The following is a 121,990-nucleotide window of genomic DNA, read 5'->3' on the forward strand; positions in this document are numbered from 1 at the left end:
GCCCACGGACGCGTCCATCACCCCACGTACCAGGTATTAGAATGTGCAGCATAAATTCCGATAGGGGTATTGAGCTCGTGTGGTGCCGGCTCACTCTGGAAACCCCCTCTGGAAAGCCTACAACATAGCACGAGCACTTATTAGGCGGACAATTGGCGACCACAGCCGGAATTTCTCGGGGGAGCGGGTACACACGTTCTCAGAATTCACACAATAGGGCCGCCGTGCCCACTGACTCTGGCCCACTGAAGGTGCTGATCGGCTGCCTGCTGAAATAAAGTTGTAATTAAGCGCAGTTTGTGTCCTTGTTCTCGTCCTTTGTCTGCAAGCGCTGTTGTTTTTTCTCAAGATGCGCCTCAACCAACTCGCCCAGAAACACACCTTAATCAAAATTCAGTTGTGTTATTGTTTATAATACGAAGTAAAAGGTTCTCCGCAAAGTGATGTAGGGAATGACTGATAATGATAATTACTGAAACGGGTGCCAGTTTATTTTAACCATTTCACTCTAGTTAGCCTGGACATCCTGTAGACGCCACAGCAGTGAATTATAAGAAAGTTTGAATTAAGTAGCGCGTAGAATTGGGCTGAAGGCTTCCTCCACTGCTTTCAACCTCACAAAAGCGCCGTGGTCTAAAATAGTATACCCGAAAGTCTGAATACCGCTTCTTCCTTTATTCTTGCGGCTAAGGTGTCGAGTTCGAGAACGGGTAATGTGCTGTCCCACCACTGCAAGGTCCTGTGGACTCAGTTTATGGCAGAAATCACCCGCTGAATGCCAGCTGAATAGGTGCACTCTCACAGGCTTCCCGAAGTAACAATCAAAACAGATCAATGCCTTCCGTCGAGCAAGCTTTCAGATCTATCGAAAAATTGGCATCCGACACTAAAGGAAGAAGGAGGAACCGGTTTTCGATGGCTCGTAGCAGTTTCGTACGTCACTTGCGCAAACATTGTGACGGGCAGCCCAGTAGATGCCCTTGGGCACTGGTTCTGAAAAGGCTGCGAAAGTGAAAGATATGAAGGACGCTTGTGATGGGTTCATCCACCGCCGAACACCTGCCATGAACACAGCAGCACGGATGCAGTCGCCACTACGCTGTCTTTGAAACGTGTCTGCGCTGTCGAAGTAAGCACCCACCGGCAAGTATGTCCTAGCCTATTCTCTGCTGATGCCTAGAGAATATCACCGTTCTAACATGTGCCACACCTGGTTTAACTCACCCCAATCATATAACGCTATCGTAGTCCCGCTTTCTAGTAGTCGGAGGCGGACTTGGTTCTCGTTGCTCTTATTACTTGCATGTACGCGAGTGTGTATCCCGCTTTTTGTGATACTAAGCCGCGCATGTTTTTCTCGTACAGGCGCCCACAAAAGTTTTCGGAACACGAAAATTGCCACAAACAATAATTACTGCGCAACGTAAGCATGCAGCCATGAACTGAAGGGTGTGCTTTGTATCTCCCAGCGTGACCTGCACAATACACCCCACAGTGCCCGCATGCGCTTCTAGACAGCGTAAAAATTGACGTTATTTGTGAATTCGACGTTCCGAAAATTTTAAAGGGCACCCGTTCTTATTACTGTGTCGTAGAATAGTTCGGCCTGCCAGTCTGATTTCTTGGTTCATAACATAAACAAACTCTTTTGCCAAGTCGCTTTCTTCTTGCCTTCCGTGAGAATTGTATTCATTCGCACTTGCTTGTGAGGTTGCTACATGTTTCTAATGCAGGAATGCGTTTATCGGCTCCATTTTTGTCTTTCCTTGTCCGAAGAGTTTTCGCCCTCCGTACGACCGTCCGCACTTCGAGAAAATGAGTATCTCTAACTGCGCCGCCATCACTTCGCCGTTCAGACATGAGAAAGGTGAAACAAATAGATGAGAAATAAAAGACCGAAAGAAAAGGCGATTGCTGAAGCAAGAAATAGCCACAGTAACCCGCTCCCCCCTTCCTCCTCGTGAACACAAGGAAACGCTCAATGTATAGGCACGTCGCTGCATCCACGTCCTCTCGGGCGATTGCTGCACCTTCAGATAACCCCAATACACCCTCTCGCCTGGAATGCAGGTTATTAAAGCTCATATAAGGGCGCTTGCTAATGCAATCGATGGCTTGCAATAAATGCAACAATAAAAAAACAGGGCTGCTAAACGCTAGTTCCTAGTTCTTTATGCTTTGCATCACAGTGAGGAAAATACAGGTTTATATAAACGGCGGTGTACGAGAAATAAATTTCCTTCGGTTATGAATGTGCAGTACAGTCCATTGTTAAAGGGAACATGCGATTTCGTGTCCTCCGCCCTTCACGAAGCCCTGCTGCCTAGATGCGGCGAGAATATGCGGCATGAGGCCCATGCGCGGAAAGACCAGTCGCTGCATGTGCTTACTGCACATGCGTCTTGTGCCGACAATTCCCACAAGTTATCAGCGGCAGCGCGCCGCGAAGCGCGGAGGCCACGAGATCGCATGTTCCCTTTAACAGTGGACAGTACTGTACAATATGCTCACCAGATGAGCAAAGAGACTCCTTCGAAACGTTGCAGCTTCTTATGGTTTTGGAACGCATCGAGCGTCTTTCTATGCCATGCATTCTCAGTTAGGTGCTGGCCCGTATTCGTAGTCGTCCTCGCACTGGCTGTTCGCGTTCGGACGTACTTGTAGTGTACGCGTTTCTCAGTTTAAAGGATAGTTTCTCTGCCTCTTATTGGCTCGTCGTGCGCATAAAGTGTGTAAAAATATGCTAGCGCGCTCGCTTTTTGCTTCCACCAGAACGAACTTAGCTTGAACGCGTTACACAATTGACAAGTATATGAAGTAAAAACCAATGCTTGCGCCAAGAAAACCTTAAGAGGCTATGATTCTACGCCGACGTGCCGTACATGCTGCGTCACAGGTGGGCGCTCACAAGTGACGTAACTGTAACTCTGTATAACGTTTTGTTTGGTGAGAGCCTTACTTTTAACCAAATAGGGCTTAACATCTCGTGTTGCAGAAAAGCCAGCGTCGGTGCCATCGACAGGAGAAATTCGTGATTTGTCGATAGTGTCGTGACGTCACAGGCACATCACCTCACGCGGGTATTTCAAGCAAATCAGAACGCTCACGTGAAACGTGACGTCTCACGTGAAGTGAGAGTGGTCGAAATGTAGCATGCAATGTGAATTGAAGATCACCACATGTCTCTGCTAGATTAACTTTAATATTCACTTCGCTTGAAGATAAATTTAAGAACATTAGGCGGAGGGAAGCTTGCACGGCTTGGAACAAGCTTGAGTTTATACGTTATGTGGTCTTTCGTGTAAAGTGCTATTTTACTGCTGTAAGCTGATGAGTATGTATGTAATAGAGGCCCACAGGCCGCTATCACGTCATATACTTAAGGTGGAGATTGAGTGTACCCCAGTTTTGTTTTTGTTGCTCCTTGGGTATGCATGAGACGTAAACATGGGATAGCAGGCATGAATTCTTGCAGTGGGGTATTACAGACATGTCATAGATTGATGACTAATTTTTTATAGGTTACCCGTTTTCAGTTCCTTTGCGATACATCTGTCATTACTTCAGAATCGGTACTGTGCTACAGATGGACATGTAATATTTCAGGAACATTTGAGCCACGGAAAAAATGATTAAAGAAAACAGTTCTTCTCGAAAATGTTGAAAAATAAGAAATATAGTTGCTAGAGCTGATTCCAACGAATTTTGGCAGGTACACTCGCAGTTTTTCAAAGAGAAGATATTTTCCAGCATTCTGATTACCATATATTATAGGTTGTCTGGTGCAATGGTTACCGAAAAATTTCTGTTTGAAGGTGTGCACTCTTGGAGGGTGCTACATCTGCCGACATTCAAAGCCATAAGGAAGGAGCACGCGGACAAACAAGTGAAAAGTGCTAGAAGTGCCCACCGGACCTTTAATCCTCAGTATGCACACGACAGCGTTTCAAAGAACTTGCGTTTTCACGACCGCTCAACATGCTTGTTCAATGAAGTTGCGAGGCCCAGGAGTTTGCTTTCGAAAGCTGACAGCGCCAAAGATAAGAAAGTACATTGTGGGCTTGCTTGTGATCACAAATAAGCCGACCTGTATTTCTGCAGAAACGCCTGCTGAGTGATCTGCACCAGCCTTCAAGAGACTATCTGATGAGGCGCTTCCGCGAACGACACACACAAGCGAGGCACTTATTTATAACCGATAGCAGCTTGAAGCCTTCAAGCTTTGAAGGCTGGTATTCTTGCTGCCATCAAGGCAACCTAGACGGGCGACTCTAGGAGATTGACCATGACAGAGCGACGAGGCAAGCAGAAATTATCCTTGCGGTTTGGACATCGCTGTTCATAGACCACTTGCGCTAGGCTGACGTACGTGGAGAGAATGCGAAGCTTCTTGTGGCTACATCGTGATTAGAGATCTACATTAATTTGAAAATTGATCACCCAGGCAGACAGGATTGTACATACCTGTAGAGATTTCAAAGGTTATAAGAGAGCGTGGCTGTGTGAAAGAGTTTATCATATCGTTAAAGACTATGCAAGCAACTTGAAATCTGCATATTGCTCTATTATCCATTATCCATTGATACATATGGATCGCAACCTACTACCCGGCAGATGGTGTTATTGTAGGAACGTTGAATTTGTACTCCGGCACACTAAACTTCCTTTGTCTGAAGTAAATAAGCTAATGGTGCTGCAAGAAGTTATTAAGTCGAAATGTGCGATCATGTACACAAAAAACACCCGCGCATGTTCACTTTATTTTCGCTTTATTTTTTTCGTGTCATCACCGCACTTGGCTACTAGCGACTATGAATTTTTTTCAGAAATTAAAAACAGGACTGCCACAACTTTTTCAGTTGCAAAAAAGGACAGGCATATTTTATTTAAAGAGTGTGAGTGAGTGAGTGAAAAACATTTATTGTCCAACAAAATGAGACTACCTCACCCAGACCTCCCCTGTCCCATACCCTCAGTTGAGGGAGGAGGATCAGGAGAGATCCGGCCGCATGGGGTAGTCGCGTCAGATGCTGGCCGGGATCTCTTGTATCCCGGCGGCCTCTTCAGCCAGTCGGACGGCGGTGAGCTGGAGCTCAGGGTCCGAGCTCCGGAGCAAGGTCTCCCAGGCGTCTCTACTATTAATGTTCTTCGCCCTGCCTGGGGATTGGCTACACTCCCATATTATGTGGTCGAGGGACCCTCTCGCTCCGCACTTCTTGCACTTATCGTCTTCTATTTCAGGAATTATATGTTTGCATAGAATTGGGTGTGGGTAGACATCTGTTTGTAGACGCCTCCACGCCACCGCCTGTTGATTGTTGAGTGTTATGCTAGGCGGGGGAAAGTACCTGCGATGTTGTCTATAATATTCTGTAACTTCCTGACAGGAAATTAGTCGCCCTTCTCTCCCGTGATCTACGAGCGGTGGACCGTCGTGTGCAGCTCGGTGGTAGAGATCTCGAGCCACCTCGTGGGCCGCCTCGTTGCCGCGGACAGAATCGTGCGCGGCGGTCCAGATTATAATGATTGTTCTATTCAATGTCGCTTGTCTTAAAATTTTCGTAGCGAGGGGAGAGACTCTCCCTCTACTAAAATTTTGGACTGCAGCTTTGCTGTCGCTTATGAAGTATTTAGCTTTGGAACCGACGCAAGCTAGTGCTATTGCGACCTCCTCCGCCGTCTCAGTGTTTGTCCCTAAGACGGTTGCGGCTGTAATGAGGCTACCCGCTCCGTTCACTACTGCGACGGTCGTGTACTGACTATGTATATCACCCGCTGCGTCTACGTAGGCGACCTCCTCATCAGACTTGTCACCGTAGATGCGGTCTGTCACCTGTGTCCGTTTTTGTCTTCTTTCCTTGTTTATTTCTGGGTGCATGTTCTTGGGTAAGGGGGGAATCCTGAGATTGCTCCTAATCTCCATGTCGATATTAGACGCGTATTTCTTTTGGTATATATAAGTAACAGCCGGGATGTACCAGCTGATTAAAAAAATTCAGCTTTATATTTTCACCGCCTGCAGCCGCGTTTGCACGCAGAGTAGAACTGCGCAATGTTTCTGACAGCGTCCTGGCTCCACCTCGCTTAGAACACAAAACACAAAGCAGCATACATGAATACAGCACGCAAATATTTTGAGGCGAATTCATTTATGCGTCTCTTATCAACTAGGTAGTAAATTTTCTATAATGGCTGCTAAATCCCTAGTTATTTCGCAACTGAACAGTAAGATAAAATAATATGTGCTCTAACGCGTTTTCTTTTAATTGCTAATTATTTTGGCTAAGCCCACTAGGCTGCTGCTCGCTCGGTATCAAACCTTCCACGCCTACTCAAAGAAAGGAAAAAACATTCTTTTTCAAAGTTCTTGTCTTTTTTCCAAGCCCTCTCATGTCCACCTATAGAATTAATACCAAAACCTAACTACAAGTTATTCCCATAGAAAATAGTCCATAGATCCAGAACTTTTTCGTATCGCGATTTTACTACGTTCAGGAATGCGCAGATTTGATCAGCACGGTCAAGCAGTCAGTCAGTGTGTAAATAATCAGAATCAGTTCATGCCACCATGAAAAGCGTCACCTTTTTATACTCACGGTGACTCTTAAGCCTCTATCGATTCGCGCCATTTTCGTCGATATGACATCGGAGCTGTTAATTCTCGAAGTCTGTCTAATCCATTCAACGTGAGCTCAAAGTATGCCTGTCGACCTTGAGTTGAAAAGGCAGTGCAGTGTAAGACCAGTTCCACCTATATGCGCGTCTTTTACGGACCACAACGCAAGCATTAGCAAGATTCTAGCAACAGAAACGGCACGCAGCGAATGGACGCTGCGTTCAGAGGCAATAATACCTGCTCTCGTCATTGAGTTGTATACCTTGAGCTCCCCACCACGATCACAGCAATCATTACGAAACGCAATGTGCATAGCCTCATCATTTCTTCAGCCATTTGTTCATTCATTTCGCGAAACAGTTAGGGCTTGTCACTCACCGCCACTTTTGGCGTAAGCAGCCGTTAATTTTCTGTTATTTTTTTTCTGGTGACAGCCACGCGTTTGAGAAAGCTGCGATCACCTGCCAAACGGTGCGGTAGCCTGAGCATTGTACTATTGTTCTTATGGTGGAGCAACTGATAAGATCTTAGTGCTCTTCGAAATTTCTTTCCGTCCTGGTGAAATCACCTCCCAAGCTGCTACAACCGGGAAGGAATTAATTTTACTCAAGTGCGAGAATTATACATTGCCCGAGAGGCTTACCTTGGCATAAATCTTGACGATGTCTGATGTAAATCTTCTTGTGTTTCGACTTTCGCACATTTTGTGGGCGGTGTTCTACCCTGACTGCTATGTACTTCATTATTTCATGGCGTTTACTCTCGCTGCATTCGCTCCACATCATAACTGTTCGCTTAAAACTAAGACCCAATTTTCTAAACGCCCCACTTTTCAATAGCGCGGATATATTAAGACAGGAAATAATGACCAAAGAAATCAGTAGTTTAATTGTGCTGAAAGGAAAGAGATTGAAAGTGAATTCTTATGACGGACGGAACTGAGGCCCACCATTGCGCATCTATTCACAAGTTTCCTATATTCGTTAAAGAATACAAGGGTGGAACCAAATACTCGCGTTTCAAGCTTAAAATCTGTAACTTCTCTTCCGGCCGCCGCGGTGGCTCAGCGGTTATGGTGCTCGGCTGCTAACCCAAAAGACGCGGGTTCGATCCCGGCCGCGGCGGCTAGAATTTCTTTGGAGGAGAAATTCTAGAGGCCCGTGTAATGTGCGATGTCAGTGCACGTTAAACAACCCCAGGTGGTCGAAATTTCCGGAGCCCTCCACTGCGGCGTCTCTCATAGCCTCAGTCGCTTTGGGACGTTAAACCCCATAAACCAAACCAAACCATTTTTGTTCGTGACGCCAGAAGAGACCGGACTAATCTCGATTGATCGCAGCCATGAAGAGCTGCATCGACGTTTTTCCAGATTACTGTAGATGATCTTGACCTGTTATCTCGAAGTTTCCTCGCCGGCTTTAAATTGAGCGACGGGCATTCGCAGTTCGACGACTGACGAGCACGTCTGTTGCTTACGCCGCCGCTGAGTGATTGAGTTCTTTATTTGGGCTGACTTGCGCCCGCCAAAAGAACTGAATCACTCGCCGGCGGTGTAAGCAACAGACGTGCTCGACAGTCGTCGAACTACGAATGGCCGTCGCTCGTGGCATCGCTCAATTTAAAGCCGGCGAGGAAACTTCGAGATAACAGGTCAAGATCATCTACAGTAATCTGGAAAAACGTAGCTGCAGCTCTTCATGGCTGCGATCAATCGAGATTAGTCCGGTCGCTTATGGCGTCAGGAACAAAAATGATAACACCCCTTTCCTGCGTGCTTCAGCGCGAACGAACGGACACTACAATGATACGCAGCAATATGCTGGACTCTACGCAACGAACTTAAGACCAGAAATGCCTCATCCAATGTGAATCAATGCTTTCATTAGCTTTTGCGATTGCCTCTTGCTTAGTGTAGCTAGTATGCTTTGAAAGGAAAGAAGAGGCGCCATGCTCAGTGCACATTTCTTTGCGAACTTTGCAACCACTTTCGCCATTGCGGCTCCTACAGTTGGGACATCAACACTACCGGAGAGGAGGAGCTATCTGCATTCATTTCAAGAATCTTGAAAGGTGGGGAACATTCTCGTAAGTTGAAATTGTCGTCGGGAAGGATCATGTTATGAACTATTGCTTAATATTTTGATCAATATTCTTCAGCATGCGACGATGCGAATGCGTTCTTATGTATCTGATGAAGCAGAATTAGCTTTGTCATTTAGATGGAGATGTCGACATCACATATATCCCACCATATCAATCATATCAATCATCATATCAATCACATCATATGTCTGGGACTATGAGAAGAATAATCGAGTACCTCTGAAGGAACATGATGGGAAGACCAAACAACCACCTCTGGAAAAAAACTCTACCGATCTAAGCCCACCAATGACTCGACGGGGAGCACGGTCAAAGAATTGACGGTTATCAACATCAATGTGAGAAGCGTTATAAATAAAGTCGAATCCCTAGAGACTGTTCTGCTTGAGCACGAACCAGATATAGTTGCGATTACTGAAACCTGGCTCTCCCAAGATGTCAGCGACGATGAAATTGTTCCACCGAACTACGAACTTGTCAGAAAGGATCGCGCCTCCCGCGGTGGTGGCGTGACACTTATGATACAAAAGCGCATCCCATTTGTCATGCTTCCTGAAGTAACCGGCGCTGAAGCTGTTTTCTGCAAAGTTATTTGCAACAACACCAACATTATAATTGGCAGCTTCTACAGAAGCCCTTCTTCTGGACCCGAATGCATATCGGTAATTCAAGATTTCCTCCAGCAATACTGTTGTAACTCGCGAATCATTCTAATGGACGATTTTAACCTACCAGATGTCGACAGGACTACCATGCATCACACTTCAATTATCTCCGACGCTGTAATTAATTTGATGATAAACTTTAACCTCCATCAAATAGTTCTCGATCCTACACGCGTACAAGGCTCAACAAAAAACATTCTTGATTTGATTTTAATCAGTGAACATTTCCCCGTCCATCGTGTTGCAACCCACGTCATCGAAGGCATCTCAGACCATAAAATCCCAGTTTGTGAATTACCGCTACAATGCACCATGACAGGCCACTGTCCAACCACCACCATAAAAAACTTTGCAAAAGCAGACGACGCAGCTATCCTAATTTATCTCGCCCATGAATTCGACAGCTTTGCCGAGAGCGCATCAGATAGATCTACAAACATAGACGCTACATGGCTTATCTTTAAACGCGCTGTACAGTACTGTATGACTAACTTTGTCCCGCTCAAGATCAAACGCATCGCTAAAAATAACCCTTGGATCACTAGAGACGTCATTCACGCGCAGCGTCATGTAAAGAGGTTACGAAAAGCTATCAAGACCAAAGGTGGTAGTCATTTGAGGAAATCTAAATTAAGCAGTGCCGTTGAAAAGCTCAAATAGGTCACGAAACAAGCGAAAGACTACTACTTCAATGTAACTTTCCCAAGTTTTTTGAGAAATAATCCACACAGGTTTTGCAGCCATTTTCGTGGCCGTAAAACGGTGCAGTCCGGTCTCTCTGTACAAGATAAGGCCAATACTTCTAATATGTACAACGATTTCTTCTTTTCAGTCTTTACTAAAGATAACGGCATCATCTCCGACTCCTGCAATTTTCCCCTGCTAAATATTGAACCTCTCAGAATTACCGATTACGGGATTTTCAATATTCTGCTGAACCTAGATCCAAAAAAATCAACAGGTCCGGATGATATTCCAAATGAGTTTTAAAAAGATATGCCGAATGGTGTAGCAAGTACCTTGGTATTATCTTTCGCAAGTCTATTTCATCATCAAGGCTGCCCAGAGACTGGAAAATGGCAAAGATCATACCTATTCATAAATCAGGGGACACTACCTCACCCTCAAACTATAGGTCAATCTCTCTTAGAAGTACATCATGTAAAATTTTGGAACACATAATTTCGAAGCACATAACCTCATTCCTGGAGCGCAATAGTATATTGACACCCCATCAGCATGGATTCCGACGCGGGTTATCAACCGTTACTCAACTAACAGAGTTTGTACACGATCTAGCACTTAATATTAATAACTGTAGCCAGACAGACATAATATTGCTCGATTTTTCAAAGCCATTCGACTCTGTATCACACAATAAGTTGCTAGGAAAACTAAAAACTGTTATCGGGAAAGGCGACTTACTATCTTGGTTAGAAGATTTTTTGTCAAATCGGTCTCAGTTTGTGGTTTTTGAGTATGTTTCATCCAAAACAGATCCAGTAACGTCGGGCGTTCCTCAGGGATCAGTCCTTGGTCCATTGTTATTTCTGCTCTTCATCAATGACATAACTAATGACATTGATTGCAACATTAAGCTCTTCCCAGATGACTGCATTCTTTACAAAACTATTAACAACCGCGAAGACCATCTGTCGTTAAACAGTTCTCTAAAAAAAATAACAGAATGGTGTCACACGTGGCAAATGACAATAAACACTAAAAAATCCGTTTGTATGACAGTAACACGAAAAAAATTCCCGTTTTGCTTTTCTTACTCTGTAAACGGCGTTCCATTAGCGAAAACTAAACACCATAAATATCTAGGTATTACGCTGTCTTCTGACCTGAGGTGGGACTCTCACAATGCTAACATCACGTCTACTGCTTTACGGAAACTTCTCTTTATCAGGAGACGCTTGCGGTCCGCACCAGTATCTTCTAAACTCCTGGCCTACAAAACCCTTGTAAGGCCAGTCTTAGAATACGCGAACACAGTCTGGTTCCCCCAATCAATAACTAACATCACAAAACTTGAGGCTATACAACGCAAAGCCCTACGAATAATTCACAATAAATACAAGCGCACAGATTCCCCAACATTGCTTGCAGCTTCATCCGGTCTCCAAACATTATCCGCAAGAGGAAAACAAGCGCGCTTAAAATTTTTGTTTCAATTATTACACGAGCAGTACAGGATAGGTGTGAAAAAATACATGACGTACTCACAATCGCCACCTTCACGGCACAAACATACGAACACACTAACCGAGTATGTGTGCCATAATGACACGTTTAAGCATTCCTTTTTCCCTCTCTCCATTAGTGAATGGAATCGCTTGGATCGTAACATCACCTGCACTCAATCCTTATCATCATTCGTGTCACAGATAGAGCATTTGTCGTAATGCACAGTGGCGATGCAGCAACCGTGACTGCAAATCTAGGCAAGAAGAGAACCCCTTCTAACTATGCGATTTTGAGTGCATTTTGAAATTGTGCCTACCATTGTCGAAGATCTGTTCTGTATATCCTTTTGCTATGGCCAATTCACTTTTCCCTACCTTTGCTTTTATGCCATGTTTGCTGCCTTTGAATAATATGTTTATATTTGTTTTTTGCACTGTACTAATTGCCCCTACTACGGTCTTGCAATAACACCAGCACTATTGTAAATAAATAAATAAATAAATGAATGAATAAATAAATAAATAAATAAATAAATCCGAGGGATGCACTCTTCTTCTTTAACAGCCGAAGTTATTGGTGATTGATTATACACTCATCAAAATTATAAACACCATATTGGCGCTTGATTCGGCCTTAGCATGGCATGGCTTCATAAACATTAAATCCGCATCTGCATTTTTTGCTATGGCAGCTAAGCATTGCAATATTCATAAAGAATATCGGTAAGCCACGGATTTTCTGCTAATAAATTGGCATGTCCACGTGTCATAGCCGGCAGCCGCATCACACTTTCGTGGAGCTGTTTGATCGACGCTGGAATTTGTTACTTATACGATAGAGTACTTCGACAGTAGGTTTTATTTTTACAAATTAAATTAAATTCACCTAATGATCGCACTTCACAAGTGCAGCTGTTCACATTCATTGTTAGCCATGAGTGGTAGATATTCGCATCTTTATTAAAACGATATGGCTGACATTGCCAGCCTTTTATTCTTTTATTATTAGAAAACATTCAAGACGTAGTCGCTGGTAGAATGTTCGATTCCTACTAAAAATCTCTGCCATGTCAAACCGCTGCAATTTCCAGTGAGAGCTAAAGCGGCAATGGTGTAGTGCCGGAGGACATTGCTAGAATGAAGTCGCCTGAGCCAAAGCGAAAAGTAATATTTGCCTCCAAAATTGCAATCTTGATTTCTTAAACCTGGATCAATATTGCAACAAAGGAAGGCAGTGTAGCTGATATTTTTTGTAAATCTGCATTATTCTCAGCAAATGAGAACGCAGGGCGCCTCTGTCGTCCCTGTTATTTAGTTTTTAGCGTTGCATGGCCACGCTCCTCAAGAGCATGAAATGTACCGTCTTTGTCAAAAGTAACCAGGCTGCATGGTTTGCTTCTAGCTTGTATAGTGGAGCCGTTACAGCTTCCCTGAAGCTGGAACGGTCGTTAAACGGAAGGTCGGGGGGTCTTCTTACATTCAAATGCATTCTGATCTTTGGTAAAGATAAAAGGGCTCCACTATACAAGCTAGAATGGAACCTGAAGCCTCGTTACTTTCGACAAAGACACAGCTCCCCAGTTCCCGTTTTCATTATACGTGGGCCATTTCATGCTAATTTATTTGCTATCTCAAAGGCCATAAAACCGCTTTTATAATGAGCCGGGACATTTTGCAGTTGCTCCAATATACCTTTTTAAAATTATTTAAGCCCGAAATATTCATCTGCTGCACAACGGCCTTCCCCACTGGACTGTTTTCATGGCCAGGAATCTTAGACAAAAGCATTTTTGGGCGGGAAACCGATTAGAAGCTCAAATCTTTCATATAATGCAAAATTTCACACTAACAATTAACATATCCGCCAATGACCAGGCGGCAGTCTTGCATTTTTTTTTCTGTTAACGTTTTTGCTGCCGTCAAAATCGTTCCCCATTTGTGTTCAATGGCAGTAATAGCTATTCGAGGCGATCGATGGAAACAATTTAAAACAAGCATTTTGCCACATATCAGAAGAATGAATCATTGTCTTCAATATCTTCATAGCAGTGTCTCACAATTTTCCAATTTTCAAAATTTCTGTCCGAGAATGTTGGATATGTCTTATAGCGGTCGGCGTAAGAGATTTATCTGCAATTTTTTCTTCCATTTACACATAGTAAGCGTGATCTGGAGACTTTATAAGAAACATGCTTTATTAGTGGCTATGCGCCGCGACAGGTTCGTGATTTCGCTGATGGAGGCAGGTATCAAATGAGCTGCCTACGCGACCATTCAGGCGAGTACCGATTATTGACTCCGCGTCTAACACCATGTACTGCACGTGTAAGCAGGATAGTAGCAAGATGGAGTAGGTGGCTTTCAAACGTGGAAGAGAAAACGACAACGTCACCTAGGTAGCACAAGCCCGTTGTTCATTTCAAGCCACGCAGGAGCGAGTCCATCATTCGCTCGAAGCTGGCAGGAGCATTGGAGAGGCTGAAAGGCATAACTTTGAATCGGTACAAGCCATCGGGGGTGACAAAGGCAGTCTTCTTATCATCCCGTTCGTCCACAGTGATTTGCCAGTAGCCTGAACGGAGATCAATACAAGAAAAATAGCTGGCACCATGTGGACAGTCGAGGGCGTCATCAATTCTCGGAAGAGCATAGACGTCTTTCTTTGTTACTTCATTAAGATGACGATAGTCGACACACAAGTGCCAGCTGCCATCTTTGTTTTTGACCAACACCACAGGGGATGCCCAAGGGCTGCTAGAAGGCTCGATAATGTTGTTCACCAGCATCTTGTCCACCTCTGTCTGGATGGCATGATGTTCAGGAATAGCGACCCGATAGGGCCCCCTGTGTATAGGGCTGGCATCACCCGTATTGATGCGATGGGACACGGCAGAAGTTTGGCCAAGAGGACGATCACCGAAATCAGTGACGTCACTGTAGGTAGATAAAAGGGCACAGAGGACATTGGCGTGGTCAGGTGGAAAATCCACCGCGATCGTGTCAGAAGTAGGGCCCGGGCGTGAAGCGGCCGAGCGGAAAAGGGCACGCAGACCAGAGTTAGGCTCAGCTGTGAGAGCAGAAACTGTACATTCGGCCAAAGGAACCAGTTAAGCGAGTGCGATGCCACAGGGTAAAACTTGGGGAGAGAGACTAAAGTTCAGAATCGTAATGTAGGCGCGGTTGCCGGTGATGGTCAGGACTGTGTGTGGAAGGATAACATTATGCTGGAAGACAACGTCCTTGATTGGGTACGTGATGTAGGCACCATCTGGAGCGGAGGGAAACGGGGATATTAGGATATAGACTGCAGCGTCGCGCGGCAGGCGAGTAAATTTAGCGGTGAACCTGAGGGGAAGGCGAGCGGCTAGACATTCGCGGGGTCGGAGTGTCGAAGGCATGTGGAAACTCAGCACGGGAAGACATCTGGCGTGGTTTGTAGTCGCCACGGCGGTCATAATTAGAACTAGGTCCGTAGTCGGCTAACGATCGTAAGTGGAACGAAGGTGAGGCGGTGAAAACCAACGGCAGCGGCAGTGGCGGGAAATGTGGCCGACATGCGAACAGGTGAAGCAGATTGGGCCTTCGTCCGAGGTGCGCCAATGCGCAGGATTCCGGTAGCGGTAACGTGGTAGTATTGTCGGTGTTGGTGAAGCAGCAGCAACCAGTGGAGCGGTGTTTGGCAAACAGGGCGACACAGACGGCAGGCCAGAATTGAGGCCCACGTTCGGAAACTCCTGGCGAACGACGACCTAGATCAGCGCAGTAGTAGCGTCAGCTGGCTGAGGGGCGAAGGTGACGGGAGTCATAGCTTCCAGTTCTCTGCGTGCAATTCTGGCCAAATTAGCTGGATGGGACTGCTGGTGCAGTGTTGACAGGTCTTCGCAGGAGGATGTCGCCGCCGTGTTCGGGAGGCGGTCGGAAGAAGAGGCAATACGGCGGTGTTTTGCCTGCTCGAAGTGCTCGCATACCTGAAGGACGAAGTCGACCGTTGCACAATCTTTGCAGAGGAGAAGGTTGAAAGCGTAATCAGGGAACCCCTTCAGGATGTGGCCCACCTTGTCGGTCTCTGACATGGCGCTGTCTACTTTTCGGCACAGAGGCAGGACGTCCTGGATGTACGAGAGGTATGACTCTCTAGACGCTGAGCTCGAGAAGCAAGAACTTTTTTAGCGCCCAGCTTGCGTCCAATTGGCTTTCCAAATAAGTCCCGGAGCTTTTGTTTGCACTTGTCCCAAGAGGTGAGGTCCTCCTCATGCGTCTCAAACCAGGCACACGCCGTGCTCGCCAAGTAGAAAATAAGGTTAGCAAGCATGAGCGTCGCGTCCCAGTGGTTGTGCCTACTGAAACGCTCATACATGGCGAGCCAGTCCTCGAAATCGACGTCATCGGTGCCACAAAAGGTGCCCGAGTCGCGAGGCTGCGCCACAACAACGGTCGGCGCTGGTGGTGATGTTGTGGCCGGAGGTGTGTTGGACGGCATAGTGGTGGCTCGAAGCTGACGACCGCTGTGGAGGTCCAGGGCAAGGTCCTGGTGTGATACCCCGCACCTCCACCAAATATTCCGGGGGGGGGGGGGTTAGCTCAGCAGCACACGCGACAGACCGCAGTCAGCAGACACACTAAACCAAGTCACTCCAGAACTAACTGCCACGTCCTAGTCGTTGTCAACTGCTGAGCGTCCAAACAACGTCGTCCTCGCATCGCGACTATGCACCGTAGCAATATTGGGTCTCTAAAGCAGACTGTTGGACGCTAAGGTCTCGGCCCGAGAACATAACGCGCTCTAGAGCTTTGAAAGCAGCGCGATAGGGTCTGCTTCTAAGAAATAGGCCCATATGTAACATACATTTTTAAGAAATAAACGCCACTTTTCTCAGAGAACGTTTCTCCTTGCAAAATGAGCCGTTCATTTATTACTAACTTCGGATACCGTGAACGTAATCCGCGTAACCCTCAGGTTCATTATAGACGGGCTCGACTGTATAATAATGTGCTATGCTTGCGGAAGGTAAAGGACAGCGGCCGGTAGCAGCCGTTCATCCTCGTGCACAGAAGCACGTTACGCCTAAGTATGCGGCGCCATCCAGCAGCTCAGCTGCCGCCTTTCAAGGAATTCGTTTTTTGACGGAAATATGGGGTAAAACTACGCCGTTTTGTCGGTAGTGTCTTGGTTTCCTGTTGAAGTTCAGGTTTTCATATTCTTTCCGAGGGCGGGCGTCACATGGGCTCGGAGGCGTTCTTCAAATTTCACAATAACTGAATGCGCAAGTTTTTCGACTGCGATGCCAGATTTACGGCACCGTTTCGTTTGTTTCATTCGTTCCAACAGATATATATTAATATCATTGCCCGACAGTATGTAGTATCATTGTCTGAATGCATATTTTGATGGTAGCACCGCCATGGTTCTTAATAAGCGAGCGTTCGTTATAACTGGAGCCGTTAAATGTGGCCTCAACAGTACTTTGGGTGGTACGCTTTCTTAAGCTACAGGCCGAGCACAATGGACTACATAATGCGTCATCTTTGCAGTTTTTCAAGCAGCGTGCAACCACGAGTGAGTTTCTTGAGGCGATGCAGGATTTCCTTGGCGAGCGCCTTGTTGAGTTCTACCATATCATAGCGAAAAAAATTAGCAGCTTCTGCTCGTTCTTGAGCTCCTCCTCGTTCTTGAGGCTTCAATATTGGGCCGGGAATTAATTAGCAAGGTAATCGACATTGTGACACTGGGCAAGCAAATCTGTTTTGAAGCGAATTTTTGTATCGCACTAAGGTGAGGCCTGCGTGTTCCAGCGATGAACAAGAGAACTGCACGTATATTTACAAACTTCCTAAACTCCTTATGTATTTCAAAGGAAGAGCTAAATAAACCCACAGAAAGCTTAAAGTATTAAGATTGTTTTTTGCCATATTTTGCCATTTACGCTCCGAAAGTTTGGGAATTTCACGTTATTGAAGAACTCATATGTATATAGGCTGCAGGTGCTCTATGCCAACATTTTCGCGCTAGCACGTAAAATATTTACCTAATCGTCGATTAAATCTCAAGCTCCTGCACACAGCATCGGAGCACTGCGCAGACGCTCGGTGATCATGCACGGACATAGCGATTTCAAATTTGCCCTGCCTTCGCCCACAATTAGAAAGCGCTTCTTACCTTTAACTGAAACGGCTCCGCGAAATACGTCCTCCAGCAACCCCCTCCCCCCTCCCCCACCCGGCACTGTTCGCAGCAGAGAAGCCTGAATGCCGCCGCGGTTTTAGTAGAGAATTACGTCACCATAGCCCAAAAACAGTTTGAATGCTTTACCAGCGAATCCTACACATTTGATCCCTTAAGGCTTATTGCGTTCTAAAAGCCTGTTCGGTTTCCTTTTAAGGCCAGAAAATGCCATCCCCGATGGGAGCCTCAGCAGGTTTCACCTTTTACAACTTTTTCTTCTTGTTTTGTGCAGGTCGTGGCTTTGAAAGAAAAGAACAGAGACCATTCTCAGTGCTCGCTTCTTTGCCAACTTCGCTGGTACCTTTGCCATTGCAGCCCTTGCAGTCGGTACGTCAACACTGCCAGAGAGGAAGAGTTACCTTTCTCCATTTCAAGATGCTTGGAAGGCAGGGAACGCGCTTGTAAAAAGAAGTGGTCCATCGGAGGGATGGTTTGCGATTTTATGGGTTTTAACGACCCAAAGTCGGGATTGATGAATTTCTGAGCTACTACTCAGTACATTTATCTATATTCGTCAGCACACAACGATGCGAGTGCTTTCTTGTGTGACTTTAAGAGACAAGAAAAGGGAAGAGTGGCCCAAGGGACAAACGCGGGTTAATGATATCATAGTCACAATCGGGAGGAAATTGGCTTCTGCAGGGCCCTTTAATTAGCTATCCAATCTACTTCTAACCCACAGCAAAGGCTAAGTTAACCGGCTAAGTTATTGTCGACTGATTATTCAGTCATCGAAATGAACACGATATCTCTGTAGAATCGGGCTACGCACAACATGACCCCTTAAATATTACACCCGCATCTCTATTATATGAAATGCTAGATAAGCAAGCGATATTCTTATACAGATTGCTGACAACCTATAGCTGTCCACTGAAAAAGCCGGCATGCGCTCAAAATATATTTGGCAGCTGCATTTTGCTTTCGTGGGTGTGGTAACTGGAGGAGAAATTTGTTGGTTTTATTATCGAGAGCTTCGATAATAGGTTTACTTCTTACTACACAAAATGATATTTTCTAATCATTGCACCTCTTGGGCAAGTGAAGACATCCTTATTAAATGATAGCGAGGAGTAGCGATCTTTCTAATCCTTGTCAAGTCTATGTGGTGAAAATTGCCACCTTTTTATGGTTTTATACGTAATCACCAATGCGATTTTCTCCACCTATTACATGTTTCAGCTGAGAGGAAGCGCTGAACCATTGAAATCTAGAGCGGAAATGGGTTTTGTTAGAATGGGTTTTGCCGGAGGATTTTGTTAGAGTTAAGACGTTCCATCCAAAGTAAACGTACAAGAAGATGCACCTTTAGAGGTTGCCACAATGATTTTTTAGAACCTGGAGAAGCGCTTCAGCACAAGACGACAATTTCGCGGCAATTATTTCCCAAAATCTACATTACCGTTTTGAACGCAAAAGCAGAGGTCGTCTTTTTCGTCCTTGTTATTTGGTCTTCAGCAGTGAAGGGGTACTCCTCGTAAACGTACGAAATAAACATACGATTGCAGCTCACCAGCCTGCATTTTCGTCACACGTAGGCCATTTAACTCTAATTTTCCCAGTATGTCAGAGGTCTCTTGCTGATATAAATAGAATCTTTCTTCAATGCCTCCTACACACCTTTCTAAGAGTACCGCAGCGGCCTAAACTTCTTGTGCTACTTAGCGGTCTTCTGCACATTCCTGCTTTGCTTATGGCGGATGTCATAAGCAATTTATCTGCGGCGTTTTGTTGTAAGTACATTTAATAAACTTGGACAAGAGCCTTTATAACCAACATGCTTTATTAGAGGCTATGGGCTGATATAGCGTTGGGATTTCACTGATCGCGGCATGTACCATAATGAGTAGCAGGTTAGGACATCCACGTAAAGCACTGAGTATTGACGCTGCGCCTAACACCATTTACTGCGTAAGCAAGCATTAGATTGGTCGCAAAGTCTGAATGTTCTGAACGCCGGCTTCGATGGAGCTAACAAGTTTTTATTTCCGGCATGGATGGCGTTCAGCATTGCAGTAGAAATTTCATTCGATCGCTTGGAACGGAATATAACCTTTAGGGTAGCTTTGCAGGGAGATATAATGTACTTAGCTTAATCCTGAGCTCTTCTGGAAACATAGGGCGCAGTCACCCCTCCACAAAGAAAATCTTGCAACATTGACTCTTACACTGATGGACCATGGTTCCTCTCAAGCTCTGCGATGGTCGTTTCGTGCAAAAGGCAGGAAAGCACTTAAGCGAATTGATTTCCAGAGTACAGCCTATGTCAAAAGTATAGGGCCTGAAGCAGTCTCCTGATAACACGTATAAGGGACCCTTTGGTGCATCGGAGGCAGTGTTAAATATCATCGGGTGAGAACAAGACTAGCTCCCATTTGAAGAAAATGGAAACGCTTGCAATATATGAACACCGCACAGCATGGGGCAAAAGTAAGCCCCTTGGGCTCCATTCTATTTTTAAAAATGCTTTGGGCATGCGCGTGTTATCAAGCAAAGTATTGCATGGACCGCGCAGAATATTGGCATTGGCAGGCTTTGCTGCGCAGTTTGCATCAGAAATCGCCGAAATACGATGCAATTTTCTATTTATAAATAGTTGCTCACCTAAAACATCGTTAATAATGCATTAACAACGTATTCCAATATTAGGTTTAGGCGGCATATTTCAACTTTAGACCACCGAACGTGGAATTTGGAAATTAGAATACAACAGTGCCACATATCAACTTATTATCATAAATTTTAATTTCAGTACATTTTTAAATCTTTTCTCCTGGAACTGGTACTCATACAAAAATAAAACAGCGGATCTTTGTAGCCCGAGGTGATGACAGATTGCGACCATCCACACAATGGGGCATATGGCAAACGGTGGCACACATCCGACTGAAATCATTTTACATACGTGCGTTGCACATGGGTCCTACCCGCTTGCATAAACTCTTTTTAATGAACTCATTTGTCGGCTTCTCAGGAATCCCGAATACACTGCGAATAAGTTTCATACACTGACCGCACTTCGTGCCACATCAAGTAACCAGCGTAAGAGCACACGCCAGGACCTAAGCCACTATCTATCTGCTCACCGACAAAGGTAGAGAGCAAATGTGACGGCCACATCTAACTGTTGTGATGGTAAGGAAGTCTGTGCGCTGCTTCAGAATTTACTGGACAAAGTACAGGAGCGCACAAGGTGCACACAACTACTTTTCTTAAAATGTCTCAGCAGTGCCCAAACCACTTTGCCAGCGCAGTGTAACACCAAATAGCCCCCGTACAACGTCTGTTGAAGTCTTTCTGCAGCCGCTGTAGGGCCATCTTGAAGTACGTGATCTTGCAATGTCGCTCTGTGAGATCGAGTGCTGCGCGGCCGGACACCTCGACGATCATTTGCTAACTTCATCTGTTTGAGTATCGAGAGAAGTAAGTTTAACTTTGCATTCGGGCGAATTCTTCCCTTCTTTAAAGCGAAAAATGTACGCTTTTCCGCAGTTAAATCTCTTAAGGTCGCACAGTGCACGGTAACATTTCCATTTGTCCATGAAATATTCATACAAATGAACCCAAATACTGCGGGCCTCGGAAAAGGCGGTCTCATGGTGGCGATGAGGAACCCATGGAATCTGTTTCGCTAGCAAGTTGCTAGCAAATAGTTAACGGCTTTATTACCAATACACTAGAGGACAAAACTAATTCTTCGGCGCGCGCAAAGCAGGGCAGTACAGCCGGAAACAAAAGTCTCCGGACGACGTGTTCCTCAAACGGAGCTTGTAGCTCTACTATCAGAGAGCGGCTGGAGACCGCACTTGTGGAGATGAAAGAACAAAAATTTAACTTTTACCTCCACAAGTGTGGTCTCCAGCCGCCGATTAATAGGAGAGCTACCGGCTTCGTTAGAGGAAGACGTGGTCCGGAGACTTTTGTCCCCGACTGTACATTTTTAGCTTTAGTCATAATTTTCTACCCCTGAAAGGTGCAAGAACTACCGATGGTAATGTGCTTGTCGTGCAGACGTTTTTTCAAGACTCCGTGTTCGTGCTTTACCAGAGGTCGTACGAACATGACCCCTTAGTCGGCTGGAATGGCCGATGCTTCCATGGCAGGAACTACGAATGGAACACGGAAGAAAAATATGCGGTCGCTGAAACGTATTACTGGAACGACGGAGCGAAGAAAATGTAAGTGCACCACTCAAAGTTCCTTCCGTGCCTTCGCGATAGCTTTATTGATCAACTTTTGAGCGGCAGTCCTACTTTTGCATACTGCCGCGTCATTTTAGAACGGCCACGTCTTTTGAACACTCAAAAACAAGTCAGTCCTAAGAGCACTGAAGGGGAGAGAGAGATAATAAAATTCATTTATTACCAAAGGTAAAGCCCTTCACTTGAGAGCTTCTCACTCCAAAAGCTTCTCCAAGAGCTTCTCACTCACATTGTTCGACAAAAGTTTTGAATATTGAAAACTGCTAGGCATTGACATATATAGATACTGAAGGTAATGATCCCTTCTTTTCCTTTCCTTTAATTTTCCTTTAAATTTTCCTTTAATAGCATTTGCATCGCTCACATCAAGCAGTTAAGACTGCCACCGAAAGACAATGAGCATGGCTTTTGCGGATAGCCAAAACGTTTATAGCGAAAACATTCAAGCGTGCTGAAGGGAGATCTGCAGACATATTTGTTATATTGAAATATTACAATTATTTTCTACAGAGTTGTTCGGTACGAAAGTACACAAAATCTTGAGTAAGCAGCGCAACGTACAATGTTATTTGTTGGGAGAAACAGCTTTGTGATTTTTGTGAGGTGGTGTAAATAAACGAAAAGAAAATGGCAGGTGGTTTAGCATTGCTAAGCGCGAAATATTGTCCGAAAGCGCAATTTTTTGCTCATGGACACCACCGACACGATCCTGAAAGCGCGATTGAGAGGCCCACTGACACAGGGATGCAGTTATGCTCCTCTGCAACTTTGTCATCATTAATGCCAATTTACGCAATGTCCGCTGGCAGCCTATTCTCTTGTGCTGCGTTTCTGCAGCAAAGTTGTCAACACCAACCCGGATTGCTCTAGTTCCGTGTTTCTGCCCGAACGTCGTCCACGCCACCGCATGTAGCGCTCATCTTTAATTCACTACTGTCGCATAGCTCTAAGCGTAAATTTTAGTTTCATAGTAGTTCGATATTCATATCCTTTCTGTATATAACGATGTAGAACAAATACCACAAAAAAAGTGGTGAGAGCGCAGTGGCCAGCGCAGCTGCGGTGTTGGCACCACCGCAGGTTTGAATTCCAGTGTAGGGTGTATTGCATTTCTTTATTTTTATGGTGTTCCTAAGGTCACCTTCAATGTAGAGGTAGACAATGACCGGTTAGCCAGTTTTACTTTGCGAAGTAGGGCTCTCGCACCTAAAGAACCAAAGGGAGCAAGATGAAAAGAAGCAAGAAAGAAGGACTTGGCACAAAAAGTAACAGGAAGAAATGAAACGAGTCTCAGTTTCTGATAAAGACACAACCAGCTCCATAAATAAACCGAACCTATTCGTGACACCATACTTCTTGCTTTTTAGTGCAGAAGTTTGAACCCAGAACGTCGCAGCTCTCGCCGTTTGTATTCAAAAGTCGCTAAATCAATCTTGTCCGCTTTGGTGAAAGCTGTGCCCCGTTCTTGATGAGCGGTCATCTCATGGGGACAGCTTGGTGACCGAAAAAAAATTTTTTTCCAGAGTGAACAACACCCTGTACCTAACACCTGAAGCAACTGAAGGCTACACGGTTCCAAATGCCATGGCTGTCTCCCCGTACAAAGGTAACGTGTTGTTAGGAATCAGTGCATTGCATTCACGTGATGGAAGGTCTGACTCTGGCTGCCGTTTGCTATTAGGTCTGGCGCAATTATGCCCACTTCTGTTCAGCGATGAAGCAGAGCTGTTCGATTAGGAAGTTATCAATGACACATTCAGGTAGCGCTGACCACGGGACAGAAGTATCCACCTGCAAAAAAAAGAGAGTTTCGGGCAGTCTAGTGTTGTCAAGAACGTAGTATTGTGCGAAAACATTTTTTTTGCAGGTGGGCACTACAGCCACGTACCTGAAAGCACGATTGAGGTGTACACAGATGCAGGGAGCCAATTATGCGCATTTACATTCCTGAAAATCAACAGTCTAGAGCGTTGTCAACGCCAACGCCAATGAACCTATAGAATACAGGCTGCCTATTGCTCTGCCAACGCAAACGCGAGCAGCGCATATCTGTCTATTACTTCTGTCTTCGCACGAACTGTCGCTCTCCTACGTTGCTCACTTGGACGAACAGTTGAGCCGAAAGAGATGATTCGTAGCAGAATAACGTTGAAACCCAAAAAGGACTAAAGGTTGTGACAGAGACAGTTCGTCCCTGATAGGACGAAAAAGCGCTTAGAGAGTCTACACTGCTACGTTTCCGAGGGTACATAACCATATGAAAGTGAGCACAAAGTTCACGTAAGTAGAAAGAAGGCGTCCAATATATTGCAATATAATTCGTGAAGACTGCTGAAGAAAACTAACTAGCGAGGACATCGCCACCATCACCTTGAAGAAAAAAAAAACACAAACGACTCATAAGATCTATGCTTGAGGTTCTAAACCGACAGTTCTTGTTCACGTTTACTTCCATCTGACGGTACATTTTTGTTTTTTAACCGCTATATTGTGATGCTTTGCAGCGCAATAACTGAGAACCATGTAACAAGAACAGCCCCCTTGAATGAAGGCATGTTGGCAACATTCTCAAGGCTAGTACGCGTGCACTGAATAAACTTACTGGTCTCTCACTCCTGACGACGTTTTAAATAAGCAGGTGATTGTGACACACTCGACGCAAGAAAAACTAAATATTACAATATAAATGGCAAGCATTTTTAAAAATATTTTCTATTCCTTTTCATTGGTAGGAACGTTTTCGATAAAATAAGAACCTTGGTAATGCAAACTGTTTTCTAGTAGCAATGATTGTATATTTTTATTCTTTTTTGCAGACAAGCTAGTCTCCGTCTACTACCCGTTCATGGTTTCAGAGTATCGCAACTGCGACATACTGCGGTCGCCACAACGCAGCAACGGTGAGTAGTTGTTTCAAGTTCTCTCCAAGAAGGTGAAGTAATACTACGATCTTTCAAATCTGCTTCTGGTGCATTTTTATGCTCAGAGAGAAGAAATTTGATCCATTCAAGTGAATTGGTCTATGTAAAGACGTGTTCTTTTTACCGGCCGCAAAATTTGGTTTTGTCCCCCAAAACCTAATAAAGAGCACGTATGGTACTTTGAGCGCATTTTTGTTTTACTAGTAGTAACTCACGTCACTGACCCGCCAAATGGGACACGTTTACTTCATTTTTTTTCCCTCAAACGTTTGGATTCATCACTTGTGTGACGACCCCACATAATGCGCAGGTCCACACGGGACGGAGAGGCAAGAAGACACCGTATGGCTCAGTTTAAACAAAATGATGTAATCAATAATTATACATTGTACATCAGAGGCTGGGGTGTCCGAGCTTTCGTGGCGACGCCGTCATGGGGGCGATGGATGGTCTCCGGAGTTGCGATCCGTCGGTTGCTGGCAGAAGCTGCGCGCCGTCCGGCTTCGGCGCTGAAGGACCCTTTTTTGTGAACGATCTCGTCCTGAGCGTGCCTTTCGTCCGCACTCGCCAGCTATATCTGCTCCGCCGGCCACACCCGATCTCCTGTCTCCCAGGCTGGATGGTTTCTTGCTTCCTCCTTTCCACGGCGGCGCCGCGGCACGCCCGACCTCCCTCGTTGGAATGTCGTTTGTCTCCCGCCGCCAGCTTTTTTCTCTTGTCGGGTTGTCAGCCTCTCCTGTGTCCTTGTACGGCCAGGCAGCCTAATTGGGCTGGCTTTCCCTCCCGCCGGCGCCTTTGTACCATTGTACCCCTTCAGTGGCTTGCCGCCGCTGGGGGCTCCGTCAACGCGGCGCCGCCGAACGCGGACCGTACCCCTTCAGTGGCTTTGCCGCCGCTGGGGGCTCCGTCTACGCGGCGTCGCCGAACGCGGACCGTTTAAGGGGAGACAAGGGAGTAGGACGGTTGAGCACAGAGAAGATTCCGCCGAAGATATGGGCCCTGGTAGCTCACGCACGGAACGTCACACTCGCTCACCCTCCAGAAGAATGTTCTCCGAACATTTGAGTCCAGGCAGCTCCCCTTCTTTTTCTGAATCGCCTCGCACATTCCGTCCGACAAAACACTTTTCGCTGCACACAACACCACTGCACTGCACCATATGCCGCAGCTGTCATAACTGGCGTCTCCAGGGGCAGCACTGATCTTCTTTCACAGACAAACATGAAACTCAGCACCCAAGCCTCTCCTTGCTAGTCCAAACTGGACGAAATAAATTTACCACAGTTACAAAGGAGCTCCCACTTCCAGCACAATCACGGCACAGACAAAAAAATATATAGATAACGAAAGGAAGTCGGGCATGTTCTGCATCCTGTGTAAAAGTGTTACTTAATGACAGAAAGGCTTAACTAGCAACTCCGATATTTTAACACATAAGCACATAGCAATGTTATGAGCTGCAGCATTACACAGTCTTAACCAGTCCCCAACTCCGCTCTGTTTACGCCATTAGTCCGACTTAGCTTTCCGATTTCGAAGCGGATATCGGCGTTCATGAGTCGTACCAAGTAATTCTGTGACCCCTTGTCTGCTTTGAGACTCGCGAGGGCTCGTGGCAGGAGCCTCTCTTGGCGTTATCTGCGCGGCAACCTCGCGCGCTTCTTCCTCCAGCAATGCATTAAGTAAATCCGGTGGCATTCCTGCCGTAACCTCTGGCGCTTGCCGAACAAATGCAGGAGAGGGCGTTTCTTGCGAACAATCTGCGCGCACCGCTTCACTTCGGTCCCCATCAAAATCTGCGCTTTCCCCCTCCTCATTTCGTGAATACTGAACCGGTGCCGACTTGAGGCGATTTGCGTGTATCCTTATCAAGCGGCGGTTCACGTCTCGGACCCTAAAGTTTACCGGAGAAAGCTTCTCGACAACCTCGTACGGTCCTCTCCACCTCGTCTGGAACTTACGAGCCAACCCAATCTGTCTTTGGCAGTTTTCGATGTACACGCTGTCCCCCACATCAAATTGCGCGTCTCTAGCACCGCGATCGTGCACCTCCTTCCTGCGTTTCGCCGCCTTCTTTAAGGCCTCCTTTGCGATGTCCCTCGCCACTTGCAAGCGCGATTCTAGCTCAACCTTACAGTCGTCCAGTGAAGCGTATGGGACACGACGGGGGCCCTCTGGCACTTCACTAGGCTGGTCCGGGTCTCGGCCGTAGAGAAGAAAGAATGGCGATTCGCCCGTGCTCTCGTGTGCTGCGGAATTGTAGGCAAACATTGCATACGGGAGCCACAAGTCCCAGTCCCGCTGGTCGCGCGAAACAAAATGCGACAGGAACCCGGCCACGGTTTGGTTCAGTCGCTCCACCGAGCCGTTGCAAGCCGGATGGTACGGTGTTGTCTGCTTCTTAGTGATCTTAACCAGCTCGCAAACTCTCCGCATTAGCTGCGACACGAAGTTCGTTCCCCGATCTGTCAAGAGTTGCCTCGGAGATCCATGTCGGAGCACGATCTGTTCGACAAATGCTCTTGCAACCGTGTCTGCTTTCTGATCTGGGAGTGCTACCGCTTCCGCGTATTTTGAAAGGTGATCGACAAATACTAAAATGTACCTGTTTCCAGAAGTGGTCGTGGGCAATGGGCCCATTATATCCATACCTGTCCGCTCGAAAGGAGCCGAAACCTCAGGGACCGGCTGAATTGGTGCTGGCCTGCGCCCCTTGGGTGTTTTTCTTTCGAGACAGGAATGACACTTCGCACAGTAGTCTCTAACATCCTGTCGCATGCCACTCCAAAAGTACAAACACTCGACGCGCCTGCGTGTCTTCGCTACGCCAAAATGACCGGCGCACGGTGCATCGTGGAACGCGCGAAGAACCCTTTCTGTCCACGACCGAGGTATGACGACTCTCTCCCAAGCGGTTCTGGTCTCCCTTTCCTGGTTGGCCTCGTGCGCCGACACAGGGTGCCGTCTTTGCCAATGAAATAACCTAGCTGTTCGGGGTGAGATGGTGCGCCCTCTAAGCTTTCGATTATTCGCTTCAGGTCAGGATCTTTGCACTGCTCTGTGCGTAATTCGGCGGGGTCGACTACGGGGACAAACTCATCTATAGCCGACACGGCAGCTGTACGGCTGAGCGCATCAGCATTCAGATGTGTCTTTCCTGACTTGTGCTCCACCTCAAAGCAGTATTCCTGCAGCTGTAGATTCCATCTAGCGAGTCGCGAGCTAGGGTCCCTGACACTCATCACCCTTTTCAGAGGATGGCAGTCTGTGACTAGCTTGAATTGGCGGCCGTAAAGGTAGCATCTGAAGTGCTTTACTGCCCAGACAACGGCGAGGCACTCCCTTTCTGTAGCTCCGTACTTCTGCTCTGTGGGGCTCAGCTGTCGGGTAGCAAAAGCCACGGGATGTTCTTTGCCCTCGATAACCTGAGATAACACAGCACCAACTGCGAACTTTGACGCATCTGTGGCCAAAACGAAGGGCAAATTAAAATCCGGGTGGCGCAACAGCGGTGCACTCATTAGCTTCCTCTTCAGGGCCCCAAAAGCATCCTCCTCGTTTTTGCACCAGCGAAAGGCGACATTTTTGGCTGTTAAGGCAGTGAGCGGCTTAGCGAGCTTGGCGAACTCCTCTATGTGCCTTCGGTAGTAACCGATCAGGCCGAGAAACTGCCGGACCTGGCGGACACTAGTCGGAGATGGAAAATCCGAGACACACCTTAGTTTCTCAGGGTCCGGTCGCACGCCGTCAGCTGAAACAACGTGCCCGAGGTATTTCACCTCGTTTTTGAGGAATTGGCACTTAGAAGGCTTCAGCTTGAGACCAGCTCCTCTTAGTCGTACCAAAACCTGCTCAATATCGCGCAAGTGGTTCTCAAAACTGTCACTGTATATGATTATGTCATCCATATACACGAAGCACAGCTTCCCCAGAAGACCCGCCAGCATAACATCAGCGGTTCTCTGCCAGACAGCAGGGCTGTTGACCAGACCCATCGGCATTCTTTTCCATTCATAGTGCCCTGAGGGCGTGTTGAATGCCGTTTTCTCAGCATCTGCCGGATCCATTGCTATCTGCCAGAATCCCGCCGCCATGTCCACTACCGTAACTGGCAGAGCCCAGCTGAGAAAGCGTCTCCTGTATATTGGGAATGGGGTATGGATCGATGCGAGTTACGGCATTTAGTTTGCGGTAGTCCACCACCAATCGATACGAGCCATCTGGCTTTTCCACCAATAGTGCCGGTGCTCCCCATGGTGACTTTGAGTGTTCGACAATGCCGCGATCAATAAGGTCCTGCACCTGCCGCTCCATCTCCTCACGTTGGGAGTAAGGAATCCTGTACGCACGTTGGTAAACGGGCGATGAAGTGCCGGTTTCTATCCTGTGCTTTATAACGCCACAGCAGCACAAATGCAGGTTGGACGCGGCGAACACCTCTGAGTAGTCGTTCAGCAAACCAGCCAGAGCCTCCCTCTCCCTGGATTTTACGTGGGAAAGATCGAACAACGCATTTAGAGGAGCCGAAGGACTAGCATGCTCCACAGTTGCGAGTACCGTATCGGTGGGCTCACGTTTCTCTATCGCAGAGGTGAAGAAAGCCAATGTTTTGTTCTTGGGAAGGCTCAGTGGCTGCTGGCTACAGTTAACCACCCGTAGGGGCACTCTGTGGGCGTCATTAACAGTCACGAGGCACGCGGCCGCCTTCAGGCCATTACTAAGAGAGTCGACCGGTTCAAGCACTCCCACGGCGCCGCTCTCTACATGTGCAGGCACATAAGCGTACAAAATGTGCTCCGACCACGGAAGGACGACCGCCTCATCGACCAGCTTTACGGCAACCCGCGAATATACCTTCTTTAATGATCCCAATGTTTGACGGGTGTCAATATCGGTACTGCGAATCTCAGCCCTGCTCCTGTTCAAAAACGGAACTTTTGAGCCCCCCGCATTAACTTCTTCTTCAGAGAATGAGACTACTACCTTCCCTTTTCTCAAAAAATCCTGCCCTAATATACCTGACACTCCGTTTGGCAGAGACACCGTGTCCGGGCATACGTAGCAGGGGTGCTCCAATGCAATTCCGCCGAGAGTGAAGTGTAACCGGTAGAGCCCACTTATGCCAAGAGGATCCCCCGTTATGCCTACAAATTTGGTTGCCATACCACCAGACGCTTCCAACACCTCGCGATCCCCTATCCTTCGAAGCGTGTTAAAGCTGCTTTCCTTAAGCAAGGTCACCTTTGACCCCGTGTCTATCAACAATTCCATGCAACAACCGTTTAACTTGCAACGCACAACAGGGCATGCCTCGTCGGCCACACAAACCACCACCACCTCATTACCCACTGCTCCCTCCCCACACTCATCAGGATGGGGAGGACAACCTAGTTTTTTGTCCCTGTATCTGGAGCCTCGCTGTAGGCTTGCTTAGGGCGTGTCTCGCCTGCTTCTCTTTGTGGCTCCCCACGGCGCACGTTTGGGCAGAACCTTGCGATGTGTCCGCGACCCTGGCACGCGAAGCACACGATTTCTTCAAAATCTCGCATACCGCGCCTGTAGCTTTGTGGCGGTCTCCGGTTTCCAGCGAATGTGCGCCGTTGAGCGCCCGCTTCAACCTGGCGTTCCACCTGCTGAGATAGCAGCTGCTCTAAGCGATCTAACAGCTCTGTCAAGAGAGCAACCTCAGGGTTGGGCACCGCTCTCTCCATGACGCGAACTCTCGCTGCGGCCGCCGTTAGCGCCTCATTTCGTTCCTCATCCAAAGCGGCCGCCACGGCTTGGTCGAAATTGCTCGGCTTGCGCGAGAGCACGAACCGGCGCACGGTGTCTTGCAGACCAGCCACAAACAAAGCGGTCATTTCCTCTTTAAGTAGATCCTCCGCGTATTTCTTCTTTAGCTGGTCTCCTTCCTCCTCCCTACTCAGCGTATCGCGCGCTAGGCGCTGAAGCCGCGACGCAAACGTTCGCACGTCCTCCCCTACCATCTGTCCGGCGTCACGGAACCTCTGTACCCGCACATGACGTGGTTCAGTGTCGAAATGCTCGAACGCGAGCTTCTTAAATTCCGCAAATGATTTTGTGGATTTTACTTTTTCGTCTCGCCAAGCAAAATCATGAGCAGCTCCTGCCATCTTACACCTCGCCATTCCCAGCATTTGAGCATCGGACCATCCCCCCATTTTCCCAATCTCTTCTAGCATGGAAAAGAAATCGCAGATTGGAACCCCTGTCTTATCCGCCGTAAACGTCGGAATGACGCTTCCTAATGCCAGCATGCTTGCTCCGAGCGACGGCTGTGGAGTGGGAGCTCCGTCAGTTACAGACATTTTTTTTTTCTCCAGCCCTCCGGTGCCTCAAGCCTCTCAAATGGGGGTCAAAGTCCCACAATCAGTCCCGTGATTCCCCTTTCATTACAATTTTGAAGTCATGAATGTCGCAGCATTCAGAGGACATTTGCTTTTGAGACCCCACTTCTGACACCAGTGTGACGACCCCACATAATGCGCAGGTCCACACGGGACGGAGAGGCAAGAAGACACCGTATGGCTCAGTTTAAACAAAATGATGTAATCAATAATTATACATTGTACATCAGAGGCTGGGGTGTCCGAGCTTACGTGGCGACGCCGTCATGGGGGCGATGGATGGTCTCCGGAGTTGCGATCCGTCGGTTGCTGGCAGAAGCTGCGCGCCGTCCGGCTTCGGCGCTGAAGGACCCTTTTTTGTGAACGATCTCGTCCTGAGCGTGCCTTTCGTCCGCACTCGCCAGCTATATCTGCTCCGCCGGCCACACCCGATCTCCTGTCTCCCAGGCTGGATGGTTTCTTGCTTCCTCCTTTCCACAGCGGCGCCGCGGCACCCCCGACCTCCCTCGTTGGAATGTCGTTTGTCTCCCGCCGGCAGCTTTCTTCTCTTGTCGGGTTGTCAGCCTCTCCTGTGTCCTTGTACGGCCAGGCAGCCTAATTGGGCTGGCTTTCCCTCCCGCCGGCGCCTTTGTACCATTGTACCCCTTCAGTGGCTTGCCGCCGCTGGGGGCTCCGTCAACGCGGCGCCGCCGAACGCGGACCGTACCCCTTCAGTGGCTTTGCCGCCGCTGGGGCCTCCGTCTACGCGGCGTCGCCGAACGCGGACCGTTTAAGGGGAGACAAGGGAGTAGGACGGTTCAGCACAGAGAAGATTCCGCCGAAGATATGGGCCCTGGTAGCTCACGCACGGAACGTCACACTTGATTGCAGAGAGAATTCGCTATTTTGTTGCGGTGGCAACCCCTCAGACAATTACAGGGATCATGTACAGCGCATCTCACCGGCGCCAACGATGAATTCTAAGCGGCCCTTGCACTTATTGTGTCATTCTCTAACATACTGTTCTAAACTTTAAAATTTGCGTTTTTGGAAGGTGGTCTGCCCATTGTACATTAATTGGATGAAAAGCTTAGCACTGCAAAAGTTTTAGCAACAACCGGCCAGGACCCCTAAAGTAGTATGTTCACTTTACTCCCACAGCTTCGCTTTTCGCTGTAGCACATTTTTGTCCGTTCATCTCTATCTCAAAAAACGCCCCACACAGCCATTTATTTTTTCATTGGCACTTATAATAAGCTGATAGCTTTAAGGACCCCGTTATGCTAAAAATCCGGCGTCATCGGCGTTCACCCTGCGCTGGCTGTGAGAGAAAAAGCTGCCGTGTAAAAATTTTGGATTGGTAGGTTGGCCGTTTGGTGTAACCGACCGGTGCAGTGGCGCCGGCATGCGACGGCCACCAGAAAAAAAAGGCGCCGCGGAACGCCGCTGCGCCAGAGCTACAGTAGGGTTGACGCCGGTGCCAACGCCTTGCACGACGAAAGGGAGGCGCTGCTCGGTGCTGTCTGTGTTTGCGCCGAGCCCGCGCAGTGACCGTGATTCAATTAATCACTTTTCTCCCCTGGCAGTATCGCAGTCCGTCGCGGCCTGTGTTCGCCCGGCAGTCTTCCGAGTAATATAATTTACCGTGGTATGTTTAAATTTTACTCATTTCTAAATTATACTTACTTCAAGTTGTAGTGATGCCCTCTACACTTACAAATCTATCGCATGGTACCCTGTAGGCAGAACTTAAGTGTCCCTCAGGTTCTGCAGTAGGATGTAAGCATAAACACTAGCCGAAATTCCGAGTATGTATGTTAAATTGACATTCGTTTATCTCTGTACTGAACGGCTGCGACCATTTGGAGTGTTTTAGTATGAGGAGATATGTTTTGCATATTTGGAAACAGTTGCACCCTGAGAGATTACAAAAGCTACAGGCTGTGAAACTCGCTTCAGGACTGAGCAGGCACTTAGACGTGAATGAAACCTGAATATCCCAGGTAAAAAGAAAGCTTTGTGGAAGAAACTAGATATATGCAACAAAAGACAAACATGAGGGTCACCAAAAATCCACGTAAAAAGTTCAAATGATAGCCTCATTATATGCCGTATCACAACTCTGAAAGTAATCGGGCACTTCGTCTGCGCATACCTTAGAGTGGCGGCCGCTGTTGAAAAATTAACGCAAGCGCGGTACTGAATTGGCGACCTGTTTTTCAGATCTGATGAGCGTAGCATCCAAGTGTTCTCTCCTCTGAAGACAGCATGAAACGTGATGGTGCATGCTTCGGGTTGAAGGGCTGAGGAAGGAAAAAAGCCGCCTCCATTAACTGTACATCCCGAGCAGAGAAAGAGCAATGCTGTCCGAAGAACATAAATGTTGGCTGGGTGGACCTAATCGGCTTTGCAGGTGACGACATAGTCGTATTGACCGAAGAGGTCATACATGTCAATCTTTAAAAAAGAATAACGCGGCATATTATATCCAATCATTCTTTGTACCTATATCCTCAAAGAATATGTCACTACACTTTCCCTCCGTTCCCACGCAGGGTGCGACAAGTGGGTCACCTTGGATGGTCTGCACAACATCAGCAGCGCATGCTTCTTCATTTACGATCTATTATGCGGCCCCAAAAAGTTCTTAAAGTACGACGAGGAGTTCTGCAGGGATAAAATTCAAATAAAGTGAAGCCTAAATACGACTGGTTGCTGCGACAGCGATTATCAGTGCATTTTTGTGAGAACTATTATTTAATGGCTCCTCGCTTCTCAGCAAGTCATCGAGAGCCGAGTATCGCCGCCACCCTGGATCACCGCAAAAACCTGAGGCCCACTGTGAAGTGCGTACTTTTTAAGTGAAAGCTTCAGTACGGGACCTCGTGCTTCGATCACCGAATGCCTAGTTTTGACCTTCAGCTGAATTAGGGGTCAAACCATAGAAAAGAAATTGAATCAATATCCATGACTGGGAGCCCAACCTGCGGCTGCGAGTACAGATCTCTTTTTAGAGGCGCTAAGTGAGACCACTAGGCTGTCGCCTAGGCAGTAAATACTAGGCTTTCGCCGCAGTCCGCACGCTTCGTGTTAAACTGCCCCACGCTCTGGCACTGTGCATTGGAGAGCGTCGTCATCATCAACCTCCATCTGCTCCGTCCCGCGGCACTGCCAACTTACCGTCATCGTCTACGTAGCACAAATCCGTGCTTTCACTCCGATTTCAAAGTAGCGAGATTCTCTTCAGGTTTTTTTTACTTCTAAGCTGAACTCATGCAGTTGTTGCATAGTTGTGGGAGCTGGAAAATGTGGCACAGAGAAATATTGAGTTTAACGATAAGGATAAGATCGAAAAGGAATAAAAAGCCACCAACGAGCATCTTGTCTAGCATTTGGATTCATATTTGCTAGCGCTTAGTGAACACACGGGACAAGAACACAAATACACAGGACAGACGCTAGTCCTGTGACTAGCGTCTGACCTGTGTATTTGTGTTCTTGTCCCGTGTGTTCACTAAGCGCTAGCAAATATGAATCCAAATGCTTTCCAACTAGCCAAAGTTTCCGCCTTAATAAGTGTCAACTCTTGTCTAGCCTATTTCTTGGAGCGTTGCTATTTTGGCGAAGAACACTAGTCCATTTTAGCAGAAGCGCTTACTGTGGCACCATTTACGACGCCTGGAAGTGAAACCTCTAATGCATAAAAGATTCCGCACTAATTCACACATCTGGACAGCAGCGCAGGGGTCGTATTCCGGAACGATCACAACCTGAGAACACCGTATTTGTTCAGCTAAATAAAAACAGCAAAAAAAGAACCAATACGGTCAGAAAGCTAGGCTCGTATTGGTCGATAACATAATGAGCCATGAAAGCGGGGCCTTTGGACCATTCTGTGCCTGTATTGCGATTGTGATGGTTGCGTACCAAGGCCCCGGAATGCCTCAAGTTCTGCGCTCGCCAGAGTTTTCTCAAACTTCGCGTGACGGTAGCCTGTCAACGAAGATAGCGCGAGCGCAAGAAAACAGCGCACAATACAATGTCACACAGACCTACGTATATCGACAAAAGCGCATCTTATGCGCGCCGTGTGCACGCTTCAAACGCACCAGAATACGCAATGTAAAGCGGCAGCACTGATTAATGCTATCAGCGCAGCATTACAAATCGTAGTATCGTGACTTATTCGCTATCAATCCACTCTCCGGCCGGAAGCCGTGCCACACCTTTTTCTGGCTTGTCAAAGGCATAACATGCTCACTGGCTTAGTTTTCGCTATCAATCCACTCTCCGGCCGGAAGCCGTGCCACACCTTTTTCTGGCTTGTCAAAGGCATAACATGCTCACTGGCTTAGTTTTCATCCCTCTTATCGAGGCGTTTTTTTTTTCTCTAATATCCTATGTGAAACAGTCAGAGCTTATATGAGTTCTGGCGACGCTCTCATAAGAATAGTTTTGGTTTGGTTTATGGGGCTCGGCCTCCTAAATCTACTCAGGTAATTAGGGACGCCGTACTTGATGGTTTCGCATAATTTCGACCACCTGGGTTACTATAACCAGCACTAGCATCGCACAGTACGCAGACCTCTAGCATTCTGCCTCCTTTAAAATGCGATCGCGTCGGCCAGGGTTCACATCTCAGATGAATAAGTTAATGGCAATAAAAATCATCCTTTCCAGTTTCCACACCTTATCTATAGTCACCCTGGGTTTATTAACACTTGGGCGTCACCTCATGTGCTTCGCAGGCGGTCGACAAATCACGACTCACGTGATCACACTGCCCGTGCCTTCTTTCATTTGTTTATTGTTCCAACAAGTGCATTAATTGTGCATGTAAGTTATCGAAACAATATTTCTGGCGCATTTTCATTTCTCGCTTTACGGTACTTTATAAACATTTTACGTTGTACAAGGTATGCTGAATTCCATTCAGGCTGATTTGTAATCCGTCCCATTTTCCTTTCACTGCGACGTAAGCCTACACTCTAAACAGAAAAGAGTAAACAGGAAGTGAGCTGTCATCTAGCGCAGACCCGTTTATGAAATGCGTGAGCGCTGGCTCAGTCGTGTTTAGAGTGTCCAGCCGCATGCATCATCAGCTGTGGTGACTTCATTCCAAAATTTCATGGGCTGTAGCTTTCTCTTGTCACGTGACCTGATGGGCAGCGCACCGGATTTGAATGGAGTGGTGGGTTCGCGCGTTAGCTATGCACAGCCCTTCGTGAACATCGGTGAAGCAGTGCTTACGGGGGCGGCGGAGGGGCGAAAAGTTACCAGCTTGCAGATTGTCGCAGCCGCTTTTGCTTCAGAATTGGCGCACTCAAGTTCGGTAGTATATTAACAATGCTCACATTTGTACCTTGTATTGGTGCAAAATAAATCTATCTATGTAAAGTCCACGTTGCATCACCGAGAAAAAATTAGCCCAGCTTCACTCATTTGACGCCGCGAACGCTGATATAACAGCGAAGCTGCCTGGCGTCCCTTAGCCCAAGGCTGAGCTTCATAAAAATTATCAAAGCCAGCAGGTCAATTGGCTGAGCGATTATCTATCAATGACACATTTTATAGGTTTTGCCACCACTAAAGCATATTTTGTTTTTGCTGACTGATATTGCAAGGCTAATTTTTTAATTATTTCTTACACTCTTTACAAGATTTTTGTAATGCAATTGGCTTCGGTATCCTTCACGGGGGCTTCTGAATTCGCCCGACGACCCCGTGCCCGTTCGCGTGCCAGCTCTTTCTGGCGCTCTATTTATTAGGGCGCGAGAAATGTTGTGATTTACAAAAATCAAAAATCAAAAATTACAAAAATCTTGTGAAGAGTGTAAGAGATAATCAAAAAATTAGCCTAGCAATATCAGGCATTGGGGGTGCTAAACTCCTACCAGGAGCTGCGGGAGGCCCACCTCGTGAACCAATACACGCGGCTCACGCGGACGGCCCCTGGGCGCCGCCTGCTAAACCGCTTACACATCCAACACGACTGCACTCCAGAGGAGGCGGAGCGTATCCCAGTACTGTGGCGCCATATGCTCTGGGTCTCCCCGCTCCCCCGTAACATGGACACCGACATGCACGAAAACAGACGACAAGCGCGGGCTCGGGCTCTTGAGAGACAACACGGCTCCCGACCCGGTGTATATTATGTAGACGTAGCAGGCCCATCGCCTACGGGATTTTACACGGCCGCTGTCGTTCACCAGGAAATGCACGTTGATGGACTCTTTCGAGCCCCGAATTCAATGCGAGCCGAGGAAGTAGCGATAGCGCTTGCTGCCGCCCACGCCAATTCGAGAATCATCATCATGGACTCGGGAAAAGCATGTGATCATTACTTGGCAGGGGAGATCTCCCCCTTAGCTGCGAGTATTCTAAGACGGACTGCCACTGATCCATCACCGAAAAGAATCATTTGGGCTCCTGGCCGCCAGGGCTTACGAGGTAATGAGGCCGCTGACGCGGCTGCCCGAGCGCTTACTCACCGGGCTCCACATCCCAGCTCTTCTGGCTCGGGGACTAAACAGTCGCTGCTGCGGTTCAGGGAAATAATAGCGCATTATAGCGACAACCACCGCCTTTTCCCGGCCCCTGCAAAGGGGCTGAGTAAGACGCAGGAGCGAACTTTAAGGCGCCTGCAGACAGGTACTCTACTCTGTCCTGCAATCATAAAACATTAAGATCCTAACACGGATGAGCGATGCCCTCACTATGGGGAGACCTGTGATATCTTCCACATGGTGTGGGCCTGTACTCAACATACTCACCTCCCCCCTTCCCCTACCCCTTCCAGAGAGGCATGGAGACTGCCCTCCTCAACTGCTCCTCGCTTGAGTCCCAAAGGGCTCTGGTGAAAAGGGTGAGAGACGGGGCCTTGTCATGCGGTGTCCCGGACTATCGACGCCGACCATGTAGGGGGGCCACTCTGTGGATCCCAAACTCTATTTCAGCAATTAAAAGTTTCAACCACCACCACCCCCACCCTGGCGCTCTGAGAGCGTGCCACGCTACCCCTCTTCCGAACATTCGAGAAACGACTGCCAAGCGCACTCGCCCATAATGCACGCTCCTCCTAACTATCTGTTGGGTGCGCACTCTCCAATTGGCGGACTCTTCTACTCTCCTTGACTCCACCCATCTGCGCATGGTGCGTGCTCCCCCTCTTCCCACTACTCCGCACCTCTGCTTGGCGGCGCTGGCTTGGCACTTACTCTCCCCCTTGCAAGGCTCTGCCCTCTCCACATCGCTGCGCCCGCGTTACCACGCCTTGTTCAATGAACGCTCGACGAAGAGCAACATCGCTGTTAAGAGGCCAGCATGTATTAATTTCTTCATTGCATTCCAAATGTTACATTACACGCGTTAGACTTATCACCCCGCTTGCTATTTTTCGCCGCTTCCTTGCTCTTCTTCAGCGCGGGCGAGAACTTAGGTCTCGTGCGTTTAAATAGATTTAGAAAACAATAAAAGAAATACGATTTCTGAACAAATAAGGAAGTCTTTCTAGTGCCCATTTTTTTTTAGCTGCCGCGGTGGCTCAGTGGTTATGGCACTCGGCTGCTGACGTGAAAAACGCGGGTTTGATCCCGGCTAGAATTTCGACGGAGGCGAAATTCTAGAGACGCGTGTACTGTGCGATATAAGTGCACGGTAAAGAGCCCTATGTGGTCAAAATTTCCGGAGCCCTTCACTACGGGCGCCCCATAGCCTGAGTCACTTTGGGACTTTAAACCCCCATGAATCGAACCATAAACCGGAAGCCATTTTAAATGTGGGATTCGCTGTATTTAAGGCTAAGGGCTAGCTTGCGTCTGACATTTTGAACACATTTCAGCTATAAATGTGACCTATTGTTCAACAAACACCCTTGAAGGCCGGAAACACAGAATTTTGAAAAAAAAGATACTTTTCTATATAAAATGTTAGCTTCACTTAAAAATTGAGAATTATCCTTTATTTTGCGGAAATATTTTTCTCAACGCTGACATTTGAGGTGTCCTTCTACAATGTAGGATGTTTGGCGAATTTGCTACCTGTAACATGCTTCAAAGCTTTATACACTTGCTTCAACTTTAAAATAGCATTTCTCGTCACGCGCAGTGAATTCCCGATGACAAGAAGCAAGAATTATTTGTTTTTCTTGCATAATTATAATTGACTCGATGAGGTGGAATTTCCAGAATGGCGTCGAGAAATGACTGGCGGATCTTTCTGAACGCACGCAATGTCCATAACTGAACGCACACAACACTACCTTTGCACATGAACAGATGGGATGCTACTGAACCTATGCTAGCGGTCGCAAGGTTTTCCATTGCAAACATTCAGATTTACTGAGCAAGAAAGCGGTGCACAGTGTGCTACTTGCATCGCTGCAAGGCGGTGAATATTGTCGTCCTGCACCTTTCTGCGGCAGTTGAAAAAGCACGTGCGCCTGCCATGGCGCCTCCCTCCCTTCCCCCAAATTTAGTAACGGCGGTGCGCCGCGGCCATAAATCGAGAGCTCTTAAGAACGCAAAGTTTTTCCTCATGGGTCTCTGACTTGCGTTGCGCGTAGCTATGAGCCTGGTAGCATCGAGGCGATAAGGTAGCGCTATTTCTCGGTTGGTGTAAGGAGTTACTGCCTTATTCTTAATCGCCTTTTTTTGTAACGCTTCTTTAACATGTCGTAATACCATTTTCCTCACCTTAATTCAACAACCACTAGCGAATTGACGATGCTCCACTGGTCCGTCAGAGGGCTGTTTCAAAGAAAGCCAGTTGTGGAGCTTGTGAGATCCAGCTGTCTCTTGATGATGATGATGATGCCCTCAGGCTAAATGGCCCATACCCACGGCGGGGGATTCCCCCCGGAAAACCTCTTTCTCTTTAACTGTTCCTTTCCGTTACAAAAAGCCGGAGCGAAAGCTATAGGCTGCAGTGTCTGACAAAGGCTTTCGCTTCGGATGGCGTTCAGCGAGCAGGTAAGGGAAAAGAGCATTCAGAAATACAATCTTTGGTCACATAAAGGTTTGCGTCATGCATGAACACATGAATACTTACATAACAGGCTAACATAGTATTGCTGACTGCTTCGCAATAACAAAACATCTGACTATAAATATGTTCAAAGTCTAACGTGCTGCTATAGGAAACATTACTAATCTCTCGCAACCAATCATTAACTGCCCCTTGCCAAAGTGGACAGTTTGATCGTCATGCGATGTTCAGATTATGGTGACGTGAAAGTTTCGCACGGAGTCAGGCTTTTGGCGGCGATAGTCATTTCCACTTGAACAGACTCTTCATTTTGAAACGCATTGTTTCGTAATTAGTCCATCTTTGGCCATTATTCTCTGCAGACATGACTTTCACCGTTCGTACCCTGAATTTTTATCACTTCGACATCGGTCCGCCGTACGCTTAACCCGTGGAGCTCCTGCTCCGAATAGACGATGGTAACGAATTCGATCCTCGTATCAGGTGAAGCTTTCTTCAATTACGAAAGTTCCAAAATGTATCTACAGCCTTACCTTTTAGCCATTTCGCTAGGTTAGATTAGATACTACTGCCTTATTCAACTAGTACCTTAATTCACTTATTAAATTTAGGCGATATACTTGCCACATTTAGCTTTCATTTAACGCATTTATACTAGAAAAATGCAGCCTTGGCCCCGGGTCGCATTTTCTGTATATCCCTCGGAACACTTCTCGCCTCCCTTACTATGTTGTATTTCATTAAGAGCAGACAAAAGCCAACGAGACCCTCTATAAGGATACTTAAATATTTCCACGAAAAGGCGCTTTAGCTCATTAAGCAATCGTGCTGACTGAAACAAAAGCAATTGCACAGTACCTTGTAAAGATTCTGGACAAAATAGAACGTTATTTTTCCACGCTGAAAAAAATACTGAGTCTCGAGCAATCGCTCTAGACTCTTACTTCTCGAAATAAAAAGAAGATTCCTAGAATGCGCCCCAGGTTAGAGCAATATGCGGCGCGTGTATTGGGCTATCGCTAGATTGTATATTGAGATGATTTATTAATAACAGTACGTAGTAAAACTGTACCGAAAATTGGTGTAGTGAATGGCTGACGATGATATGAGCGTTTAATTATCGTAACAGGTGTCAGTTTGTGTTAAACGTTTCGGTATCGTTATGCTGGACATCCTGTACATGCTATAGAAATCAGTTATAGGTAAATTAGCGCGTATTATCGTATTGCAGTCTTCAGGCACTTCTTACAATGTTAGAATAAGGCTATAAAGCAAGAATCACCGGAGACGCGGTTTGAGATCTGTTTTGTTTATATGCAGGTCGACTTGCTCTTAATGACGTTTCTCTCTGTACCACTGTGAGTAATTTGTCGAGTTTGAACACTATGTGCTATTAGACTCATTCAAGCTTTTAACGCGAAGGCGTTAATGTTACCTTTAAACTTAAATCCTACCGTAGTCGTCGTCAGCGGTTTGAGCGAAAAACCGCCATAGAAATACCCACACGAGACGTACTTCCGCCATCACAACTTGTTGACTGGCAGATATTAACTTTCTGACCGTATTTTGAGCAAACTACACTCCATGGCAGGCTAATAAATGACTGGTTGCTCAATGAAAGCAACCTTGTTCTCACAAGCCTCACCGGCGACTGCGTTTTAAACGTGCTCCTGCCGGGGAAGTTGCTGATTGCTTAACTACTGCACCAAGGCGTCGGGATAGGTATGAGGACTCCAGGCGATTTTCGAATTTAGGGAATGACCAATACCGCAGATATTGCCATAAACCAATAACGCTATCGTGTCGGGTCCTTACTACGGAGCTTATGTGTTCCCTCTAGTTCTTGAACTATGGGTTCAATGTTCAAAGCAGCTCGCTTATAGCTCAGATACAGAGATGAGCGCAAAATAAGGAGAGTGCACGGAAGCACTTACATGGATTAATTACACACTAGAAATCACTGCAGCCTTCTAGCGAAATAATTTTTACAGCACGTCTTTCTTAGGACTTTGTCTTCGTTCTAAAAATTCGGCAACGTTGTAAGGCTGATAAAAAGAGGTAGATAGATGAAAGGAGAGAGCAGGTAATTAAGAAATGCCTCTCCGTAACTATTTGTTTTTTGAATATCACTGGAAGTTTAATGCTGGGAAAATACGCCCTCAAATGCAAACTTAACAGTGCATTCTCACTGGTTGTTTCAAATAACACTCAGTACAGATCAGTGCCTTCCGTCGAGCAAGCTGTGAGATCTTTCGAAGTCTTGGCATCCGGTGATATGTATAACGACGAATGGGAGGAGAAAAAAAAAAGGCTTTGAGCAATCCAAAAGCGAAGTAACTGTCTCATTTTTTATGGACCCCTAAGCCGCGCCGTGAGGCTAGACAGAAAGGCGGTAGTGGACAAGAAAGCAAGAAAGATATATCACAGTGGAGATTTGCTGAATAATTTAGACCGCCTGGAGATCTTTATCGCCCATCGACATCGCACCGCAAACGGGCTTTGAACTCAAAGGCCGGGTTTGAACTCGGGGTCTTAGGACGAGTAGTTGAGCGAAATTCGACCTGCAGCTTTAGAGCACAAGGCCGCATGGATACGAGCGAGCGGAGGAGGAACTAGTTTCTAATGGCTGTCAGCAGGTTTGTAGGGTGTTTGTTTTCACAATGCACTTTGGCGGCCAGCACATCTGTGACCTTGGGAACTTGCCCAAAGAGGGCGGGGAAAGTAAGAGGAAAAAATTTGCGTCGCAGTAGTCTAATGCTTACCACCTGTGAGGAGGATACTAATACAAAAGCGGTCGCCACTACGCAGCATCTCAAAGCTGTCTGCATCATCGAAGTTAGCACCCACCGGCAAGTATGCACTTATCCTATTCTGAGCTCTTACGTAGAAAAAATTAGCGGTCTAATCTGTTCTACGCATATATTGCCCCACTGCCCGGTTGAATGCGTGTTGTTCGTTGTTTTCGTCTCATGCACACAAAAGGAACAACAAAAGAAAGGTTGTAGTGGAGAAAACTTAGTTCGCCGGTTTCGTTATTTCACTTCTAAGCATCCAGGGTGACGTAGTTCAAATGACAAGTCTGCTTAGAACCATTTCCTGTTATGGCTGTCCTTGCACAAGGATGATTTATTTCTTTTCGTGCCCAATTATGTCACGTGTTCCATGTGATATTTGTCTGGTGGTTACATGGAAAGAGGACGTTAGCTTGGCACAAGAATATTTGTCGACATTTTCTGCACGCGAGAAGCTAACCACACACACAAAAACTACTACACTCTGTGTGAGAAATGCAGAAACTACAAGCGCATCTGAGCGCGGACAAGAGAAGGTGCGAGGACGGATCGAAACACGTCCCCGAATTCAACAGGGAATGCGTTGAAGGCCACACTATGCATTCGAAAAGCAAAATGACCTCTGATGTTTTCAGCCTGTTTCCATTTGCTCAATTGGTTAAAACAATGCGCATTTATAAGCTGAATAAATTTAACTGTCCTACGATGTCTTTTATATAATTTCAGAAATGAGAAACAGAAGTGTCAGCATTTTTCCAAGCTATAAAAGGACTTCCGCGTTTTATTTAATGAAAAAAATTTCGATGCTTGTAATATTAGTAAATAGAGATTACCACGTGGTTGCTATTTATTGCTGTATTTTGTGTTACAACTTGTATTTAAGATTTCTCAATTTTGCTAAACCTGTTCTTTTTTGCATATATTATGTATTCGCCCCTCCTGCTTGGGCCTGCTGTAGGCCTGCAGTATGTTCTAAATAAATAAATAAATAAAAAATTCAATCTTTAAGTTGTGGCGGCGTGCATCCGCGATTGCGCGCAGAGCAGATTTGTGCAACGTTTCTCAAGACCTTAGCTACCGCCCAGATAGCCCTCCAAATTCTATCTGTAGGTTTATTATAAAGAGATAAATGCAAGTGATAGACGTCGAAAATTCTTTATAAACGCAGATGACGTCATATTGATGTTTTGCTACCTTTTAAAATGTGCTGTTTTGATCAGGAAGTTTAATGAGTGCGTCAGTGTTTTGGTAAAGGTAATGAATGTATGGGGCCATGCAGAACACTGCGGTGCTATCGTTACTCTGACTTTTACCACTCTGGCGATTTGCGATATTTTTTATCGATGGCGCTTCACAGGACGTTGAACTCGACGCCAGCTGGAAACACGTGCATCCTTCTTGAATTGCGCATGCATCGCAGTGTAAAACCGGTTACGCCTCTATGCACATCTTTTCCTGACCACAAAGCAGGCATTAGCACACTGGCAAGTTGCAAGAAACTGAAACCGCACAGAGCCAAGGACCGCAATGGTCAAACGGTTAATACGTGCTCTAGGTATTCAATACTAAACTAAGTCCTCACCATCAGAGTAACCAGTGCCAAACTCGCGACAAATTTCATCCATAACTTCGCAAACCAGCTAGTGCTCATTCCGTTCCGTTGCTCTCTGGGTAACCACAGTTCATTTTTCTATTATTATTTTTTTTTTAGCTGGCAGCCCCTCATTTCAATAGCGACGATGCCCTGACAAATGGCACGGTAGTTCAGTAAGGCATGTTGACGGGCTAGTTGGTTTTTCATCGTGAAATTTGGAAAAAACCACCTAGGCGCAAATTATTTCACGAGGACAAAAAGCGACGAGGAGACAACAGACAGGCGCCTGTCCGTTGTCTCCTCGTCTCTTTTTGTCTTAGTGAAATTATTTGCGCCTAGGTGGTTTCTTCCAAGTTTCAAGATGACACGGTAGTCTCACCAGCATAGTGTTGCTCTTACGGTGGAGGAGTTTGTAATCTCGAAGTCCTCTTCCAAATCACTTTCCTTCACGGTTGCTTCACTTGCTACAGTTGCTGCTTTAAGGTTCTGATGCAGCTTCGAGCCCAGGGCAATAATTATTTTTTTGTGTGTGAACACGATGATTGCAAATAGCCCTACAGACTTACCGTGCCGCTGAATGGCAGCAATCTTGGTGATGTCAGGTTTAAATCCTTTCGTGTTTGGGTGTCCATATAATTTGTTCGCAACCTTCTGCCCGCACTACTAGGCACTGGAGCAGCCCGTGGCGTTTATCGTCATTGCAAGCGCTCTGATTCATACTGTCGAGCCCTCTTCTAACGACCACACATATAACGAACGCTCGGTTAATGAAAAGAAGGCGCCGCTACTATTAAAATATGTATTCGAGAAATGAGAAAGGATCTCATTTACAACGAACAACTTTAGCAGAAGAGCGTGTTGTGGGGCTAGTTGGTTCTGCATAGTATATAAGTGAAATGCGCAACCACTTAGACAGGACACAGAAAGAAACACATACAACAGTTCACGAGCGCAACTACCAACTGTTAAATGGGGCGAAACAACAGCATATATACAGAAAAGCAGCGCATGCGTAAAGGTAGAGCAGGCACACACATCACAAAGACCGAAATTTTATAAAAACGAATCAAGATATGAAACTTCCGCATCATAGATCTGCAACGAAGCATCACTTACGCAGCGATCAGATAGTTTTTTAACATGGAAGGCCTCTAAGACAAGCCGGACTTTTACATTGTTGTTTCGCCCCATTTAACAGTTGGTAGTTGCGCTCGTGAACTGTTGTATGTGTTTCTTTCTGTGTCCTGTCTAAGTTGTTGCGCATTAAACTTTAGCAGCACCACTCGGTTGTAGCGAATCCCCCGAAAAAAAAAACCGCGCTCTCAGCATGCGCGGAGGCCAAACGGTGCCTTTGATCTCCCGTGACACCATCTAAAAAAATGACATGTTGAACAAAGTAAAGCAATAAAAAAGGCGGCATTGAACTGTAGGTAGCCGTCGACCAAGCGAACCGATAGTCTACAAAGTCAATCCTTCCGTGCATGAGTCTCGAAAGGGCTAGGCGTCGAACGTAGGAGAAGCGCCATGGGCTCTGTCCGGGAGTAAAACTTGGTGCTGGGCTAGTTGGTTGCACATTTTTTGAAATAGGTTAGAATCAGAAAAGGTGAACACAAGACGAGAAAGCGACGACACGACACAGAGGAGCTCTTCAAACAACTGGTTTTATTTTTCGCTTCAAGGTACATATTTAAAGGCTTGTCAAATCACATGCGCACAGGCAGTTGGCGTCAACATTTTTTTTTCATATCAAAAGTTTTGAAGTATAACTCTCTAATCTTGAGTTTATGGCACGACAAGAAAGAAGGAATGAAAAACAGCAGTAATGAACACGTTTAATCCCTGAAGTGAATGAGGAAGAAAGGATAAACAGGACGAATGAAGACGTACTCAGAGCTTTCTTAGACGTATCTCTAGAAATTCGTACTCCGCAGACTATAACGCTGTCGATGCATAGCTTACACGTTGTTCTCGTTTTTTATTTATGTCAAAGGCCTCCTACAAAACTGGATTTTTTGCGGAAGTTGCTATATCGGGCAGACGGGGTGTTGCCTTAACGATTGTTTAAGGGATCAAGCAAAAAACTTGAGTTTGCAAGACAAGCTTGCGAATTTAATTTCGCGTATATTAGAGTGCAAATGCGTGCCGCGGTTTAAAAAAACGAGCGTTCTAGGCAGAACTTCAAGTAAAAACTCCAGTCACGGAGATTTCAAATTTGCTCTGCCTAAGCCCAAAACTAGAAAGCGTTTCTGACCTTTAAGTGAAATGGCCCCGTGGAAGACGTCATCTAGTGCCTCCCCCCCCCCCCCATACGGCGCTGTGCGTAGCAGAGAAGCCTGAACGCCACCGCGGTTTTAGCAGGGAATTACTTCATCATAGTCCCAAAATAGTTGGAATGCTTTGCAAGCGAATTCTGCACATTTGATCCTTTAAGGTGCATCGCAATCCAAAGCGTGTTCTATTTCATTTTAAGGCCGGAAAATCCCATCCTCGATGGGGACCTAAGCAGGTTTTACCTTTTTTACGACTGCCGCTTCTTGCTTTGTGCAGTTCGTGGTGTTGAAAAGACTAAGAGAGACCATGCTCAGTGATCCTTTCTTCGGCAACTTCGCTGGCATATTTGGCGTTGCAGCTCTTGCAGTCCTTGTAGCACGGACATCAACACTGCCAGAGAGGAAGAGTTACCTTTCTCCATATCAAGATGCTTGGAAGGTAGGGAACGCGCTTGTAAAATGAAGTGTTCGATCGGGAGATTTATTGGGGTTTAACGTCCCAAAGCGACTCAGACTATGAGGGACGCCGTAGTGAAGGGCTCCGGATATTTCGACCACCTGAGGTTCTCTAACGTGCACTGACATCACACAGTCCACGAGCCTCTAGAATTTCGCTTTCATCGAAATTCGGCCTCAGCGGCCGGGATAGAACCCGCGTCTTTCAGGTCAGCAGTCGAGCACCATAACCACTGAGCCACCGCGGCGGCTCCGCAGGGAGATATAATGTACAGTCTTTGTCAAAAGTTTAGAGCCCAGGGGGTTGCTTCTAAGCCTTGTAGTGGGACTCCTGAAGCACTTGTGGCAGCCCTAGAAGCAGCCGCCGCGGTGGCTGAGTAGTTATGGTGCTCGGGTGCTGGCCTGAAAGACGCGGGTTCGATCCCGGCCGCGGCGGCTAGAATGTCTTTGGAGGAGAAATTCTAGAGGCCCGTGTACTGTGCGATGTCAGTGCACGTTAAAGAACCCCAGGTGGTCGAAATTTCCGGAGCCCTTCACTACGGCGTCTCTCATAGCCTTAGTCGCTTTGGGACGTTAAACCCCATAAACCAAACCAAACCAAACCAAACCATTGGAGGAAGCAGAACTAGAAATCATCTTACCTTCACGAAATTTGTAGCGCTGGAGATGTATTACGAACCAGACAGTGTGCTTCAGAAGCAAACCCCCTGGGCTCCAAACTTTTGACAAAGGCTGTACTTACATAATCCTAGGCCCTCCTGCAAACATAGGGCGTGGTCACCCCTCCACAAAAGAAATCTTCCAACATTGATTCTTACAGTGATGGACCATGGTTTCTCTCAAACTCTGCGATGGTCGGTCCGTGCAAAAGGCAGGAAAGCTCTTAATCGAATTGATTTCCAGCGTACAGCCTATGTCAAAAGTATACGGCCTCAAGCAGTCTCCTGATAACACGCATAATTGACCCTTTGGTGCATCGGAGGCAGTCTTGAATATCATCGGGTGGGAACAAGACTAGCTCTCATTTGAAGAAAATGGGAGCACTCGCGGTATATGAACACCGCTCTGCATGGGGCAACCTTGGGCTCTATACTATTTTTAAAAACGCTCTGCTCATGCGCGCGTTATCAAGCAAAGGATTGCATGGACCGCGCGGAATATTGACATTGGCAGGTTTTGCTGCGCAGATTGCATAAGAAATCGCGCGAAATACGATGCATTATTCTATTTATAGAGAGTTTCTGGAATAAAACATCGTTAATAATGCATTAACATTAACAACGTGTTCCAATATTTGATCTAGGCGGCATATTTCAAGCTTAGACCGCTGAAAGTGGAATTTGGAAATGAAAATACACCAGTACCACATATCGACTAAATATAAAAAAATTTTCATTTCAGTACTTTTAAAATCTCTCCTCCTTTAACCAGCGGTCATAGAAAAATAAAATAGCGGACCTTTGTTGCCCAAGGCGATCACAGATGGTTAACGATCCTCATACCGGGGCATTCGGCAAAGGGTGGAACACATCCGAATAAAATCATGTTACAAACGTGCGTTGCAAATGGGTCCTACCCGGTTGCATGAACTCTTCTTCATGAACTGGTTTGTCCGCTTCTCAGCAAGCCCGAACACACTACGCATAAGGTTCATACACTGAACGCACTTCGTGCCGCATCATGTAACCAGCGTTACAGCACACGCCTGGACGCAAGCCTTTTCTTAAATGCTCACCGACAAAGCCAGAGAGCAAATGTTACGGCAAGATCTGTTTATTAGGATGTTAAGGAAATTTGTGCGCTGCCTCGGAATTTACTGGGCAAAGTACAGGAGAGGACGAGGTGCACACAACTCCTTTTTTTTTTTAAATTGTCTCAGCAGTGCCCAAACCGCTTTGCCAGCGCAGTGTAACACCAAATAGCCCCCGTACAACGTCTGTTGAGATCTTTCTGCAGCCGCTGTGGGACGATTTTGCAGTGCGCGTTCTTGCCAAATCGTTCAATGCGATCGTGTGCTGGGTGGCCGGAGACGTCTAGCGTCATTTTCTGAGTTCATTCATTTAAGTATCAAGCGAAGTATCTGTAACTTTGCATTCGGGTGACTTCTTCCTTTCTCTACAGCGACAAATGTATGCTTTTCCGCCTTTAAACCTCTTAAGCCCACACAGTGCACGCTAAGAATTCCATTTGTCCTTGAAAATATCATACAAGTGAGCACAAGTACAATGGGCCTCGGAAGGTGGTCTCATGGTGGCGGTGTGGAACCCATGAAGAAGCTGTAATGCTGGCTGGTTGTTTAGAAACAGAACAATTATCTGTTTCGCTAGCAAGTTGCGCGCAAATAATTTGACGAAGAGTTTGTTGCAAATACACCAGAGGACAAAACTAATCCCTAGCTCTCTTCAGCGCTCGCAAAGCAGGACAGTACATTTTAGCTTTACTCATAATTTTCTTCTACTGAAAGGTGCAAAAACTACTGATGGGAATGTGCTTGTCGTGCAGACGTTTTTCCAAGACTCCGTGTTCGTGCTTTACCAGAGGTCGTACGAACATGACCCCTTAGTCGGCTGGGATGGCCGATGCTTCCATGGTAGGAATGCTGAAGTGAACACGGAAGAAAAATATGCCGTCGCTGAAACGTATTACTGGGACGACCGAGCGAAGAAAATGTAAGTGCACCATGCAATGCTCCTTCCGTGCCTTCGCGATAGCTTTATTGATCGCCTTTTGAGATGCAGTCGTACCTTTGCATATTGCAGACCACGCATTCGCACCACTAAAAACAAGTCAGTCCTCAAACCACTGAGGGAGGGAAAGAGAGAATGAACTGCATTTAATACCGAAGATAAATCCCTTCCCAAGAAAGCTTCTCACTCCAAGAGCCATGTGTCCAAGTGCACTAAAATCTGGGCTGGTTCGAGAGCTAATTCAACTTTGAAAATCAGCATGAGAGAGCAGGGGGCTATTAGTAAAAGTGACTGGAAAGACACCGCAATTTTCCCACCTGACTTTGTGTAGCAGGCATATACTGGGGGTCCCAGCTAAATATAACCAAACTGTTACAAAAGGCGAAGTGTCCTATTCCAGTGAAACCAACTCAGGGTTGTTCATAGTCGCGTGGCCTAGTCTTGATTGTTTTTTTTTTGCTCTTCAAAGTTTACTAATTATTCAAGTTTAATTAGCTAACTTTTTAATTATAGACTTCGGGACGAACGTGTCAGTGAAAACGTTTTAGATCACCTCAAAAAACCGCTAGTAGTGCTGTTTCCGACAAGTCACTATTTACGTAGCTTCATTTATTGGCCTTAAAAGAAAGTTGTCACGTGACCAGCTGCTCGCTCACTTCTCTGCCCCAATGTGCACCCAAAGTCTCATCGAGGCGAGGACCTCAGAAAAAAACGGATTTTATTCTTTAGGGCGCGTCTTGGGACGTTGAAGTGGCACAGTTGTCATGTGGAAGCTTTTTCTTATTGTGCGGGTTATGGTTAAAGGCCGGTAAAAAAACTACTTTACGTAAATATTACTTTGCTGCAAATGTCTCAGTAAGCTGTTTCTCAGAGCGATCTACAACTTTTCCATTGACACTTCATTCCTCAAGTTAACAATTAAAAAGTTAGTTAATTAATCTTAACTAATTAGTCAACCTTGAAGAAAGAAAAAAATACTGCACACTAGGCCACGCGACTTTAAACAACCCTCATTTGCTTTCAGACGGCTAGGACACCCCGTGCTTTTTAAAAGCTTGGTTATATTTAGCTGGTACACCTGGTATAAAGCCCTCTTGCTGGAATTTTGGCTGTGTAATGGCAGAAACATTTTTTTTTTGCATAACGGGTTTAAAATTACTAATGGTATCGTTTTTGCTGGCTGCTGTAAGCGCTACTGCTGTCTCTTTCATTGCTTTGCTGTGTTTTTTCTGGTATGAAGTCTGTTGTGAGCTTTATGCTCGAATTGGCCTGTTTTCCATTTTTTCGTTTCTCTATTCTTTTTGTCTGAGCATTGCTTCCCGCGCAGCGTTTTTCTTGGACTCTGCAGGGATTCTTTCCCTTTTCGGTCGCACTTCTCAGCAGTGCTCTACATCGTGTCTTATTCGGTATGGGCACGAAAACCAAAATAGAAATAAACCAATTACATCTGCTAGTAACGGGTAAGCCCCACTCTATGCGAAATCTCCATATCAGGTATTTTGTTTCGTACACTAAAGTGCCACGATTGCCACTTTATTCGCATCCTACCAGCATGATCACTCAGACTTACAATAAAAATTGATTGGCTTTATCAAAAGGAATGGTAAACGTTTTTCTTGTTTTTTAGAAGGGCGCTAGGTTCTATAACAGAATGCTGCCCGCCTTGCAATAGGCGAAGAGGTCCATAGGTTCTTCCCCTGGCAGACTTCATGCTGAAAGCGGCTAAGTCTAGCATGTTACGTATATCGGCTGTGTCCTCAGTGTTTTGCGGTATTGTGCACAGATTTGTTAGACCGTACTACTACAGCGACAGGTTACTTACTTCAGGATGCCTTTTTCTGGTCTGGTTTTTTATTTAATTAATTTGGAGTAGCGGTTGCTATAACTCCTTCATCGCAACCAGATTACAGCTGCAAACGTCCTTTTTTCTTGCGAATCACTTCCACTTTTCAGAGAATTTGAAAGTGTCGCCACAGCGTTATTTTCACTATTATCTTTCTCTTCTGCTTCTTCTTTTTGAAAGCCGCCGCGGTGGCTCAGTGGTTATGGCGCTCGGCTGCTGAGCCGGAAGACGCAGGTTCGATCCCGGCCGCCGCCGGTGAGTTTCGAAGGAGGCGAATTTATAGAGGCCTGTGTGCTGTGCGATGTCAGTGCGCGTTAAGGAACTCCGGGTGGTCGAAATTTCCGGAGCCCTTCACTACGGCGTCCCTCATAGCCTTAGTTGCTTTAGGACGTTAAACGCCAATAAACCGAACCAAACCAATCTTCTTCTTGAATCTATTTCCCTAGTATAAAAGAAATAAGTTCAAAATGTAGCGACTATTTTCGGCAGTGGGCACTCGGAGGCAAGTAGATCGCGTGCTACCTTTCTGGACGCGCAGCTAATCAGAAATATAGCATCCAATCTATATGCCACCTGATATCAGCACCGGAAGATAGTTGCTGGGTTTGAGCTCCATCGCCTTAAAGCGATAATTTCCGGAAGATCATCCTGTATTCGATATTAAATTTCGGCGATCTTCTTAGGTGTTAAGACATCACCACATCGCTTCATAGGAATAGAAACAGTAATAACCGCGCCATTCATTTTCGTCTGAGGGCACCTTTAAGCGAACTCGATAAGTAACGTAAATTTTGATGTACTACTCGTGGCTTATACTTGCATACAATGTAAAAGTTTAGGACTTTGCGGCCTCATTAGATGTGGACTGAACACCGCATTCTTTTTTATTGTCACCCAACAAAGCATAAAACGTCCAATGCAATTCTATGTACAAGGTCGGTACAATCTAGTGAGAAAAGAATTCCCTTTCAGCCAACACTGCGCCCTGCTGAGTGTATGCCGGCTGAAGACTGTGTGCCAAAAAACACCGCACCCTTATAACTTCTCTAGGTCAGCTGTTTTATAGCGGTGTCGACGCCAAGACTTGGGCTCAATAAGTTCTTAAAGCGCTGATCGGTTTCAATTGCTCTTTTGGGGACCACTAAGGAGTCTTTTCATGTGCCTTCTATTTTTACATGCAGGTGAATTTCAGTTTTGGCACTTGATATAGCATGTCCAACATTCTTGGGCAAAAATTTTGAATGTTGAAAAACTGCAAGCCATTGGCATAGCAGTATTGAAGACAATTATCTCTTCTTCTGATTTGTAGCGAAATATTTCTTTTATATTGTTTGCACCACGCACATCGAGCCGTTGAGGTTCTCAAAGAAAACCATCCATTGAGCAAGGTTTTTGACAGCAGCAAAAACGTTTACAGCGAAAACATTCAAGCCTGCCGAAGGGAGATCTGCAGATATACAAGGTCTGTTCTGAAAGTAGTAGGACTCAATTTTTTAAATAAGATTTATTGATGAGAGTAGTAAAAACGATCAGAATTTTTCAAAGTAGCACCCTTCCGCACCTACACGCTGCTGCTAACGAGTTTTCCAATTTTCGTACGCCTCCAGGAACGCCTGGACCGGAATGCTTTTCAGCTCCCTCGTCACGGCCTGTTGAACCGCCTCTACCAATCCGTAATGTTTCCTCTTGAGCGTCGATTTTATTTTCGAGAATAGAAAAAAGTCTGGCGGGGCTATGTCGGGGCTGTAGGGGGGCTGAGGCAGCGTTGCCGCCTTGTGCTGGGCAAAAAATCGGGGTCCTCATTCACATGATGAAGAATATCCTGGCAGATCGCTTTCCGGTTGGCCTTTTGCTCCTCTGACAACACTCCTGGCACCAACTTCGCGCACACTTTCCTCATGGCTAAGTTTTCTGTGTCGATCTCAAAAACTTGGGTTTGGGGAATGCTCAAGTCATCAGCAATCATTATGATACTCATTCTACGATCACTGTTAAGTAAATGTTTCACTCGCTACACAGTTTCGTTGGTCTTGCTGGTCGAAGGGCGTCCTGAGCGTCCGTCGTTTTCCACTCTTACCTTACCTTCGCGGAGCAGCTTGCGCCACTCAAAAAATGCCTGGTCTACCCATGGCAACGTCACCGTAGACCTCCTTAATCATGTCGTGAGTCTCTTTGCCCGTTTTATCAAGATTTACACAAAATTTGATCGCGTATCGCTGATCCGGTAAACGCTCCATGATTTTGCGTGACGAGATGTTCCGACAAGGGTTCAGAGTACAAGCGACCTGCTCTCTTCAACGGCCGAGAGCCGACTGGCGATTTTCCACAGCATTCCCAATATCCCCCTTGTACGATCCTGCACGCGCAGACCGCCTCTGGTCCGCCCGTTCGCCCAGAAAAAAACCAGTGCTACTACTTTCAGAACAGACCTTGTATGTATTTTTATAGTGAAATATTACAATATTTGAACAAATTGCGCTCATCAACTCTATGGCTTTCAAAAATGCTTCTCTCCAGAATTGTTGGGTACGAAAGCCCACAAATGCTTCAGTAAGCAGCGTGGCAAAGAATGTTATTTCTTCGGAGAAACACCTTTGCGATTTTCATGAGGTGGTTTAAAAAAATGAAAGAGAATTGGCAGGTGGTTTAGCGTTGCTGAGCACGAAATATTGCGCTAAATAACATTTTTTTGCACGTGGATAGCACCGACAGGGTCCTCAAAGCGCGTTTGGAAGGGTCGCTGACCCAGGGATGCAAGTATGCGCATCTGCAACTAGGTCATCATGAATGCCAATACGCAATGTGCGACGGCGGCCTATTCACCAGTGTCGGGTTTCTGCTCTAGTACCGTGTTTCTGCCCGAACGTTGTCCATGCCACCGCTTGTAGCTGACATCTCTATGTCACTACCACCGCATAGCTCAAAGCGCGGATTTTAGTTTGATAGTAGTGTGGGTAGATGAAAAAGACGACGTGCAATGCACAGCGCAGAGTTTGTTGCAGTTTAACACGAGACGTCATCGGCTGTGGCAATAGCATAGTGGTCTCGTGCAGTGGCCAGCGACGCTGAGCTGTTGGCACTAGCAAAGGCACGAATTCCAGCGTAGGGTGTATTTTTTATCGTGTTCCTAAGGTTACATTCAAGGTAAAGGTTGACAATGACTGGTTAGCCGGTTTTGTTTCGCGAAGTAGTGAATTCGCACCTAAAGAACGAAAGGAAGGAAGATAAAAAGAATAAAGAAAGAGGCACATTGGAACAAGAACAGGCAGGAAGAAATTAAACGAGTCTCACTATCTGATGAAGACAACAACCAGATCCATAAATAAACCCAACCTATTGGAGGCATCACACATCTTACTTTTTAGTGTCGAAGTTCAAAGCCAGAACGTCGCAGCTCTCGCCGTTGGTATTCAAAAGTCGATCAATCAATCTTGTCCGCTATGGTGAAAGCTGTGCCACGATCTTGATGAGCGGTCATCTCGTGGGGACAGCTTGGTGAGCGAAAATAATTTTCTTTCTAGAGTGAACAACACCCTGTACCTAACACCTCAAACAACTGAAGGCTACACGGTTCCCAATGTCATGGCTGTTTCCCCGTTCAAAGGTAAGGTCTTGTCAGTAGTCAATGCATGGCGTTCACTTGATGTAAGGCCTGGCTCTGGCTGCCATCTCTTTTAGGTCTGGAGCAATTATATCAACTCCTGCTCAGCGATGAAGCGCAGCTGTACGATTAGGAATATATGCAGTGAGATATTCTGATATCATCCATGGTGGCTCAGTGGTTATGGCACTCGGCTGCTGACCCGAAAGACGCGGGTTCGATTGGGGCCGCGGAGGTCGAATTTCGATGGAGGCGAAATTCCAAAGGCCTGTGTACTGTGCGATGTCAGTGCACGTTAAAGAACCCCAGGTGGTCGAAATTTCCGGAGCCCTTCACTACGGCGTGTCTCATAGCCTGAGTCGCTTTGGGACGTTAAACCCCATAAACCAAACCAAACCATATTCTGATAGCGATGACCACGGGGCGGTAGTATCCAGCTGCAAAAAATAAGAGTTTCTGGCAATTTAGCATTGCCAAGCGCGAATTATTGTGCGAAAGCAGGCGTTTGCAGGTGGGCACCACAGCCAAGTAAATGAAAGCGCGATTGAGGTGTTCACAGATGCAGGGAGCCAATTATGCGCCTTTCCTTTCCTGAAAATTAACAGTCTACAGCGTTGTCAACGCCAACGCCAATCAACCCATAGAATGCAGGCTGCCTATGGCTCTACTGCCACCTTTCTGCCAAAACACTGCCAACGCAAGCCCAAGCAGCGCACATCTCTCTGTCACTACCATGACGTAGCTCAAAGTGCAACTTGTGCCGCCGTGGTGGCTGAGTGGTTATGGCGCTCGGATGCTGTCTCAAAAGACGCGGGTTCGATCCCAGCCGTGGTGGTTGAATGTCGATGGAGTTAATATTCCAGAGGCCCATGTACTTTGCGATGGTAGTGCACATTGAAGAAGCACAGGTGGTCGATATTTCCGGCATCGTTCGTAGCCTTAGTCGTTTTGGGACATTAAACATCGATAAACTAACCAAAGCAGAGCATAATTGAGTTCTCCTGTAACCCGGAAAGCCAGCTATGTGTGTGTCCTTTCTTTTCGGGGCTTTTGCGCACAGATGGAAGTAGATTAAAGCGACGATTTGCAATGAACAGCGCTAGAGTGATACAGTTTAACACGAGGCGTGATCGGCTGCGGTGATAGCGTAGTTGTTCTTTCCTTTATTCAATTTCCTAACGAAAAACACATACAGGATGAATCTGAAAAATGATGCGGTTTACAGACAACTGGCCTCATTGTGCTCACGTGCAGCGGCCAGTGAAGCTGATATGTTCGTGCCGCCGCGGGTCCGATACCCACTCACAGCATAATTTTATTTTTTTTTCTGCAGGCCTCTGAGAGGCTTCAGCCAGACATCGCGTTTTTCAGGAATGCTAGTGAGGTGGTGCTTTCGCACAATAGTCTGTGTGTAGAAATGATAAACTGCCGGCAATTTTTGAAAATTATTTGTTGTAACAGAAGGAGCGAATATTAGGAATGAAATATGAACATGAATTCAAGATGTTCTAATAGGCATGACTTATATCCGATGGTAGTCTATGACACAACCTTCTTCTTTAAGCCCAGAAACTCATGAGAGTTGCCATTTAAGGCATGTAACGCTGCGTCAACAGAAATAAACATTAAGAGACCTTGAAATTACTAGTATTGCAACAAGTGCAAAAGTGAAGCATTGAATGATGTCAAGTGTTCTACAGAACTTTTTTTGCAACGTGGTTTCCCGTTAAATTATGTTGTTCAATTCGCATTCGCATGTATTCTTCCAAATTATTTACTCACTGCTTTCAAAAGTTACATAATGTGATTCTGATGAACCTGCATGTGAGCGTGCAGTCACACATTTCTTTGGGCTCTATTGTGCTTAATATGCTCAAGTAATCCATTTGGCCAGATGTTCAACTGCGCAGATGTTATGTGCAGACAAAGACTGTCAGCACCTGCCGTGATTTCATGGTGGAAAAAACAGCGCAAACTTAGACAGAAAACACAGAAAAGAGGGGAGACACTACAAGCGCTGGCTCAGCGCTTGTAGTCTCTCCCCTCTTTTCTGTGTTTTCTGTCTAAGGTTGCGCTGTTTTTTCCACCATGAATTCACACCAACTAGCCCAAATGTCTGCTTTCCTGCCGTGATGCCTGAAGATTTCGTCCCGTGTTATTCGATCTTTATTATGAACGAGTCAACATAGACTTATCAGCTCGAGAAGAAGCATTGCAATATCAAAGATTGTCAACGGTGACGAGCATCCTGATCATCTTGAGTCGTCCGGAGCAAAAGGGGCGCGTACTACTCCAGCTGCGATTATATTTCACTGCCGCGGGATTTTCCAGCAACTCCACCTGTTGAGAGAGACAAGGAGCTTGGCGAAAATATCGTGACGTAGAGCAAGAGCACTGAGACTCGGAACACTGCGTGGTTCTCTGTAAAGGATTTTTCATCCTTTCGGGAGTGATGAAGGTCGCCCCGGAGGCGAACAGACGGAGCAAAGAGGCGAACGTACGAACAACATCACTTTTAGTCCTGCTCTCTTGCAGCACTCCACTGTAAGTCAGAGATATTGATGATACGTTTGCTGCTTATCAAATTGTATCTTTTTGTAATTTAAGTCCGTGAGAGTACGTGACAAATGAAACAGTTTATGAGATAAGGGTCATCACGAAGAAGTGCACTTTCTCTATCCGTGCGGAAGCTTAAGCTACTGCTTCAACAAAGGCTTAGCGGCATCGGAGCGACTGGATTCAAGCGACTTTAAAGGGGCCAAAAACATAATCTTAGTTGACTGTTTTGCCTGTTGATCACATACAGGAAGTTACAATGGTGCTAATAGCGTCGGTAATACCGTGTATATTACGTTTTTTAATATTTTATTGTCCTCCCAAAAACAAATTCATGGCTCTGATGGTGTCCCCACACAGTGGCGGGTTTCAGCAGCGGATATGACATCACCTGGCGCGAGCTTGATGATTGTACAAACAGTAAATATACTGCTAATTGTGTGAATAAATAGAGAAACATTTTGTCAGCTGTCTGCGTTTTATATTAGATCAACAAAAACAACTTGCTGGTCTTAGATAAAAGGCCTGCAAAACAAGTAAAGTAAAAATACACGACCAGGGGCTCTGGCATGGAAATGACGCTGCCAGTCTCAGCAAGAATGAGTTACAGAGAGCAGGCAACCGTGGAGTGCAAACTTCCGCGACGTGCTCTGGCAGGCTGTTTTGATTGGTTGCGCCAGGTGCCGTCATCGGGAGAGCGAAATAGGAGTGGGAAGCCCCGCCAAAATCGAGTTTAGGGCAGCGTTTTGTTTGCTTGTATTTTGAAATTTCTTCATTGAATAACTCTCGTTCCTGTGCATCGATTCCTGTAATTCTTTTTAAGCCAGCATCTGTGTGACATAAAGAATCCACCTGAAGTATAGCCGGTATCTCTCCAAGCAGTGTTTCGCAGCCCCTTTAAGACACGCCAAACTCATCGCTTTGAGTCGTAGTGACAGAAAAGCGCGTCCATTCCGGCAACATTCCAGTCGCATCCTTTGCTTATCTCCACTAATTCATCTCTTTTGATTCCTTTGGAGCTCCCATTTTCATCGTTCGACCTGGACGTTTCTTTCCCGTCCTGAAGATATTTTTTTTCTCCCCTAAACCATGTAGTATCGCGGGATATCCCTGATTTTAATAGTAGACCGTTTTGTTAAACTTACCATATTATATCTCCTTAGAATCTTGACGGCCAACCTTGCGCCGCTGTGATACACAGCCTTAGTTCAATTCTACCGTAATGCCTTTTCATTTCCACAGCCTCTTTTGCCACATCCACCTACCTTGACCGTTGTTATCTCCTTATATTTACACATCTCATCTCTGCTTGTCTCCAGATTACTTTTTCAGTTCTGCCTATGTACAAATACGTATTTTAAATTTTTTAGACCCGATTCTTCGAATTATTACCGCTGCTTTTTACGCACATGGTGACCGCTTATAATGTTTTCAGGTTTATATTTTAAAACGTGCCAGGGTTATGTCGCTGTGTTAGATGCAGGTGGACTCTTCAGCAAGGGGAACACCATGTCCATGACAGAGTTCAGTAATTACACTTTTAATAACCCAAAATTAAACAATAAACCTTTTATCTTGGGTTTTAAGGGGAAAGATAACATTGGGATTTTGAAGGCCGTCAACATCAGAGGCGAGCCCGGTATTAAAATTTCCTTAATCGGCAGCGTAGTTCAAAATATCTAAAGTAAAAATACACATGTCGAAGCTCGTTTAGCTTTCTTTCCCACTTGCTATTTCATTAAAGGTCGTGTCTGCTCGTAATACCGTCACTGAAGTAAACTTGACTGCTGCATCATCAAACACACGAAAGTCTTTACTTGACGCGCAAGAAATCTCAGCGACACCAGTTTATAAACAAGCAATGCAGAAAAGCCAACGTGATGAGCTATGAAATGGGTATTTTTCTACTCGGTGATTAGGAAAAATTTTAAACTGGGCTCACCTCGGGACCCGCAGTGGTGGCTCAGTGGTGAGGGCGCTAGGCTACTGAGCGAGAGTTCCCGGGTGTGGACCCGGCCACGGCGACCACATTTCGATGGAAGCGAAACGCAAAAGGTGCCGGTGTGCTATGTGATGTCAGGGCAGGTTTAACCGCCCGGGTGGTCGAAATTAGTCCGGGTCTCTCCACTACGGTACCCCTTTCTTCCTGTCTCCTATCACCCCCTCCTTTATCCCTTCCCTTAGGGCACAGTTGAGGTCTCCACCCAGATTTGAGACAGATACTGCGGCATTCCCTTCATTCAAAAACTAACTTCCATTTCTTTTTCACCTCCGAAGTTTTTGGCATTCAATTTCGCAGTACAGTGCTGCTTCCTATAAGCACAATTACAAAAGGTATTATTTCATTTTGTTTAATTATCCGTCTAGTTATTAAGCTCTATTATCCGCATAATCACCGCCTTGCTGCACAACTAACCTGCACAGAATGCGAAGTTTAAAAAATCACCCTGTGTTATCGCTAATACGCATGTTATGACATAGAAAGACGCTGTAGCTGTGATTTACTGCATAGAGCGCCCAGCGCCTATTTGACGAGAGCGGTTCGATTCGCAGCACGGGTAATTTTTTTTCTTTTAGCTGTTTCTGTCTTCGGACGAACGGTCGCACTCCAATGTTACTCGATTTGCACGAACAGTTGAGCCCAAAGAGATTTTTGGAAGCAGAATAAGGATGAAACGCAGAAAGAACTGATGGTTGTTGCAGCGCAGTTCTTCCCTGAAGGTCGAAAAACCGCTTAAAGTGTGTACACTACTTCGTTTCCGAGAGTGTATAAGCATGTAATCTTGTGTATAACGTTCACATGAGTAGAAAGAAGGCGGCCTATATATTGCAATATAATTCGGAAAGACCGCTGAAATAGCTCACTAACGAGCACATCGGTATCATCATACTAAATAAAAACAACATACGCAGATAAGACCTAAGCTTGAGGTCCTAAACCGGCAGTCCTTGTTCACGTCTAATTCCGTCTGATGGTACACATTTTTAACCGCTACAGTGTGATGCTTTGCAGCGCTATAACTGAGAACCATGCAACAAAACAGCCCTCTTAAATGAAGGTATGTTGGCAAAATATTCAAGGCTAGTAGAAGTGCACTAAATATACTTACTGGTCTATCACTCGAGGAGACGTTTTAAATAAGCGCGTCGTTATGACAGACTGGACACAAGAAAAACTAACTATTACGCAATAATTGGGAAGCATTTTTCAAAACATTTTCTATTCCTTTTCAGTGGGGAGGTACATTTTCAATGCAACCAAGGACCTAGGTGATGCAAGCTGTTTCCTAGTAGCAATGCTTGTATGTTTTTATTCTTTTTTACAGACAAGCTAATCTCGGTTTACTACCCCTTCGTGGTTTCCGAGTATCGCAACTGCGACATACTGCGGTCACCACAACGCAACGGCGGTGAGTAATTGTTCTAAGTTCTCTCCAATAGGGTGAAGTAGCACTATCACCTTTCAAATCTGTTTCCAGTGCATTTTTATGCTCAGAGAAATTTGATCCATCGAAGTGAATTGGTGTGTGTAAAGACGTGTTCGTTATTTCCGGCCGCTAAATTCGGTTTTGTTTCTCAAAACCTAATAAAGGTACTTTGAGCGCATTTTTGTTTTACTAGTAGGCACCCGCGTTACTGACCCATTAAATTGGATACGTTTCCACACTTTTTTTTTCCCACAAGCGTTGTGGCTTCATCACTTGATTGCAGAAAGAATTCGCTATTTTGTTGCGGTAGCAACCCCTCGAACGATTACAGGGCACATGTACAGCACTTCTCACCGGCGCCGAGGATGAATTCTAAGCGGCCCTGCATTTATGCTGCCTTTCTCTAACCTATTCATTTAAACATTAAAATGTGCGTTTTCGGATGGTAGTCTGCACATTATGCATTAATTGGGTGGCATGCTATTTAATACTGCTGAAGTTTTAACAACAACTGGCAAGGACTCCTAAAGTAGGATGTTGATTTTACTCCCACAGCTTCGCTTTTCGCTGTCGGCCCTTTTTTGTCCGTTCATCCATTTCTCTCTGTCTCAAACAACACTCCACACCCCCATTTTGTTTTTCATTGGCACTTATAATAAACTGAGAGATTTAAGGAACCCGTTATGCAGAAAATCAGTCGTCATCGGCATTAACCCTGCGCTGGTCGTGAGAGCAGAAGCTGCCGTGTTAAAATTTTGGATTGGTAGGCGTGGCAGTTTGGTGTAACTGACTGGTGTAGTGGCGCCGCCATACGACAGGCCACCAGAAGGAAGAGGCGCCGCGGAACGCCGCTGAGCGAAAGATATAGGAGGGTCGGTGCCGGTGCCAACGCCTTGCACGACGAAAGGGAGGCGCTGCTCGGTGCAATCTGTGTTTGCCCCCGAGCCCGCGCAGTGAGCTTCATTCAATTAATCACTTTTCTCCCCTGACAGTATCGCAGTCCGTCGCGGCCTGTGTTCGCCCCGCTTTGATTGTGTTCGCCTGGCACTCTTCCGAGTGATCTAATTTACCGTGGTCTATTCATTTCTACTCATTTCTAAATTATACTTTCTTGAAGTGATAGTGATTCCCTCTACCTCTGCAAATCTATCGCGTCGTACCCTGTAGGCAGAACTTAAGTGTCCCTCAGTCTCTTTAGTAGGATGTAAGAATAAACATTAGCGCCAAATACGAGTATGTATGTTAAATTGACATTGGCTGACAGGGACTCCGGAACTGGAGGGGCAGGGGTGGGGGGGGGGGGGGGGGGGGTGGAGGGGGGGGGAGCGGCCGCCTATTTAACTTTTTTCGCTGCTCCCCCCCCCCCTCCCCCCCAGATCTTTACCAATAGCTGATGCAGTTTGCCTGATCGGTGGTGCTCGCCTCTTCGGTCTAAGCACATAGACGTACGAAACGTAGACTTGTACCGGTTGTTACATGGGGCCCGCCTGCGACATCCCACCGCTGTCGAACGCTACCCCCAAGGGTAGCCGTTGACATGGCGGTCCGCTGTCAAGCGGAGAGCATCGGCAGGTTCCGGCAAAGGACGATGGCATCATCTAACAAGAACAAGGTTTAATACTGCATCTCGTACGAACGGCAAGAGGAGCTGGCCCAAGAGAGAAATGTGACACGTCCACACAGCAGGTGTCTCGACGGCGACCTAGCGGCGGGAGCATCCTTCAGAGGGAAAGAAGGAAGGTTCTGAAGACGCGCACGTGTCGAACCAGCGGTCTTGTTCATGGCAAGCGTCGCTGACTCAGACCCGGCGGCGCCGTGATCCGGATCCATCCGGCACGGGATGGATTTCCTTCAGTGCGAGCGCGAATTCAGAAATATTAGAAATGTTTTTTTCGCAGCTTTCGAATCCGTTTACTGACTTGGGCAGTCTGCGCACGTTTCAGTAATTATGAAATTTGCAACTATTTTTAAAATGTATATTCCAATGTAGAATAAGCGAGGATGCAATTATGTAAAATTGAAACGGCTACAATGAATTAAAAGATTAATAATTTAATAAGCGTAAGAAGTTTGCAGGAGTTAAGTGGATGCAACTAGCACAGGACCGGGTTAATTGGAGGAATATGGGAGAAGCCTTTGCCCTACAGTGGGTCTAGTGCGGCTGATGATGATGACGAAGCAAGGACAATACTTGCCCTCCCCCACTCCGAAAGACGTTCTGGAGTTCCTGTTGGTTGATCAGAGTGCAGAACGGCTGCGACCATTTAGAGTGTTTTAGTATGAGGAGGCATGTTTTGCATATTTAGCAATAACTGCGCCCCGACAGATTACAAAAGCTACAGGCTGTGAAACTCGATCGCTTCAGGAGCGAGAACGCATTCAAACGTGAATGGAACCTGAATATCACAGGAAAAGGAAGCTTTGTGGCTGACACTAGATATACGCAATAAAAGACGAGCACGAGGGTCGCCAACAATATGCGTAAAAACGTAAGGTGGCATTCTTATTCTTTGAGGTATGACAACTCTGAAACTAATCAGGTACTTCGTCTGCGCATACCGTAGAGTGACAGCCGCTGTTTAAAAGTTAACACAAGCGCTGTACTGAATTGGCGACCTGTTTTCAAATGTGAAGAACGTAGCATCCAAGTGTTCTCTGATCTGAATAAACAGCATGAAACGTGATTGTGCATGCTTCGGGTTGGAGGGCGGAGGAAGGAAAAAAGCTACCTCCATTAACGTTATATAGCGTTAAAGAAAGAGCTCCCTTGAACGAAGAGCGTAAATGTTGGTTGGGTGGATCTAATTGGTTTTTGCAGGTGACGACATATCCGTACTGACCGAACAGGTGACAGATGCTTATCCTCAAAATGGAATAACGCGGCATATTCTATCCAATCATTCTTTGTACCCATATCTTGAAGGAACTCTCATTACACTCTCCCTCGGTTCTCACGCAGGGTGCGACATGTGGGTCACTTTGGATGGCCTGCACAACATCAGCAGCGCATGCTTCTTCATTTACGATCTCTTATGTGGCCCCGACAAGTTCCAGAAGTACGACGAGGATTTCTGCAGGGATAAAATTCAAATAAAGTGAAACTTAAATACGACTGGTTGTTGCCACGCCGGTTTTGAGAGCATATTTGTTAAAACCAAAACCTATTGGCTCCTCGCTTCTCAGCAAGTCATCTGAGAGCCGAGTATCGCCGCCACCCTGGAGCACCGCAAAAATCTGACGCCCACTGTGAAGTGCGTACTTTTGAAGTGAAAGCTTCAGTACGGGACCTCGTGCTTCAATCCCCGACTGCCTAGTTTTGACCTTCAGCTGAGTGAGGGGTCAAACCATACAAAAGAGGGGAAGAAATTGAATCAATATCCATGACTGGGAGTCCAACCCACGGCTCCGAGAACAGATCTCCTTTTAGAGCCGCTAAGCGAGGCCACTTCGCTACCGCCTAGACAGTAAAGACTAGGCTATCGCCGCAGCGAGCAAACCTCGTGTTAAACTGCCCCACACTCTCGCGCTGTGCATTTTAGAGCGCCGTTGGCGTCGTCTTCATCAACTTCCATCTGCCAACTTCTTGCCCGCCGTCGTCTTCTACGTAGCACAAATCCGGGCTCTCTCTCCGATTCGAATGTAGTGAGTATTCTGTGCAGTTTTTTTTTTAAATTTCAGGCAGAATACGTGCCGCTGTTGCATGGTTGTGGGTCCTGGGAAATGTAGCGCAGATGAATATTGAGTTTAAGAATGAGGATAAGAAAGAAAATGAATAAAAAGCAACCAACGAGCTTCTTTTCTAGGCTATTTTCGCAGCGTTGCTATTTGGGCGAAGAACACTACTCCATTTTAGCAGAATCACTTACTGTGGCACTATTTACGACGCCTGCAAGTGAAACCTTGTAGTGATCCATGTTGCCCCTCGCCCGCCGGATGCACCCTTCTCTCTCTCTTGGCCTACTGCGGCTCTTCCCCTGGCGGCCCCCACAAGGCGCAGCAGCGGAGGGAGCGGAGTTGAGGCGCCCGCGACTATGTGTCGTCACGTGGGCAGCCCTCCTTACCCGCCCCTCTCGGTTTCGGCGGCCGCACGGGCCGCGCTCACCGGCACAGTCTGACGGAGAGTTGGCACCGAGACGTGGGAGTGAGCGGACGCGACACCGGCGGCGGCCCAGGTGACCCGAACTGTTCTGTGCCTGTGTCCTGTGCCTGTGTCCTGTGCCTGTGTCCTGTGCCTGTTGCCTGCCGTTGCTGCCTGCGCGCGAACGAGGGAAGCCATTGGGAGATCCCAATTAAAGGTTTTGCCTACGGGCTTATTCCTTGGCGGTGTTGTTCTTCGCGACCGCAGGTGTGATCGAGCTAGCGGAGTGGCGTTGGCCCTGAGTGCAGGGCCCAAACCGTGCCAGTAACCCCACAACCACTACTGCATAAAAGATTCCGCGCTTATTCACACACCTGGACAGCTATGCAGGGGTCGTACTACGAAACTACCACAATCTCAGAACACGGTACTGGCTCAATTAAATAAAGAAAAAAGAAAAGAGCGAACAAATACGGTCAGAAAGAAGCTCGTATTGGTCGATAACATAATGACCAATGAGAGCGGGGCTTCGTGACCATTCTGACTGAGATTCTGAATGTTGCGTAACAAGGCCCCAGGATTCCTCAAGTTCTGCGCTCGCCAGAGTTTTCTCAAAGTTTGCGCGACGGTAGCCTGTGAACGAAGATAGCGCAGAATGCGCGAAAACAGCGGACAATAAAATGTCGAGATAGAGCTACATATGTCGACACAAGCGCATCCTATGCGCGCCGTGTGCACGTTTCTAATCCACCAGAATGCACAATGCAAAAACGGCAGCACTGATCAATGTTATCAGCGAAGTATTACAAATCGTAATATCGTGACTTATCCGCTATCCATCCACACTCTGGCCGGAAGCCGCGCCATACATTTTTCGGGCTTATCAAAGGCATAACATGCTCACTGGCTTGGTTCTTAGCCCTCTTATCGAAGCGTTTTTTTTCTCTAATGTCCTATATACTAGCCAGAGCCTATATTAGCTCTAGCGGCGAGCTGATAAGAATAGTTTTGGTATCGTTTATGGGCTTCAGCTTCCCAAATCTACTCAGGCTATGAGGTACGCTGTACTTAATGGTTCCGCATAATTTCAACCTACCGCGACTATGGCATAGGTTTTAGGAATAGCAGGGGAGAGTTATTGGAAGAGTTCACGGAGAGAAATAATTTACGGATCAGAAGTACCTTCTTCCGCAAAAGAGCAAACAGGAAGTGGACGTGGAAGAGCCCCAGTAGTAGGACTAAAAATGAAATAGACTTCATACTGTAGGCACAGCCTGGCATCGTAGAGGATGTGCACGTCCTCGGAAAGGTGCACTGTAGCTTAGATTTTAAGAGGAAACGGAGGAAATTTCTTGTGAACCAGAAGGCTATTAACGAGTTAGCGTTAAGAGGGGTAGTGGAGGAATTCAGGATTTCGCTGCGGAACAGATTTTCCGCTTTAACTGAAGAATACGACCGGAATGTTGAAACAATGAACGATAATCTCAAAGCTATCGCTACGGAGTGTGCCGGAGATGTAGGTGGTAGGATGGTTCGACAGGATACCAACAAGCTATCTCAGGAGACTAAATGTCTGATTAAGAAACACCAAAGCATGAGGACAGACAGAATAGACCTAGTAAAGCTATTGAAGTTCATAAGTAAGCGCAAGGTAGCCGACAAAAGAAAGTTTAACATGGAGAAAATCGAGCATGCTCTAAAGAACGAAGGTAGCCCAAAAGCAGTGAACAGAAATCTAGGTAAATTTAAAAACTACATGTATGCGCTAAGAGACAAAGAGGGCAATGTCATTAGGAGTATGAATAGGATAGTGAAAGTAGCAGAAGAGTTTTACACAAATCTATACTGTTGTGAATGTAATCAGAACGTTACTGAGGGAGGCAGTCGAACACAGCAATGGGACATCCCGCCAGTAACGAAGGAGGAAGTAAAGAAAACCTTAGGAGCAATGCAAATGGGTAAAGAAGCTGGTGAGGATCAGATAACCGAGGATTGTTGCGAGGTACGGGCCGTGGAGTCGGTGTAGGTTAGGAAATGGATATTTATTGAGAGAATTTGACCCAAAAGAAAACAGGGCCCCAGGCCATTGAAAGATAGAGACTGGCTCCCAGAGCAGCTGCTCTCTTCCGCTGCTGGAGGAAGACTCCCTTCCTTGATTATCTCCGCGCCCTGGAACGCCGTGCCCCTGTGACCAAGCTGCGCGTTCTCGAAAGAAAGCGTCTTTGGACATCGACGGTCGCGTTATGCCGAACGTGAGCCCCGCGTACGCGACGAGGCCGGCACCCTGCGGCGCCGAGTACAGGTCGATGCGCTCGCGGCACAAACGGTTTCAGGAGCTCGCGGGCCGACAGGCCAGCAGTGTCTTGCAACGCAACAGAACTTGTTAAAGGACGCAGGAGATTTTGCTAGAAAAACTTGCCACATTGTATACGAAAATACCTTGTGTACTCGAGCGTACCAGCAGCTTGGAAGAACGCTAAAATTATCTTAATTCTTAAGAAAGGAGACGTCAAGGACTTGAAGAATTAGAGACCGCTACCTACAAGGTATTTAATAAGGTAATCACTAATAGAATCAGGACAACCCTAGACATCAATCAACCAAATCATCAGGCAGGCTTTCCTAAGGATACTCGACCATACACAATATTCTCGCTATAAATCAGGTCATAGAGAAATGCGGAAAATATAACCATCCCCTCTATATAGCCTTCAGTGATCACGAGAAAGCATTTGACTCAGTGGAAACCTCGGCTGTTATGCTGGTATTGAGGAATCAGGGTGCAGAAGAGTGTGCTGCGAAAATATTAGAAGATATTTATAACACTGCACAGCTACCATAATTTTCCATAATGTCAGCAATAAAATTCCAATAAGGAAAGGTGTCAGGCAGAGAGACACGATAGCGCCAATGCTATTCACCGCCTGTTTGCAGCAAGTATTCTGTGGCCTGAAATGTGAACAGTTGGGGATAAGAGTTAATGGAGAATACGTAAGTAATCTGCGATTCGCTAATGACATTGCTTTGCTAAGTCACTCAGGACATTAACTGCAAAGCATGATCAATGAGTTAGACAGGGAGAGCAGAACGGTGGGGCTAAAAATTAACATGCAGAAAACCAAAGTAATGTTCAACCGTCCAGCAAGGTAACAGCAGTTCGCAATTGGTAGCGAGGGGCTGGAAGTAGTACGAGAATATGTCTACTTAGGAGAGATAGTGACCGCTGATCCGTATCACGAGAGGGAAATAACTAGAGGAATAAGAGGGGGGGGAGGGGCGCATATGGCAGGCTCTCTGGTATCATGAATGGCAGTTTGTCAATATCCCCCAAGAGAAAAGCCTACAACCGCTGTGTCTTACCGGTACTCAGCTATGGGGCAGAAACGTGGAGGCTAACACAGGTGGTTAACGACATCCTAGTCGAAATCAAGAGGAAGAAATGGGCTTGGGCAGGGCATGTAATGCGACGGCAAGATAACCGGTGGTCCTTAAGGCTAACGGGGTGGATTCCAAGAGAAGGCAAACGTAGCAGGGGGTGGCAGAAAGCTAGGTGGCGGGATGAGATTAAGAAGTCTGCGCTGATATGGTGGCCGCCACTGGCAAAGGACAGCTTTAATTGGAGAGACATGGGAGAGACCTTTGCCCTGCAGTGAGCGTGGTCAGGCTGATGATCATGATGATAAATTTCGGCCACCTGGAGTTATATAACGAGCACTGGCATCGCATAGTACACGGACCTCTAGCATTTTGCCTCTATCGAAATGTGACCGCGTCGGCCAGCGTTCACCTCTCAGATGAATAAATTAAGGGTAATAGAAGTCGTCCTTCGGCAGGCCCCCAGTTTCCACAGCTTATCTATAGTCACCCTGTGTTTATCGACACTTGGGCGTCACCTCATTTGCTTTGCAGGTGGTCGAAAAATCACGACTCACGTGATCACACTGCCGGTGTCTTCTTTCATTTGTTTATTGTTCCATCAAGTGCATTAGCTGTGGATGTAAGTTATGGAAACAATATTTCCCGCGAAGTTTTATTTAGCACTTTACGGTATATATAAACATTATAAACATGTCCTTGCCACATTTAGCTTTCTTTTGACGTATTTATCGCGAAAGTTGCAGCCTTGGCTCCGCATCGCATTTTCAGTATATGTTTCAGCACACATCTCACCTCCATTATCATGTCGTATTCCATTCAGAGCAGACAAAAGCCAACGAGAGCCTCCATAAAGACATAAATGTTTTCACACAAAGCCGCTGTAGCTCCTTAAGCAGCCGTGATGACTAAAACAAAATCGAATGCTCAGTACCTTGTAAAGATTGGGGACAAAACAGCATGGTGTTTTTCGACGCTGGAAGAAATACTCAGTTTTGGGCACTCTCACCAGACTCGTACTGCCCGAAACTTTGGTGCGAGGTTCCATGTGGGAATAAAAAAATTTCTAGAATGCTCTAGAGGTGAAAGCATTATGGTTCTAATTTTTTATATAGAAATTTTGAATTAGAAATTTTCGCGCGCATCGGGTGACCACGATATATTCAATATTGAGCTGATTTGCTAATCATAGCACGAAGTAGAAGGGTAGCGCAAATTGGTGTATGGAATGGTTGATGTTGATAAGAGCGTTTCATTAGGTGCCAGTTTTTTTTCAACGTTTCACTATAGTTAGGCTGGACAACGTGTAGATTGTATAGCACTCAGTTGTAAGTAAATTAGCACGTATTATTGCATTGGAGTTTTCGTGCACTTCTTGCATTGTTAGAAAAAGGCTCTAAAGCAAGAATCACTGGAGACGCCATTTGAGATCTGTTTTGTTGATATGCCATTCTACTTGCTCTGAATGCCATTTCTCTCTGTACCATTGTGAGTAATTTGTCGCGTTTGAACGCTTCGTGCTATTACAGGGATTCAAGCTTTTAACGCGGCGGCGTTAAGGTTGCTTTTCAGCTTAAATCCTGTCGTAGTCGTCGTGAGTGGTTTGAGCGAGCAACCGCCTCAGAAATCCCCAGACGAGACGTATTCACGTCATCACAATCTGTTTACTGGCAGGTAGCAACCTTCTCACCGTATTTTGAGCTAACTACACTCCATGGCAGGTAAATGTATGACTGGTTGGCCGAAGTTGTTCGAGCAAAGCAACTTTGTTTTCACAAGCCCCACCGGTGACTGCGTTTTAAAAGTGATCCTCCTGGGGAAATTCCTAATCGCTTAACCACTGCACCAAGGCGTCAGGAAAGGTATGGGGACTCCAGGCGATCTGTGAACGTAGAGAATGACCAATTCCTTAGATATGGCGCTAAAAATTAACGCTATGTCGTTATGCCTTTCCTACGCAGCTTAAGTGTCTCCTCTAGGTTTTTAAACTGTGTGCTCAGTGTTTGAAGAAGCTCGCAGAGCTTCTTCAAACACTGAGAAGAACAAAGATACTTCTTCAAACAGAGATACAGATCGCAAATTGAGGAGTGCGCAAGGCAGGACTTACATGGAGCAATTATACACTTGAAATCACTGCAGCCGTCTAGCGAACTTATTTTTTATTTCACGACGTTGTGAGGACTTTCTCTTTGTTTTGAAAAATCGGCAACGTTGGAAGGCTGGTAGAAAGACATAGATGAAAGGAGAGAGCGGATAACAAAGAAATGGCTCTAGATAAGTGTTTGTTTAACGAGTATGATTAGGAATTTAATGCTGGGAAAAAATACCGTCGAATGCCAACCTAACAGTGCAGTAGTTGATTTCCACCAAAACACAACAGGACAAGCGCCAACTTCCAACTCGTTGCAACTACAGCTATGAACCAAATGTCCCAACCCAAAGTACTCCTTAACAGTGCACTCTCAGTGGTCTTTTCACGTGACACACAGTGCAGATTAATGCCTTCCGTCGAGCAAGCTGTCAGATCTTTCGAACACTTGAGGTCCGGTGATATGGGTGAGTACGAATGGGAGGAGAAAAAAAAAGGTTTGGCGGAATGCAAATGCGGATTATCTGTCTCATTTCTTATGGACCCCTCAGCCGCGCCGTGAGGCTAGACAGAAAGACGGGAGTGGACAAGAAAGCAAGAAGATATATCAAAGTGGAGCTTTGCTGGATAATTTCGACCGCCTGGGGATCTTTATCGCCCCCGGACATCGCCCCGCAAACGGGCCTTTTGCATTTCGGCGCCGTCGAAATGTGGCCCCAGCGGCCGGATTTGAACTCGGGTTCTTCGGATGCGTAGTTGAGGGGAATCCTACCTGCAGCTTTAGCGCACGAAGACCGCATGGATACGAGAGAGAGGAGGAGGAACTAGTTGCTGACGGCAGTCAGCAGGTTTGTACGGTGCTTTCACAATGCACTCAGGCGGCCAGCACAGCTGTGACCTTGGGAACTGGCTCAAGGAAGGCGGCGAAAGTGAGAGGAAAAAATTCGCGTCGCGGTAGTCTAACGCTTACCACCTGTGAGGAGGATACCAATACAAAAGCAGTCGCCACTACACAGCCGCTCACAGTTGCCTGCGCCATCGAAGTTAGCAGCCACCGGCAAGTATGCACTATCCTATTCTCAACTCTTACGTGGAAAAAATTACTGGTCCAATCTGTTCTACGCATTATTACCTTAATGCCGTAATGCATGCGTGTTGTTCATTGTTTTCGTCTCATGCACGCAAAAGGAACAACAAAAGAAAGGTTGTCAGTGAGCAAAACTTAATTCGCCGGCTTCATTATTTCACTTGTAAGCATCCATATATGACGTAGATCAAATGGGAACTCTGCTTAGAGCCATTTCCTGTTATCGCTGTCTTTGCGCAAGGATGCTTTGCTTCATTTCGTGCACAGTTATCTCACGCGTTCCCGGTGAGATTTGTCTGGTGGTTACAAGGAACGAGGATGTTAGCTTGACGGAGGAATATTTATAGACATTCTATGCACACGAGAAGACAACCAGGCACGAAAAACTACTGCACTCCGTGTGAGAAACGCGGAAACTACAAACGCGTCTGAGCGGGGACAAGAGCAGGGGCGAGGAAGGATAGGAACACGTGCCGAAATACAGCAGGGAATGCGTTGAAGGCCGCATTGTGGATTCCAAAAGCAAAAAGAGCTGTGATGTTTTCAGGGAGTCCCCGTTTGCCCAGTTTGTTAACACAATGCGTATTTATAAGCGGATTAAATTTAATGGTCCTACGATGTCTTTTATATAGATTCAGAAATGAGAAACAGAAGTGTCAGCATTTTTCTAAGTTATAAAAGAACTACCGCCTTTCAATTAATGAAGAAAATTTCTATGCTTACCTTATTGGTAAAGCGAGAAGACCAGGCGATTGAAAAATTCAATCCTTAAATTGTCGCCGCTTGCAGCCGCGCTGTCGCGCCGAGCAGATTTGTACAACGTTTCTCACCCTATTGGGTTCCACTCAGATAGCGCTCCAATGTCTAACTGAAGCTTTGTTGTAAACAGATAAATACAAGCGATAGACGCCACCGCGGTGGCTCAGTGGTTATGGGTCTCGGCTGCTGACGCGTGTTCAATCCCGGCAGCGGCGGTCGAATTTCGATGGACGCGAAATTCCAGAGGCCCGTGTACTGTGCGATGTCAGTGCACGTTAAGGAACCCCAGGCGGTCGAAATTTCCGGACCCCTTCAATAGGACGTCCTTCATACCCGTAGTCGCTTTTGAACGTTAAGCCCCTATAAACCATAAACCGCAAGTGATAGACGTAAAAAATTTTATATAAATACACAATGACATCACATCGATATTTTAGTACCTTGCAAAATGCGCTCTTTTGATCAGAAAGTTAACTGAGTGCGTCAGTGTTTTGGTAAAGGTAATGAATCTAAAGTTCTATCGAGAACACCACCGTGCTGTTATCACTGTGATTTTTACCCCGCTGGAGATTCGCGATATTTTTAATCGATGCCGCGTCACAAGACATCGAAGTCGATGCCAGTGTAAGACCGGTTACGTCTGTATGCACGTGTTTTCCTGATCACAAAGCAGGCATTAGCACATTGGCAATTTGTAGGGAACGAAAATTGCCAAAAGCCAAGGACCGCAATGGTCAAACGGATTAATACGTGCTCTCGGCATTCAATGCTAAATTATGAACTCACCATGAGAGCAACTAGTACCAAACTAGCCAGCAATTTCTTCAATGATTTCGCAAACTAGCTTACGCTCATCGCTATCCGTTGCTTCCCGGGTAAGCGCACGTCATTTTTCTATTATTATAACATTATTATTATTATTATTATTATTTAACTGCTGGCAGCCGATAGCGATGACGCTTTGACAAATGACACACAGTCTCAGCATCGTAGTGTTCCTCTTTCGGTGGAGCAGTTGACAAGTGCGAAGTCCACTCCCAAATCGCTTTCCTTCATGGTTGGTTAACTTGCTACAGCTGCTGCATTAAGGTCGTGATGCAGGTTTGAGCCCTGGGCAATAATTAATTTTTTTTTGCGAGCACGAGGATTGCAAATAACCCTACAGGCTTACCATGTAGCTGGATGACATCAATCTGACATCAAGATTTATATCATTTCGTGTTTGAACGTACACATAATTTGTTGGCGACCTTGTGCCTGCACTACTACGCACTGGAGCAGCTCGTGGCGTTTATCGTCATTGCAAGCGCTCTTATTCAAACATTCGAGTCCTCTTAAAACGACCACAAATATAACGAACTCTCGGTTAATAAAAAGAGGGCGCCGCTACTATTAAAATATGTATTAGAGAAACGACACAGGATCTCGGTTACAACGAACAACTTTAACAGCACCACTCGGTTATAGCGAATCCCTCCCGAAAAAAAAAATATCGCGCTTTCAGTTAACGCGGAGGCTAGAGAGTGCCTCTGAGCTCCCGTGACACCATTTAGGAAAGGACAGGTTGAACAAAGTAAAGCAATAAAAAAGGCGGCATCGAAATGCAGGTCACAGCCGACCAAGCGGGCCGATAGCCTGCAAAGTTACTCATTCCGTGCATGATCGTCGACTGGGGCTAGGCGTCGAACGTATAAGCGCCGTGCTGTCTCTACGGGTTTAAAACTTGGTGCCGGGCTAGTTGGTTGCACAGTCTTTATAATAGGTTAGCGCCAAAAAAGGCGAACACAATGCGAGTAACAACGACACGACACAGCAGAGCGCTACTAACCACTGGTTTTAGTTTTCGACCGAGGGTATATATAAAGGCTTGTCACATCCCACGCGCACAACCAGGGGGCTGAACACTTTTTTTTCATATCGAAATTTTGATGTATAACTGGCTAATCGAGTATATGGCACGACAAGAATCAAGGAATGCAAAGCACCAGTAATGAAAACGTTGAATCAGAGAAAAGGATAAGGAAGTAAAAATAAACCGGACGTATAAAAACGTGCTCAGTGCTTAAACGCATCTCTAGAAATTCCCGCTCAGAAGAGTATAAATTTATCGAAGCATCGTTTGCACACTGTTCTCGTTTTTTATTTATGTTTAAGGCCTCCTGCAAAACTCTAGATTTTCTGCAGAAGGTGCTATATCGAGCAGACGGGGCCTTCACGATCGTTTAAGGAACCATGAAAAAACTTGAGGGTGCAAGACAAGCTTGCGAATTTACTTTCGAATGTTCTAGAGTGTCCATGTGGGCCGCGGTTTAAAGAAACTATCCTTGTAGACAGAAGTGCAAGTAGAAAATCCACTTACGGAGATTTCAAATTTTCTCTGCCTAAGCCCACGTCTAGAAAGCGTTTTGTGACCTTTAAGTGAAACGGCCCCTTGGATGACGTCACCTGGCGGCCCCCACTCGGCATTGTGCGCAGCAGAGAAGCCCGATCGCCATCATAGTTTTAGTAGGAAATTACGTCGTCATAGTCGAAAAATAAATGGAATGCTTTGCCAGAGAATTCTACACATTTGATCACTTAAGGGTAATCGCATTGCAAAACCTGTTCGGTTTCCCTTTAAGGCCGAAAAATCCCATCCTCGGTGGGAACCTAAGCAGGTTTTACCTTTTACGACTGCCGCTTCTTGCTTTGTGCAGGTCGTGGCGTTGAAAGGAAATAACAGAGACCATGATCAGTGCTCCTTTCGTCGGCAACTTCGCTGGTATATTTGGCATTGCAGCCCTTGGAGTTCTTGCATCCGGGACGTCAACACTGCCAGAGAGGAAGAGTTACCTTTCTCCATATCAAGATGCTTGGAAGGTAGGGAACGCGCTTGTAAAATGAAGTGTTCCATCGGGAGGAATCAATTTCTGAGCTATTTCTCAGTATACTGATCTGTATTGGTTACCATACAACGATACGAGTGTGCTCTTGTGTAACTTTAAGAGACAGGTATAGGGAAGAGCCAGTCAGGGAATAAAGGGGGGTAATAACGTCATAGCCAAAATCGAGAAGAAATCGGCTTGTGCAGGGCATGTAATGCAAAGACAGGATAACCGATGGTCGTTCATGGTAATGGACTGGATGAGAGCTAGGCAACATTCAAAGATGCGATGGCGTTCTTGTAAACTAATTAATCAGAATTAGCTCTCCAATTAGATTTGTTTATTTATATATTTAATTATTTATTTATTTATCCATTCATACTGCTGCGTCTAGCGAGTCTGCAGTATGCAAGTCTTTGTATTGCAGCCTCCATAGCTGCAACACAAAGAAAGTGCAAAGAAGTACAGAAAGCAATCATACAGCATTAACAAAAGGCTTTTCAGAATCCTTCTAATGTTAATGAGCGGGTGTTTTCTATTAAGTTGTACCAAGCTTCAATGGTATGAAGATAAAAAGCTGCACTTATAGAAGTTAATGTGGGCATAAAAAGGCGAAACATGTAGGAGATGGTGGCTGCTTGCAAATGGAGGTTTTAAAAATGTCAAACAATTATCTAGCGAAGAAAAACGAGTTGAATGGATTAAGTGTACTTTAATTTGATGCACTCAAGTCGGTGACGTGCGGCACGAGTAGCGCGGCCTAGTTTGGGAAGAAAAGTAGACGGCTAGTATTCCATGTCAAATCTCCTGCAAACAAAGCGCACGGCTGTTATTACACAAATTCAAGTTGGTTGATTTCACACTGCTTATAAGTGCGCCAAACAACATAAGTCTAATCTAGGATGGGGTAAATGAATGTTTTGTATGTTACAAGCTTGGTTTCCTGAGGAGCGGTGCGTGGTGTGATGTAAGTATCCTATTCTTGTGAGGGCCTTATTACAGTTGACGCCAATGTCTTTTGACCATGATAAGTGACACGTTAGCAGAGGAACGAGATGTTTTTTCTCATAGACACTGTCTAATTTGTCTGTATTATATGAATATGTAAAGGAGGAAGTGCACAAATGTTGTGAAAATGACATGCAGGCGATCTTAGAAAGGTTTTTATTTCCCAGGTCTTGGGCCATTCGCAGAAATCAGCGAATGATTTCTTAAGGGCAACATGATCAGCTTTTGATTTAATTGTTCTGTATAAAACGCAGTCATCGATATAAAGGCGTATGCTTGCTGAAGCGTGAAAGCGCAGATCATTGATGTACTGGAGGAAATGAAGAGGACCTAGTACAAAACATTTAGGAAACCCAGATAAAGCATCAACTGAAGATGAGTTCTTGAAGTCCGATATCCAGCTTACCAGGGACGAGTTTTTCAGTATGAGCATTAGTTTAAGTTGTGAAAGTCTATCGAAGGCTTCGCGAAATCAATGAATATAGCATAAACCTGGTCACGTATATCGAGAGTTGAGAGAGTGGTGAAGACGTTGCAACCAAAGTCAACATACGAGTAAAAGAAGATCCGCCATCAGAAGTTGCCATTTTGATTTCTTTTTTAAGCCTGAAATAGCGTTTCAACAAAAGAAGGCAATTTTGCGGAAATGGTTTCCCAAAATCTGCATTATCGTTTTCAACATAAAAAACAAGGTCGCCTTTTTCGTCTGTTTTATTTGGTCTTAGCAATGAAGGGTCTCCCTCCGCAAGAGTACGAAATAAACACACGATCATTGCTCGCCAGCGCGCGTGTTCATCATACTAATTCTCCTATTGTGTCAAAAGCCTCTTGATGAAATAAATACTGGTTTTCTTCAGTTCCACCTACACACCTTTGTAAAAATATTTCAGCGGCCTAAACTTCATTGTTTACACAGCGGTCCTCCACATAATGCTGTATTCCGTACGGCAGTTGTCATAAAGAACTTACCTGAGTAGTTGTGTTGCAAAAACTTTTAAGAAACTTTCTCTAGAAACTTTGTAAGCAACATGCTTTATTAGCGGCTATGCGCTATTAGAGCTTTGAGATTTCACCTATGGAGGCAAGTATCACAATCACTTTGAGGCCAGGACATGCACGTAAAGCATTGAGTATTGACGCTGCGTCTAACACAATTTACTCCGCAAGCGAGCAATAGGTTGATCACAAATCCTGAATGTTCCGAACGGCGGCATTGATGGAACTCGCAAATTTTTTTTCTAGCCTTGACGATGTTGAACATTGCAGTAGAAATTTCGTTAGGCCGCTTGTATTGAAATATAACCTTCAGGATACCTTTGCAGTCCCATATAATGTACTTAGTTAATACTGAGCTCTCCTGGAAACATAGGGACCGGTGTGTCAAGCATCCTCAAAAGAAATCTTGCAATAGGGACTCTTACACTAATGGGTGGGCTGCTCGTTCCGTGCAAAAGGTCTTTTACAGACGACGAGCGCAGCAGGAATGCACTTAAGCGAGTCGATTACCAGCGTACAGCCTTTGTCAAAAGTATACGGCCTGAAGCAGTGTCCTGAAAACACATATAAGGGACCCTTTGGTGCATCGGAGGCAGTCTTAAATATCATTGGGTGAGGACAAGAGTAGCTCTCACCTTCAAGGAAATGGGAACGGTCGCGATATATGAACACCACATTGCATGCAAGTAAGCCCCTTGGATTCTATGCTATTATTAAAATGTTCGGCGCATGGGCATGGTATCAAGCAAAGGATTGCATGGACCGCGCAGAATATTGGCATTGGTGGGTTTCGATGCGCATTTGAGATACGATGCAATATACAATGCATTAGTCTATTTAAAAATAGTCTCTCGACTAGAACATCGTTAATGTTGCATTAACAACGTGTTCCAATATTTGATCCAGGCGACATATATGAACTTAAGACCACTCAACGTGGAATTTGGAAATGAAAATACGCCATTACCACATATCGAGTACTTATCAAAAAGTTTTTCATTTCAGTAATTTTTAAAATCTTTTCTCCTGCAACTGGCAGTCATACAATAATAAAAAATGTATCTTTATTCTCCAAGACGATCACAGATGGTTAACCATCCACACACTTGGGCATATGTGAAAGGGTGTCCCACAACCGACTGAAATAATGTTACATACATGCATTGCCCATGGGTCCTACCCTGCTGCATGAACTCTTCCTAATGAACTGGTTTGTCCGCTTCTCAACAAGCCCCAACAAACTATGAATAAGGTTCATACACTGAACCTACTACGTACTGTAACCAGCGTTAAAACACACGCCTGGGCGCAAGCCATTTCTTAAATGCTCACCGACAAAGCCAGGGAGCAAATGTGACGACCAGATCTAACTATTACGGTGGTAAGGAAGTTTGTGCGCTGCTTCAGAATTTACTGGATAAAGTAAAGGAGCGCACAAGGAGCACACAACTCCTTTTCTTAAAATGTCTCAGCAGTGCCCAAACTGCTTTGCCAGCGCACTGTAACACCAAATAGCCCCAGTACAACATTTGTTGAGATCTTTTTGCAGCCGCTGTAGGACTATCTTGCAGTACGTGTTCTTGCCAGGTCGCTCTGTGAGATCAAGTGCTGCGTGGCCTGACAACTAGACCATCATTTGCTTAGTTCATCCGTTTGAGTATCAAGCGAAGTATCTTTAACTTTGCATTGGGGGGACTTCTTCGCTCCTCTACAGCGAAAAACGCATGCATTTCCGCCGTTAAAGCTCTTGAGCTCATACGGTGCACGCTAACATTTCCATTTGTCCATGAAAATATCATTAAAATGAACAAAATACTATGAGCGTGGCGAAAGGTGGTCTCTTGGTGGTGGTGTGGAACCGATGTAGAAGTTGTATGCTGGTTGGTTGTTTAGAAAGAACAGAGAAATCATGCGTGTCGCTAGCAAGTTGCACGGAAATAAATACATAGCGTTTTTTATTGCTAATAAATTACAGGGCAAACATTATCCCTAGCTCTTTTCGCCGCACGCAATGCAGGGCAGTACATCTTAGGTTTTGGTGAAAATTTTTTACTCCCGAAAAGTGCAAAAACTAGCGATGGTAATGTACTTGTCATGCAGACGTTTTTTCAAGGCTCAGTGTTCGTGCTTTACCAGAGGTCGTACGAACATGACCCCTTGGTCGGCTGGAATGGCCGATGTTTCCATGGTAGGAGCTACGAATGGAACACTGCAGAAAAATATTCCGTCGCTGAAACGTATTACTGGGACGACGGAGCGAAGAAAATGTAAGTGCACCACTCAATGTTCCTTCCATGCATTCGCGATAGCTTTGTTTATCGCCTGTTGAAAGGCAGTCCTATCTTTGCATATTCTAGCGCCTTCTTAAAACGGCCATTCCTTTGGACCACTCAAAAACAAGTCAGTCCTCAAACCACTGAGGGAGGGAAAGAGAGAATGAACTGCATTTATTACCGAAAATAAAACCCTGCCCCTGACAGCTTCTCACTCCAAGGTCGTTGTGGCCAAGAGCACTAAAATCTGGGCTGGTTCACGAGCTAACTCCACTTTTAAAATTAGCATGAGAGAGCAGAGGGCTAATAATAAAAATGACCGGAAGAACACTGCGATTTCCCTCACCTCACCTGGTTGGGCAGGCATACCTGTATTTAAAGCAGTCTTGCTCGAGTTTCGGCTGTGTAATGGCTGCAACAGCTCGTTTTACGTATCGGTTTTTAAAATTATTCGTGGTGTAGAAGGGTTGCGGCTCAGCAGAATGAGCGTTCGGGCTGCGAGCAAGCTTCACGCCTCTGGATCGTCGTCGTATTTCACCCGCAGTTTTAACCACAGCGAGCGAGCGCGGCTGCTACACTACAATCAACTCCCGGCGAAAAAGGAGGCATCCTGCCGACTTAGTGAGCACACACGGTACGCGGATCGTAGTAAGGCTTGAGGCGGTCGGCGTAGACTGTTTCACGGCCGCAACGGCGCGCATTTTGGGGCGGCGAAAGCGGTTCAGTAATGTAGTTCACAGGAGAGGTCTGGCAGACAACACGGTAAGGGCTGTGGTACTTTGAAATCAGTTTCGTGGAGATACCGGGGCTGGTTGAGGGAACCCAAAGCCACACGAGCGAGTCCGGGGTACAGGACGGAAGCGGAGTGGTAGGGGCGCGAAGGTGCTTCTGGCGATTCTGATCCTGCGTTGTAAGAGAGCGGGCTAGCGGGCGGCGTTCTTCAGCATAGGTCGGTGCTTGAGAAAGGGTAAGAGATTCGGACATTACAGGGCGATACGGAAGCACGGTATCCATAGTACAGGTAGGTTTACGGTCGGAAAGAAAGGAGCGAAGCTAGTTGCGCTCTGTGTGGCAGTTTTGTAAACATATGTCACAAATGGGAAAATGCGGTCCCCGTTTGAGTGCTCAGAGACAACATACATGGTGATCATGTCGCTCAATATGCGATTAAAATGTTCAGTGATGCCATTAATTTGAGGTTGGTACGTCGTTGTAGAGCGGTGAACAATGCGGCATTGGCAAAGTAGGGCTTCGACGGTGTCGGAGAGGAAGACACGCCCGCGGTCGCTTAGAAGTTCCTGAAGGGAACGATGGCGTAGAACGAGATGATGCCGTGTTCCTGCCCGAACGTTCTCCATGCCACCGCATGTAGCTGACATCTTTTTATCACTACCGCCGTATAGCTCAAAGCGTGAATGTTAGTTTGATAGTTGTATCGGTTTATGAAAAAGACGACGTGCAATGCCCAGCGCAGAGCGCGTTGCAGTTTAACACGAGGCCTGATCGGCTGTGGCGATAGCATAGTGCTCTCGTGCAGTGGCCAACGACGCTGAGCTGTTGGCACCAGTGCTGGTTCGAATTTCAGTTTCAGTTTCAGTTTCAGTTTTTTTCCCACAACAAGTACAGGGCATGTACGAGGTGTTGCGAGGGTGACGGGATAAAAGCTGCGTCAAGGGCAGCTTGACTGGCCCCGTCTCCCCGAACAACATAGCAGCAAGCACGGCACTTCAGAAGTACATAAAATACATATGATGGTAAGAATAACAAGGAGCAATGGAAAAAATATACGAGCAAGATAAGTGAAAAAACAGTGAATCAGTGCATTAGTTAATAAATACAATCAAATCTTACAGTACGGGTTAATAATAATGTCGAATATTTTTTTCTTGGTTAGAACCCGCAGCTGCTCTTCCGTTAGCTTATATTTGTTTAGTGTACTAGGCAGCCTGTTTCGAAGCATCTGGAGACCGTAGTTAGTACGTGGTCGCGGAACGTGCCAATGGTGGCGGGTGGAGCGAGATGAAATATTATTCTAATTTTATTGTAGGGTGTATTTTATTTCTTTATTCTTACTGTGTTCCTAAGGTTATTTCAAGGTAAAGGTTGACAACGACCGGTTAGCCGGTGTTAATTCCCAAAGTAGTGCTTTCGCCCCAAAGAACATAAGGGACCAAGATGAAAGAGGCACAATGAAACAAAAAGATACAGGCCGAAATGAAACGAGACTCAGTTTCTGATGAAGCAACAACCAGCTCTGTAAATCAACCGAACCTATTAGTGGCACCATGCTTCTTACTTTTTAGTGTCGAATTTCAAAGCCAGAACGTCGCAGCTCTCGTCGCTGGTATTCAAAAGTTGATACACCAATCTTGTCCACTGCGGTGAAAGCTGCGCCACGTTCTTGATGTGCGGTCATCTCATGGGGATAGCTTGGTGAGCGAAAATAATTTTCTTTTCAGAGTGAACAAAACCCTGTACCTAACACCTGAAGCAACTGAAGGCTATACGGTTCCAAATGCCATGGCTGTCTCCCCGTACAAAGGTAAGGTGTTGTCAGGAGTCAATGCATTGCGTTCGCTTGTGTAGGGCCTGGCTCTAGCTGACGCTTGCTTTTAGGTCTGGAACAATTATGGCAACTCCTGTCCAGCGATGAAGCACAGCTCTGTGATTAGGAAGATATGGAATGAGACATTCTGGAAGCGTTGACCACGGGGGGGTAGTATCCCCCTGCAAAAAAAAGCAGAGTTTGTGGCAGTTTAGCATTGCCAAGCATAAAGTATAGTACGAAATCATTTTTTTTTGCGAGCCACGTACATAAAAGCGCGATTGAGTTGTCCACAGATCCAAGAACCCAATTATGCGCCTTTCCTTTTCTGAAAATCAGCAGTCTACAGCGTTATGAACGCCAACTCCAATGAATCTATAGATGCAGGGAACCTGTTGCTCCGGTGCCGTGTTTCTGCCTAAACACTGTCAACGCAGACGCAAGCATAGCACATTGCTTTGTCTGTCACTACTGCCACATAGCTCAAAGCACAGCTGGTTCCGCCGTGGTGGCTGAGTGTTATGGTGCTCGGCTGCTGAGCCGAAAGACGCGGGTGGCATCCTGGCCGCAGTGATCGAGTTTGGATTGGGCAGTATTTAAGAGTCCTGTGTACCGTGCAATGTCAGCGCACGCTATAGAACCACAGGTGGTTGAAATTTCCGGAGCCGTTTACTACAGCATCTCTAATAGCCTTAGTCCCTTTGGGACGTTAAACCACGATAACCCAAACCAAACCAAAGCACGATTCAGTTGTCCAGTGACCGAAAGAGCCATTTATGTGTGTTTCTCTTTCTTTTCGTGGCTTTTGCGCACAGATGGAGGTTGATCAAGGCGACGATGTGCAATGCACAGCGCGAGAGTGTTGCAGGTTAACACAAGGCCTGATCGGCTGCGGCGATAGAACAGATTTTATTTCCATTATTGCCTTTACTTCAGTAAAAAAAACTCACAAACCGAACGAATTGGATGGATGATGCCGTTTACAAGAGAGCTGGCCTCAAAGTGCTCACGTGCAGCGGCCGGCGAAGCTGATCTCTTCGTGCCGCCACGGGTTCGACACCCAGTCGCATCATTACTATTTTTTTCTGTCGACCTCTGAGAGGCTTCAGCCGGACATCACATTTTTCAGGATTGCTACTAAAGCAGTGGACACCTGAATCGCATTTATAGGTACGTGGGGTATTGAGAGACAGAGAGAGAAATGTGGGCTGCATGCGTTAGCGCTGACGACGTTGTGGCAGACACGCGGCACTGCTTCAATAGGCCGCAGCGTTACATGGGGTGAGCATATCCTCGCGATCAACCGTTAAATTCCAGCTGCCAAGGCGACCGTGTCGGTGCGCTGCCTATCGTGTCCGGACTGCACTCAACGTTACAGACGCCAAGCCACTTATAGTTGCCCGATAAGCCATAGCTTTCCCTCTCTAACCAGTTTCAGCAGTAATAGAACCACAGGCCAATCTTGAAGCGAAAAGCTTCACTAGGCTAGTCAACACCGGGTCTGGCGTATGCTCCGCGATCAGAATTAACCACAGCTGCTCATGCGCAGAACCGAGTGACGTCACAGAAGAGGCGCAGGTATCATCCCTATTCAACATAGCGATGATAGGGCTCACGAAAGTACTGGACGAAATAGAAAACATCAGCTACGCAATGTACGCAGATGACATAACAATATGACAACCACAAGCTCCCTAGCAGCTAAACAAGAGCGGCTACAAAGAGCGATCGACCATACTGAACAATACGCCAGGGCCAGATGATTATCGTGCTCAGCAGAAAAATCAGAATACGTAAGAATCAAAAAAGGTACACGAAAATACGACTCCCAAATCACCCTGAAACTCGGAAACGAGACAATACCTGAGGAAACGGAAGTCAGGGTACTTGGAATGTGGCTGCAAAACACAAGTACGATGTAGCAAAACCATTGCCTCTATTAAGAATACAACAGAGCAAGTGGCCAGAATGGTGCGAAGAATCAGCAGTAGAAAGAAGGGGATGAGAGAACAGGACACCCTAAGATTCATAGACAGCCTCGTCACGAGCAGGGTTACGTACAGCCTCCCCTACCACGAACTAAACAAGCAACAGACTCTACAAATCGACACCATACTACGCAAAGCGTACAAAACGGCGCTCAAACTTCCAATGTTCACACCAACCGAAAAACTAATGGCCTGGGAGTATCAAACACCTTCGACGAACTACGAGAAGCGCAAAGTAGTGCCCAATTAGACAGACTCACTCAAACCAGAACGGGAAGACACCTACTGGAGAAATTACAGCTACCTCTAGGCACACAAAGAGACAAGGAACAGATTAATAATGAAGACAGAGACAACATCCGGGTAAGACCAATACCCCGACACATGGATCCGAATTTAGATCATGAAAGACGACAAGCAAGAGTCCGAGCACTCACCAGGGAACTCAGCGACAATCCCAACGTAGTCTACACGGACACAGCAAAGTACCGATACCAACGCAAAACGATCGCCGTTGTAACAGACGAAGGAGGAAAAGAAATAACCAGCGCAACGATAAACAACCCAAACACAGAAGCAGCTGAAGAAGCCGCCATTGCTCTGGCAATATCGCACGGCAACGCAACAGGACACAACCTCACTATAGTGACGGATCCAAACAAGCATGTAGAAACTACACAAGAGGCAGGATCCACAGCATCGCCAATCATATTCTACACACGAGGAGAAGACACAAAAACACTAAACATAGTATACTGTGGGTTCGTGGACATGAGGGGATGAGGGGCAACGTGGCAGCAGATGAGTTAGCTCGAGGGTACGTCAACCGAGCAGACTAAGCACTTGCACCACAGGCACCTTTGACCTAGTTACCCCCACGTACTCAGAAATACTCGATCATTACAGGGTCAGTGGAAACGCTACCCAGCCCCACACAAAAGGCTCACCAAAGAGGAGGCGGTAGACTGGCGCAGACTACAAACCGGTACCTACCCACATCTCCACAAACTACACAATATGCAGACGAATGTCCGTGGTGTCAGGGTAAACCTACACTAGAACATGTCACACGGACCTGCCCTAAGGCAGACTTAGAGCCAAGAATAAACAACCCGAGTGTGATGCAGTGGGATAGGATAACTTTATTTGGCTCTAGCACAAGGTTTTTTTATGTGGTCAGAGGAGTCCATCCGCAACGGTCGGTTGCCCCTATTCCAGGGCTCCGCTGGATGCTGCCGTCAGCTGAGCTCGCCGTATCAAACCGATCTGGTCATCGCGGCAGTCGCTGGAGAGCAGACCCTCCCATTGCTCCACACTTGGTTTTTGTATAACTGGGACGATGTCTACTTTTTGACATGCCCATGTGATATGATACAGTGTAGGTTTTTCATGGCACCACGGACAATTGTGTGCGTAAAGTGTGGGGAGAATTTTACTTAGTGTGTTTAGATTTGGATATGACCCCGTTTGAAGTTGTCTCCATGTGACAGCCTCTTCTTTGTTTAAAGATTTGTGCGGTGGTGGGTACCGTATCCTGCTGCCTTTGTAGTTGTTGAGTATGGCCGAGTATTCCTGAGGTACTGGCAGGGATTCCTCGAGGTCGTTGACGTTGGATGCTCGGTAGTTAGTATATCCTCGAGCTATCCTGTCTGCCTCTTGGTTTCCTGCCACCCCCGTGTGCCCCGGTACCCAGATGATCTTATGTTTGATCGGCTTGCGTGGTTTTGCATGTGTTTGTTGCGTCTTGCAGTCTACAGAGCGGAGTATGCGGAGCGCTCTGTGACCGACTCTGCCGCAAAGATAGTTGCGGCAGGCTGCTTGTGAATCAGTAAGAATTGTCAGTGACCGCCCACTCCGATAGCCCTCCGCTGCCGCTAGAGCGACGGCCGCTTCTTCAGCCTCAGCTATCGTGCAGTCTTGCAGGGAGGCGCTGGTAATCTCGTGTAATTCCGAGTTGACTACAGTTGCCACTGCGTTGTTGGTGCCTTGTCCCCTAGTCATGGCATATGTGGCAGCGTCGACATACACTGTTGTATCCTGGGATGCGTGTGTTTTCTGTAAGCGGTCGGCCCTTGCCTCTCTTCGGTCTTTGTGGAGGTTCGGGTCCATGTTTCTTGGTATTGGTGCCACCCTGAGCGTGCTGCGGTACTCATCGATCCCCGATGCAGTGGGAGCACTTTCTGGTCAGCGAGGACGAGGAAGCGCATCGATTCCTTGTGCTCCGAGCCTCGATGGCAGCAGTCAAGTGCGGCATCCTGGACCAAGGATCGACCACGGCGCCCAGTGACCCGTAAGGGTCAAGAACACCAATTTATTAACAATAAAATTTTTTCCATCCATCCATCCATCTAGGTGGTCAGGCGGCCTCAGGCGCCCGCCGCCGCCTGACCTTTCGGCGCGGCCACGCGCTACTGCGCATGCGCGCCGCCTCCTCCACCACCACCACCGCCTCCTCGCCGCCGCTACTACTGCGCGCTTGCCTCCTCGCCAGCGTTTGACCTTTCGTTGAAGCCGCGTATTTACCGCAGTTTCTACGCACGCGGAAGGAGGGCTGCATAACGCGCTTGCCTACACCGTTATCGTAGTGCTCTCAGTGCATTGTGCGCGAACTGCCACAGCCATGATGTCAAACAAAGTATAACTGCAGCTTTTCGCTTGTATATCTAGGCTTAACCAGAACTAAGCCACTGCCAATTTTTTAGAGCACAGCTGTTTAGCGCGTGTTTCTGCATTTCGCGGCGTCGCCGTCGCCGTTGTCCGTTGTAACCAGCAGTTGACATTTTATTCGCGCTTTAAGCTGCGACACCAATGGAGCGGGAGCTTGGAAATCAAAGGAAAAGCGCATAACTGCCCTCTTGGAACAATGGACACCCCAATCGTGCTTTATGCTGCATTCGTAGGCATTTACAACGAGGTGCCATTTTAAGAAAAGAAAGTGCTCATAACTGGCTCCCTGGGCCGATTACGAGCTTCTTTCCAATATCGCATTAGGAAGTAACGTAATCGTAGGCAATTTTTTCTTTTAGCTGTTGCTGCCTTTAGAGGAATATTTGCACTCCTACGTTGCTTGCTTAGGGCAAACAGTGGAGCCCTCAGAGATGATTCGTAGCTAACTAGCGGTAAAACACAAAAAATTGCCGACAGTTACGGTACTTCTTAATGCGAAATTTGAGCGCAGCTCATCACCTTTTTGATAGATTGAGGAAAAGATTCTGAGCAAGACCTGTATGTACAATTGCAGACAACGTGTTATTTTTCACACTTTCTTTCTTGAAGAAACACTCTACTAACTGTTCTTAATTGTCATGAAGGAAGCTTTGCGGTCGGAGAAATAAATGCATATATGCTCGACTTGCTGCACCAATACCGGCTTCTCAAAGACGAGATCTGTGCAAGTATTTCGCGAGCTTTTCACCGCAAACAGACACAGATCAGGCAACAACTATAGGGCGGCAGGAATTTACAACTGCCATGGCGGCTGTTAACAATGCACTGGCTAATGTGAGCAACCTTATCTCCAACATCCAAGACGAGACGAGCAAGGACAGAGAGCGTGTAGTACAATTCACAACCATAAAATCCAGAGGAGAACCCTATAACAGGCCACCTCAGTAAGGCGAGCAACCGTAAACGCTCGGTCAAGTTGGAAACCCTCCAGATATGGCAGTGGAACTGCCGTGGGATCCGCCGAAAACAGGGTCTTTTTATACAACACATCACAAATTGCATCTCTCCGCCAGACATAATCGCCCTACAGAAAACCGGCTGCTCACTCACTCTCGCGGGGTACTCCGTTTTCGAGGGGCAGGGGCAATGTAAGGTCGCCACGCTGGTTGCGAAAGCAGTCACCGCAATCAGACATGACATGGACGGAACGGACATCGACCACGTCCTCATAGAAATCATTACCCAAAAGAGAGGCCAAGAAAGCACCTTCCTACTTAACGTGTACAGCCCGCCAAGGCAGAGGAAAGCCAAATTCAGCTACCTGCTATGGAAGGCAGAAGAAGCAGCAGGCAAGAAGGGTCTCGTTATTCTGGGGGACTTTAATGCCTGGCATAAAAGCTGGGGCTACGTTCGGGAAACCCAGAAAGGCAGGGATCTAGCAAGGGAAGCTGATCGTAGAAGGCTCACCCTCATAACTGACCACACCCAACCCACGCGAGTGGGGAACAGCATCAACCGAGATTCGTGTCCAGACTTTTCATTTGTCAGAGGGGTAAGGCACGCAAGATGGGAAAAAGACGGCGAAACTCTAGGCAGTGACCACTGCATCTAGCCCATTCATATGGAAACCCTCCCGATCAGGAGACAAAATGGCCAGGCTAGACTGACAAACTGGGAAGCCTATAGGAAATCCAAGGCACAGTCTAAGGACGCTGAGATCACCGACATAAAAGGCTGGGTCGCAAGAATCAAGACAGACTGGCGAAAACTAACCCGAGAGGTCGCCCTCACTACCAACACACCCGAGGTGGACAAACATCTCTTACACCTTTGGGGCGCCAGACAGGGCCTTCTAAAAAGGTGGAAAAGGCAAAAGCATAATAGGCGGCTCAAGCGTAAGATCGCTGAGGTCACCAGACAAGCCGAAGAATATGCGACGGAGCTCTCGAGGCGCGACTGGGACCAAAATGCAACAAACTGCAGGGGACTCTAGGTTGGGCCAAGACATGGGCCTTGCTAAGGGCTCTCATAGACTCAACCACGACAAAATCCGAAACTCGTAAGACGACCCAAAGGATCTCGCACCAATTCCAAGGCACTGACGAGGAAATGCTACAGAACATCAAGCAGCGTTACATCAGCAATGCAGCACACGCCGACAGCAGCTTGGCATACGCGGGCGAAGCGAATCCATTTCTGGACGAACTCCTTACCATAGAACAAGTCAGACACGCTGTGATGTCCGCCACAAACAACACAACACCAGGGAAGGATGGCATCACCAGTGCCATGATAAGGAATCTGGATGACAATTCAATCAAAAGATTCACGAAATTCGTCAACAAAACACTGGAAACAGGGGACCCTCCCGGACGACTGACGACATGCGGAAATAGTAATGATTCCAAAGTCCGGCAAGACTCCAAACCTGAAAAATCTTAGACCCAATTCGTTAACATCATGCTTGGAAAAAGTGTACGAGAGAGCTGTGCATCACAGTTTGCAGACCCACCTTGAGGACAACGAACTCATGCCGCTAACTATGTTTGAATTTCGAAAATAGCTATCAACACAAGACGTTCTCCTGCAGATCAAGAAGGAGGTGCTTACTACCGTTCCAAAATATGGAGGAAACATCTTGCTCGATCTCGATCTTAAAGCGGCCTTCGACAACGTCAGTCACAGGGCTGTGCTGGAGGGGCTCAGCAAACTGGGTTGCGGGCAGAGAATATTCAACTATGTGAAAGCCTTCCTGACTAACAAAACCGCTACCATTGGAATAGGAGGCATCAGGACTGACACCTTCAACACCCCCGAAAAAGAAAACACCGCAAGGCTCTGTGCTATCAGCTATGCTTTTTAACATTGCAATGATTGGCTTAGCAATGGCGCTCCAAAAAATCGAAGGACTCAGGCATACCATCTACGCAGATGATATCACAATCTGGGTGACAAGGGGATTCTTAGGAGAAAAACAAGAGCTCCTTCAGCGAGCAGCAGACACGGTCAACGCATACGCCCGACACTGCGGACTTGCATGCTCCCCTGACAAATCCGAGGTGCTCAGAGTCTACAGAAAAGGGTATGATCTGCAAAACTCCATAGATATCTACATAGGGGAAACGAAGATTCCGGAAGTATTGAAAGTTAGGATCCTTGGCATGTGGATCCAAAGCAAGCGTCGTATTGATCACACAGTCAGACAGTTAGCAAATACCACAGCATAGATCACCAAGATGATTGCAAGAATTTCCAACAGAAGAAGAGGTATGAAGGAGGAAGATACATGTAGGCTAGTACAGGCCCTCGTGGTCAGTAGGATCTTATACGGCGTCCCTTACCAAACACCGCTCGACCAAGAAAAGGAGCAGTTAGAGGCAATTCTTAAGCATACAAATGCGCCCTCGGACTGCCGGTCAACACTTCGACGGAGAAATTCCTTAAACTGGGCATAAACGACACAGTACAAGAACATATCGAGGCTCACCTTCTCGCGCAGAAAACAAGACTGATGCTGTCCGAAACGAGCAGAAACACACTGCGGTTGCTGGTCATGAGGGACGCTTTGAAAGAAATCAACAGCACAGCGAGTGTTCCAAATGAAATCAGGAATATCATTAAGATCAGTCCGATTCCGAAAAACATGCATCCAGATATACATAAGGCGAGAAGAAAGGCAAGATGCGAATTCCACGAAAGAAGCTTCGCCGGGGCAAAAGACGTATTATACGCTGACGCAACCACATGAAGACACCGATACGGCTCGGTAGCCAGTGTGGTGGATCACCAGCTCAGGGAAATCAACTGCGCTTCGATAAAAATCTCTGCCTCTCCCGTATTAGGGCGTTACGGGAAAAACCTACTCTATACCACATCACATGGGCCTGCCAAAACATACACGTGGTCCCCAAAATACAAAACCCGAGTGCGGAGCAGTGGGAGACTCTGCTGTCCAGCGACCGCTGCGAAGACCAACAAGGTCTGGTACAGCGAGCTCAACGGGCGGCAGTGGCCAGCGGAGCCCTGGACTGAGGGCAACCGACCACTGATTAGAGGCGGACGACTTCGACAGAGAAGGCTCCTGGGGGTAGAACCAAGACGTCTCTGAAGATGCCCCCAAACTGCAGGAAAAACCATTAGTGTAAATAAAGTTTTCCCTTCCCCTTCCTTCCCTGCACGTGACAGCGGTGGTGGCTTGGCTAGAGCCAGTAGCAGGCCCGTGCGATTTCCTTTTCATCCTTCTCTCAGTCACAACAACACAACAACAAATCTCGTTAAGTCTCGTACGGTGCCCGGATGTTCTCGTTTCAGAGCCCGGATGAGTGGATTTCAGTGCCCGGATGATGGCTCTCGGTCTCGGCGTGACGTCACCGCACTGCCGACAACGGGGGCTAAAAGCATTTCATGCTTAAAACCAGCAACATCCTCGAGGATGAGGAAGCAGCAATTGCACTCGCCATCACCCAGCAGAGTGACGAACCTCACGCACACATCATTACAGACTCGCAAGAGGCGTGCAGAAGGTAGAACAGTGGACGCATATCCACTGCAGCTATTCACATACTCAGGGCGAGGACAATCACCTTTACGTGATGCTTCGTCACGTGGACACCAGGCCATGAGGCTGTCAAAGGAAACCAACCTGCGGACTCCAACGCCCGAGCAAACGCCAACCGGGAGACGCGCACTGAAGGGGAAACTGGACGCAGTCACTAGACGGTATGGAGCCATCTTAGAACACCAACGAGCCCTCAGGAGGACCTACCCCCCTCCCCACAAAGACCTTAGTAGAGAGCAGTCGGTTGCCTGCAGACAAATGCAGACTAAGACATACCCTAATCTCAGTTTACTTAGCAAAATCTATCCTTCCGCATATAAGAAATGCCCGCTATGCGGGGAACACCCAACGCTTTACCACGTTACATGGGCCTGTCAGAAAATGCAGGCAGCGCCGATAAACAACGCACCAACATCGGAACAGTGAGAGGCTGCGCTGTCCAGCTAGAAGCCTGAAGAGCAGCTCAGGCTGATCGACAGGGCTCGCAAGACTGCAAAAACCACTGGGGCCCTGGACTGAGGGCTCCACCTACGCTGAGAGAAAGAACCCTTGTACAGTAAAGTTTTTCATTCATTCATTTACTGCTAAGGGAGGCGTTACGAACGAGAGGAACGGGGTGTTCTCCCGCATTAGTGGTAAGAAATTCATGTTTGTTTATATATTGCCACACTCTACCAGCGCCCCCGTGCGGTTTGTCTTCGACCTTTGTCGCGCGCCGGACTTCGTCCTCTTCTGCTCGGTGCTAGGGTCGGCCGGCTGTGCTCCGCCCAGTGTGCTCGCCAGGGACAGAACGTTCTACCGGCGCCCGTGACATTTTGGTGCAGCTGCGGGGTACGATCCATGTACGAAGAGGTCCCAGGAACCTCCAGCGCTCCGCCACACCCCCTGGACACGACACCTGTCCACAAGTCAAGCCGCCGCTTGAAAGGCTTAGCTCCCGAGTACAAACCCCTCACCGCGCCATCCCGCACGATGACCTCTACGGTGGCCAGCCAGACCTTCCAGCCATCTGTGAGTTCGCCACCGCTACTTCTTCATACGCCTCGCACGCCTGCGTCGTTTCATGGTGACAAGTTTGAGGATGTGGAGGACTGGTTGGACGGGTATGACAGGGTTGCTGAATTTAATCTGTGGGACGAAGACCGCAAGCTTCGGAACGTTTACTTTGCCCTCCAGGACGCCGCCAAGACGTGGTTCGAAAACCACGAGTCCGCCATCCACACCTGGCAAGACTTCCGGCGGCAGTTGCTGCATACCTTCAGCAGCAACGAACGGCGGGAACGTGCTGAATTGGCCTTGCAATCGAGGGCGCAGCAGCCAAACGAGAGCGTGGCGATGTTCGTGGAGGACATGACCCGGCTCTTCAACCGCGCTGATCCTTCGATGTCTGAAGCCAAGAAGGTGCGCCATTTGATGCGGGGAGTGAAGGAGCAATTGTTCGTTGGGCTCGTGCGCGATCCTCCGGCTACAGTCGCCGATTTTGCGAAGGAAGCGGCAGGCATGGAGCGCGCCCTGCAACAGCGGTTTGCGCACTACGGCCGTCCATCAAACATAACTGCTGTGGAGTGCCACATTCCGAAGCCCGGGGATGAGAACACCTCCCTCCGAGAGCTCATCAGGAGCATCGTGCGCGAAGAGCTGCAGAAGCTTCGCTCTGTGGAGCAGCCTCCTAGTGTGACCGCCATCTCGGATGCTGTCCGTGACGAGATACGCCGCACGGTGCAGCCCATTCCGCCTCCCCAACCGCCAGCGCCCTACGTGATGACATACAGCGAGGCATTGCGAAGTACTGCGCCACCACCGCCGGCGTTCTACTCTCCTGCCCCTACCGCGCCGTCCCGCCGATTCCCGTATACGGCAGCGCTGGCAAACATGTGGCGCACGCCGAACAACCGGCCCTTGTGCTTCCACTGCGGCGAAGCAGGCCACATCCGTCGTCACTGCCCGTACCGCCGGATTGGCCTGCGCGGCTTTTCGCCAGACGCACCCCTGCCACGCTATGGTGAACGACCCCGCGAGATCGATCAGTACCTAGCGGCCAACGTCCCACCTGCACCCACTGCCCAACGTCAGTCCAGGTCACCGTCACCTCGACGGTTGTCTTCACCAGCCCGCCAGTCCTACGTCCAGCAGTCCTCCAGCCCGCGCCGGGAAAACTGAGTACGGCGACCCCCGGAGGTAGGGCCGCCGTCACTGGACATAATGACGAACATCCTCCGCTCACCGACGTTAGCATGCCACCCGACCTCCGACCTCACGCCGCTACGACCTTTCGACGCCCAGAGACGTCTCCGCTTGACGCACCAACTCGACCGCGAGAACGATCCCCAAGTCCGACCACCCCCGCACAGCGTTTTTCCGAAGGTGACCAAGCTTCGGCTGAAATCCCGATCATCGTTGATGGCCGCCGCGTGACTGCTCTCGTAGATACCGGCGCCGACTTCTCCGTCATGAGTCGTGGTCTGGCGACTGTCCTGAGGAAAGTCCTGACACCTTGGCCTGGAACGCACATCCGGACAGCTGGAGGCCATCTGGTGACACCGCTAGGTGTCTGCACCGCTAGAATGGAGATTCGCGGTGTAACCTTCATTGCCTGCTTCGCTGTGTTGGCTCATTGCTCGAAGGACCTCATCCTCGGGTTTGATTTTCTTCGAGAACACAGTGCGATAATCAACCTCCGCGAACTTGTCGTGACGTTCTCACCTCAGTGTGCCACAGCCGGCAGAAGCGAGCCCGACAGGCCTGTTTTTCGCGTGTGTGATGACAATGTCACGCTACCACCACGCTCCAGTTTGTTTATTACGGTGGAATGCTCCAACCCACGCACGCCTCACGGGATTGCGGAAGGTAACCTGTCGTTACTGTTGAGTCAACAAGTCTGCGTTGCGCGTGGTGTTGCTTCCCTCCGCGGAATGCGAACGCAGCTTTTTGTTACCAACTTTAGCGCCGAATACCGCCACTTGCCGCAAGCAACAGCCATAGCCTATTCCGATGAAATTAGTGACTCAGTCTCCCACTGCGCCTTGACCCTCAACGATACCCATGAATCGACGTCTGACGCCCCCGTTCTGACTGACGTGAACCCCGACCTAACCGCCGATCAGAAACACCGCCTCCACATGATCCTCGACTCTTTTCGCGACTGCTTTGCGACCACTTCTAAAGTTCGGCAAACATCGGTCGCTAAACACCGCATTGTAGTTGATGAAGGCGAGAGGCCTATACAACACCACCCCTATCGAGTGTCTGCGAAAGAAAGGGAGGTGATTCGGAGGCAGGTTGAGGAAATGCTCCGCGACGAGGTTATCCAGCCGTCAACAAGCCCGTGGGCTTCGCCCACTGTGCTGCTCGCCAAGAAGGATAGCACTCTCCGTTTCTGCGTCGACTATCGTCGCCTCAACAAGATTACTAAAAAGGACGTTTATCCGTTGCCCCGAATTGATGACTCATTCGATCGCCTGCGTCATGCCCGCTACTTTTCCTCTCTTGATCTACGCAGTGGGTACTGGCAGATCGAAGTCGATGAACGTGACCGTGAAAAGACCGCTTTCATAACCCCCGACGGTTTGTACGAGTTCAAGGTGCTCCCCTTTGGCCTGTGTACCGCTCCTGCCACCTTTCAAAGAATGATGGACACTGTCCTGGTTGGCCTCAAATGGCAGTCGTGTCTCGTCTATCTTGATGATGTTATTTTCGCTGCGACCTACGATGAACATCTCAAACGCTTGAGTGCAGTATTGACGGCAATCCGATCAGCCGGTCTGTCTCTAAAACCCGAAAAATGCCACTTCGCGTACCAACGGCTGAAGTTTTTGGGCCATGTTGTGACACCTGAGGGCGTCAGCCCCGACCCTGACAAGACGGCCGCTGTAGCTGCGTTCCCGACTCACACTGATAAGCGAGCTGTGCGCCGGTTTCTTGGCCTCTGCGCATATTACAGACGCTTCGTGCAAGACTTCTCCAGGCTGGCTGAGCCTCTCACACGGCTGACAAAAGACGATCAGCCTTTCGTCTGGGCACAGGAACAGCAGGACGCCTTCGAAAAGCTCCGCGAACGCCTACAAACAACGCCCATTCTTGCCCATTTTGACGAGGAGGCGGACACGGAACTTCACACCGATGCCAGCAACATTGGCCTCGGTGCAGTCCTCGTCCAGTGGCAAGATGGTGTTGAACGCGTGATTGCGTACGGCAGCCGCACGTTGTCACGGTCCGAGGCAAATTACTCAACCACTGAAAAGGAGTGCCTAGCTGTTGTGTGGGCGATAACGAAGTTCCGGCCCTACTTGTATGGTCGCCCGTTTCGGGTCGTGAGTGACCACCACTCACTGTGTTGGCTCGCGAATCTTAAAGACCCCTCGGGCCGGCTAGCTCGTTGGAGCCTTCGCTTGCAAGAATTTGACGTTACAGTTGTCTACAAGTCGGGCAACAAACACAGCGATGCAGACTGCTTGTCCCGTGCTCCTATCTCGTCCAGCTCTGATGACCTCGAAGATGACCCTCTATTTATTGGTGCTCTGACCACGTCCGCCCTCGCTCAACAACAGAGAGACGACACGGAATTGCGCCCACTCATCGATTATCTCGAGGGAACCGCCTCGTTACCACCTCGTCTATTCGCGCGTGGCTTGTCGTCGTTTTGCTTGCGAGATGGCGTCCTCTACAAACGAAATTACGGCCCGACGGACTCTGGTTACCTGCTCGTGGTTCCAACGGCGCTCCGCACTGACGTTTTGCAGGCGTGCCACGACGAGCTTCCTTCCGGCCACCTCGGATTTTCTCGAACGATGGCACGAGTTCGTCACCGTTATTACTGGCCCAGGCTTTCTGCGGCTGTCAAGCGTTATGTGCGCACTTGCCGCGAGTGTCAACGTCGGAAGAAACCACCTTTCAAGCCGGCTGGCTTGCTCCAACCCATTGCTCCGCCGAGAATTCCTTTCCACCAAGTCGGCATGGACTTACTGGGCCCATTTCCCTCGTCATCATTGGGTAACCGGTATATTGTGGTTGCCACCGACTACCTCACCCGGTATTGTGAGACGAAAGCCCTTCCCCGCGGTACTGCTGCTGAAATTGCTGACTTTTTCATCATCAGCATAGTCCTCCGCCATGGCGCCCCTTCTTTTGTTTTAACTGACCGAGGCACAGCGTTCACGTCCACGCTTACACAGGAAGTTATGCGGCTCAGTGGCACAAGTCATCGTAAGACCACAGCTTACCATCCTCAAACCAACGGCCTAACCGAGCGCCTCAATAAGACTATCGCTGATATGATTTCTATGTACGTCGACGATGACCACAAGAACTGGGACGCAATACTTCCGTACGTCACGTTTGCCTACAACACTGCCCTTCAAGAGACGACGGGTTCACGCCATTTCGTTTGGTACACGGTCGTGAAGTCGTGACTATGTTGGACACGATGTTGTTGCCCGATATTGCGCACCCATCCGTTGCCGACGCTGATGCATTCGTTCGCCATGCAGAAGCTGCCCGCCGGCTGGCTCGGCAACGAACCCGCGTGCGGCAGGAAGTCGATGCTCACCGCTATAACCTTCGTCATCGCGAAGTCATTTTCCAGCCTGGAGATCAAGTGTGGGTTTGGAGTCCCATCCGTCACCGCGGTCGCTCCGAGAAGCTTTTGCGCCGTTATTTCGGTCCCTACGAGGTACTCCGCAAACTCAGCGACGTTACGTATGAAGTGCTCCCGCAAGAAAGTGTTCGTTCTTCAAGACGCCCGCCGACATCCGAAATTGTGCACGTCGCAAGACTCAAGCCATACCATGCCCGCTAGAACAACTCTCACCACGTTCCGCGCCCGGGACTCGGTTCACGCACACACGTGGCTCCCCCTCAATCCCAGCCATCGAGTCGATGCCTTTCCAGAGGGGAGGGGCAATGCCACACTCTACCAGCGCCCCCGTGCGGTTTGTCTTCGACCTTTGTCGCGCGCCGGACTTCGTCCTCTTCTGCTCGGTGCTAGGGTCGGCCGGCTGTGCTCCGCCCAGTGTGCTCGCCAGGGACAGAACGTTCTACCGGCGCCCGTGACAATATGTACATTAAAGTCCCCACCCACCCTACCACCCTGGCAGGTGGCAGTTAATGGCTGATAGGGAGAGAGGGCTCACTGTTAGCGCTAACACCTGTTGCCCACATCTCTCTCTCTCATCAACCATGCACCTATAAACGGGATGCAGGCGTCCGCTGACCCAGGGAGCCAGCTATGCGCACTTCCTTTCCTTAAAATGATAGCAGTGTAAAACATAGTCAACGCGAACACCAATGTGAACAATGAACGCCGATGGCCTATGGCTTCAGAGCCGCGTCTCTGGCCCAACGTTGTCAATGCCTGCAGTCCACATCTCTCTGTCATCAGCTCACGTACCTATAAGCGTGATTTCGGCGTCAACTGATCTAAGAAGCCAGTTATGTGCTCTTCCTTTCGTTAAAATGATCGGGGAGCGAAACGTTGTCAACGCCAACGCAAGTTGGCGTTGTTCGTGTCTTCTTGTGTACAATGAACACCGACGGCCTAAGGTTTGGTTTGGTTTGGTTTGGTTTATGGGGTTTAACGTCCCTAAGCTTCAGCGCTGCGTTTCTGGCACAACGTTGTCAATGCCTGCAGCCCACATCTCTCTCTCATTTCCCCACGTACCCATAAGCGTGATTCAGGCGTCCACTGACCCAGGGAGCTAGTTATGCGCACTGCCCTTCCTTAAAATGGCAGAACGCTGTCACATGCAGCGCACATCTGTAACTACCGCCTCGTAGCTTAAAGCACGATTGAGGTGTCCACTGTTCGAAGAGGGCAGTTATGCGCCTTTCCCTTGCTTTCCAATCTCCCGTTAAATTGGTTTTGCTGCTTTAAGCGCGACTAAGGTGTCAGCTGCTGGTTACAATGGACAAGGGCGGCGGCGACGCGATGGCGACGCCGCGAAACCCAGATACGGGCTCCAAAGAGCTGCGGTCTAAACAGACTAAAGTTTGCGGCAGTGCAGACCATCCCTGAAAGGACGAAAGACCGCTTACAGTGTATCCACTAATTTGTTTCCTAGCATAAGCATATGAAAATGAACACGTAAACTTCACGTAAGTAGAAAGAAGGCGGCCTATATATTGCGATGATTCGTGAAGACGGCTGAAAAAGCTCACTAGTGACACATTGTCAACGTTGAACGACAGTTCTTGTTCACGTTTAATTCCGTCTGACGGTATAACTTTCTTTTTTTAACCGCTATTTAGTGATGTTTTGCAGCGCAATAGCTGAGAACAATGAAAAAAAACAGCCCACTTGAATGAAGGCATGTTGTTCAAGGCTAAGACGCGTGCACTGAATAAACCTACTGCACACGGCATTCAAAATAAGCAGTTAATGATGACAAACTGGACACAAGAAAACTAAATATTACGCAATAATTGGGAAGCGTTTGTCAAAACATTTTCTATTCGTTTTTAGAGCTCTGTGCGCTCTCAATGCAAACAAGCACCAAGGTGGTGCAAACTGTTTCCTAGTAGCAATGCTTGTATATTTGTATTCTTTTTTACAGACAAACTAGTGTCCGTTTACTACCCGTTCGTGGTTTCAGAGTACCGCAACTGCGACATACTGCGGTCGCCACATCGCAACAATGGTGAGTAATTGTTCCAAGTTTTCTCCAAGAGGGTGAAGTAATACCACCATCTTTACAAATGTGTTTCTGGTGCGTTTTTATGCTCAGAGAGAAGAAACTGTATCCATCGAAGTGAATTGGTTTATGAAAAGATGTGTTAGTTTCGCCGCCCGCAATATTCGTTTTTCTCCCCCCCCCCCTAAACCTAATAAATTGAACATCTGACACTTTTTGTGTTACTAATAGGCACCCGCCTCAGTCACCCACCAAATGATGACAATAATGATGATGTCCTCAGCCACCAAATGGGATGCCTGTATTTACTTCTTTTTCTCCAAGCGTTGTAACTTTACCAGTTGATTACAAAAAGAATTCGCTATTTTGTTGAAGTGGCAACCTCTCAGACAATTACAGAGCGTATATACAGCCCTTCTGACCGGCGCCTACGATAAATTCTAAGCGGCCCCTGCATTTATCCTGCCATTCTCTACCATATTCATATAACCTTTAAAATTTGTGTTTTCGAATAGTCGCTCGCACATATTACTTTAATTGGGTGGCAAGCTTAGTACTGCACAAAATCTAGCGGGAGTTCTAAAGTATGGTGTTCATTTTACACCCACAGCTTCGCTTCTCGCTGTCTGCGTATTTTTTTGTTCATCAATTTCTTTCTGCCTCAAAAACGCCCCAAAAGCGCCATTTTTTGTCACTGGCATTTATAACAAAGCGATAGAGTTTAGGGCTCCGTTCGGCAGAAAATGTGGCGTCGTCGGCGCTTGCCGTGCGCTAGCAGTGAGAGAAAATCTGCCGGTTTAAAATTTCGGATAAGTAGGCTGACGTGGCCGTTCGGCGCAACACACTGGTGTAGTGGCGCCGCCATGCGGCGGCTGCCAGAAGAAAGAGGCGCCGCGGAACGCCGCTGTGCCAAAGCTACAGGAGGGTCATCGCCGGTGCCAACGCATTGCACAATGACAGGGAGCCGCTGCTCGGCGCCATCGGTTTGCACCGAGCGCGCGCAGTGAGGCTTAATTCAGTTGATCACTTTTCTCCCCTTGCAGGACCGCAGTTCATCGCGGCCTGTGTTCGCCTGGCACTCTTCCGAGTAATATATGCCAGTGCTGCAGATTTTAATTTTACTCGGGTTCTAAATTAAACTTACTTCGAGTAATAGTGGTGCCCTCTTCACCTACAAATCTATCGCATGGACCCTCTAGGGAGAACTTAAGTGTCTCTCAGTTTTTACTTAATAGGATATAAGCATAAACATTAGCCCTAATTCCGAGTATGTATAATAAATAGAAACAATGGTTGATCTGTGTGCTGAACGGCTGTGACCGTTTGCAGTGTTTTAGTATGAGGAGATGCGTTTGCATACTTGGAGATAACTGCTCACCGACAGATAACAAAAGCTACAGGTCATGAAACTCGCTGCAGGACGGAGGAGACACTTAAACGTTAATGAAACCTCAACATACCAGGTAGAATGAAAGCTTTGTAGCAGAAACTAGATATATGCAACAAAGGACTAATATGAGGGTCACCAACAATATGCGTAAAAAGTTAAAGTGTCAGCCTTATTATTTGCAGTACAACTCTGAAACTAATCGGGTACTCCGTCTGCGCATACCTTAGCGTTACGACCGCTGTTGACAAAGTAACGCAAGCGCTGTTCCGAATCGGTGACCTGTTTTTCAAATGTGAAGCGCATAGCATCCGCACGTTCTCTCCTCTGAAGAAACAGCATGAAACGTGGTGGTGCATGCATCGGGTTTGAGGGGAGAGGAAGGAAAAAGATACCTCCATTAACAGTACATCGCGAGCAGAGAAAGCGCACCGCTGTCCAAAGACTGTAAATGTTGGCTGGGTGGACCTAATTGGCTTTGCAGGTGACGGCATAGCTGTATTGACCGAACAGATCATACATGTCAATCTTTAAAATAGAATAACGCGGCATATTCTAACCAATCAATCTTTGTACCTATATCCTGAAAGAATATGTCATTACACTTTCCCTCGGTTCTCACGCAGGGTGCGAGATGTGGGTCACCTTGGATGGTCTGCGCAACATCAGCAGCGCATGCTTCTTCATTTACGATCTGTTATGCGGCCCCGACAAGTTCCTGAAGTACGACGAGGAGTTCTGCAGGGATAAAATTCAAATAAAGTAAAATTCAGAACAGCACTGGCAACTGCGGCGCCAGTTTATACTTGTATTTTATGTTAAAGCCATTATTTAACGGCTCTTTGATTCCCTGCAATTCATCTGAGAGCCAAGTATCGTTTGCACCCGGGAGCGCAGCAAAACTGTGATGTGCGCTGGCAAATGCATGCTTCCTGACTTCCGGTCAAAGGTTGTGCCACGTCTCAAGATTGAAGTACCAAGCCAAGAATGGATTATTTCTTTTGACCAGCTGCTGTATAAGCGCATCCCAGCTTATACGGTGTGCGACGGTACCACCGCTAAAATCTTATCGATAGGATAGGTGCTCAAGGGTAGCCGACATACAAGCTTACAGGTTTATTTTTAGCAAACAGTAAAGCTTTCGACCTTCTAGTGTTATTCCCAAACAGTTTTTGGCTCAACAAAGAAGCAATTTGCAGGATGTGTCAGTAAGAGTATGCACCAAGTGCAAATTATTATTTCATACAAAAAATAAGCAAGCACCATCAGTGTATAAACAAAAATTCGCAGGCTTGTTAGTAGTGACAGCCTCATTCACATACACGTTAAACAGAAATGACCCTGGAAAGCAGCCTGGTTAAATTGTAAGAGTTTCCCGTGAATTACTACACGTCCAAGAAAATGGAGTGCAGAGGAAGACCTGAAATATGTGTAATAGCGACGATTCGAAAGAGAACAAATATAAAAGCCATCGAAGACCTTATTTTCTACAGTAATCGCCTAGGTTTGCTGTTTCAACGAAAGAAGCAAGTCCATTCTTTGAGAATAATTTCCGATGGCGCCATACAATCCCCCTGAAGAATAAAGAATTTTTCTCCATAAAAAATTTCGCAATCTTTCGGGCAACTGATGTTATTAATAGGAACACCTAGTGGCGATGTTCGGACTTCTGTCCCGGAGGCCACGAGGGTTGGCTTTGTATTTGGGTTGTGTTGCACAGACAAGCACTTACAATGTTTTTTTTTTTTAGCAAAGGTGGCACTTTTAAGGAATGTCCCCGTTGAAATGCGCGCCCATTCAGCGCCACTCACCCGATGGCAATCTTCACTAACACAGCCATCAGTGAAACGTACTCTGCCGCAGTTCGCGTATATTGTAATGAATACTGTAGACCTTAGAGCTATCACTAACGGGCTGTGCCAATATTTCTGACCTTGAAATGGGTATGGTTCAGAGGGACGCTATTTCGGTCGCTACTTGTATGTAACGAGTACTAATTAAACGAAAATATTTAGTGCACCTTTTTCGGTGTGAATGCATGCGATCTGCCCTTAGCATTCTCGCCTGGCTAGGATAAAAAGTTGTGCAGTTCACAATTTACTTGCATGTGCTTTCCCAATTTGTTTTTTCATACTTCTACATTTTTTTGCAACTTCTGGGGACTTTGTACTTTTACACAGGAGGCCTAGGGCTTTCGCATTAAAATGCTGGGAGTGGCATGTTACGGAGATCTCAAACTTTAAGAAACGGGCACTCTTAATGTCTGTATTTTGTGCAGAGACTCTGCAAACGCAAATGAAAATCCCCACGGAAGCAACTGGTCAAGTACTGATTAAGTTACCCAGCATATGCGAGCGTTAGGTGGCAGGTTTGTTAGGTCTCCGGCGGTCTTAAGAGATTATTATTCCCTCTGGATTATTTCCCTGATGTTTTATTAATGTCCATTGACCACCCATTCAGTTTAGGATGCACGCTTGGAAGTTATCTACTTTTATCATTGACTTACCGAGGAGTTTCGGCTAATACCTGTTTTCTATATACTGTTATCTTTATTTCGGTCATTTCTTGATTCATAGGGCCTGAATGCCGCAGCGGTACTACCACTGCTCAGCTCGAAACAAATTATCTCAGGATCAAGAAACGCACCAAGTGCGAGCATAGCCGGCGTAAAGTGCGCACACGTGTCTAAGAGAGCGAAAAGGAATGAACGCAGAAATGTGGGCCACAGGGCGAAAGGCAAGAGCAACCTTGAAGGTTGGAGCGAACCTGCGTATGCGGTCACATGTGCAGAGACCGGTCTTACTGGAGTAGGAGCTGCCGCAAGAGAACTAGAATTTCGTCACAATTCCACGCCTTGCAGGATAAAAAAAAAAAACTGGCTGGCGTTTTTTTACTTGTAGAGCTGAGCGCGTGGGCACGGAGTGTTTAACCGACAAAGCCAGCCTAATTTGGTAGGGGCGAAAAACATTTGCATGCAGCCCGCCTTCTTGAACTTGTGCGAATCACTGTGCAGTTGAGAGCTCGCCAGTAGTTACTGCTGCCCGCTTTTTGTCTCTGTGTTGCTATGATTGCTCCATCGCAGTTCGCATACGAATGTTTCCGACACGGAGCGAAAAGAATGTGCGCGGCAATGAACCACGCGGCAAAGAGAAGGAACACAGAAATTACCGCAAGAACCTCGGATTTAGCTCTAATTAAGTGTCCGTTTATATTTTTCTTTTACACAATGCCGCTGAAGTCGTTTCGAAATCGACGTCCTATATATTGTGCGGGTTTCGCTTAATAAAAATTTAGTTGGTATTTCAGCGTTCCTTCCTGTCACTTCTTCGTTTCGCCTCCGGGCTGCTTCTTTCGCGCCGTTTCACTAAGTCCGAATTCGTTCTTCGTTTAATGCCACAGTTATAAGTCAACGCACACGACCTGATCTCGAAATGCAATTTTTAACCTTACACCACACGTCATCGAGTTTTCGAGCGCCGAACGAACCGCACTACAGTTGTAGTGTTTTAGTTCCTGCTCGGTTTGAACAGAAAGCAATAAGATGAACACGAGAATGAACACAACGAATGCCTACGTCCAATGGCTTCAGTGCAGCGTTTCTGGCAGAGCGTTGCCAATGTCAACTCATGCCGCGCACAACTGTCACTACCACCACTTAGCTTAAAGCATGGTTGAGGTGTGCACTGTCCCAAGAGGGCAGCTATGCGTCTTCCCTCTGGCTCAGGTGTCCTCCTAGATGTGGACACCTTGCCGTCACCTCACGTTACCTACATCCTGGCATAGCAGAGCTCAGCCACTGCCAATTTTATATACACCACAAACCACGCAGAAGCGATGCGCAATCGCTACTGCGCATCAGAGAGGGAGAGAGAGTGAGACTGTCGGCGAGGCGATGGAGAGCGCACGACGGCGGTCCCGGCGAGCCAGCTGTGCGCCGTGTGACGTCACCAGCCGCTCACGCATGCGCAGCTTGACCTTTCCAGAGCTCTGCAAAACGGCTCAGCGACTAGCGTAGTGTTGCTTTCGCAACAATAAAATTTCTCTGCAGGTGTGGGTAGCTGCCCCTAGGACATTCAGATTGCAAGGCGAGTACTCATGGAATAGGCCACAAACCCGCGTTTTTCTTTTTTGCATGGAAATATTGCCAAAACGGAAAATCTCAGCACGCAAGCCCACAAAGCCACGTTGCTTCGCAGCGCACACAGGTGAACCTCGCATATGAGTTCCCTTGAGAGACTCTATGTTAATGAGTAGGCGTGTCATTAGGAAGAAAGGTAGAGAAATTAAAAGCAAGTAACAAAAACAGTGCTTTCGAATACAAAGCATGTAAGTAGTCTTAAGTGTCCTGCAATTTAAATTTCTTTTTGCATTCGAAATTTAACTCTATGTTAGCGTTCCTTCCTAGCATTTCCATCTTTGAGCCATCCATTGGATTCGAATGTTAAGAGAAATGTTACCGACTTCCTTGAAAATGACTGCTTGCGCTCCGGCTGTGCGCGCTGTGTACCTTAGGCTGCCTGCGTTATGGGCTCCTCGAGTATGGCGCCATTGGCCAGAAATACCGTGAATCTGCGTGTGCCGAAGTTGTAAAACCCACGTTCTCACCTTGCACCACTTTCTATGCTGTATGACAGGAAGGGGAAACGTTGGATGCGCTGCCCCAATTTTCCAGCTGCCTCAGCTATGTACCCTTACATCGGCAGGCGCCGTACGCATCTTCGCATGATCATATCTCTTCATGTTTGATGAAAGATCGCAAGGAACGAGGTCGGAGACAGAAGAGGATAGACGCAGCGCTCTTGTAAGTTTTATATCTCTTCGTCTATCACGAATACTAGACGGCAAGCGCGTCATATATTCTAGTCAACTACGTTCCCGCCGTTTCTGCATATTCTTGCGTGCTTGTGCGTGCGTGTTTGCGAGCGCGCGCGCGCGAGTGTGTGTGTGTGTGTGTGTGCGTGTGCGTGCGCGTGCATGTGTGCCTGCGTGCTCTCTGCGTTGCGATGTGGGAAAGAGAGCCGGAACGCTAGTCGGCTGGGCGCCGAAGCTGGTGAAACCCTAGTCAGTTCCATTGTTACAGCATCGCGTCAGCTGCTTCCACCGTGTAGCTACGCCTCATTAGTCGGCGGCTACGCATTCTCCAAGTTCACTTCGTGACATTTCTCGGCAAAAATCATACGGCACTGACATGCAAAGGTTTCGACAATTGTTAGGACCTTTGCTTACGGTTGGCTGGGCTCTCCTAGAGAAATTTGAGCTCGTTGGCCCATATTTACCAAGCTGTAGAGCATTGGAAGGGAAGGCACGGAGAGCGAGGGGGCACCACACACAGCGCTAGCTTCCAAGAAGTGCACTGGGAAAACGCCCCTGTACTTTCACCTGCCAGATTGCGCCAGCCCCAAAGGACGTGCAATGCGTGTAGTACAGTCTAGGTAAGGAAGTTCTTTCTCGGAGAGATGCGGAGATGGGGAGTTTGCACCAGCACTTCCTAACCCAGCTATTCTTCCTGCTTCGACAATTTCCCTTATATGCAAGGCTTATAAAGGTTTATAAACTAGGTTTATAAACCATCTAAAACTAGAAGTCACCACAGCCTAAACATCACGCCTTATTTTGCCCGCACGGACACTTTTAAGTACAGTTTTTTTCCGCGTGCAATCGAATATTGGAATTGTTTACCCGGTTCTACTCGCTCTCTTCCTTTAGAGCTGTTTTTAGCAGCTATTGAATAGTTTTTTCGTTTTTCTTGTTTTCACTCGTACTGTTTCGGATGTTTGCCATTGTTGTGCTCCATGTTTTCCTAAACTGTTGTTCACACCCACCCCTGCAATAGCCCAATAGGGCTGCAGTATGTATAAATAAATAAATAAATAAATAAAAACCAAGTTCAAATCAATCGTAAGTGCTTAACAAAAGTTAGTACAGTAGGAGGTCCCTAAGTTATACTGCTGGTGGATCTTTCATCAGAAATCCGTGAATATAAGAGCACTAGTTAAGAAATGGATCGGAAAAAGAAGATATAAATCAAATTGAAACCTACTGGTATAATTTGCGGCAATGAACAAGCTATAAAATAGTTGGCGGGCATAATTTTTCAGGGAAAGAAACAAAGGCATAAAACGCCAAAGCGTAAGAGCATGAGAGAAACCACAAAAGACATCAGATACCGATGGACAATGAATAGATGCAGAGATTACAAATTCGGAAGCGGACATAAATCAAAATATTCGATGCTAGGCACACTTTGACCGTTTACCGTCGTATTTCCGATTAAACAACCTTCATCGAAGAACTATTTGCATTGGTTATGCGTGCTGAAATGTAGTATGAGGTGTCTACTTAGTTTGTTCTTATATCTACATTACGTTTGTGATCTCGCAGACGCTCATTTTCACAATGAGTGGTTTGACTTATATACTGCTGTGAGCCAAAGGAAGAAACTGGTAAACAAACTTCTCTTCGCATTCAACGAACTGAGTTTCATGGTTAATTTGGCACCCATTACAATAGTAATGGTCGCTTTTGTTGAACTTGCATCGCATGTATAATTTATCAGGTGCTGAAACATGAACTGATGCATCTTTCCGCAGCCACCGCTGTGGCTCAGTTGCTACAGCACTGAGCTGCTGACCGAAAAGACGCGGGCTCGAATCCGGTCGAGCCGGTCCCGTTTTGATGGAGGCGAAATGATAGAGGCTCGTGTACTGTGCGATGTCAGTGCACATTAGAGAACCCCAGGTGGTAGAAATTATCCCCAGCATTTCACTGGGGAATCCTTCATAGCCTGAGTCGCTTTTGGACGTTAAACCCAATGAAAAATCTATCAGCTTTGCAATGAAATCAAATAACTGTACTTTTCAGAGTAAGTACATGACAAAACTCTGATTGATCCCTTCGAATAAACTTTGTGATTTGCAACTTGACTGAGGTCGAGGGACCGTTTCAACAGACAACGGTAAAGGCTATTTTTAATATCAATAGGCAATGTTGATTACACAATAATCCAACTGTAACAAAAGTGCCTGTGCACTTCGAAGACATATCTGTATCTTTAAACATAAAAACGCACTAAATTGGAAAACAAGAACTCCTGTAATTAGCAAGTAGTAAAAAAGGGCATTGAAGAGAATAATATGTACTTGTATTTATCTATGGCAAAGCACATCAAGGAAAAAAAAAAGATTGTATTCATTATGACCGAGTAGATGCAGAGTTCTTAGCATTAGGAACCAATGCAAATAACTATTCAGGATACACGCTAAGAAGTAAGTGGAATATATGAAAGCAGTGGACAGTAGGCCTCTGGGTGTTTTCTCATCTTTGTTGCGGTTCTGTGGTTTATACTGCGGCGACGACAGAGTGGTTAAGGTACTCAGCTGCTGACCTGAATGACGCCGGTTCAATCTCGGCCGCTGTCGTCTCAAAGAAACTGAGGCTGTTGAAATTATCCGGAGCCCTCCACTATTCCGGCCCTCACAGCCTCAGTCGGTTTGGACCATTAAACCTCATAAATCAAACCAAAATTCTATTAATTTGAATATTTTTAAGTAATATGTCGCTGTTTTTTGGACCTTCTTTTAGCGCCTTTATCTGCGAGAAACAAAAACTACGCCATGCACAGTATCTTGCTAGGGCTTCTTACACGGGGCTCAAATCTCTGTTCTTCACTAAAGAGTAGAGCTCTCTGTCTTTCAGAAATTTTTTTTTTTATGCCGATGATATGTATTTTATATTCGTGCTACCCAGCCATTACGGCTGGAAACCTTCGGAGTAGCACAAAGGCAAAACCCGAAAGAATATCAATGGCCTTGTGCAGGATGTAGACGCACGGATAACGCGTTCTCAACGTTTTGTTTGGTGCTGGCTTCGGCGTTTTCTCAAAAAGCATAAACACAGAAACCTTAGTCTTACATAACTTTTCTACAAGCCCTAAAACAATGCCATGCACAAGAGGAAACATAAAAAGTATGACTGAGTTTTGTGAGTAAACACTTAAAGTATGTTAGAAATAAAAAAAAATTCAACGCACTAAGGAGATGGCATGATGGCAAGAGATGGCAAGATGTCTGGTTGGACAGCACCTAAAGAACGTTTGTTTTCATTCCTTTTTTTACATTTCTATTTTGTGCTCTCTAAAATTTGTGCCTTGGTTAGATCGCCATCTTGGACAATACATGAGACCGTACTCTTTCGCAGTGAGCACACTTATCGGACTTCGCAACCCTTTTCTGGACTAAGAGAGGCAGCGCCAAGAGACGCCTTTGTTGTCGGACCCTATGCACTACATAGAATCAGCCTCTCGTGCCTCTTGCGACATTGCAGTTCTGGAAACTACATGGCGTCTGTACGGAAACACATAAGAATGGTTTGCCAAGTACTCGCAAAAAACTAAGAAAATTTCCATACAACCGAGGGATAACTCCGGACTTGACAATGCCGGATGGGTACATTGGCTCACCTCCCACACGAGGACGCTGTATTGCAAGAACTTTGCAATGCTACTCGCCCTAATGCAGGAAGAACGTTACAAACTATAACTAAGGGCGAACGCAAAAAAAAAAAATCTGTTCTCTGCAGATATTCGCGCAAATATTCAAAAGTGAGACCATTGTGTTGGCAAATAAAGCACTGCACTTCAAGATATAACAGGTTTGGCCAGCGAATTCTTGCGAGAGAGCTGTAATGGGACATACGCCTGGGGTCGGTGCTGACGTGGTAGCCAGTTTGCACGTCTTTGATATACGGTCGATTATTTGAAGAAAACAATGGATCGGTCTGACGTAGCTACGACAAAAATGAGATCAGAAAGAACACTAGAAGCACTTAAGAAAGAATATAAATAAACAGATGGCATTTGCCACTTCAAATTTTTTCCGAGGTGCCGACTGCCGACTGTACAAGATGCCGATACCGGAAATACAGCAAAAGAAACCAACAGGCTTACTCCGTTGTTTCAGAAAGAAAAAGAAAAACAAGGATAAAAATTTGAAAAGCTTAAGTAGAGTGAAGGACGAGGTTTTTTCTGCTTCCTATTGTGCGGCGTTTTAATGGCTGTCTTAGAAATGGCCGCGTGGTTACAAGCTCGGCTGCATACGTCTCTTGAGGCGCAGCAGTGATATTAAAACTATAGCTACGTCTGTAGTGGATGGTTTGATGGCATACCGTATGGTTAGGAATCAAGGGTGATGAAATTACAGCCGGTAGCATCACTGCGAAAAAGGAAACAGTAGCGCTCCCGAAATGTCCCGAAATGTTTTTGACGCTGGTTGGTGAGCAGTTACCTTCATGAGTCATAAATCCTCACCAGACAGTATGCCGTTGAACCATTGACTGCATCAGTGCACGCCATCAATATGGAGAACCGGCCGTTACCGGAGCTGGCCGCCTCATTGTGAACAAGGCGCCGTAGCGCTCCAGAAACATCATTTGTTTTTTGCAATGGCCAGTGACCAGTGAACTACATCTGCCATGATTCCTGATTAGACGGTGTGCCTTCAAACCATCGAATACATCAATGTCAATCATCAACATGGACAACAGGCCGTCACTAGAGCAGTAGCCTCATTATGAAGAAGGGTGGAGTAGCGCCCCTAAACGTCAGTTTTTTTTTTTACCCTGGCCAGTGACCAGTGAACTTTGTCAGCTATGGCTACGTCTGTTGTATGATAGCCTAAAAATTAAAAAAAAACATCAAACTTCTTCATTAGTAGCGGGCAAGAAGACGGGTGTGCGACTTTTTCCGATCTTTTTCGACACCTTTTTGTTTGAAGGTTACCTGTTTCCGCGCAAGACGTGCCAGCGAATGAAACGTCAGAAGGTCTCTTTAGTGCCAATTGGAGAGGTTTACTGCAGGCTCGTTTCAATGTCGTTTTTCTTTTCACTTTTATATATGAAACTTGCAGAAATTGTCGATGTTTTTTCTACAGGGGCGATCAAAAGAAACGCGACCAGAGCGGAGCCTAGGAGCTCCGTTGTTCGCACTACTTTCCATCACGGTTTTACTTCGGTGGAAGCCAAAAGACGCTAGAGTCGTCCGTGATAGATTCCTGACGACTCTAACGTCTTTTCCTTACCGCCCAGGTTGAAGCGCGATGAAAAGAAATTCGAACAGCGAAGCGCGTATGCTCCGCGTTGTTCGGGTTTATTTCCATGGTGATAGCACATTCTCCGTCTTTCAAAGAATGTATCATCATAAAGAGGCCTGTATTACAAATGGTCATACATACAAAGTGTTCAGAATCGAGCTTTACAGAGTTCCTCGAACTGGGCACTAAGTGATACGTTAAATCCAGACCCGTTCATAGGTCACGCGGCTAGAGGGACACAAGGCGATAATTGCGACCGTCAAGCTCCTAATTAAATAAAACATATTATTCAACTGTTTAGCTACAGCGACTAGTGTTACTATTTATATTGCGAACATAGAGGCGGTCGCATATCTAGACTACTGTGCTTCACGCAATTATTCTAGGACACGCGCGTTCTGAGATATTCGACACAGTTGTTTTCGCTGGTTTCGCGTGATTACGTATGCAAGACAGTTACAGTCGACGTGTATCTCCTCCCTAGTGTGACGTAGCTTTTGGGTCGGGCGTTTCTTTCACTTTAAATGCCCAAAAATGAAGGGTTGCTCGACGCCGGTGGCAGACGAAACACCATGTCACGCAGGGATGAGTTTCGCGCCGATCGTCACCGTCTTGCATGCGCCCGTAGGGAATAAGCCGGAAATTTTACGCAGATATATCGGAGCTCGCGCATGCTATCAGAATTCTACCAAATGCAATTAGGTTGGAATACGACTACGTTTATACCCCTGTCACACGAGCCAATTTAATGTCAGTTGAACCTGAGGACATTCGTTGCATCGAATGTCATTCGGTATTTTTCGTTGCTACACTGAAAAAAATAACCTCATTCGAAAATGATGGCATTGATGATCAGTGAAAAAAAAATAATATAACTGAAAGACATCAGCGCGCGAAAAAATGTTTGTAATTGTGGCGCAGTGTTTCAAAAGCGGGTGAGAACATTTAAGCTTAAAGTATTATTTCCGGCCATGTTGCGCCATTTTAGCCATCAAAAGTCAAGCCAAGTAGAAAGTCAACCAGAATTCCGATAAATTTAAACAAACAAAATGGCTTACATGGCGGCGCGCGCACACGCGCAGAGCATGGAAATGACTTCCAAAAGGTGAACTGCTCAGTTACGTCTTTAAGTACTTTCGAGCTTAACGAACATGGCACGCCAACCAGCAGCAAACACGTAACCCAAAATGACCGACGGTCGCGGGAGACCCTGCTTCACGCTGGACCGGTGCTGTTGGCTGCTGCTGAGACGGAGAGTAATTAGCTATCCACGACAGCCTCTAGTGTGAACAGATTCACACCTACTTTAACTTTTTTTTAGCAGAACTAAATAAATAAACTACTTAAGTTGGGCAGTGTGCACAGTATATTTTCGCATCGCTTGTTTCTGCTGCGTATCTAGTGTCCAGAGTACGCTTTTGGTTCGAGAGTGAATGCGAATGAGTTCCACTAACTCATTCGATGCCTAATGTCATTCGAACCCAATGATATTACATGTTACCGGGTAGCAGTCGATTAATGACATTAGGCCCTAATGTCATTCGATTATAACTACATTAAATTTACTAGTGTAACAGAGGTATTAGCTTCTGATATAAGCATGCCCGTTTAAAGCGGTCTCTAAATATTTCATTATTCGATTTTAGTTCCGCAGGTGCCTCGCGGTGACAATTATAAATTCACTTTGTGTCCCCTTGGCAGCATAACTAATCTGCAGAGGTAGTTTTCAAGTAGCTCTCAACGCCTATTTTTAAAAAAACCTCTGAGGCCAAATTTGCCTATAGCAGCTCATAGAAACACAGGAAGCACCAGCACCGCAGCAGGCGTTAATAAAATTTATTTTGACTTTCAGCTGTGCACATACACCCCATTCTAGGAATCGACACGAATCCTCAGCTGGGTAATCAGCTGCCGCTGCAGCGTTACCTTAGCGACGCTTTCTTTTCTTTATTGGGTACACTCGCACTCCAAAACGAAAGCTAGAGTTACGGCAAGTATTGGAAGTCAACGCCATTTGCTCCTCACCAGTTGCTCCGCTCAAGGACCGTATTCGTGCCGTAAGAGATTCAAGCAGACTGAAAAGGAACGAACAAGAAAGTATGAGGAGGGCACTCCTTTGGGGTTACCTGCTTCTGGCATCCTTTAACTTTTCGAAGTTGCAGTGCAGAAAGTTTGCGGTCTGCGGCACGAGTCCTGGTGGGTGCTTTTTGTTCTTCTTCACTTGTCTGCAAACAAAGTTCATGCCAAAAACGAAAATGCCATTTAAGTAAACTTGCCGCCCGCCCATGACGCGTAAGCGTACATCACACACGTAATCATGGTCTTGCCTGTGAGTAGGGCTGGGCAAATATAAATTGAGCTGTCCTTAAAGTTATATTTCGAATGAGGGCTGAATTCACAATAAACCTATTTCATAAATAGGCTGCGGAGTGAGTATTTCAACCGTTTGGCTAAAGAATAATTGTCATTAGCGATTTTTTATCGATGCAAAGTCACGAGAATGGCTTTCTACCGGAAAAATTTCGTTCAGTTGGGACCACGGGCTTGTGAACAGCAAAAACTATATGTCGAGCCAAAGCTACAGTATTTAGCGGAAACGTTTTCAGATATGCTTGGTGAATTTCAATCACTCACAAGTATGACTGTAGGGAGGAATGTGTGGTCGACTACAGAGTAACAAATAGCCGTTGATCAAAGAGTACGACTGTGATAGCGGCACGAATTTGGCACTGAAACTTATCAGAGAAGGAAGAAAACGCAATATTAATCCTATCAATATATTTTGATGTTCCTCTTCTCCAACAAGAGTTGGATGCATTGAGTGCAAAGTAAGCATGAGAGATTCTGTTCTTATTTTAGCGCTAACAGCTGTGGTGCACTAGTTTTCGAAGTTGAACTGTAGACCCTAGTAAATTAATTGCCATACATTGACAGAAATAGCGGCTGGTTGTTTCTAATTAGCCTTATAGATGGCAACTGTTCTATTGCACGAGATACGTTTGCTCATTATCCTTCAGCGCTCATCTGCCCCCACTGCATGTACGCATTTAATGCAATTAGCTCAACTGCATGGGCGCTCTCGAGGCGTGAAGAATCTTTCAATAGTCTATAAATTTAGAAAAAAAATTATGCATCAGGCTTAGCAAACCTGCCACTTTACAAAATATGCAGAGCCCCACTTAATACATTTTAGTACATTTTCAAAGCTGAGTACACAAGCCTGTATTTCGAATATATTTCTCAGCTGGACAGGAAGAATCCGAAGATCATTACGAGCGGCATAAACATGAAAGTTCTGGACACACCGGTCGATCAGAAAAAAATTAGCACCTGATGTACGCTCTTAAGGACATCATATTCGTTTCCCTGGGCCATCAGAGTACTTCGCTGATAATACTATATATATATATATATATATATATATATATATATATATATATATATATATATATATATATATATATATATATATATATATATATATATAATGTTACGTGGCGGCAAGCCGAAGAATGAAGCGTGGTGAACAATGGAGAAGAGATGAATTAATGGCCGCTGGCAGAGCGTGAGAGCTCCGTCCCGCGCCTCTGCCAGCTTCTTCTTCGTAACAATATATATATATATATATATATATATATATATATATATATATATATATATATATATTGTAACGGGGGGTTTAGTACGAGGTACTGGGGCGACGGGAATGGCAACGGCAGCAGTCCGGGATCAGGTCGGCGAAAGGCACACAAGCGTAGCGCTGGCCAAAGACTCTCGAGAGCACTGTCACCTCGTCTTCATCTTTGCAAAACCATCAGACGCATCTTCTTTAGCCTTACAATCACCCCGGGGACAAGAGGAGCCATCCTGGCGACTTAGGATGATGGCAAGACGGCGGGGTCGTAGTAGGGCTTGAGGCGCTGGACATGAACGGTCTCCCGTCCTCGGCGGCGGAGATCAGGAGACGGCGTGAGGGGTTCCACGACATAATTAACCGGAGAGGTGCGCTCCAGTACACGGTAGGGACCATGGTACTTTGCCAGAAATTTTGAGGAGAGACCGGGAGTGCCTGAAGGGATCCAGAGCCACACAAGTGCTCCAGAAGAATAGTTCGGTGAGGTTTGGTCTTGGTCGATGCGGGAGCGCTGGCGATACTGGGTGTCAGTCGTGAGTGAGCGGGCGATTTGGCGGCAGGCTTCGGCGTGTTGCGCGGCTTGGGAAACAGGCCGATATTCAGATTCATCAGGCTGGTAAGGGAGAATTGTGTCGATAGTAGCAGAGGGTTGGCGGCCGTAAAGTAGGAAGAAAGGAGAGAAGCCGGTGGTGGACTGCGTAGCGGTATTGTACGCATAAGTAACGTACGGAAGAACTAGATCCCAATTCGTGTGATCAGAAGCGACGTACTTGGAGAGCATGTCTCCGAGGGTTTGGTTAAATCGTTCAGTGAGGCCATTGGTCTGTGGATGATAGGCGGTGGTAGTTCGGTGAATCGTGTTGCACTCTTTGAGAAGCGCCTTCACCACCTCAGATAAGAACACGCGGCCTCGGTCACTGAGCAGTTCACGAGGTGCACCGTGACGAAGGATGAATCGGTGCAAAATGAAGGAGGCAACGTCCGTCGCTGTGGCAGCCGGAAGGGCAGCAGTTTCGGCATATCGTGTAAGGTGATCCACCGCTACAATAGCCCAACGGTTGCCGGCTGCAGTGTAGGGAAGCGGACCGTATAAATCAATGCCAACGCGGTCGAATGGGCGTGGAGGGCATGGTAACGGCTGCAGCTCAGCAGCAAAACGATGGGGAGGTGTCTTGCGACGTTGGCAGGGAATGCATGAGCGTACGTACTTCATGATGAAGGTGTACATTCCGCGCCAGTAGTAGCGCAGCCGTATGCGGGTATAGGTCTTGAAAACGCCCGCGTGACCACTGTGGGGGGCAGCATGGAAATATGCGCATATCTCCGAGCGTAAGTGGCGTGGAATAACGAGCAGCCACTTGCGACCTTCGGAGCTGTAGTTACGGCGATAAAGTAGGTTGTCACGGATCGCAAAATGGGCAGCTTGGCGGCGGAGCGCACGTGACGGGGAAGCAGCCGTCGGGTTGGCGAGAAAGTCGAGTAGGGAAGCGATCCACGGATCCATGCGTTGCGCTGAAGGCATGTCGCTGAGACGAAGCAAGGGCAGAGAAGCGCCGGAGGTGGAAAAGGTGGAAAGGCTGGCGATCTCGGCTGGAAGGGGCAGCGTGACAGTGCATCGGCGTCTTGATGCTTGCGGCCGGTGCGATACACGACGCGGATATCATATTCTTGCAAGCGAAGGGCCCATCTAGCGAGGCGGCCGGAGGGGTCTTTCAGGTTGCAAAGCCAACAGAGCGCATGGTGGTCGGTCACAACGTCAAAAGGGCGCCCATAGATGTACGGTCGAAACTTCGCGAGGGCCCATACAATCGCCAAACACTCCTTTTCAGTTACGGAGTAATTGCGTTCTGCTGGTGTGAGTGTGCGGCTAGCATAAGCAACGACGTATTCGTCAAAGCCAGGTTTTCGTTGGGCGAGGACAGCGCCGAGGCCAACACCGCTGGCGTCCGTGTGAACTTCGGTAGGAGCGGCCGAGTCGAAATGGCGCAGAATGGGCGGCGCCGTGAGGAGACGGCGCAAGGTGTTGTATGCGTCGTCGCACGCTGGAGACCACAGTGATAAATCCGCACTTCCAGACAGCAGTTGAGTCAAAGGCGCAGCAATGGACGCAAAGTTGCGAATAAATCGGCGGAAATACGAGCACAAACCCAGGAAGCTGCGCAGGTCTTTGATGGAGGTGGGTTTGGGAAAGTCAACCACAGCACGAAGTTTCGTTGGGTCGGGACTGACACCCTGCTTAGAGACAACATGACCTAAGATGGTTAATTGACGGGCGGCAAAACGGCATTTTTTTAAGTTCAGCTTCAGGCCGGCGTCAGAGAGGCAGGTCAAGACGTGCTTCAAACGGGAGAGGTGGGTGTCAAAGTCCGGGGAAAGGACCACAATGTTGTCGAGGTAGCAAAGGCATGTCTTCCACTTAAGTCCGCGCAAAATGGTGTCCATCATCCTCTCAAAAGTCGCGGGGGCGTTACAAAGCCCGAAGGGCATCACCGTAAATTCATACAAGCCATCCGGTGTCACAAAGGCGGTTTTGGGGCGATCGGCTTCTTTCATAGGAACTTGCCAGTACCCGGAACGCAAATCGAGGGAGGAAAAGAGTTCGGCCCCTTGCAAACAGTCCAGAGCGTCGTCTATGCGCGGGAGTGGATAGACATCTTTGCGCGTAATCTTATTAAGGCGGCGGTAATCTACACAGAAGCGTATGGAGCCATCCTTCTTTTTGACGAGCACCACAGGCGACGCCCATGGGCTGCTTGAGGGCTGAATGACGCCGCTCTGGAGCATCTTGTCGACTTGGTCTTCAATAACTTGGCGCTCGGCGACAGACACACGATAGGGACGTTGTCGCAGCGGTGCGTGGTCACCTGTGTCGATGGCATGGGTGACAGTGGAAGTTTGGCCCAAGGAACTTTGATGTGAGTCAAATGACGAGCGAAACTGATTAAGTAAAGTGAGAAGCTGTGCCCTTTGCGGCGCTGGAAGGTTGTCGTCGATGGAGCGAAGGAATGCTTCGGTTGAGAAGGGATCGGGCGCAGCAGTAGGTGGGCTGAGTGCGGCTATGGAGAGGTGCGGCGCGTCGTTTATCTATTCGCGGATGAGCAGAGACGCGAATGGTTGTACCGTGCCGAGACATTCACCTAGGCGCAAGGCGTTGGGGAACGAGAATGGGTTAGACACGAACAGTACGGAGAGGCCAGCGGATATAGTCAGTACGGCGTATGGCAGAGGCAGGCACTTGCGGTGCAGAAAGATAGAGGACGGAGTGAAGAGGACAGTGTCGTCGCGAAGAGGGCCGCAAGAAAGGGGTACGAGGACAGAAGAGCAGGGAGGCAGGTCAATGTCTTCGGCAACGAGGGCCTTAACACAGGCACCAGAAGGGGGGGCAGTGTCCAAGACAGCTTCGGGCAGGTGAGAGAACTCGATTTCAGCTCGAGCACAATCGATGATAGCAGCATGGCGCGATAGGAAATCCCAGCCCAGGATAACAGCATGAGAACAGCAGGGCAATACGACGAATTCGACGGCATAGATGGTCCCCTGGATGACAACGCGAGCGGTACACGCTGCTGACGGCTGGATGTTCTGAGCGCTGGCAGTGCGCAGTGAGAGTCCAGCAATTGGCGTCCTTACTTTTCTTAAAGAACTACACAGCTTTGCGTCCATGACGGAAACCGCAGCACCAGTGTCGACAAGCGCCATGACAGAAACGCCGTCGACGGAAATTTCAATGAGGTTAGCGGCTGACGGATGAGGCCTTTCGAAGTTCGTTGTGGACGCAGTTCTCGCCTCAGGAACTGCGGCTCCTAGTTTTCCTCCTGGTTAGCGGTGGGGCGACGTCGCATAGGCGAGATAGACCGGCGTCGTGGAGAAGAGGGCCGGCGGCTGGAGAGGGTAGAACGGTCCGGCGAGAAAGTACGACTTTGCGGCGGCGCAGCTGGCACAGAGGACTGACTCGGTGGAGGCCAGTACCCAGGAGCTTGGGGAGGAATTTCCGCGTCCGGGAGTCGACGGCGGCAATGCCCAGATACATGACCTGGGAGACCACAAAAGAAGCAAATCGGCCGATTGTCCGTTGTGCGCCAATAATCGCTGACCCTTGGAGTAGGTCGACGGTAAGCCACTGGCCCTCGCAAATGCGCCGGAGGCGCATTATAGATTTGAGGCTGCGGTCTTGCGACGACATCGGCATACGTCACTGGAGCCGCGACAGGAGGCGGTCTCGCGACGGCTTCGGCATATGTGAGCGGAGCCGCCACAGGTTGTGGTCTGGCGACAACGTCAGCGTATGTCAGCGGAACCGTGACAGGTGGTGACGGATGGGCCGGTGGAAGAGCCTCAGCAATTTGTTCTTGAATTGTATGTCGGAGGGCTGGAGCCAGATATGATGGTCGGTCGTGAGCGCTCGGCAGAAAGGAAAGTTGACGTGCCACTTCTTCCCGCACGAAGTCTTTAATCTGCTGTAGCAGCGATGGGTCAGGAGCAGGCGTGAGCCCAGCAAGCGACTCAACCTGCTGTGGCCGCTGGCGTGTCAGAATCCTCTGCTTGCGCAACTGCTCAAAGCTTTGACACAGCGTGACAACTTCAGCAACGGTACGCAAGTCGCGCGCTAGAAGCATCTGAAAAGCGTCGTCATCGATGCCTTTCAAGATGTGTTGGATCTTGTCGGCTTCCGACATACGAGCGTTGACCCGCTTGCACAAGTCGACGACATCCTCAATGTAGCTAGTGAAGCTTTCACTAGCCTGCTGAGATCGTTCGCGCAATCGCTGTTCGGCTCGGAGTTGCCTGACAGCCGGCCGACCAAATACTTCGGAAAATTTAGTCTTAAAGGTGGACCAGGTTTGAATATCTGCCTCATGGTTGCGATACCAGAGGTTAGCCACACCGGCGAGGTAAAAGATGACGTTGTTTAGCTTCGTCACATCGTCCCATTTGTTGTATACGCTCACCCGCTCGTACGATGTGAGCCAATCTTCAACATCGTTCTCGTCGGTGCCGCTGAAAATGGTCGGGTCCCGTTGACGAAGGGAGCCGGAACAGATGACAGCCTGGCCCACTTGTACGGCCTGGTGTTGGACGTCCTCAGGCATCTTGCGCGTCGGGAGAGCACGACTACGGAGCTCCAGGGCCGATGTTTTTACCCCGCACCTCCACCAAATGTAACGGGGGGTTTAGTACGAGGTACTGGGGCGACGGGAATGGCAACGGCAGCAGTCCGGGATCAGGTCGGCGAAAGGCACACAAGCGTAGCGCTGGCCAAAGACTCTCGAGAGCACTGTCACCTCGTCTTCGTCTTTGCAAAACCATCAGACGCATCTTCTTTAGCCTTACAATATATATATATATATATATATATATATATATATATATATATATATGCACCGGGTGTCCCAGCTAAATGTAATAAAATTTTTAAACAAGGCGAAGTGTCCTAGTGCAGTGAAACCAACTCAGGGTTGTTCATAGTCGCGTGGCCTAGTCTTGAGTATTTTTTTCGCTCTTCAAAGTTACTTCATTACTTAAGTATAATTAGAAAGTGTCAATGCAAAAGTTTCAGATCATCTCGAAAAATCGCTAGCAGTGCTATTTTCAACAAGTTACGATTTACGTAACTTCATTTATTGCCCTTAAAAGAAAGTTGTCACTTCTCTCGCTCAGCTGCTCGCTCACTTCTCTGCCCCAATGTGCACCCAAAGTCTCATCGAGGAGAGGACTTCAGAAAAAAATTGATTTTATTCTTTAAGGCGCCTCTTGGGACGTTGAAGTGACACAGTTATGTGGAAGCTTTTTATTGTGCGGGTTATGGTTAAAGGCCGGTAAAAAAACTACTTTACGTAAATATTACTTTGCTGCAAATGTCTCAGTAAGCTATTTCTCAAAGCGATCTACAAGTTTTCTATTGACACTTTGTTCTTCAAGTCAATGATTAAAAAGTTAATTAAGTTGAACTAATTAGTCGACCTTGAGGAACGAAAAAAATACTGCAGACTAGGTCACGCGACTCTAAACAACTCTCATTTGGTTTCAGACGGCTAGTGCACCTCGTGTTTTTTAAAAGGTTACATTTAGCTGGGACACCTGGTATATATAATGGCTTCACAGCTACAATATCCTCCATTAAGTCAGGAACGAAATTGTAATAAGGAAGCGTGTCAGGCAGGGAGACATGATATCGCTAAAGCTATTCACCGCCCGTTTACAGGAAGCATTCAGAGAACTGGACTTGGAACAGCTGGGGATAAAAGTTAACAATGCATACCCTAGAAACCTGCGATTCGCTGATGACATTGCCTTGCGAAGTCACTCAGGAGCCGAAATGCAAAGCTTGATCAGTTAGTTAGACAGGCTGGGCAGAACAGTAGACCTAGTATTTAATATGCAGAAAAACAAAGTAATGTGTAACAGTTACGGAAAGGAATAGCAGTTTACAATTGGTAGCTAGGTGCTGGAAGTGGTAATGGAGTGCGTTTACTTAGAACAGGTAGTGACCAGAGATAGACATAAGGAAAGTGAAATGATTGGAACAATAAGAATGAGATGGAGCGCATTTGGTGGGGTCTCTCAGATCATGAATGGCAATTTACCGCTATTCCTCAAGAGAAAAATATATAAAGGCCGTATCTTACCAGTGGTCACCTATGCGCCAGAAACATGCAGGCTAACGAAAAGAGTTTAACTTAAGGACAACGCAGGGAGCTATGGTTGGTTTAGGTTGGTTTAAGCGGTTTAACGTCCCAAAGCAACTGAGGCTATGAGAGACGCCGTAGTGAAGGGCTCCGGAAATTTCGACCACCTGGGGTTCTTTAACGTGCACTGACATCGCACAGTACACGGGCCTCTAGAATTTCGCCTTCATCGAAATTCAGCCGCCGCGGCCGGGATCGAACCCGCGTCTTTCGGGTCAGCAGCCGAGCTCCCTAACCACTGAGCCACCGCGGCGGGGTGGGGGAGCTATGGAAACGAAATTGATGGGTGAAACAATAAAGGACAGAAAGAGGGCAGAGTGGGTCAGGGGGCAGACGCGGGTTAATGACAACCTAGTCGAAATAAAGAGGAAGAAATGGGCGTGGTTAGGACAACTAATCCAAAAGCAAGATAACCAATGATCCTCGAAGACCTCCGCGGTTGCTCAGTGGTTATGGTGCTCGGCTACTGACCCGAAAGACAACGGGTCCGACCCCAGCCGCGGCGGTTCAATTTCGATGGAGGCGGAATTCTAGAAGCCCGTGTACAGTGCAATGTCAGTGCAGGTTAAAGAACCCCAGGTGGTAGAAATTTCCGGAGCCCTACACTATGGCTTCCCTCGTAGCCTGAGTCGCTTTGGGACGTTAAACCCCTACGAGCCAAACCAAACCAAATCTTAAGTTTAACGGACTGAATTCTAAGAGGAGGCAAGCATAACAGGTGCCGGCAGAAAGTTAGGGGGTCGGATGGTATTAAGAAGTTTTCATAGAAAGGGTGGCCTCTGCTGCTGCAGAACATGGTTCATTGGAT

At 47.0% G+C, this 121,990-nt stretch overlaps 3 protein-coding genes across 6 annotated transcripts; all 3 read left to right on the plus strand.

Annotated features, from left to right (window-relative positions):
• The first annotated feature begins 974 nt into the window (after positions 1–974).
• On the plus strand, positions 975–33,961 carry LOC149343519 (uncharacterized). Its single transcript, XM_089546987.1, has 7 exons — positions 975–1,010; positions 1,075–1,147; positions 18,029–18,123; positions 21,808–21,974; positions 23,522–23,604; positions 24,815–24,898; positions 33,822–33,961. Exons 1-7 carry the CDS (start codon positions 975–977, stop codon positions 33,959–33,961), a joined length of 678 nt encoding a protein of 225 aa, XP_089403113.1.
• Positions 33,962–47,021: 13,060 nt separating this feature from the next.
• Positions 47,022–64,590, plus strand: LOC149343520 (male-specific histamine-binding salivary protein-like). Its single transcript, XM_089545953.1, has 5 exons — positions 47,022–47,346; positions 49,866–50,032; positions 55,415–55,497; positions 61,377–61,460; positions 64,438–64,590. The coding sequence occupies exons 1-5, from the start codon at positions 47,215–47,217 to the stop codon at positions 64,575–64,577; spliced, it is 606 nt and encodes a 201-aa protein (XP_089402079.1). The 5' UTR covers positions 47,022–47,214; the 3' UTR covers positions 64,578–64,590.
• On the plus strand, positions 61,397–101,557 carry LOC149343521 (uncharacterized). 4 transcript variants are annotated; one of them, XM_089545956.1, is made up of 6 exons: positions 61,397–61,460; positions 75,563–75,725; positions 79,835–80,001; positions 82,467–82,549; positions 99,313–99,396; positions 101,404–101,557. In XM_089545956.1, exons 2-6 carry the CDS (start codon positions 75,594–75,596, stop codon positions 101,541–101,543), a joined length of 606 nt encoding a protein of 201 aa, XP_089402082.1. In that variant the 5' UTR covers positions 61,397–61,460; positions 75,563–75,593; the 3' UTR covers positions 101,544–101,557. The 4 variants fall into 4 exon arrangements, with proteins under 4 accessions (XP_089402082.1, XP_089402080.1, XP_089402083.1 ...); XM_089545954.1 differs by lacking the exon at positions 61,397–61,460 and adding an exon at positions 64,614–65,773; XM_089545957.1 differs by lacking the exon at positions 61,397–61,460 and adding an exon at positions 64,614–65,773 and having other exon boundaries at positions 79,871–80,001.
• The last annotated feature ends 20,433 nt before the right edge of the window (positions 101,558–121,990 follow it).

Source organism: Amblyomma mixtum, chromosome 5, assembly GCF_055824585.1.
Source record: "Amblyomma mixtum isolate Tamu chromosome 5, ASM5582458v1, whole genome shotgun sequence".
Lineage (NCBI taxonomy): Eukaryota > Metazoa > Arthropoda > Arachnida > Ixodida > Ixodidae > Amblyomma > Amblyomma mixtum.

Bases quoted from the DNA above. Each gene is read 5' to 3' on its own strand.
- LOC149343521 (XM_089545956.1), top strand. From the start codon at position 75,594: ATGATCAGTGCTCCTTTCGTCGGCAACTTCGCTGGTATATTTGGCATT. The intron at 75,726-79,834 runs GTAGGGAACGCG...CTTGTCATGCAG, and splicing joins CATATCAAGATGCTTGGAAG to ACGTTTTTTCAAGGCTCAGT. The intron at 82,550-99,312 runs GTAAGGTGTTGT...TCTTTTTTACAG, and splicing joins GGCTGTCTCCCCGTACAAAG to ACAAACTAGTGTCCGTTTAC.
- LOC149343520 (XM_089545953.1), top strand. From the start codon at position 47,215: ATGCTCAGTGATCCTTTCTTCGGCAACTTCGCTGGCATATTTGGCGTT. The intron at 47,347-49,865 runs GTAGGGAACGCG...CTTGTCGTGCAG, and splicing joins CATATCAAGATGCTTGGAAG to ACGTTTTTCCAAGACTCCGT. The intron at 50,033-55,414 runs GTAAGTGCACCA...TTTTCTTTCTAG, and splicing joins GACGACCGAGCGAAGAAAAT to AGTGAACAACACCCTGTACC.
- LOC149343519 (XM_089546987.1), top strand. From the start codon at position 975: ATGCCCTTGGGCACTGGTTCTGAAAAGGCTGCGAAA. The intron at 1,148-18,028 runs GTATGTCCTAGC...TGTTTTGTGCAG, and splicing joins AAGTAAGCACCCACCGGCAA to GTCGTGGCTTTGAAAGAAAA. The intron at 21,975-23,521 runs GTAAGTGCACCA...ATTTTTTTCCAG, and splicing joins AACGACGGAGCGAAGAAAAT to AGTGAACAACACCCTGTACC.